Genomic DNA, 127,203 nt, shown 5'->3' with positions numbered 1-127,203 from the left:
TTATTACAACTAACAGTTACTGATTTTGTTTACAGTTACAGTTACTCTATCTCCTTTACCTAAAGTGTAAGTTCTAGAAATATAAGAACTGCATTTCTCTCAGCCACTGGTGTATCCTTAGTGACTCTATAAATACATTCCAAGCAAATATTTGTTAATCAGTGAATGAAGGCTGAAGTGGACACTGTGAGAAGAATGATAAGGAGTGAATTTGAAGAGATAAGCTAAGAATAGATCCACTCAGCCAACTTAGTTTTTCGATTGTATAAAATGCTACCAAACTGTTTTAATGATGAGCACAGTACAATCCAGTCTGCATCTCTCTTTTGAAAAGGTTATTCTCCCAGACAAGAATAGAAGCAGCGAAGGAGGATGCTGTTGAACCAGTTAGAAGGCTTTTATCATCATCCCAGCAAGATATGATAATGTGGACTTGGGAAATGGCAGAGAAGATGCAAAACAGAGGACAGATTTCAGAGGTATTCTTTGCTGCATTTTCCATTTCAGCACCAACCACTAGGTTTTGCCCAGAGAAACAAAGCCCATGTGGCGAAAAAGTTTTATTTTTTGACAAAAATAATACACAAAAACAATCAGGCATGTTGACTCACACCTTTAATCTCAGTGACTAGGGAGACTGAGGCAGGAGAATTGCAAGTTTTGACTCCAGCCTCAGCAACTTGGTGAGACCCTATCTCAAAATAAATTTTTTTAAAAAAAAGGACTGGAATGTATCTCAATAGTAGAGTACCCCTAGTTTCAATCCCCAATACTGCCTTAAAGGAGAAAGTAAAACCAATGTGCCAAAATATTAATAATTGATTAATGAATGAAATGAATAATGGTGTAAATTATGTCAGTCTTTCAACTTTTTAAAATAACTTTGATATATTTTCTAAAACAAGAAGAGAAGATTCCTATTGCAGAGAATTCTTTCTTTGGCCTTGAAATAAACATTAGCATAAAAAGAAAATATTGGTAAATTACATGAAGCTGATTTTCTAGCCTGGTCATAGCTTCTACTGTTAATAAAGGCATACCTGGTGATATTGTGGGTTCAGTTCCCGATGACCACAATAAAGTGAATTTTACCATAAACCAAGTCACAGATTTTTTGGTTTCCCAATGCATATAAAAGTTGTTTAGGGGCTGGGGTTATGGCTCAGTGATACAGCACTCACCTAGCACATGTGAGGCACTGGATTTGATCCTCAGCACCACATAAAAATAAATAAAGGTATTGTGTCTACCTAAAAAGCATATAAAAAAAAAAAAGAAGCAATGTTTAGGCCAGGCACCATGGTCCACACCTATAATTCCAGTGATTAGGGAGACTGAGGCAGGAAGATTGTAATTTCAAAGCCAGTTTCAGGGCTGGGGATGTGGCTCAAGCGGTAGCTGCTTGCCTGGCATGCGAGTTCGATCCTCAGCACCATATACAAACAAAGATGTTGTGTCCGCTGATAACTAAAAAAATAAATAAATATTAAAATTTTCTCTCTCTTTAAAAAAAAAAAAAAAAGCAAAGCCAGTTTCAGCAAATTAGCAAGGCCCTCAGCACTTTAGCGAGACCCTGTCTCAAAAAATAAACAGGACTGAGGATGTAGTTCAGTGGTAAAGTACCCCTGGGTTCAATCCTCAGTATAGAGAAAATAAAAAGTTATGTTTATATTGTAAGTGTGCAATAGCATTTTATCTTTTTAAAATGTACATACCTTAATTTAAATACATTATTGCTAAAAAAAAAAATACCAACAATCATCTGAGCATTCAACCAATTTAATCTTTTTGCTGGTGGAAGATTTCATCTCAGAGTTGATGACCGCTGATTAATCAGGGCGATGGTTGCTAAATGGAATGGTTGTGGCAATTTCTTAAAATAAGACATCAATGAATTTTGCCACATCAATTGACTCTTCCTTTCACCAAAGACTTCTCTAAAGCATGAAATGTTTAATAGCACCATAGTAGAACTTCTTTTCTCAAACCCTGCCACTACTTTAAAAACTAAATTTATGTAATATTCTAATTCCTTAGTTGTCATTTCAATAATGTTCACATCTCCTGTACCAGGAGTAAATTTCATCTCAAGAGACCACTTTTTTGCTTATCCATAAGAAAAAATTTCTCCTCTTTTAAAGTTTTATTGTAGCCAGGGACAGTGGTGCACTCCTGTAATCCCAGCAATTCAGGAGGCTGAGGCAGGAGGATCACAGGAATAAGACCATCTCAGCACTGTAGCAAGTATCTGTCTCAAATTAAAAAATAAAAAGTGCTAGGAATGTAGCTCAGTGGTAAAGTGTCCCTGAATTCAATCCCCAGCACCAAAGAAAAAATTAAAGTTTTATCATAGAATTATAGTAGTTCAACCATATTTTCAGGCTCCACTTCTAATTCTATTTCTCTTGCTATTTCTACTACATCTCTAAGTCACTTCTTCCAGTGAAGTCTTGAACTCTTCAAAGTCATTTATAAAGGTTGGAGTCTACTCTTTCAAGTTAAAGTTGATATTTGGACCTCCCAAGAATCAGGAATGTCCTTTATTTTCTTTTTCTAGCCCTGAGTTTTGGACCAGGGCTTTGCATGTGCTAACTAAGTGCTCTTCTATTGAGCTTCATCCCCAATCCTTTTTATTTTATTTTGAGTTAGGGTCTTACTAAGTTACCCAGATTGGTCTCAAACTTGCAATCCTCTTACCTCAGTCTCCTACTTGGGATTTTAGGCATGTGCCACCATGCCCAACGTGGATGTTCTTAATGGCAACTAGAATGATTAATCTTTTCCAGAAGGTTTTCAATTTATTTTGCCCAGATCTTCAGAGAAATCTCTATCTATGACAACCGTAGTCTTACAAAATGCATTTCTTAAGTAGTAAGACTTAGCACATGAAATACTCTTTGATCCATGGCCTGCAGAATGAACATGAAAACAACAATAATTCTGTACAACTCCAACAGAGCTCTTGGGTGATCAGGTACTTTGGAAAGGGACTTTTTTTTTTTTAATCTCCTCCTTCCTTCCTGGAAAGGTGTTTTGTTGGCTGGTTGGTTGGTTGGTTGGTTGATATTGGGAGATGGGTGTGTGTGTAAACGTATGTGGTATTGTTGTTTTTGCCATAAGTCTCAACAATGGGCTTAAAATTTTCAATAAACAAGGTTGTAAATGGATGTGCTATCATCTAGACTGTATTATTCTATTAATAGCAACCAGGCAGAGTAGACTTAGTCTAATTCTTAAGGTCACTAGGATTCTCAGAATGACAGTTGAGTATTGGCTGCAACTTAAATTAATCAGCTGCATTAGCCCCCTAACAACTGAGCCAGCTTGTGCTTTGAAGCCTTGAAGAAAGGCATTGACTTCTCTTTAGCTATAAAAGTCCTAAATGGCACCTTCCAAGGTAAAGGCTGTGTTGTTTACATTGAGAATCTATCATTTAGTGTAATTCCCTTCAGCTATGATCTTAGCCAGATTTTTTGGATTACTTGCTGCAGCTTTAACATCAGCACTTGCTGTTTTACTTTGCACTTTTACTTTGTGGATACAGCGTCTTTTCTTAAACCTCAGGAGCCAGCTTCTGCTAGCTTTAAACTCCCCTGCAGCTTCCTTGCCTCCCTAATACTTCAAGGAATTGGAGAGAGGGCCTTGCTCTGGATTAGGCTTTGATTTTAAGGGAGTGTTACAGTTAGTTGATCTTCTATCCATACCATTAAACCCTTCTTCATATCTGCAATGAGGTTGTTTCACTCTCTTATCATTTGTATGTTCACTAGAGTAGCCCTAATAATTTCCTTCAAGAACTTTTCCTTTGCATTTCACAAGTTAGCTAACTGTATATCCCTAGTATACAACACAGGGTCTAGTTTCAAAATAAGAGCTAAAAATGATTATCGTTTTGATTAGGTATTCAATAAAAGTTTATTGTTTGAGTACATGGTACCTCATTTAGTATTTCCCCAGTATGTACACACACATGTGCATGTGTATGATACATTCATGTAACTAAGAATGGGTTTTCCACCATCCAGATCCTTCTAAGTATCATAGCTGATGCTTTCATATCTATTTAATCTTCGGCATTCTCTGGTAGTAAAGGAATCTACATTGTTTTGAAGAAAATTGTGAGTATTAATAAGGGTACAAAGAACAGTTCGGGTGTGAACTTACCAAAGTCTTAGGGCACAGGCAGACATTATTTACTGCATTAGCCAAGGTGCTACATAAAGGGGGCTACAGTCGCCGGACAGTGATGATGTTGGCACCTGTGGCTTCTCAATCCAAAGATGGCACATTCTCATATGGGATAATGCTAGCCAGCAACCATTTCTTCACAGGGTTCTCTGTTCTACTTTGCCCTTTTTAGGAAGTCATTCAATTGAATATTCTTTTTTGTATATCTTAACACTCATACAACAATCTTGATTTTGTAATCCGAAGCATCTGATGACAAAGATGGGATCAAGAAAGAAAACCATACCACTAACATTTTAATACCTTTCCTCACTGCCCATAATTTTGCAAATATGAAAAATTATATGACCCAGTGGAATATTACATTTGGAATTACCAAAATGAAACTATCTAAAATAAAAATGGCACTATTTACAGATCATGTGTTATATTGGTTGGAAATAACACAAGGTGGTGCTAGTAGACCTCACATACATATTCTTCAGCAATCAACAAAGACCAGTTAAATCTGCTTATTCCAGAGTTTTATGTCTGATGAGCCATTTCAAGATTCTAGTTTTCTTAAAAATAAGAAGTAAGATCATGCAAACATGATCTTTTTATTTTAGATAATATTATCTTTAATATATGCTTTTGAGATTTCAGTTACTAGGTAAAATAATGATGTCATGAATTTAATTTAATTATTTTTGGTTAAGGAAACCCATTGAATTAATGTAATTGAAAAATAATGAGACCAATTTCATTAAATACCTCCAAAAAATATAGTCATTGCTATATGCAAACAAGGCCTTCATAATATTAAAGAAGGAAGAATAGGAGGAAGGATAGAAGGAAAATGAGAAGGGGAAAATGTTATTTTTAAATATTTTTTGTTTTCAGTCATTCATGGAAATATTTTGTCAATCTTTTTTTTTAAAGAGAGAGAGAGAATTTTTTTTTAATATTTATTTTTTTAGTTTTCGGCGGACACAAGATCTTTGTTTGTATGTGGTGCTGAGGATTAAACCCGGGCCGCACGCATGCCAGGCGAGCACACTACCGCTTAAGCCACATCCCCAGCCCTATTTTATCAATCTTAAGTTACAGAGTTATAGACTATTAGGGATATAACAGAGACTACAAATGATCTAGGTCAGTCTTCTCATTTTATAGGGAAATAGAACTCAAGACCATGAAAAACTAATGGACATGCCAAAGTACTTATTATTAGCTAGTAACAGAACATGCAACATGACCTTTTTTCTTTTTTCTATAATGGTCCTGGGGTTGAAATTCAGGGCCTCACACATGCTAGGAAAGCACTGTACCACTGAAATACACCTCCATCCCTTATGAGAGAAATCTTATAAAAATTTTACATATATTCACCAGGGCCCATTTGGTATTCTTTAAAAAGTACAGTAAAAAGGTAATCAGCATTGTTATCACTACTTTTTAGGCTATTTTGAAGTACTTTTCTTTGCAACCAATGGCAAAACTGTAGGATGAGTATTTTCAAAATAGCTAGAAAGAATTGCTTTCCTTTAAAAAGGTTTTAATTTTTTTTAACTGTGCCGCTGACGTCAAAATATCTCTCTCCAAAGGATTGCATTCTTTGACATTAGTTCAAAAAAGCAAGAGTCATAGTCATTGCTTTAGACTATGACTAATTTAGAGTACCCAATCATGAGCCAGAATACCTTAGTTCTAAAGCAAAACTTTACCAACAGAAATATATAAGAAAGATAAGCATAGGGATTTTATATGCTTTTATTAATTATTCAAGGAAGCTCCCCCAAATCAATGATTCAGATTGTTCCTTTAATGAGCAACCAGGAGATTTTTATTCCTTGATACAGTGCACCTAAGAAGATTTCAGATAAATGAGGATATGCCTTTCTTTAATAAAGTGGGGAAAATGAGTATAATGAAGGGAGAAGTAGGAATACAGAACATTTGCTCAAGGAAAATTAAAGTATGTTGAAGAGAAAAAATAAATAAGATGTTATGGTCAGACAGGTGACTTCTAGGCTTTCACTTAGAAGTTTGTGATGCTGGACAAGGGTAGGTTGACTCTTTGAATCTGATACTTCTTAAATGCTAGCCTAGTGCCAACCTGGCAGACAGAAGGTAATTATTATTACAATCTAATAGAGACCAATGTAGAAAAGTAAAGTGAATGTTCTAGCCCCACCAAATATGATCTCTTCCTCTCTCAATGAATTTTATGCATTTTTTAATATTTGTTTACTGGGTTTTAAACTCTGTGTGGTTATGGAAACTTTGCTTGACTTACATGGACTTCCCAGCCCAAAAGACTGCTCTTGCACCTAGTGGGAAAAGGGAGACTTAGGACTGAATCAATAGTCTTCAGGCTTTTGCATTACATGAGGATAATGAGAATGAGGAAGAGCATCTGGCCTTCCTATAGGAACTGTTAAAGTAGTACATGAAATAAACCCAAGACACAAAAGCTAAGTCATTAAAAATATCTAATATATTCTGAGTGCTAAGTTAAAGGAAACATCTCATTAAAATGTCTGAAATGTGTTTTAAATTAATTCTGAGTCATATTCTGGGTGTACAATTTATGGAACAGTTAAAAACAAATAAACAAAAAACTTTTTAAATGAATGGATAACTAGTGCAAATTTATGTGAGTGCTGGAGATTTAACTGAAAAGAACTTTACTTTCATTTGTCTTCATTGTAGAGCAGTAAATAACCAAACAGATAAGTACCAACCACATGAATCGGTCCAAAAACGAAAATCTGTATTCAAAGACTAAATTTAAGATCTCTAACCTCTTCTTGCCAAGACATGTCCATGTTATCCAGCGTGGGGCTCACCTAATAACCATGTCAGTCACAGAATTGCTATAATGTATCCCAACTCAAATTTTTTTGATAGACAGTATCCTCCCCCCCCCCCAAAAAAAATTCTTCTTTCCAGTAAAGTGGTCAAATTTTGGGAGACTGAATATAAGCAGAACAGACAAGGAATAGCTGCATAATCTTGAAAAGGTCCTAGTTGAGCCTCAGTCTTTTCATCATTAAAATGATATTTTTAATACAGGTCCACAATCTCTACTCTGCAATCCCAAAATAAGACAAAAACAGAAAACACGCTGAAACTCAAAAGTGTTTTGTGAGTTTGGCACCGGGACTCTTTGACAACAAAATAAACCGTGGATAAACATGAAGCCTCCATTTTCTCACTACTCATATCCATTCAACACACATACCTCTGTTATTTGCTGATGTTTTGTGACTTGGGAATTAATAGCATTGGAAAATGTCCAAAAGAGTTAAAGATATACCTACGGATAACGGTGAGAAGAAGAAAAGGAAGCATCTGTCTTTATCAATAGCTCAGAAAGTAGAGTTATTACAGAAGCTTGATGCTGGTGTGTCCGTAAGGTGTCTTACAGAAGAATATGGTGTGGGGACCACCACCATATATGACTTAAAGAAACAGAAAGACAAATTGCTGAAATTTTACAGTGACAGTGATAACCAAGAACTAATGAAAAACAGAAAAACATTACATAGGGCCAAAAATGAAGATCTTGACCGTGTGTTAATTGAATGGATTCGACAACAAAGAAGCAAAGATATGCCCCTGACTGGTTTATTGGTCATGAAACAAGCTAGAATATATCATGAAGAACTGAACATTGAAAGCGAGTGTGAATATTCAGAAGGGTGGCTGCAAAAATTTAAAAAGCGTCATGGAATCAAATATCTTAAAATGTGCAGTGAAAAAGCTTCTGCGGATCATGAAACAACTGAAAATTACATTGACGAATTTGCTAAGATAATATCTGATGGAAACCTTAGCCCTGAACAAATTTACAATGCTGATGAAACAGCTCTGTACTGGTGCTATGTTCCTAGAAAAACCTTAATCATGGCTGATGAAAAGGTACCAACAGATTTCAAGGATGCCAAGCAAAGGTTAACTGTTCTTGGATGTGCTAATGCTGCAGGTACACATAAGATAAAACTGGCAGTGATTGGGAAAAGCCTACCTCCAAAATGTTTAAAAGGTACAGGCAGCTTACCTGTGCATTATTATGCAAACAAAAAAGCATCAGTGACCAGAGAAATCTTTTCTGATTGGTTCAATAAGCACTTTGTGCCAGCAGCACGAGCTCATTGCAAGCAAGCTGGACTAGAAGACAATTGCAAAATTTTACTGTTCCTAGACAACTGTTCAGCACATCCCCCTCCGGAACTTCTTGTGAAAAGTAATGTTTTCAGCATTTTCCTTCCCCTGAATGTGACATCCATAATACAGCCTTGTGACCAAGGAATTTTACGCTCCATGAAGAGCAAATATAAACACTTTTTCTTGAAAAGCATGCTTGCTTCAGTGAACAGAGGCCTGAAAATCCAGGACTTCCTTAAAGAATTTAGTCTTAAGGATGCCATCTATGCAATTGCTAATGCATGGAATGATGTTGATAAGTCAACATTAACAAATGCTTGGCACAGACTTTGGGCTACAATGATGTTTGAAAATGACCTTGCTGATGAGGATTTTGAAGGATTTAGAGACTCTAATGAGAAGATCATGATATCAAAACTTATTACTTATGCCAAAAGTTTATCAGCTGAAAGTGTAAATAAGTTAGAAGAAGCTGACATTGAAGAAATACTGAACATTGATAATGATGTACCCGTTGTGCATCCTTTGAGCGAGGGTGATTTTGCTGAAATGGGTGTAAATACAGATCAGTATGAAGATAGTAGCAGTCACGATGATGACATGAACACAGATGAAAAAATCTCTATAGAACACCTGGTGAAAATGTGTGACCAGTTAATTGCTGGTCTTGAACAATGTGCATTCATCAGTGAGCAAGAGATCATGGCGATTTACTCAATTAAAGAGAAATTGCTTAGACAAAAACCTGTATTAAGGAGGCAGATGACACTGGAAAAGGCCTTTTAAAAAGTTCTCTTCTATGTCACTTGAAAATCCTATTTCTGGCTCATTATGTCTAGCTGCCTCCTGGTTTTATAGACAATGGTAATATTGGTGTAACTTTTTCTCCAAGATTCTCTAGGAACCAGAAGTGATGAACATTTATTGCATTTATATGTGTTATACATTAGTTTTCATCAGTATGAATGTAATTTTTACTTAAAAATTTCCTTTGGGCTGGGGATGTGGCTCAAGCGGTAGCGCGCTCTCCTAGCATGAGTGCGGCCCGGGTTCGATCCTCAGCACCACATACAAACAAAGATGTTGTGTCCGACAAATACTAAAAAATAAATATTAAAATTCTCTCTCTCTCTCTCACTGTTTCTTTAAAAAAAAAAAAAAAATTTCCTTTAAAGTGAGAAGTTTTACCAGAAGTAAAAGAAATAAGAAGCTTAAAGTATATAGTCTATTCTTATTTCATTTACCACTAAGTGTATTCATTTATTGATAAATTCACTAATTTATTTATGTAAATAATCATATTATTATTATTTATGGTCTTTATTCCACTTAGTATAGTTGTGTGTGTCTGTGAGTGGTGCTGGGTATTGAACACAGGGCCTCACACTCACTAGGCAAGCACTCCACCATTGCTGTATCCCTAACCCTTCCTACATTTCTTTATAGAAATATTAATATATTTCATACCCACTTAGTATATTACAAAGTATATAGTATATGTATTATATGCCAAAGAATACCAATTTTTTTCTAAATTGCAAAAAAAAAAAAAAAAAAAAATCTCACTTCCAAAACACACGTGGTCTCCAAAGTTTTGGATAAGAGATTGTGGGCCTGAAATACTTAACCTTAAGAGATTTGTTTTGCAGATCCAATGAGATTATCAATGTAAAGTGCCTAGTATAAAATAAATACTCATTAAATGATGTTGCTATTACTATTATTTTATTATCCTACCCTTAAAAGTGTGGGGAAAGAAGACCTTTCTGACAATATTTAAATAATTTAACCTAATATAAATAATGATAAGCACTCTTCAAATTTTATCACCCTAAGAGAAGCTTTGGCAATATGCTGATAATAGGTACTTGAGTGTCTCCTAATATTTATCCAGAGTTGGAAGGGTTTCCCACATCAGAAGATAAAACATGTCATGCCATGTTGAACTACATTTCATGTAAATAAAATATATCCACTTCTAGTGTTCTCTTATTCATCAAAGAAATATTAATATATCTATCTGCTAAACATTCCCTCAGCTCTCTCTTCCACAAACACCACATAAATTAAGAACTAAATCTCCCTTGTGATCAAGGGTCCTTAACCCTCCTTGTGTAACCTCAGCTATCATAAGAATTTGAACATAACAGAATAAATAAAATTTGTATTCTATAAATAAGGGTATTCTTAGCCTGATGAATGTGAATTGATTCTAGATAGCCTGGTCTTTATAGAATTTGTTCATTTAAAATATAAAATTTATTACTTTTCTTTTATTATAAAAAAATACATAAGAATTCTAGAAAATGGAAAATGTGGTTTTTAAAGAAGGAAATAAAATTATCCCCAATCTTATAACTATTGATATTCATTCTTAGTTTTTATTTACTTTCATAGCTATCTATTGTGTTAAACAGTAAGCCTTAGGCAGAAAGCAGGTCCATTCATTCCTATTCTCTATCCTCACCTCTTCACAGTAGCAGGCATAGTAACATGTTTTAAAAATACAAACATTTACAAACTTAGAAATCAAATTATATTCACATATTTTTTATTTTTTGTTGTTGCTGTCTGTCTGTGTGTGTGTGTGTGTGTGTATTTTTTCAGGATTACTTTTTGTTACTACTACATCATGAGCATCAGATGTATTTGATCTGACAAAAAACAGATTTGTACATTCGATCCTTTTTGCTTCTGAGACTTGTTTCTCCGAGGCCTCTCTGCCTTCTCTGTTTTCCCCACTATTCCCCAGTCATAATTTCCCCTCTTATTTCCTATTAGTTTGTGTACCTGCCCTCTACTAGCTACTCCCATAAGGTATAGTAAACCCTCACCATCATGTGAACTTTTAGATAACCTGACTGGCAGTTGACTCCCATTCTCCACTTAGTTGGTGTGAGGTCAAATTGTACAGAAAGAAGCAGGAGAAGGAAGGGAAAGAGAATCCCAACAGGAAAGGTAATAGCAACAACTCCACCTTGGTAAACAGGGATGTAGAAGCTGGTCCTTGAGTTCTCAGTATGCTTTCCAATCTCATAGAATCAATAATCAAACTGGGTCCCAACTAATGGAAATTCCTATGTTATTGTGCTTCTCTGGCCATCTCAGGCAATGGTTAAAAAACAGACCCATTGATATTTTAGCCAAAGTAAACAAATGACCATCAAGAGATACTTAATTTCATATCATGAGCTGGACCCTAGGAATTCGTCTTATATATCAAATTTTTGGACCTCATTTACTATGTTATGTCAGGCTTTTTCTGTTCTTTTTACAAAATTCTAATGGTAGATAATATTGCTCTCCCAAATAATATGCTTTACTTGAGCTGTTCATTTCTTTACCTAGGAATAAGTATCATCCACAATGGGAATTATTATTATTATTATTATTATTATTATTATTATTATTTGAGAGAGAGAGAGAGAATTTTTTAATATTTATTTTTCAGTTTTCGGTGGACACAACATCTTTATTTTTTTATTTTTATGTGGTGATGAGGGTTGAACCCAGCGCGCTCAGCGCATGTCAGGCGAGCGAGCACATTAACGCTTGAGCCACATCCCCAGCCCTTATTTATTTATTTTTTTTTAAGAGAGAGAGAGAGAATCTTTTTTGTTGATGGACACAACACAATGCCTTTATTTTTTTTTTTTTAATATGGTGCTGAGAATCGAACCCGAGTCCCGCCTGTGCTAGGCGAGCACTCTACCGCTGAGCCATAACCCAGCCCCCACAGTGGGAATTCTAATAGATAAATAGTGACTGCCTAAAGTAACACAATTGAGAACGGAACCATGTCCTGGCTCAGTCGGTCAGTGTGTGGTGATCCTCTGTTAAAGTCTGCCATTGGTAAAGAAAGTTGAAGGGAAAAATATGTACCAGGTACCCCTCCTGAGGATCTTACATTTTTCCCACTCACCTTTGATTTAGGACCTTCTACTTATGCTGAATTAGTTCATAGGTGATCTCACAGTCTTGTATCCTTAACCCTTATCCTGCATTATGTTGTTCCAGACATAGACGGGATCCCTTTCCTTTACACACACACACACACACACACACACACACACACACACACACGGCCCCCAGCCATTTGTATTTCAATCATTATTAAAAGACTGGTCATAGAGAGGTTACTCTGATATAAACCAGAGACATTAAGACTTAATGTCTTAAAGACTTAAGACATTATAGTCTTAAAAAAAGTTCAGCTAAGGGGCTGGGATTGTGGCTCAGTGGTGGAGCACTTGCCTCGCACATGTGAGACACTGGGTTCTATCCTTTGCACCACATAAAAATAAATAAATGTATTATGTTCATCTACAACTAAAAAAATATATTTTTAAAAAAGATCAGCTAAAATGAACCCTGTGATGTCGAATCAGAATCCAGTGCATTAGAATGAACTCGTTTTTAATACGTAAACACGGTAGATGCAGAAATATAGATGTGTTAGTATACATACACATAGATTAGTATACATGCATCTGTGTTCACCAAAAGAGCCAAAAAGTAATAATTTACCAGTAGTGAAAAGCTCACCACTTTGATTTGATTTCTAAATACCATTCTCCAATAAAAGGAACCAGGGTTTCTTAGAAGGTTGATTGGTCTGGGTGCCGTGGCGCATGCCTGTAATCCTAGTAGCTCAGGAGGCTGAGACAGGAAGATCATGAGTTCAAAGGCAGCCTCAGCAAAAGTGAGGTGCTAAGCAAATGAGTAAGACCCTTCCTCTAAATAAATTTTAGCAAAATAGGGCTGGGGATGTGGCTCAGTGGTCGAGTACCCCTGAGTTCAATCCCCAGTATCCACCCCACAAAAAAGAAGGGTGATTGGTCCCAACAGAGCCAGGAAAAAAAAAAAAAAAAAAAACCAAGTCTGAAACATCTTCTGAAGGAAAAAAATTATTTTTCTTAACATGAATCCTTTCTAAGATACACAAGAATCAACATAAAGAAGCTCTGAATGGCCAAAACTGGAACAATTTTAGCAACAAAATAATGATCATATTGAATTATAATACATATGGCAAAATACATATCCCTAATATCCCTCATTTAGTTTAAATAAATAACTGGCTAAATAAATAAGTGGGGTAGGGGATTCTCTTCCTTAAAGTAGAATTATAATTCTATGCTAGATTGATAGAAATAGAAAGTCATCATTAAGCAAATAACAGTGATAATTGCTCCAGATATGATATATTGATGGATGCAAAAATTAGTGAATGAAAATTTGAGAAGAAACATACTTCAGATTATCTCCAACCACCACCTTTGGAGATCAGATGTAACTATGGTTTGGGTTTAAATAATATTTGTTTTCTCTCTTATACTCCCAAGTTTGTGAAAATTCCTATAATCCTATTTCTTTGTTTTCTTTAAATGATGACTATGGGCATTAACTCTGAATCTGGACATGTCTAAAATTATCTTCATTTTATTCTTTTTCTTTGAAAATATTGTTAGAATGCCTTTTAAAACCTTCATTCCTTTGTTAATAATCTGTTTTTTGTTTTGTTTTATAAGTACTAGGATTTTACCCTTCATCTTTTTTTTTTTAAAGAGAGAGAGAATTTTTTAATATTTATTTTTTAGTTTTCGGCGGACACGACATCTTTGTATGTGGTGCTGAGGATCGAACCCGGGCTGCACGCATGCCAGGCGAGCACGCTACCGCTTGAGCCATATCCCCAGCCCTTACCCTTCATCTTAGGTTTTCTAAAATTTTACCTGCCAGTGCCTAGTTATGATCTGGGGTTTTTGAATTTGTATTTCTATTTAAATTTGTTTTTCTAGGTAGCATTCATAGGTCCTTTGGAAGTCTTTTATTGATAAAGAGATATTTTATTCTGTTATTTGAATATTTCCTCTGGCCTACTCCCACCATTCTCTCCTTCTAGAACTCTTAGATTTCCTAATAGTTGGTAGTCTTGGTTGTGTCCTTAATGTTTGCATTTCCCTTACCTGCTCAGCTTCCTATTTGTTTGTGAATACTTATCTATGTGTTTTATTTTTCTTCCTGTGGTTACAGACAGAGTTGCTCAGTAGTACACCTGGACATGGGAACTCTTGCTTCTTTTGCGGGTACACAAATCTCTTGGGTATTTCCCTGCTTATAATATGTAGGTGTTACCATTCACTGATATTGCTTTTGCAGTTTACTCCATAGCACAGTAGAAGAACAAAGAGAAGAACTGCCTAAATATAAAAGAAAAATCACACTGAATGTTGATTTGAGATTTCCTTCTGGTCCCCATATCCATTTTCTTCAAGCTTAGAGCAATACTGAAGCCTATCTCACAATTTGTAGGTGCCCTCTTCGCAAGTTTTGGGTAGTGGTTCCTTCCTTCATTGTTTCCCCAATTCTATATTCTGTCTTTCATCAATTCCCCCAAATTTTCTGGTCCATTTAAAGCAATTCAATTTGTTAAATCAGCATGGTTATCAAGTATCTCCTTTGGGTTAGGGTTTGGATCAGGAGAAAATGGCAACTAGATAAACTTGTTTTGATCCAATAAAACACTACTTTTCAGACAAAATATTATCCAAAGGATTACTGTAGTAAACAGGTAATAACAAAGCAATCTGGCTAAAGCAGAGGAGGCAGTCCTGAGCATGAATTGCTTGATCTCTTCTTTGCACTTCACTGAAGTTCCTGAGACCTTCCTTGGATCCTAGAATTCTGCAGAATAGTTTAGAAATCACTAGCAGGATTTATAGCTCAGAGCTCAGGAGTATCTCTCCCTAGTAGATTCATATATATATATATATATATATATATATATATATATATATATTTATTGGCACCATGATTGAACCCAGGGGTGCTTAATCACTAGGCCACATACCCAGCCCTTTTTATTTTTTTATTTTGAGACAGGGTCTTGCTAAGTTGCTTAGGGCTTGGCTTAAGTTACTGAAGCTAACCATGAACTTCGGTCCTCCTGACTCAGCCTCCCAAACTGCTGGGATGTATTTGTGTGTGTCTATCTCTATCTCCATCTCCTGCCCTTCCCCTCTCCCTGGCTATAGATCAAACCTAGGGCCTCACACATGATAGGCAAGTACTCTATCCCTGAGGTATATCCCCCAGTCTCTAATAGATTCTTTTTTTTTTTTTTTTTAAAGAGAGAGAGAATTTTAATATTTTTTATTTTTTAGTTTTCGGCGCACACAACATCTTTGTTTGTATGTGGTGCTGAGGATCAAACCCGGGCCGCACACATGCCAGGCGAGCGCGCTACCGCTTGAGCCACATCCCCAGCCCCTCTAATAGGTTCTTAATAAATAGTAGCTATACATATATGTATGTGTGTGTATTTAAGATAGGGTCTTGCTGACAGCCATAGCCAAGTAGTAATGACGCATGGCATTTTTGGTTGAAAGGTGACACCAGCAAGCCATTGAGATGATAATGATTATGTTAAGATGTGCATTCAACTGGAGATTAGACCCCTGCTGTCCGCCTTGGCCTGATACTTTGGAGCTCTCACGGGACTCCCAGAGAGTTCCCATTGGTTGGGGAAGTGCGGTAGGAGGGAATTCCGGAGGAGGGATTTCCTGTTGGAGTAGTGTGTCCCAGGAGAAGGCCGTGTGCGTGGGATTCGCGGGAGTTTTGGAAATAAAGTTTGTTCCTGCTTGAGTGGCTTGTGATTTTGTGCCCAGCCAGACTGTGGCAGGGTTTTACTAGATTGCCTGGGCTAGCCTCAAACTTGTGATCCTTCTGTTTTAGCCTCTAGAATAACTGGCATGATAGGCACATGCCTATGTGCCTGGCTGCAGCAATCATTATTGTTACTATTAAAACATTGCCCCCTCAACCTTAGACCTGCCTAAGTCCTGAGACCAACTTCTGCTACATTCTTAAGGTCCCATATTAGAGAATTTTTTAAAAAAACTTAAAGAACAAATGGCAACTGAGTAACTATTAAATATACCTAAGTGCTCTCTCAGACATTTAAAATATCACCTTGCTTAATCTGCACAATGACCTCATGAGACAAGCATTTTGATCTCCAGGATATAATAAAGAAGTAGTGGCTCAGAGAAGATAGGCAGGAATGAGCACAAATTAAAATGTGTAAGAAATGTTCTGATAGTCCATTTCCTTAAATTTAATTAAAACCAAGTGCTGGCATGATCCCATTGGAATGGAGGAAATGATGTCTCAGCCATCAGGAGCTTTCCAGGTTTGAGGGTCTTGCCCAGGATGAAAAGCTTGGAGGGGACTGTCCTGTCATCTTCCTTGCATCTGCACAGCTCTGCTAAATGCCAAAAAAAGAGTATACTCTAGATGCACCACTCGGTGGCTTCTGTGTGACCTGTGATGCCAGGAACTTTTGAGAGGTTGGAGTCCCAATATCTTTAGAACCTCAAGATACATTCCACCACACAGCCATGTTCTGTGAGGACCAGCTTCCTCCTCCAGCCACTGCACCAAGATACTCAAAACCTCATGAATTCTTTCATCCCTGGCACTCACTTTATAGTGAAGAGACTTTTTTGTCTCTTTTTTCTTTCCCTCAATGTGTTCCCTTTCTCCTCTTTTCAGAATAGCTAGCAGAATCTAACAGAGTTTTTAAGCTTTTACAAAATAATTACTGCTTCATAGCTGGGCACAGTGGCCTACGCCTGTAATCCCAGCAGCTCCGAAGGCTGAGATAGGAGGATCAAGAGTTCAAAGCCATCCTCAGCAATGGCGAGATGCTAAGCAACTCAGCAAGACCCTGTCTCTAAATAAAATACAAAATAGGGCTGGGGATGTGGCTTAGTCGTCAAGTGCCCTGTACCCCTGGTACTGCTACTAGTACTACTACTACTAATAATAATAATAATAATAACTGCTTCATGGAACTTTCTCTTTTGTTTTGAGGAGAAAAAAAAAAAAAACTCAGCCAATTACAGTGGTGCATGCCTATAACCCCAGCAACTCAGGACTGAGCAAGAGGATCTCAGCAGCTTCAGCCAGCCTCAGCAATTTAGCAAGACCCTAAGCAACTTAACAAGACCCAGTCTCAAAATTAAAAAAAAAAAAAATTAAAAGTTGGGGATGTTACTCAATGGTTAAGTGCCCCTGGGTTCAATCCCTGATACCCAAAAAATTTTAAATTAAAAACAAAACAAAACAAAACAAAAAAACCCCTGAGACATGGGGACTGAAGGTGTAGCTTAGTAGAGCACATGTTGAGCATGTGTGAAGTTCTAGGTTTTATTCCCAGCACAGGAAGGAAGGAAGGGAGGGAGGGAGGGAGGGAGGAAGGAAGGAAAAAAGAAAAACAAATCTACAGCAAGAAAATACCAAAACTAATGTTGAGAAAGGAGGTGGTGAGTACAGAATATGGATAATTATCTCAGTAAATTTTCCTGCCACAAAATTTCAGTTACTGATCCAAAGCCCTCCTAACACTAGTAAGAAACAAGAGTTAGGATTCAAAAACATTCTTCTAGCTATGCACACATTCAAAATAGAAATTCATGAAAATCAAGCTCCAGTTGTTGCAGAACAGATGCTTCTGGGCAAGGGAGAGCAGCAGCTGCAAATTCTAGGTGAGCTGCCCTATGACCACTCATTGAGATGGCAAATGGGTGAGACCCAAAGATTTGAGTCTTACCAGGGTTTGCAATCCAAACCCACAACTGACTCACCTATAGCAAGACATTTCATCATCTTACACTAGATAAATGCAGTACTTCCCAAGGACAGAATGTAAATTATTTTCGCCTCACAACTTTCACATGATTTATGCTTCTGTAAAACTGTACTTTCCAGAAATGAAATGACAGTACTATTAAAGAGCATCAAAATGGAATAAACCCAGTATGTAAGGAGGAGGTAAAATGAAGTGACTTTTCTACATGAATATACTTTCAGAAGATTTTTAAATTATATTCTTTTCAACAATAATTTCACATTTCCAGGTAGAAGGTTTTTCTTTAAGTTTTATTTCAAGCAACTCCAATTTGTTCAAATTAATTTATCCCTTGCAATATCAATATGAACTTGATTATTCAAATTTAAGGAGTTTAGACACTGAGAAAACTAAGTTATTAAGTTACTGAGGAGTTTAGCCACTGAGAAAACTGAGTCACTTAGTTTTGGTTAAATCTTTATGTTTACCAAAGTATTTTTATATTTAACTCAACTGTAAGAAACACATTAAATTTTTTTTAAATAAATGGGGAGGTAGAATGAGCCCTGAACAACCAAAATAACGGATTTAAAAGTTCACGTTTTCATAAGTCAGGCTTTTGAACCCACATTATTTTGTTTACCCAGTGCATTTTTATCTGAATAAATACTTTAGACATATCATATAAAATGTGAAGAGAAAAATAAGAAAAATTGAACATAGAAAGAAAAATTCTTCTGAAGATATACCACCCAAAAACTTCCACTAACATTCTTATTTTATTATATAAAATATAGACAAATTTTATATATGTGTATGTTCCAATATTCCCACTATTGTTACTATTGCTATTTCTTTTATATAGCCATCAACAATATTTTCATTGAATTCTCTCTTTCTTTTTAGTTATTGTAAAATAATTTCCTCCATTTTAAAAATTGACTCTTCATAATCCTTTTTAATGACTATCTAATACACTATTGTGAACCTTCATTATTCATTTAACTAATTCCCTATCAGAAACAGAGGATTTTCTGATTTCTGTACCTTCCTCTCCATCTGGTATTGTATATGATGGTGCTAAGAGTTTCTGAATACCACAGGATAAACATCTTTGAGTAATCAATTTTCTACAAAATTGAAAAAGGAGATTTGTTTTAAAATAAACCTACCTTAGACATATTATCAAATGTAATTAAAGGGCTGGGGATATAGTCCAGTAGTAGAGCACTTGCCTAGCATGTACAAAGCCCTGGGTTCAATCCCTAGCATTAGAAATGTTTATGTAAAAATTTTAAAAAAGAAGTTATAGAAGTATTAGGAATTTTAAAGATAAAATAGGAAAATGATTTTTTTTAGTTTCCCAAGGTGGGTTTTAAAACTAAATGAAATGTGATTAAAGAGAATGATTTTGTTCAGATACTTGTGAACCATAGATGCAACCTGCATTGGTAGAATTATGTAATGGTCTTTTGTGATGCTTAATTTTACATCTTCTGTACAGATACACAAGAAAGCGATGTCTGTATAAATACATAAGAAAACAAAGTAATTAAACTTTCCCTTACTTTTACTGAAGGATATCTAGGAGTAAATGTATGTTTCCATGCTCTGTTTTAAGTATGTGTATCCTTTGTCTATATTTTATATAATAAAATAAGAAAAACAGCCCTTTCTTGTTAAGTGTTTTGGCATTGTTTTTCTAATTTTTCTTTTTGCATTATATGAAGTGAGTTTTATTTCTTTAATGTATCTTTTTCTTTCTTATTGGAAACATTTTATTTTAAAAATGAATTTACAAAGGAACTAGTATAACTCATTTGTTCTAAATTAAAAATATCCATTGTGATTTTAAATATAAATTTTACTCTCTTAAACATTTTTTAGTGTTTAAAGTATATTCAAATTGCTGTACAATAGATAACAGAACTTTTTTATCTTGCAAATCAGAAACACTGTACCCATTAAACCACCCTCCTTTTCTGCTTCCCCCAGTAATCATCATTCTACTTTATATTTTTATAAATTAATTGTTTTACATTCTGTAGTTTATCCTTATACATGGTTTCACTTTCTGAGGGTTCAGTTTCCTAAGGTGGGTACAACTTTTCATTTCTATGAAAAAATACTTGAGAAAAACAACTTTACAGGAGGAAAGATTTATTTTGGCCTATAGTCAATTGGCCCCATTGCTGTGAGTTTGTGGTGAGATAGAATATATGGTGGAGCAAAACTATTGACCACATCTTGGCAGAGAGACAGAACAAGGAAGGGGCTGAGAAAAAAAATATATACCTTTTCTGAGCATGCCTTCAGTGACCTACTTCCTCCAGTTTGGCCCTACCTCCTATACTTTCCAACACCTTCCAATAGTCTATTCAATTATGAACCCATAAATGGATTATTCTACTGGTGACATCAGAGACCTCATGATCCAGTCATTTTTCAAAACCTCACCTCTGAACATTGCTGCACTGGAGACTGCCTAGGCCTTCAACTCATGAACCTTTGAAGTATATTCCAGATCTAAACTATGATACAAGGTCAACCACAGTCCAAAATTACTAAATGGAAACTTCCAGAAATTAACAATGCATAAGTTTTACATTGTGTGCCATTCTGAGAAACATGACGAAATCTTATGTCATCTTTCCCTTGTACCCAGCACATAGATCATCCCTTTGTCCAGAATATCCACACTCTGCATGCTACCTGCCATTAGTCACTTAGTAGCTGTCTCAATTTTCAGATTGACTGTTGTGGTATCATTTGTGATTATGTTCAAGTAACCTTTATTTAATAATGACCCCAAAGTGTAAGTGTAGTGATGTTCGCAATTTCAGCATGCCAAAGAAAAGCCAAAAAGTGCTTCCTTTCAATAAAAAGTTGAAAGTTCTTGATTTAATAAGGAAAGAAAAAATACCATATGCTGAGGTTAAGATCTATGATAAGAATAAACCATCTGTGTATGAAATTGTAAAGAAGGAAAAGGATATTCATTCTAGTTTTGCTGTCACAACTCAAATTGCAAAAGTTACAGCTACAGTGCTTGATAAATGCTTATTTAAAATGGAAAAGGCATTAAATTTGTGCTTATATGTATAGAATAAAACAGTTTATATAGTATAGGGTTTAGTATTATGTTAGTTGCTGTGACAAATTTCTGAGAAAATAAGCTTAAAAGGAAGAAGGATTTATTTTGACTCAGTTTCAGAAGTTTCTGTCCATGACCACTTGGCCCTGTCACTTTGTTCCTGTGGCAATACAGTAAATCATGACAAGAGCACATGGCCGAGGAGTGTCTGTTCACCTCATGGCAGCCAGAAAATAGAGAAAGAGAAGAAAGAATCATCAGTCCCAATTCTCCCTTCAAGGGCATGACAGACCCGTAATGACCTAACTTTCTTCTAGTAGACCCTACCTCCTAACTTTCTTCTAGTAGACTCCACCCCACCTCCTAATAGTACCACAGACTGGTGCCCAAGCTGTTAGCACATGAGCCTTTGGGAGACATTTAAGATCCAAACATAATAAGTACTGTCGTTTCACCTATCCACTGGGAGTTTTCCCTCACACAAATGAGGGACTGATAATGTAAGTGCACCCATGCAGTATTTGTCTTCTCATAAATACTTATTTCACCTAGCACAATGTCTTCAAGACTTATTGTAGCATGTGAATGGACTTTCTTTTTGTTCTATTCCATTATGTATGTATTTCACATTTTGTATATCCATTCACCTACTGAGGGACATTTGTTCTATTTCTAAATCTTTCCTCTTGTGAATAGTGCTATGATGAACATGGGTGGGCAAATCTCTCTTCAAGAACCTTGTTTTTAATTCTTTTGACCTATATTCAGAAGTGGAATTGCTTGATCATATGGTGGTTCTATTTTTAACATTTTTTTCAATTTTTTTTTTTTTTTTTTAGTTGTAGTTGGACACAATACAACTAAGCCTCCCAAGCTTCTAGGATTACAGGCATACGCCACTGTGCCCCGATAATGTGCATTATTTTTAAAAGCCTCTTCCAATACAGTTTATTTATTTTGTTTATTTATTTTTATGTGGTGCTGAGGATTGAACCCAGGACCTTGCACATACAAGGCAAGCGCTCTACCACTGAGCCACAACCCCAGCCCACTATTTTTACTTTTTAAGGAATCTACATAGAACTTATTTTAAAGAGAGAAAGAAAGATGATAAAGATTTCAAAAAAATAGCCTCTTATAGAAGTCATGTTGGACCAACACTCCATACTCAAGGCAGGAATTTACTTCCTCACTTTCCATTGTCCCCATTCTTTTCCCTGAAGACACCCTATTTTTTTTAGGTGTCCTCTCTTCCTTCAGAAGGCTCTTGACTCGAAGGAATTCAACCTCATACCCAGCTTTGGGAATATATCTTGCCCACTTTAAGCCATCCATGGTAATCCCACCATCCTAGCAAATGAATGGTTTGGAAACTCTAACTTTAGGCATTCAGTTCATTACCTCCCTCTGGGGAGTATTATTGGTAGAGGAGTGGCCATGTAACCTAAGTTGACCCAATCAGACTGAAGGGAAATGTTTCTATGGTATGATTGGGTAGAAGTTTTCCTATAGAACATGAGCAAATAAATGTATCCCTGTTTGCTGCTGAAAGCCATTTCTTAATAGTGAGAGCCTTAATCTAAAGATAAAGCTGTTATACAAAGGATAACCACACCAAGAGAATATCAAAGAAATGGGATGAAGCCCTTACAGCATTGGTCCTGGAGCCCTTCTGAGCTCCAGACAGCATGTTTATAAACCTATTGTTTAAGATAGTTTCAGTTGAATTTTGTTACTTACATATCATAGAATACCATCTGATACAATGCTCTACTATTCAGGAAACTTTGGGTAAAGTTTAGAATCATTTATCTCACAACTCTGAGGCCTAACAACAGGCTTCTGCTACATTTTCTCTTCATACATTGGCTGGTCAATATGGTCTTCTCAAAACCAACCTGGGGATGTTGTTCCTCAGGACTTGTTTTGTTTTGTTTTTATATTGGGGATGGATGGGGCCTCCTGCATGATAGGTAAGCACTCTGCCACTGAGCTACACCCTCAGCCCATGAAGAGCTTTTAAAATCTGTGAGAAGATGTCCATTCTGTTGCTGAAAGAGGAATGGGGAAAGCCTTACCAGGAGATAGTCTGACTAGATCTAATATGGAAGAAGATAGATTGTACCTCATGGTAGACATGGAGAGAAATGCAGGACCACTGCCAACCTATACAGTTCTTCTATGTGATTGATTGATTGGATTGATTTGATATCAAGGATTAAAACCCAAGGATGCTTAACCACTGAGTCACATCCCCAGCCCTTTTAATTTTTTATTTTGAGACAGGATCTCACTAAGTTGCTAAGGCTGCCTTTGAACTTGTGATCCTCCTGCCTCAGCCTCCCAAGCTGCTGGGATTACAGGCATACACCACTGTGCCCGGATATGTGCATTATTTTTAAAAGCCTCTTCCAAGACAATTTACTTCCCCATGATGGTAAACTGTCATAACACATTGATTTTGTCACCATGAAACATTTTTATTTGCCTGAAATTTTTTATAATAAATATACAAATATATCCACCCCCTCTTACCTGGTACTATCTGGACAAAAGAACATCCTATGTCACTATGGTATGCTGATTTTAAGTCCTTTGGGTATAGACTGAGGAGTGGGATAGCTAGGTCAAATGGTGGTTCCATTCCAAGTTTTCTGAGGAATCTCTGCTTGAGTCCATTTAGTTTTAAATTCAGACATAATTTTAATTTGTAAGTTAACTTTAACAAACTGGGAAATAAGTTTTTTCTAACTTTTCATTAGAAACAATTTCAGAATTACAAAAAAGATGCAAAAAAATCATGAGCCAAAAAGATAACGGTTCTCATATATCCTTCATCCAGCTTCCCAAATATTCACATCTTACATAAAAATAATGCAATTATGGCCACTTATAGTGATAACACACATGTAACCCCAGCAACTCAAGAGGCTGAGGCAGGAGGATCGAAAGTTTGAGGTCAACCCCAGCAACTTGGTGAGTCCCTAAGCAAGTTAGTGAGACCCAGTTTCAAAATGAAAATAAAGAGCTTGGTATGTAATCCAGTGGTAAAGTGTCCCTGGGTTCAATCCACAGTATAAAAAAAAAAAGTGATTATGAACCCAGGAAATTAACCTTGCTACCATGCTATTAACTAATATACACACTTTACTCAGACTTCACTAATTATCACACTGATATTCTTTCTATGGTCCTGGTTCCAATTCAGGATCATACATTACATTTAAGATAGTCCCTTAGTTCCTTCTTTATCTTTTATAACACTGACACTTTGAGAGTACTGGCCAATTGTTTTGTGGAATGTCTTTCAAGTTCAATGTGTCTGATTATTCTCATGGTTAAATTCAGGCCCTGCATTTTTGACAAGAATACCATGGAAATGATGCTGTGCATTATTTCAGGAACCACATGACTTTAATATGTCTCATAACCAGTGATATTAACTTTGAATACTTGGCTATGTGGTATATGCTAGATTTTTCCACCCTAAAGTTTACATTTGTACTCTTTGTAATTAATAAGTATCTTGTGTAAAGAAACCTTAAAAATATGCATATATCCTGTTTCTCATAATTTGTCCCACTAATTTTAACAACCATTACCTACAAGTATTACTATGGTATTGGCCAAATGATAAGAACAAAATCTAGAAAGAATCCCCAGAAGTATGTGATAGACATCTTGCAATTTGACAATATAGTATGGTTGCCAAGAGCAGGAGTTTTGCAATCAGACAGCTCCAAATGCATATATTGGTTCTCATGTATATTGGTATGTGATCTTAAATAGATTGACTTCCCCGAGGATCAGTTCCCTTTTTATGGAGCCTACCTTGTGGCATTTATGAAGGCTATAGTGAATGTGTAACCCTTTTCAGTATCTGGCATATAGTAAATACTCAGTAAGTGTTAGCTTCCATTATTATTATAATGATAATGATTGTTGTTATTGTTGTTATTGTTGTTATTCAGCAGAAAGAAGACCCAGTTACTTGTATAGTTGCGTATGTTAAAAAATCCTTTTCTTCTTTTTTTTTTTTTTTTTAATTAGCCTTTTATATAATCTCCCTAGGAAGATTTTTTTTTTTTTTTCAGTATTGAGGAGTGAACCCAGGGTCTCATACATACTAAGCAACATCCCCAGCCCTTTTGTTTTGTTTTGTTTTCTTTTAAGACAAGGTCTTACTAAGTTGCCCAGGCTGGCCTCAAATTTGTAATCCTCCTGCCTCAGCTTCCTGAATAGCTAGAATTATGTGCCCCAGCACCCAGTATTTTTCTGCTATACTGGGTAAATAGGAAAGAAATCAGATTGAAAATGCACGTGTGTGTGTGTGTGTGTGTGTGTGTGTGTATACACAAATATAATGTGTCCAGTATTTTAGGCCTGATGACAAGGAGAGAGACTAGTTGAGATAAATATAAAAATAGTATTTAGTAGTTGAATATATAGCTCAGTTGTAGAAAACTTGTTTAGCATGTGTAGGGAGGGGAAGCATGGGAGGAATAGATGAACTCTAGATAGGACAGAGGGATGAGAGGAGGAAGGAGAGGGTATGAGTTAGAAATGATGGTAGAATGTGATGGACATCATCATCCAAAGTACATGTATAAAGACACAAATTGGTGTGAATATACTTTGTATATAACCAGAGATATGAAAACTGTGCTCTATATGTGTAATAAGAATTGTAATGCATTCTGCTGTCATATATAAATTAAAAAATTAATTAAAACAATGCTTGTAGATGCAACAGTCATCCTTCCACCAAAGAACTGCATGCCCCACAATCACATAATAATTGAGATTTCTTCTTGTCTTTAAATTCTAGTCCTGAATTCTTAATGGCAACAATGAACTGAGGACCCCTTCTCTCAGTGTACCATTCCATTCCATTCCATGCCAGAGTATCTGTTTTCAAATGCTTGGATTTTGAATGTCCTCCAAGGGTCCATGAGGAAAGGCTTTGGTCCCCAGGGTGGTGTAATTGTGAACTAGCAGAACCTTTAAGTGGTAGGGCCTTGAGAGAAGTTCTTAGGTTGTTGAAGGACATGACCTTGAAGAAGACTGTGAGACTCCCAGCTCTTCCATTTCCTTTCTCTTTCACTTCCTGGCCATGAGGTGAATAGTTTGCTCTGCCCTGTGCTCCCTGCCATTGCTATCCAGCATCCTACCAGAGGCCTAAAAGCAATGGGTCTACCCAGTTATGGACTGAAATCTCTAAAGCCATGAACCAAAATAAATCTTTATTTTTATAAGTTAATTATCTCAGGCATTTTGTTATAGTGACAGAAAGCTGACTAACATACCGGCTATCAACAGGGGGTTTTTTCCTATTATTTTTCTTATAATAGAAAAATATTTTATTTTTGTTAAGTATTTGATCTCTATCTAAAACAAATACAGATGGATAGGACTGCAGGTTTCTTATGCCTGGCCCACCTGGCCATTTTAATTATACACAAAGAGGCTTAGAATTTGAAAAAACACTGATATATGCTTCCTTAATCTGTATGCAGAACAACAACCCCACTAGCTCATTCACAGTTTTCATACTTCATGTATGTTATATCAACAAGCCTTTAAATAACTATTGAAATAAGTGTTAGCATTCTCCTTGGGATGCAAGAAGTTAGGTGATTTTTATGACACTTTTTTATTCTGAACATTGTGTGGTTAAAATTTTGACTGCTGTTTTATTGATCTGTAAAACTGTTAGCTCTGAGTTTTCTTTCTGGGAAAAGTGAATAGACAGAATAGGTAAATCAATGAAACTTCACCTCCCTTGAAATGGTAACCTAACATAATCACTTCTTCACTGCCTTTTTCCTTTTCATTATAAAGTGAGCTACCATTATTGAGCACTATGTGCCAGGCACTGGGCTAAAGGTTTGATGTGCATTGATTAATTTAGTCATATAACAACATTCTCAACTATGTTCAAGAATAATTTTTTCAAATGGAATCATGATTCACATGCAAATATAAATAAAACATGTCCATGATTTTATTTAACATATCAACAAATGATGAAATCAGTTAAGATGTTACACCAGTTAAAATGAGATTTCAAAAACCAAATACTTTAATCCATTAGAAACCCTTACTTATTGGTTTCAAAATGGATTCATAAATGTTAATTGCACTATTATAAACAAAGGAATGGATTAAAAATAAATCAAAGTGAAAATGAAAAATGTATTATATTAGAAGGACTGAAGGACTGAACTTTCAGTGGAGTTTCCTGAAATCACTCCCAGAACCCTACAAAACAAACCATATGGGGAAGCTCTATATGTAAGACCAGACAACTAAATTTAAAAATACCTCATTATCTCTGAGTTGAATAGTGCAACTGCCCTATTACAACTTTATGTTAATCAGTTTGCTCTTACTATAATATACCAATTATAAAGAAAATGATTTATTTTGACTCACAGTTTTAGAAGATTCAGTTCATGGCCAGTTATTCAGTTCATGACCAGTTGTCCCTGCTACTTTTAGTTCTATGCTGAGGTCGCACATCATGGTGGAACCACGTATCAGAACAAAACGATTCCCCTCAGGACTGGAAAGTAAAAGAGAAGAAGATGGGGTCCCAGAGTCCCTTTCAGGGGCATGGCCCCATTGACCTAGAGACCTCCCACTAAGTCCCACCTCCTAATAATTCCACTACCTCCTAAAAGTACCTTGGGCTGAGGAGCAAGCCTTTAACATGCGAACATTTGTGAAATATTTCAAATCCAGACTATAGTAAAACTTCTTATCCAGAAATCTGAAGAATGATCACTAGAAATTGCTGCTGCAGAAAAATCTGCTTTTCATGGTGTGCATGCCAGTAGAAAGCAGCCACAATGTAGGAAGTCTTTGCCTCATTTCCTCCTCCCAGATCTCATTTGGGTGTATTCAACTGGCACAGACAAATTAGTACAACTAAATTAGCACCCAAAACTCTAGCTGCAAGGAAATCCAAGAAATATAAATTTCATCTTCCTAGCCTTGGAAATATAGAAAGACATACAAGAAAGGTAAAATGGGAGCTGAGCAGGCCAGGAAATAGTATCTGTGGAAGAGATAAAGCTGGGTTTTCATTAAATGCATTTCATTTTCTTCTTAGGCATAGAACTAAATTTCCCATTCTCCCCTGAGGTGAGTGGTACCCTATAATTGACTTCTACTAAATGAAATGTGTGCAGAAGTGATATGCTACTCATTGGCCTGGCTTCTAAAACATGCTCTTCCTCTCCTAGCTGCTGATTTGCTTAGATGTTGTTGATGCTCAGGGAGTTGAGCATGAAAGATAATAGAGCCCCTGTTAGCTTAGGCCCTGCTTGACTACAGACAGCACCCTCTCTCCACCTTCTCCCCTACATTAGTGTAAGAACAATAGTGTTTTTTTTGTATTAAGTCACTGAGATTTGGAAGTTATTTTTAGCAATAATGCCATGATTAAAACCACAAATGAAACCTTGAAGTAGAGTGCTCGTAAAACAAAAACCTTAAATGAGTGGCACTAATTTAGTTGTGAGAAGAAAGGAAACTGATTCCAGAAGCATAAAAAATGACAGTCAGAACTACACAGTGGCAAAAACTTTTGGCAAAAATCCTCATGTATAGTAACTTAATAGGCAGGCCATATGCTTACTACTATATAAGCTCCAAGAGAAGCAGTTTGAGAGAGCCAAACTGTTAATGTATGTTGGCTACTATTGACTATCAAGTATTGGCAGTTTAAGAAATGAAAAAAAAAAAAGAAAAAGTACATAAATGTGGTGTTTTAAAGTAGATTATTTCTAAAAAATTTTAAAAGTTTAAGAAAATAAAGTAGACTATTTCTAGATCTCAAATAGTAGGAAATGAAATTTCATTTCAATGAAATTTCAATGAAACTGAGCAAAAAACAGATCTGCTAGATCACCACCTTATGGCAAAGATCTCATGAAAGTTGTGACCTTCCCACTCAATCCTGACAGCATCACACTGGCTGCCACTAGTGAGCCCTTGAAAGAGGCATAAGGATAAGGGGGGGGAAACAAAGATTGAGAGCTATGTCAACAAAGAATTTGGGGTGTAGTATGTGGCAGAGGAACTGTCTATTAGGAAATCAATGAGAAGCCCATTAAGTTTCTGAGGAATTCATATATCAAAAAAACAAAAGTCTGCGGCAGAGAACTAGTGAAGGCATAAAACAGCTCTCAACAGCCCAAGACCAGGAAGCAGACTTCAAGATCTACATATCCCAAAAGAAAGCCTTCTCATCACCCTCTTCAGATAAGCCCATGAAAAATAATGAACAATGAAGAGAATTCCCAAAGAGCAGAACCAAGGTCACAGAAAAATGGACAAAGTAATCTCTGTGATGAACAGAAATGGTCCAATCAAAGAATTTTGTGGTCTAATTGTCTTCTGGTCTGAGAATTTCACAAGGCCTACCTGACTATGCTTTAGGCCAGTGTCGGCTTTGTGTCTTTCATTTTCCCTTTCCAAATGGGACACCAAAGAGTCTCTGCTTACTACTATATATTTAGAGAAGGAAAAGGAGAATGATTTAGAGAGCTCTTCTTTTTAGTTTATAAATTATTCAATCAAAAAGAACCCCCTCTATATTAGATATATGACTAGGTATCACCAGGGCTTTAAGCTGAATATAATAACTTTGAATGATCTCTTGAGCATTTTGATGGGGAGTATATTTTGTGTAAGAAAACTCCAAGAGAAGAATGAAATGGAAATTTATTGACCAGGAAGAAATGGAAATTTATTGGTGGGAACTAGCAGAGACTAATTATGTATTTTCCAAGTTCACTTACTTTTCCTCCTAGGCACTAAGTTAAACTACATTTCAGATAGGGGTCCATGTAATTGAGTTCTGGACAATGATATATGGGTAGAGTTGACGTAAGACACTTTAGGCCTAGTCCCTAAAACATGCTACACAATCCTCTATGCTTTCTTTTGCCCTTAATCTAATAGCTGAGTGTCTATACCTAAGGTTCCTAAAGGATTGTGGGGAACAGAAACTCCTAGCTGACCACAAGATGTGTGTGAATGGTAAACTTTTCCTGTATTAAGTCATTAAAATTTTGTACTTGGTAGAGAACTTAGTGTTAAAAAAACTTTACCATACAAATTTAATATGCTAAATACTATATGATAAATGCTAACTATAAGAGTTTTCAGATGTATAAATAAATTATTTCATGTATATCACGGACTTTTCATGAGAAACAAATTAGACAATGTTTGTAACTACTCTTGGTATAACCCTGGCATGTGATAGTCACTCAACAGATATTGAATATTTAACTGGATCTATTTGTAATAAAAGAGATGTGACCCATACTTAAAAAAAAAAAAAAAAGAAAAGGAACAAAAATAAATAAATAAATAAATAAATAATTTCATCTGTTAGATGATTAGAGGCCAGCTTAAGACAATTGAGGCACTCCATGAAAAACAGTACCCCTTAGGACTAAAGGATTAAATCTCTCAGGGGGAAATGACACAGCCAAGCTAGCTCTAGTCTTATGGAGTATAAGAGACATACCAGAAAATTAGGAGTTAAAAAGTAGACCAGTGTTCAAGGTTATAAAATTAAGATGACACAACAGGAAATGGGAGGTTGGGAAGACAGCTCAGTCTGCAGAGACTATGTGGTCAGCAAAGATACCAAGAAGCCAGAGCCAAGAAAAACAAGATCATTAAAATGAAACCCAGTGAGGGCAGGTCAGTGGTCTGTCATGTTCCAAAACCCAAATAGGAACTTTCCCAAATGATAGCAAGGACTAGATAGTAAGGGGCAATGGTGGGTATAAAATAGTCACTAATGTAACCTGCTATTACCTCTACTTTGTTAGCATTATAAAAATCAAACCCTGAGTAAGAGACTTCACATGGCAATGAGACACACATCAAGTGAAAAGGCACAAGTAAAAGGGCACAGGGCAATGAAGGCCCATCTCCACATGTGATGACAGCAAGGGACAGGGACGATGTCTACCTGAAGATACCATAAAAGCTGTATACCTTTGTCCTTTGTTTGAGTCGGCCTGATATTTCTGTCCCCAATATACTGTTTCCTTCTGTTGGAACATAATAGTCTTTTTCCTGTCCCAGTGGTGTTTTTATCTGATTCTTATGGTAGAGAGAACAGGAAAAAAAAAAAAAAAAAACACAAGTTGGTGACAAGCTTATTTGATAAGTAAATTTTAATTTTCTAAGGGTTGCATTTCTGACATGATTAGACCCACTCATAATGGAATATTGTATGTCAGATATAAATGTGTGTGAGTGATAGGCCAGAAAGGGATGCCATTGACATAAGCAATTAAAGCCTTAAAATTGTTTTGGATTTTAGATACGGTCTTAGGCTCAATTGTCAGTTAACATCATGAACAGTCTATCTTTCCGGGTCCAATAAAGAAAAGAAAAGCACCCTGGATATTCAGAAGAGAGAGAATAGGATGCAAAAAATTATCAGAAGATGGTAAAGCCCAAACATTAGCGACAGCAGGAAGCCACCACCACCTTTTAGGTAGGCAAGACAAAAGGAGAAGGTAGTGTAATCAAAGCCCAGGAGTTAGGACAAAAAATCAAGGTATACATATGCTGTAGGTGCTGGAGACTCAAGAAGAGGGGTAGCAGCTGTTGGCGATGTCATCCGAGGCAGGGAGGGAAGGAGAGAAAGTCCCTGTTATTCTCTTACCATTGCTTCCCATTGGCTAAAGTTATAACCTGTAGGAGCCAGCCCTCCTTTTTGCACAGAACAGGGTGAGGACAAGCAAAGACTCTGAGCATATATAAGTGTAGGACCAGCAGAAACTGTAAAAACAGGAAGCAATGTATACTATTCCACCAAGAAAAATCAAAGCTCAAATGTTGGAGCAACTTAAAATAACATTATAATCAAAGTGGGATGTTTTAAAGTTTTTCTTGCTTTTAGAGGTCTTGTTCTAGTTTGGTGATTTAAGTTATCACTGTTTTCATTTTTATTCTAGGCTGTGGAAGAGCTAGCATGTGGGGAAATGTCTTTATTTTGTGTACACATATGACATATATATATACAAGTTTAGCTTCTTTCTCTTTCAACCTTAGTAAGCAATTTTGATTAAACATTTGAAAACTGCAGACATATCTGCCTCTGCCATCTTGCAGCTCTTCAAACCACACACAGTAATGCCTTTGTGTTCATCTTCTGACTTATTCGAATGATCATATTTTTTGCTTGTTTTAATGAGATAATGTAACAATAACTGGTATGGGGAAAAGATCATATGCTGTTAAATCATCATATGTATTAACATATTTCCAAATCATCTCCCTGCCATTTCATTCCTTTATTTGGGGGTCAACTTTACTGAGGCAAAATTTCAAACACAATATTTCATTATAGAGGAGTTTTGTTGTGGTGGTGGTTGCTGTTTTGCGGGTGTGGGGGGGGTATAAATGAGGATTGAATCCAGAAACACATTACCACTGAACTACATGCCCAGATCCTTTTGTTTTTTATTTTGAGACAAGGTCTCACTAAATTGCCCAGGCTGGCCTCAAACTTGTGATCTTTGTGCATCAGGCTCCTGAGTAGCTAGAATTAGAGTCAAGTGCCACTGTGCCCAGCTCATTGTAATTTTAGTGTATTATTTTTCTCCTTAAAGTTATAAGAGAATGTAAATGAGCTAAAACAACATGAAAATATCACTTTTATCTTCACATTCTAAGAAATCGAACTTCTTATTTCTTGTCTCTAGTTCTCTCCTCATCTTTGAGTGTTTTTGCTTGGTTTCTAGTCATAAATAATACTCACACAACCAAATTGCTTCCACCAGTTAATATCACATTGCGAACATTTTTCCATAGTGCTGCATTGTCTTCATAATGATCATGGAGGAGACCTATGACATTCCCTCTAACTGCTTTTATATTCCTCCATCAGCTCAGGTAATTCAAACCAAAAACCTGAGCTACACCTAGGATTTTTCCACCACTACTCCAGTTCAGAACAGTATCCTCTCTTGCCTAGATTATGACAAATGTTCTCTAACTAGTGTCCTCGCTTTCTGATGGTCTTCTAGCAATCTGTCACACATAGCACAGGGCAACTAAGCCTACAGTACATTTCTTCAACAACTCCGGACCAACTATTCACTAGAGGGCAAACCACTTCCCATGACTCACACAGACCTTCAAGTGTGTGCCCTTGCCTACATTTTCAGCCTCATCACTGCCCTCCTTCTCACCATCTCACTTTATATTTTCTATGTTTCCTAAAAAGAATGCAGGGTAGTGTTTTAGGTTTACTTTACCCAGAATTACTCTCCCACCCACCCCTCCCTTTTCTGTTCTACTTGGCAAACTCCTACTCATCCTTTAACAGGATTAACAGTTGTAAAAATGGCCTCCTCTGGGGAATATCACCTGTCCTTCCCAGAAGGAAGGAAGTGCTCCCACTTCCACATTACTAGATATATTTCAGCATATCTCCATTTTATTCTGTACTTTCTATGCATATGCTATGCTTATCTCTCATCATAGTAGGCATTGTGTTCAGTTCAGGTTATTATTTCCAGCACTCCAATATCTGGCATATAGCAGGTACCTATAAGTATTATTTGAGTAATTTAATAATTGTAATTACTACTAATTTGGCACTATTTTCCTGGCACTGTTCAAATTGTATTTCACATTTGCTCTCAATCCTCTAAATGGCCCCAAAAGATAGGTACTGATCCTCACCATTTTAAAGATGAGAAAACTGAGGCACAGAGAAGTTAGTTAACTTGCCTCAAATCATCGCACAGCTAGTAACTGAGTGGCAAAACTAGGATTTGAACTCATATAGTGTGATTCTGACTCTGGAGGCCATGTTCCTAATTATACTATACCACACAAAAAGCATTCCTCTATTGCCTAATACATGGGTTACTTATAATCTCTCTCACACACACCCTCCCCTTTCCTTTCTCCCTCCCTCCTTCCCTCTCCTTTTCTCTTTCTGCTTCGGTCTCCCTCCCTCTATTCTTTTGGCTTCAGATAAATTCCCATGAGAATTTAAAGATGCACCTGTATGATATTACTTAACATGATACAGCTTTTCCCAACAAGGTGAAAGTTTCATAGCCATGAGCCAAGGCTGTAGGGTGTGATCAGGCAGGCCAGATCAAGACTGTGAAGATGGCTACAGGGCACATATAAGAAAGTGCAGGCTAGCATTATCCCTCCTTCCCTAGCAGTACACCTAGCTTCTCAATACAGCTTTCAATAGGATTTTAGAATGAAAGAATGGGAAGCACTTCCATGGTGCTTCTTCTAAAAAAATGCCCAAATGTTAATGATTTAATGACTAAACTAGCACTAATTTCTCATTGTCATTCTTTTATGGCATAATGTCAGTTAATGTAAGTGATAAGAATATTTGTTTTTGAAGTCAGCTCTATATAAGTCTACCTTCCTGAAACTGCCATGCTTTGAAAGAACCCAAGCTAGCCAAACAAAGATATCATGTGAAGGGAGAATGATAACGAGCCAGCCCAAGCTGTCCAACTATGCCAAGCTAGAAGCTGGACATGAAAATGAAGACGCCATCTTGTACAGTTCAGCTTCAGCAGACGTGATGAGAGAAACCAAGGAACCCAGCTGAAAGCCAGAATTAAGGCTTCAACATGTCCCTTGTCCTTTTGGAATGCTATAACAACAATAATATAGACCAGATGGCTTATAAACAACAGGAATTTATTTCTCACAATCTGAGGTTAAAAGTTAGATCACGTTGCCAGCATTGTCAAATTCTGCTAAGATCTCTCTTCAGAGTTGCAGACTACCTAACTTTTCACTATGCTCTCAAGAGATGAAAGGGGCAAGGATCTCTCTGGGTCTTCTTACAAGGGCACTGATACTACTAATGAAGTTTCCACCCTTATGCCTTAATCGCCTTCCAAAGGCTTCACCATGTTGGAATTAGGATTTCAACTCATGAATGGGGAGTGAGCAGGCACAAATATTCAGACCACAGCAAATACATGACCCCAGTTGAGTGTCCAAATATTTATAGCCATTTCAGCCATCACAGCCATCTCAGTCATCATGAACAGATGATTTTAAATTATTACTCCGGAGCCCTGTTCTCAAGTCCAGATCCACAAAATAAGGACTAAATAATAATAATAATAATAATAATAATAATAATAATAATAATAATTTTTTAAAATAAAAACTTGTTTTTCACCATACAATTCAGGTGTGTTTGTTTGTTTGTTTGTTTTTTCAGTGTTGGGGATATAGATAGTAACCCGAGGGCTGATATAGGCTAGGCAAGTGCTCTACCACTGAGCTATATCCCCAGTCCACAAAAAGACTATTTGAATGAAAATAAGTTCCATTGTAGATGCATACAGGACACCGAGCACACAAAATCACAGTAGACCAACGCCAAGACACATTGTTATGAAGATATCCAATATACAGAACAAAGAGAAAATATTAAAAGCTACAAGAGAAACCAGGCAGATTACATTCAGGGGTAAATCAATAAGGTTAACAACGGATTTTTCATCACAGACGCTGAAAGCGAGAAGATCCTGGAACAACGTATTTCAAACACTGAAAGACAATGGATGCCAACCAAGAATTCTGTATCCAGCAAAATTAAGCTTCAGGTACGACAACGAAATAAAAATCTTTCATGATAAACAAAAGCTAAAAGAATTTGCAGCCAGAAAACCAGCATTGCAAAGCGTCTTGAGCAAAACATTACACGAGGAAGAAATGAAAAACAATAACCAAAATCATCAGTGGGAAGTGCCTCGGTAAAGACAGATGGCAGAGGGAAAGCTAATCATGGAGAAACAAACTAAATTAAAAAAAAAAAAAGGATAAATAATCAAACATGGCTGGAAGTACAAAATATATATCAATAGTAACTCTAAGCATTAATGGCTTAAACTCTCCAATAAAGCGACATAGGCTGGTAACATGGATTAAAAAAACAAATCCAACAGTATGCTGCTTCCAGGAGACACATCTGATTGGAAAAGGCATACACAGGCTGAAGGTGAAAGGTTGGGAAAAAATATACCACGCACACGGTCCTCGTAAGCAAGCAGGGGTGGCCATCCTCATATCGAATAAAATCGACTTCAAGACTAAGTTAATGAAAAGGGATAAGGACATTATATACTGTTAAAAGGAACCATTCACCAACAAGACATAACAATTATCAATATTTATGCACCAAATAATGGTGCTGCGATGTTCATAAAACAAATTCTCCTCAAGGTCAAGAATCAAATAGACCACAACACAATACTTATGGGTGACTTCAACACACCTCTCTCACCATTGGACAGATCCTCCAAACAAAAGTTGAATAAAGAAACTATAGAACTCAATATCACAATCAATAACCTAGACTTAACTGACATATATAGAATATATCAACCATCATCAAGTGGATATACTTTTTTCTCAGCAGCACATGGATCCTTCTCAAAAATAGACCATATATTATGCCATAGGGCAAACCTCAGTAAATATAAAGGGGTGAAGATAATACCATGCATTTTATCTGATCATAATGGAATGAAACTCGAAATCAATGATAGAAGAAGGAAGGAAAAATCCTACATCATATGGAAAATGAACAATATGTTACTGAATGATCAATGGGTTACAGAAGACATAAAGGAGGAAATCAAAAAATTCTTAGAGATAAATGAAAATACAGACACAACATATCGGAATCTATGGGGCACAATGAAAGCAGTTTTAAGAGGGAAATTCATTGCCTGGAGGTCATTCCTCAAAAAAAGGAAAAACCAACAAATAAATGAGCTCACACTTCATCTCAAAGCCCTAGAAAAGGAAGAGCAAAACAACAACAAATGTAGCAGAAGGCAAGAAATAATTAAAATCAGAGCGGAAATCAACGAAATTGAAACAAAAGAAACTATTGAAAAAAATTAACAAAACTAAAAGTTGGTTCTTCGAAAAAATAAACAAAATCGACAGACCCTTAGCCATGCTAACGAAGAGAAGAAGAGAGAGAACTCAAATTACTAACATATGGGATGAAAAAGACAATATCACAACAGATGCTACAGAAATACAGAAGACAATTAGAAATTATTTTGAAAACCTATATTCCAATAAAATAGAAGATAGTGAAGACATCAATAAATTTCTTAAGTCATATGATCTGCCCAGACTGAGTCAGGAGAATACACACAATTTGAACAGACCAATATCAATGGATGAAATAGAAGAAGCAATCAAAAAACTACCAACCAAGAAAAGCCCTGGACCGGATGGGTATACAGCGGAGTTTTACAAAACCTTTAAAGAAGAATTAATACCAATTCTTTTCAAGTTATTTCAGGAAATAGAAAAAGAGGGAGCTCTTCCAAATTCATTCTATGAGGCCAACATCACCCTGATTCCGAAACCAGACAAAGACACCTCAAAAAAAGAAAACTACAGACCAATATCTCTGATGAACCTAGATGCAAAAATCCTCAATAAAATTCTGGCGAATTGGATACAAAGGCACATCAAAAAAATTGTGCACCATGATCAAGTAGGATTCATCCCTGGGATGCAAGGATGGTTCAATATACGGAAATCAATAAATGTTATTCACCACATCAATAGACTTAAAGATAAGAAACCATATGATCATCTCGATAGACGCAGAAAAAGCATTTGACAAAGTACAGCATCCCTTTATGTTCAAAACATTAGAAAAACTAGGGATAACAAGAACTTACCTTGACATTGTAAAAGCTATCTATGCTAAGCCTCAGGCTAGCATCATTCTGAATGGAGAAAAATTGAAGGCATTCCCTCTAAAATCTGGAACAAGACAGGAATGCCCTCTATCACCACTTCTATTCAATATAGTTCTCGAAACACTGGCCAGAGCAATTAGAAAGATTAAAGAAATTAAAGGCATAAAAATAGGAAAAGAAGAACTTAAATTATCACTATTTGCGGATGACATGATTCTATACCTAGAAGACCCAAAAGGGTCTACAAAAAAACTACTAGAACTAATAAATGAATTCAGCAAAGTGGCAGGATATAAAATCAACACGCATATATCAAAGGCATTTCTGTACATCAGCGACAAAACTTCTGAAACGGAAATGAGGAAAAACACTCCATTCACAATATCCTCAAAAAAAATAAAATACTTGGGAATCATCCTAACAAAAGAGGTGAAAGATTTATACAATGAAAACTACAGAACCCTAAAAAGAGAAGTAGAAGAAGACCTTAGAAGATGGAAAAATATACCCTGCTCATGGATAGGCAGAACTAACATCATCAAAATGGCGATATTACCAAAAGTTCTCTATAGGTTTAATGCAATGCCAATCAAAATCCCAATGGCATTTCTTGTAGAAATAGATAAAGCAATCATGAAATTCATATGGAAAAATAAAAGACCCAGAATAGCAAAAGCAATTCTAAGCAGGAAGTGTGAATCAGGCGGTATAGCGATACCAGATTTCAAACTATATTACAGAGCAATAGTAACAAAAACAGCATGGTACTGGTACCAAAACAGGCGGGTGGATCAATGGTACAGAATAGAGGACACAGAGACTAATCCACGAAGTTACAACTATCTTATATTTGATAAAGGGGCTAAAAGCATGCAATGGAGTAAGGATAGCATCTTCAACAAATGGTGTTGGGAAAACTGGAAATCCATATGCAACAAAATGAAACTGAATCCCCTCTCTCACCATGCACAAAAGTTAACTCAAAGTGGATCAAGGAGCTTGATATCAAATCAGAGACACGGCATCTGACAGAAGAAAAAGTTGGCTCCGATCTACATGTTGTGGGTTCGGGCTGCAAATTCCTTAATAGGACACCCATAGCACAAGAGTTAATAACAAGAATCAACAGATGGGACTTACTTAAACTGAAAAGTTTTTTTCTCAGCAAGAGAAACAATAAGAGAGGTAAATAGGGAGCCTACATCATGGGAACAAATTTTTACTCCCCACACTTCAGATAGAGCCCTAATATCCAGAGTATACAAAGAACTCAAAAAATTAGACAATAAGATAACAAATAACCCAATCAACAAATGGGCCAAGGACCTGAACAGACACTTCTCAGAGGAGGACACACATCAATCAACAAGTACATGAAAAAATGCTCACCATCTCTAGCAGTCAGAGAAATGCAAATCAAAACCACCCTAAGATATCATCTCACTCCAGTAAGATTGGCAGCCATTATGAAGTCAAACAACAACAAGTGCTGGCGAGGATGTGGGGAAAAGGGTACTCTTGTACATTGCTGGTGGGACTGCAAATTGGTGAGGCCAATTTGGAAAGCAGTATGGAGATTCCTGAGAAAGCTGGGAATGGAACCACCATTTGACCCAGCTATTGCCCTTCTCGAACTATTCCCTGAAGACCTTAAAAGAGCGTACTACAGGGATACTGCCACATCGATGTTCATAGCAGCACAATTCACAATAGCTAGACTGTGGAAGCAACCCAGATGCCCTTCAATAGATGAATGGATAAAAAAAAATGTGGCATTTATACACCATGGAGTATTACGCAGCACCAAAAAATGACAAAATCATGGAATTTGCAGGGAAATGGATGGCACTAGAGCAGATTATGCTTAGTGAAGCTAGCCAATCCCTAAAAAACAAATACCAAATGTCTTCTTTGATATAATGAGAGCAACTAAGTACAGAGCAGGGAGGAAGAGCAGGAGGAAAAGATTAACATTAAACAGAGACATGAGGTGGGAGGGAAAGGGAGAGAAAAGGGAAATTGCATGGAAATGGAGGGAGACCCTCATTGTTATACAAAATTACATATAAGAGGTTGTGAGGGGAATGGGAAAATAAACAAGGAGAGAAATGAATTACAGTAGATGGGGTAGAGAGAGAAGATGGGAGGGGAGGGGAGGGGAGGGGGGATAGTAGAGGATAGGAAAGGTAGCAGAATACAACAGTCACTAATATGGCATCATGTAAAATTGTGGATGTGTAACCGATGTGATTCTGCAATCTGCATATGGGGTAAAAATGGGAGTTCATAACCCACTTGAATCTAATGTATGAAATATGATATGTCAAGAGCTTTGTAATGTTTTGAACAACCAATAAAAAAAAAGAAAAGAAAATAAGTTCCATTCTTACTCTTAAATTAAATTATAGAAGGCCATTTTTTTTTTTTTTTTTTTTTTTAACTAAGCTCCTTGCACTATGCCCCAACAGACCAGGCTAAAAGTCAAAATCAATTGAAAGTTCCAAGTGACCAAGCTAAAACTAAGCTGTTTATCTGACCTTTTGATAGAAATCAGGATTAAAGAGATAACAGCCCAGTTTCCCCAAAAGACCAGTTTTAATTGGCATGATAATGAAGTTCCTTCTGCCTTAGTCCTTGCACAAGAAGAAAGCTAATTGAAGTAACCTGATGTTAGCCAGTTATATTTGAAAAGTAAATTTAAAATAACCCACTTTTTTGTTTTTCTGATTTTTTTTATGTGTTGTTTCTCTGCTTTCTTCATCTATTTTCTGTCTAGAAAACCAAACTCTTTAGCTTGGTGCATCAGAATACTTGATCTATTTTATGGAGTGAAGTGTTGCCCGATTCTAGAACTGAAAATAAACCCTAATATTGTTAAATATTGTTAACAATATTTATTGTTATATTTATTATTAACATAAGTTGTTATGATTTTTTCCTTTGACACTATCCTCAAAACTGGATTGGCTCCCATATTTTTTGTTTTTATTTGATTAACTGATTGGTTGGTTTTTTGCTCCTATGTTAAACAGCAGTTGTACACCATTGGCACTGATTTTGATCCCTTGTCACAAGTGTGACCTCTGCAGAGCAGCAGGGATGGCAGCTGAAGGTTTCTCCTGGCAGAGTTTTCTTCAGCTGCTTTAGCTCAGAGGGCCAAGAGTAATCTGTGAAAGCTGACCTCCGGCTGCCAGAGGGCATTCTAGCCACTCTGAAACCTGAAATACCGTTTTACCTTAGCCACCTGGTATGATAAAAAAAGCATTGGCTCTAAAGTTAGCTTAATCTGGACTCAACTCCCAGCAGTGCCACATAACTAATTGTGACTCTGGGCAACTCAGTGAACTTGAAGACACTGAATTTTCTTTCTTTTTTTTTTTTTTTTTTTTATTGATTGTTCAAAACATTACAAAGCTCATGACATATCATCTTTCATACATTTGATTCAAGTGGGTTATGAACTCCCATTTTTACCCCAAATACAAGTTGCAGAATCACATCGGTTGACACTGAATTTTCTTATCTTTAAAGTGAGGGTACCTGGGCATGGCAGCACACACCTATAATTCCAGTGCTGAGAAGACTGAGGCAAGAGGATAGCAAGTTTTGAGGCCAGTCTCAACAATTTAGTGAGGCTCTAAACAACTTAGTGAGACCTTGTCTCAAAATAAAAAATAAAAAAGGCTGGGTATGGGGTTCAGTGGTAAAGCACCCCTGGGTTCAATCCTCAATACTTAAATAAATAAATAAAATAAAGTGAGTGTAGCAACACTTAATTTTGTAGGCTTCTCTCTATATATAAGTTTAAATATTACCTAGCATTTAATAATAACAATAGCTAATGAGTACTAAGCATTTCATAAATGATGTTAAATTCTTTACTACCATCCTCTAAAGGCTACTCAACACTACCTTATAAAAGTAAACTGATGTCTAACTATCTCATACCTTTCCTCTTTCCTCAAACCCCACACCCTCTTTCTCCTTACTTTAAGCTGACAATCTCACCTCATATATCACTGTTCAGAAAGAAATTACTTTATCTTGCAGTCACTAAACTGAGGCTTCTACCTGCATCTGCATATGCTCCTCCTTTCCTCTTTCAACAAGGAAAGAAATGTCCCTCCTCCTATTAAGACTACTTCTTGGGCTGGGGATGTGGCTCAAGAGGTAGTGCACTCGCCTGGCAGGCGTGAGGCCCGGGTTTGATCCTTAGCACCACATACAAACAAAGATGTTGTGTCTGCCAAAAACTAAAAAATAAATATCAAAAATTCTCTCTCTCTCACCTCTCTCTTAAAAAAAAAAAAAGAATATTAAAAAAAAAAGACTACTTCTTCCATTGTGTTCTTAATCCAACACTGTTCACCCTTCCACTGAATCATTCCATTAGCATTCAAATAGGCTCCCTTTTCTCGAATCTTTGGAAATCTTACCTTGACCCTTAATTAATTGCCTTCCAGCGGCTCAGTATTCTTCTGCTCCCTTCAGTAGCAGGTTCTCAAAAAACGTTTTGGGAGGCTGGGATGGTGGTTCAGTGGTAGAGCATTTGCCTACCATGTGTGAGGCAATGGGTTCGATTCTCAGCACTGCATATAAATAAATTTAAAAAAAAATAAAAATCCATTGACAATTAAATATATATATATATATATATATATATATATATATATATATATATAAAGTTTTGATACAAGTCATCTCTACGTCTACACCTATTCATGCTTCAGTTCTCTCAGATTTGGAGATTGTTCTGAGATTGTTCTTGTCAAGGTCACTATGACTTTATGATTATAAATTGCAGTGTCTCCTTTATTGTTCTCATCTTATTCTGCTGCTCAACAATACAAGCTCATATGGACTCTGTGAAACACTTTTCTCAACCTCTGTGACACCATACCACCTGGTTTTCTTCACCTTTATGAGAATTTCCATCCTCAGTCTCCTTTCCTTTCTCACCACCATATGCAAATGATAATATTTCTCAAGATTGTTCCTGGGTCCTCTTTTCATTCATACATATTCATTTTCCTAGATGATTTCATTCATTGAAAGTTTTAAATGCAATACTGTATTATTCTGATAGCTCCCAAATGTATACCTACTGTTCAGGTCTCTCTTATCTGCAGGTACACACATCCAACAGCCCAATTGACATAGACATTGAAATATCCAACCAATATTTGAAGCTTACCTTTTCTGATTCTGCTTTGTTGCTAAAATAAGAAAACTAGAATCATCTTTGACTTTTTCTTTTTCTTACTGAATCTTCCAAATTTTTTAAATATTTTTTGTTAATTTCATTTCCAAAATAGGTCTCAAAACTGTCTATCTCTGGGGCTGAGAGTGCACCTCAGCGGTAGAGCATGTACTTTGCATTCACGAAACCCTGGGTTCAATCCTCATCATCTAAAACAAAAAATTGTTCATTTCTATTCATCTCCTAATAAATAGCTACTTACTTCTTGTCTGGTGTCTTCATGCTTAACCTGCTGTGCCTGCCCCAGTCCATTCTCTGTGTAGTAGCCAGAGTTGTCTTTGTAAACACAATTAAATCTATTCCTATCACCTGTCCACTTCACAACTGTCAGCAGTTTTTCATTATGTTCTGAATAAAATCCGAACAGCTTTCTGTGGACCACTGTGTCCTGAGCCTTTAAGTGCCTGCTTACACCTGCAACCTCATCTCACAGTAAGGTGTAAGCAGGTGTGATGTTCTAATCACATGGGCCTTCTGTGAAGTCCCCAATTCCTTCCTCTCCCAGGACTTTTGACTGTGGTGCCCCTCTGCCTTACTCTTCACCTAGATTGTTCCTTTCCATATTGCAGATTTTAGCTGAATCAGTTATGAATGACCTTGCTTACAAACAAAAGAAGCCTCATCCAAGAGTGCCTTAAACACGTGGAGGTTTGTTTGAATCTTATAATTTCCAGAAGTCGCCATCCTAGGGCTGCTGCAGTAGCTCTATGTTTATTGGCCTCACATGTCTTGCTGTCTGAGGTCATGAGAGGGATGCTGCATCTTACTGCAGAAGGGGAGAAAAGATGGGCAAAGATCACATTTTACATTTTTATTATGTTTAATTTCAAATTAAAAAAAAAATAGAAGAATACCAACAGCACTTCATGGATCCATGAAGTTATAGTAATTATCAACTGTGGCCACTCTTATTTTATCTATTACTACCCCCACAGCTCTCCCTTTTTCCTCATTATTTTGGAAGCAAATTCTACATATTCTGTCATTTTTCCTAAAGTGTTTCACCATGTATGTTTGTTGGTGGTAGTGGTGGTAGTGGTGCTGGTGGGTTTTGTTGTTGTTGTTGTTTTGTGGTTTGTTTTTTTTTTTTTTTTTTTTTTTTTTTTGAGATCAGGTCTTGCTATGTTGCCCAGGCTGGCTTCAAGCTCCTGGGCTCAATCATTGTACTTGTCTCCCAAGTAGCTGGGACTACAGATACACACAGCCACCCCTGGCTCACCATTCTAAAAGATATGACTCTTCCTTTTAAACACAATTACAATACTATTATCAGAAAAGATAATTTCTTAACATCAACAAATATCCTGTACTCAAATTTCCAAGTGACTCCTGAAAGTCTTTATTTATATATTTATTTATTTTGGGGCTGGGAATAAAATCCAAAAAGTCATATTTTTTGTAGTTTAAATTATCCAAATAAAATAATTACAACTGATATATCTTTGAAGTCCCTTTTAATCTCCAGGATGTTCTTTTCTTTTTCTTTTTTCCTTTTTTCCCCCAGGGAGCGGGATAGTTGCAGGGATTGAACACAGGGGAGCTTAAACACTGAGCCACATCCCCATCCTTCTTTTTTTTTTTTTTTTTAAGACAGGGTCTTGCTAACTTGTTTAGGGCCTCGCTAAATTGTTGAGGCTGGCTTTGAACTCACAAGTCAATCCTTCTCCCTCAGCCTATTGAGCCACTGGGAGTACAGGTGTGTACCACCATGCCCAGCCCATTTTACTTTTTTTTTTTTTTTTTGGATCTACTGACTAGATTATATTCAGATTTTTGTTGTTCCTTTTTTCTTGGCAAGACTATTTTATATGAGATATTGTATTTTTGTTTATTGCACTAGTCCATCACTATTACAAAATACCTATGGCAATCACCTTATAAGGAAGAAATATTTATTTGGCTTATAGTTTTGGAGGTGTCAGTCCATGACCACTTGCCCCTGTTGCATAGTATATCATGGTGGGAGCATATAAAGGAGGACATCTGTTTATCTCATGGCAGCCCAAATGCAAAGAGAGAGAGAGAGAAAGGGCTAAGATCCAAATATATCCTTCAAGAGCATGCTCCCAGGGACCTTCCATTAGGCATCACCTCCTTAAGGTTCCACCATCTCCCAGTAGCACCACATCCTGGAGACCAAGCCTTTTGCATATGAGCCTTTGGAGGACATTTAAGGTACAAACCATAATAGCTATCTAGATGTACGCAATGAATGGCTATCTCTTTGTGACATTAACAGCTTTAATGATTAATGTCTAAATCCATTAATTCATTACGTTATATAATAGTGCTGTTTTAATTCTGTCATTTTATTCTCACTTATTAGCTAAACTACTTTTATAAAGAGGAATTTTCTTCCCCTATTACTAGAATACATAATGGGTACAGACAATAAAGGAAAGATAAGTGCTTCATACCTTCCCTAGTTTACCAATTTCCAAAATAGTGAATCCATTCACTAATATCCCCAAACAATAACCAATCAAAACTTAAAAACTTGGGGCTATACCTCAGTGGTAGAGCACTTGCCTTGTACATGTGAGGCACTGGGTTCGATCCTTAGCACCACATAAAAATAAATAAAGATATTGTGTCCATCTACAACTAAAAAATATTTTTTAAAAAAACATTATCTGGGGCTGGGGCTGTAGCTCAGTAGTAAAGCGCTTGTCTTGCATATGTGAGGCACGGGGTTCGATCCTTAGCACCACATAAAAATAAATAAAGATACTGTGTGTTAATCTACTGAAAAACCAGCCTCTTCCTCAGAGCAAAGCCTGTCCAAGGAAGGGACATCACCTTTGTCCTTAGAAAGACCCACAGAACACTCCTAGGCACATTCCCACCCTGCTAAGTTGTTTATCTACAAATAACAGGAGAGATCTGCTGCGCCAGGTGTCCCTGACTCAGTCAGGCTAGGTGGGGATCCATAGCAACCCCCTAGCAGCCACCAATCAGCATGAGACAGGGAAATACCTGGGATGCCAGATGACCCTCCCAGTAGTTTATGGTGGTTGACAACGTGTTGGGAAACCATGTAGTTCAGCACATACACCCCTTTTGGCTTAAACCAATCAGTTCAAATTAATCCCCCTCTTTTAGTAACCAATCACCCCTACCCAACTTGTTCCCCCCAGTGAATGTGCTAATCATGTTTTAGAGTTGTTATTTGATTTTCCCGCAGTGTGTGATGATTTGCTAAGAGATGCTATGATGTATGTGGGTGTCCCTGCCTTCTCCAAAGAATGTATAAAACTGCTGCAAACCCTGGGCTCGGGGACTCTCAGCGTCACCAGTTGCTGTGTGTGCGCACACAGAGGACCGAGCTAGCTTGCAATAAACACCTCTTTGCTGTTTACGTCGATCTTGGTCTCTGGTGGTCTTTTGGGGGGTCCCGAATTCGAAGATAACACTACAACTAAATAAATTTTTTAAAAAACATTATCTTGGGCTATGGATGTCGCTTAGTATAGAGGGCTTGCCTACCATGCATGAAACCTTGGGTTCAATCACCACCACCACCCCCCTACACACACAAAAAAAGTCTTGTGGGAAGATGGGGGAGGGAAAGGGGAGATACTGGGGAGGGATATTGCTCAAATTATATTGTTATATTGTGTGCATGTACAAATATGTAATAATAAATATCATCATATATATAACTATAATGCATTGATAAAAATGTGGAAAAAATTAAACAGTCTTTATGAATTCATGGACTTAAACTTATTTGATGTGCTTCAATACATTGCAGTTATTATCTTTATTGATACTCAGTTGTGTCATCCTTGGCTATTGAGTAACCAAATTGGTTCACTAGTTCCCATTTTATCAGAAAAAATAATGTGTGTGTGTGTGTGTGTGTATGTGTTTGCTAGAGACTGAATCCTGGAGTGTTCTACCATTGAGCTCTAAGTTTTATTTTATGACAAGGTCTCCACTAATTTGCCTTGAACTTAAGATCCTCTAGCCTCAGCCTCCCAAGTTTCTGGAATTACAGGAGTATACCTCCACATCTGGCTAGAAAAATCAAAATTTTTCTGAAACATCACTTGACTAGTTTACACTTTTATGTCCCTGGCCAGAATTCATGGATTAAACTTATCTGGTGCATTTTAATATATTGAAGCTGTTTTCCAGAGTAGTGGATGCAGTTTGAGTCATTCACCGTCTCCCCAAAGAGGCTTCTTCTTAAGCCCACATAAAGAATGTTCCATGTGTTATTCCATATGTACTGTCCTGTTTACTTCCCTTATACTTCTAACCATAAATTATAGTTAACTGTGTTTGTTCACTTGAGTATCTGCCTCACTGAATTGTAACCTTCATGATGTTTTTCCTAGCACAACACCTCTGGATGCTCATAGAAGATATTTCAGTAGGTATTTATTGAATAAATAAAATAAATGAGGTAGACAGCATTGTTATATCTATTGTATACAGCACTATCCCCATATCTAATGGTAACTACTAACCACACATTATTTAAATTTAAATGTAAATTAAAATTAGATGAAATTTAAAAATCTAGTTCCTTAGTTATATTAGCTACATTTTAAAAAATATGTTTTAGTGTTATGCTCGAATTCGGGACCCCCAAAGAATCGATGTAAGCAGCAAAGAGGTGTTTATCGCGAGCTAGCTTGGTCCTTCGCGCACACACACAGCAACTGGTGACACTGAGAGGCCCCGAGCCCAGGGTTTGCAACAGTTTTATACATTCTTTGAGAGGGCAGGGACTTCACATACATCATAGCATCCCTTAGCAAATCATCACACACCGCGGGAAAATCAAATAACAACTCTAAAACATGATTAGCACATTCACTGGCGGGAACAAGTTGGGTAGGGGTGATTGGTTACTAAAAGAGGGGGATTAGTTTGAAGTGATTGGTTTGAGCAAAAAGGGGTGTTTGTGCTGAACTACATGGTTTCCCAACTTGCTATCAACTACCATAAACCACTGGCATTCCAGGTATTTCCCTGTCTCATGCTGATTGGTGGCTTCTAGGGGGCTGCTATGGATCCCCACCTAGCCTGACTTAGGGACACCTGGCACAGCAGATCTCTCCTGTTACTTGTAGATAAACAACTTAGCAGGGTGGGAATGTGCCTAGGAGTGCTCTGTGGGTTTTTCCAACAACAAAGGTGATGTCCCTTCCTTGGACAGGCTTTGCTCTGAGATAGAGGCTGGTTTTTCATTAGTTGTTGATGGACATTTATTTATTTATTTATTTATTTATTTGTATGTGGTGCTGAGAATCGAACTCAGTGCCTCATGCATGCTAGACAAGCACACTACCACTGAGCCACAACCCCAGACCCCCATATTAGCTACATTTTAAGTGCTCAAAAGCCCTGTGTAACTAGTGACTATCCTATTGCATAGTGTAGCTCTAGGTCATATCCCTTATTTCAGAATTCTTCTGAGAAACAGGGTGCAGTGATGCATGCCCACAGGACCTGCAACTCAGGAGATGAAAGTGGCTAAAATGGAAATTAACTTAATCAAGGTCACACAGTTACTAGGGTCACATAGCTACTTATGGAGAAGCTGGGATTCAAACATCTCTCAGAGTGACTTCAGATATAAAACTCTTAATATCCTAACATAGCTGTTGCTGTTATTACTTGCTTAATTCATTTCAGTCCCTCTAATGAAATTCACTGGGGGCTTTAAACCAAATGCTTCACAGGGTAATAACCAACCGCCCTGGTTTGCCTAGAAAGGAAGTTCCCAGAATGTAGAACATCCCAGGCACAACACTAATTAATTGTCAATTTTTTCTACCACAGTTTGTGGCAGATAAATAGATAGGTTGACTCAACTCCATTTCAACCACTTACAATATGCTATATTGAATGCTTGCCGCAGTCTGGCTGGGCACAAAATCACGAGCCACTCAAGCAGGAACAAACTTTATTTCCAAAACTCCCGCGAATCCCACACACCCGGCCTTCTCCCGGGACACACTACCCCAACAGGAAATTCCTCCTCCAGAATTCCCTCCTACCGCACTTCCCCAACCAATGGGAACTCTCCAGGAGTCCTGCAAGAGCTCCAAAGTAGCAGGCCCAGGCGGATAGCAGGGGTCTAATCTCCAGTTGAATGCACATCTTAACATAATCATTATCATCTCAATGGCTTGCTGGTGTCACCTTTCAACCAAAAATGCCATGCATCATTCCTACTTGGCTATGGCTCTCAGCAAATGCTAAAAGTGGGACAGTGGATGACTTCATGTTCCCAACTTCCTTGCAGTTTGGATCTAGCTTTGCCAAACAGATGCACTTGTGCAGCATCTACAAGACCAGATTGAGGAGGAGACTGTGTTTCTGCTGCTTTATCTGGCAGGTAGTACAGTAGCAACAGAGATCTAAGCGTCCTGTCATTCACAGATTTAGAGAGACAAACAACAGGGCTTGCATTTTTCAGGGCAGTACACTAAGAGGGCACGGAAACTCTTCCACCCTTCCCCTTTTCCAGCTCTGTACTCCATACCTTGCCTATGCTTCTTTTCATGGGGCTGCTTATCTATATCCTTTAGAATATCCTTTATACTAAATGGATAAACATAAGTAAAGTGTTCCCCTGAGTTTTGTGAGACATTCTAGCAAATAATCAAACCTGAGGAACAGCTCAAGGGAACCCTAATTGGTTGGGCACAAGCACATGTAACAAGCTGGGACTTGTAGAATTGAATCCTTAACCTATGGAATCTGACATAACTCCAAATGGACAGTGTCAAAATTGAATTGTAGATGTAAGACACCCAATTGGTATCTAACAGATAGTTGCTTGGTATCTTTGTATGTTGCCTGGGGTGTGGGGACTCCCCCACATTTTGGTCACAGAAGTTGTTCTGTATTGTGATAAGTATGAAAATAGAAAGGAGAAACAGTGTGTTTTTTCCCTTAAAAATAGTTTTAATTACATGCAGTTGATAAACCCCCACTATCAAGAAGGGACTTTTCCTGGACAAGGCAATTATATGACAGATCTAAAAGTCCAGAATGCTAGAACTATGTTACAAGAATCTCCCTATCACTTCTATCATTTTTTTACTACCAGGGACTGTACCCCAAGGGCGCTTAACCACAGAGCTACATCCCCAACCATTTTTATTTTTTACTTTGAGATGGGGTCTCACTAAATTGCTTAGGGCCTTGCTAAGTCACTGAGGCTGGCCTTGAACCTGTGATCCACCTACCTCAGCCTCCCAAATTGCTGAGATTACAGTTGTACACCACTACTCCCAGTCCAACTCTTATCATTCTTGAACAAATGTGCATACACCCTAATCACCAGCATTCTGAAAATACTAGAACTTTGATTATGGAAAAATGACTACACACACACACACACACACACATACACACACACACACACTCATATTGTCTCTCTCTACCTCCTCTTCCCTTTTTCCATAAATTGGATCACTCTTTCAAATCTCCTTAGACGACAGGTCATATCTCAACTTCCAGGTACTAACATAAATATGATTTCCCACTACTTCTCCTTTTCCACTAATTGTCTCTCACATTATTTTATTTAATTGCTGTGTCATTTAACACACCTGTTTTTATTTATTTACTTTTTTATTGCTGTCTTTCCCTTCAGTCTCTTATCCCCTTCAAAGAATGTATGTCCCATGATGGCAGGAAACTTTTTTCCCTTGGTTATCAATGTAAGTCCAGTACTTGAACAGTGACTTGCATATGGTAGCATCAGCTAAAAATATTTGTTGAAAAAAGTTTTAAATAAATATTCAAAATAGAAATCAGAGCTAGATTTCTTTTTCTTTTCTTTCTTTCTTTTTTGTTGTGGGGGGATGACTAGGAAATTCTTTTAAAAGATAAAGACTCTTTTATAAACAAGAATATAATATGCTAGACTGCAAAAAGTTATCAGTGAAAATAAAACACCCCAGAGGCTGGGGCTATAGCTCAGTGGTAGAGTGCCTGCCTCGCACATATGAGGCACTGGGTTTGATCCTCAGCACCACATAAAAATAAATAAATAAAGATACTGTGTCTATCTACAACCAAAAAAAATATTTTAAAAAAATAAATAAAACACCCCAATAATCAGGCATTTGCAATCATGGTGTAAAATATACAGGTAATGGGAGAGGCACCACCTTCAGCAGAATTATGAACCATGTAGAAGTAAAGGAAAAATCAAAACTGTTCTCTCTGCTATCACATTCACAATCCAGAACCTTATGTGATCAGATGTGTTAGGCAGGATTCCCCACATGCTAGACAATTTTGTAGACACCAATTGGGTGGCCCACAATTCTGTTCTGATGCTTTCTACCTGGAGATAACATCAGATTCCACAAATTAAATAAGGACAGAATCCCACAAAACTGACTCCATGTCCGGGTCTTGCTAAATTACTTAGGGCCTCATGAAATTGCTGAGGATGGTCTTGAACTTGTGATCCTCCTGCCTTGGCATCCTGAGTTGCTGGGATTATAGGGGTTCACCACCAAGCCCAGCAATCTTTTAATTTGCTTATCACTTGGTTTTTCTGGTGATTGGTTCATGAGACCCCACCCTAAATCACCTCATTAGTGTAAACTCAGTTATGATCAGAAAGGGTCTGTTATAAATAACAGAAGACAATCCTCAAGAAATTTCAGGGGTATTAAGAGCTCTGTGACAGGAACTGGGGACAAAGACCCAATATATTTTATATTATACCAAAACAGGCTCTGGGGCTATTCAGACTTGAGTTTGAATATCAGTGACACCATTTTCTTCCATGTGAACTTGAATAAGTTAATGAGCCTCCTTAATTTCCATATCTTTAACATGAGAATAATTATAATACTCAACTGACACAGCTAACCTTGATTACAAAGATAACAGAGTGTGCCTAGTACAGTGAATGGTACATGAGGACTCAATAAATGTTAGATAATATGACAAAATTATGATTTTGCATACTTGAAATTATGCCCAAAACTTGGGGTAGCTTTAATTTTAGCCTATTGTAAAAAAAATAGAAAGTCAGATGGTCCATTTTCACAATATAGTATTTAGCCTTGATAGCCCTTTTAATGATAGCCCTTCCCCTTGCCAGTCCCAATTTTAAAATTAGTCATGTAGATTGCAACCTTGAGCTCCTCCTATCAGAGCAAGAGACAGTGCTACTTAAGGATAAAAACAGGCAGACTGCCCATGCAAGTGTGCCTGCTTGCAAAACTTTGTTCAGGAGGGCATTCTTTTGTAGAAGTAAAGTTGGCCTTGCTGAGCTATTTGCGAGCACGTGTTTGATTCTTTGCAGCAGCGCCCTGGTATTTCTAACATTATCAAATTTATAGATGGCTACATTTCAAACCCTTTTATATCATAATTTGTAGGTACTTAAAAATTGTTAGTGACTGACAAGAAGTTTGTTTGTGAGGGACTGTGTTTTATTCTTGCACACACAATTGTTACTGGCAATTTTACCAAAGTTCTAGGCCAGGAGCCTGACTCTGATGATCCAACAAATCAGGTCTGACAACTTTCCCCAAAAACCAAACAGAAAAGGTAATGGTGAGAAGAATGAAAGGAACTTTAACCGGTGTAGCTACACAGCCCTGTTTTTCAGGGTCTGACAATGACTTTAAAGTTTTATAGAAAAGGTAATGAAGACAATGGTGGGGGCTCCAGATAGCCAGAGGAATTGCACAGCCACCAAAGCAGATGATCTTGGTCAGGCATGGTCTTTCCATCATTATATCAGAATAGGACAGGCAGGGTCTTCTCTTAAAAAAGTTACCGTTCTCTGGGGATTAGTTTCTACTCATCACGAGATGTTTATCCCATTTTTTTTATTTTTTGTTATTGTTTTGTACTGGGAACTGAACCCAGAGACACTTTACCACTGAGCCGTATCCTCAACTCTTTTTATTTTTTGAGATAGAGTCTAAGTTGCTGGGGCTTGCTTTGAACTTGTGATCCTCCTGCCTCAGTGCCCTGAGTCACTGGGATTAGAGACATACACCACTGCACCTAGACAGACCTTGTTCATGTAATCACAGGTGACTCAGAATCAAGGAGACAGATGCAAAATGGAGGAAAAGATGCCAAGTCTTTAATCCTGCTTTTAGCCATCTATTGGACATTTATGAGCAAAAGTGAGGAGTCTTAAGCCCTGTTACAGTAGTGACAGCTGCCAATGCTATTTTTGTCATCTCTGTTGACCAAAACAAACAGCAACAAAAAAAACTAAAACAAACATAATTAGCAACAAGAGGAAGTTAGGTATAAGCATTTGCAGAAATTAGTCCATCAGTAGGGAGAAAAGCAACCATAATGGAAAAATAGTAAAGAAAAAGGGATTACTCCTATGTGGTTAATTATTGTGAAAGGCTGATTACAAGGAAAATTGCCCTAAATCCTCTCCAATGGTTCCTTCCAATGAAGAATTTTCCTTACATTTGATTTGTCCTATTGAGAGGGACAGGGTAAATTCATTCTTCAAATCAACAAGTAGTCTATAAAATGCCTACTATATTATAATACAGGATGGACTCCTAAAATTCATTCTACATCCACACCAGCCATAGTTAATTTCTACTCAGTGTTCAAAATTCAGTTTAAATATTACTTTTAATTATAAAAATTATAACAATTTACTTTTAATTTGTTTTTTAGGTGGGGGAGAATACTGGGGATTGAACTCAGTGGCACTTGACCACTGAGCCACATCCCCAGCCCTATTTTTAAATTTATTTTGAGACAGGGTCTCACTGGTTGCTTAGTACCTTGCTTTTGCTGAGGCTGGCTTTGAACTCAAGATCCTCCTGCTTCAGCCTCCCAAGCAGCTGGGATTACAGGAGCTCATCACTGTACCCAGCTAGTTTGAAAATCTTAATTGACTATTTTTTAGAGATGGGGGTGGGGTAGATGTTGGCAATAGTGTGTTGTCTCACTATGTTGCCAAGGCTTGGTCTTAAACTCCTAGGCTCAAGCTGTCCTTCTTTCTCAGCCTTCCAGGTAGTTAGGACTGCATATTTATGTTACTATGCCCAGAAATTCATTTTTGATTCTAGAATCAGGCAACACTTCATTCCATAAAATAGAATAGGTGTTTCAATGGATTCAACATAAGTTATTTTTTGTGGTTTATTTGGTGCTGAGGATTGAGCCCAGGGCCTCCCATTTGCTAAGCATACACTCTATTACAGAGTACACCTTCAACCCTAAGAAGTTGGTTTTATAGACCAAGAAGGGCTGAAAGAAGCAGAAAGAACAAAAAGCAGATTGGTTATTTCAAAGTTACTTTACTTATAAAGCAGGAACAGGGAAATTAAAGAATAGAAAAATAACTGTTGATTAACATCAGGTTATTTCAGGTTAGCTTTTTTTGTATAAGCATTAAGGCAGAAGGAACTTCAGTATCTTGCAATGAAAACTGGCCTGTTTCCATTGGAAATTTGGCTTTATTTCCTAGGATTTCTGGGAAAGTCAGATAATAACTTAGTTTCTGTTTGGTAGTGTGAGACTTTAGCCTGGGTGACTCCATTTTTATTTTTAAGCTGGGTTATTGGGGTTAGTGTAAGATTTTAGTCCAAAATAATGGCCTCTTGTAATTTTTATTTAATGACATTTACCGTTTTGCTTTTTGATGATTATATGCTTAAGACCTGTCTTTTCTGTTATATAGATGAGGGCTAGGATTTGTTTTTTCTTGTTGCTCAATTCTGAAGAAAGGAAAAGTGAGAAGCTCTGATGGGTAGATGGGTCACCAGAACATCACTAAGACATTGCAGATTCACCACTGAAAGTATAGGTGATTGCCCCTAAAAGCACCTGCCTAGCAGCTAAAATGTAAACAACTTATCCATTCCTTCCCTAAATTTTCATTATAAAAATACTCTTAGCTCTAGGACTAGTGGATAAATCTCCAGTTGCTTCATAGGCTTGCTGTCATCAGTTGTTGAAACTTGTCTTAGGACCTAGTCATTTTTCTGGCTAGCATCTGTACCACTCAGTAAATGCTGTTATTTCAGAGATCCCTTGGTCTCAAGAGTTTTGATTTAACAAAACTATGTCTTTGGGGGCAAGGGTGGGAGAGTATGGGAATAGAATCCAGGGCTTCATACTTGCCAGACAAGTCTTTACTATCAAGCTACATTTCCAGACCTTTACAAAGAAAAAAAATATTTTAAGACTGGGTCTCACTGAGTTTTCCAGACTGACCTCAAATTTGAGCTCCCCCTGACTCAGCCTCCCACGTACTTGGGATTATAGGCATGTAGCACTGTGGCTGGTCAAAACTGTCTCGAGTGTACCCTTTCTCAGAACCTCACATTAGAGCTGCTGTAGTTAGGTGAATAAAAACTTAAGCATGATATTGTTATCGGCAGTTGAGAGTCAACCAGGGTATTGGTCTTTGGGTGTAATTGTCTAAGATTAGGCAATTACCCCCATGCAGACAATGAGACAGAGACAACATTTATGGTAGGTTTATCATAAGGTAGGGAAAAGCAAAAGAAAGTGAGATTAAACACTGGAGATAAGAATGGGCAGATCTACAAAAAAACTAACTGCCCTAAAATGATTAAACCTTTTGTTTTTGTTAGGATAGTGGGTAGAAGCTTGCAGTAACTTGAACCTTGGCCACTTTCTTTGGACCCAGTGTTTGTGTAACTGATGCTTGTTTGGGGGAAGTTTTACTCTAGTAATTTGTGAAAATCGAGGGCATGCACCGGTGTACTTACATCACTTTCACCTTTCTGACTTAGCACCATTGGCAGAGGTCACATTATGGTCAACTGACCCTTGGAACAGCTTCTGGGTGCATGAGTGACTCTGGGAACATGGTGTGTGCCTCTAAGTCTACAGGAGTTGTTTGTTGTGGAGCCTCTTTCTGGAATGCAGAAAGAACACTGGTACCTCTGGATCAATTCCCTGTCAAGGATCCTTTTAGATTTGCTTCCCTCTCCTGCCTTTTCTCATTCCTGCTGATCTCTAGCCAACTACCTATGCTAATAGTTTGTTCCTATTTCTTTGTTTTATTTTTGTTTTTACTTTTTTGTGGTGCTGGGGATTGAATCTTGTTTTTCTTTTTTGTTCACAAAGGCTGGACATATTTGATTTTATTATAATTTATGCAAGTTACTAGAATTTCTAGAGTGATCATGTGTAATGATGACCTAGTGGATGGGTTTTATCTGTGTTCTTCAGAAAATATTAGTAAGTTACAAATTTGGTTTCCAAATAATTAAAAACCAGGGTGTAGTTCAGTGATAGAGCACTAGCCTCGCATTTAGGAGACCCTGGGTTCATCCCTAGCACTGCAGAAAAACAACAAACAAAACCAAATCCCAACTGCAAGCTTCTTAATCTACAGACCTTTCCAAGAACCCCACCCACAGAAACCTTTCCATGATAGCTCATTGGCCAGGCAACTCCTAAATCAATCACAGACTTGTGCTAATCAGGATGGTGCTTCTGAGTCTGGGAGGCCCACCTCCTCAGAAAGTTCTTCTACCCACACCAACAGAAAAAAGGAGACCCCCGAGCCAGGAAGAGGAAAACTTGCTTTCAAGACAACACCTGATGTGTCTGCCCGGCTTTCACTCTGCAGCCTCAATTTATTTACTTGTACTAGGAGGGAACTGCATCCTTGTTTCCACCCACATTTCTTTAGCTCCAGTTTTTGTGCCTTGTACAGGATTGAGTCCTTGGGATTGAACAATAGGAGCTCCTACTTCTTCGCTCAAACTCTTAAGAGAAAGACACCTAGCTGGTCAAAAGGATATATGTTGGCTGAGAAAGGGATTGTTTTTTGTTTGTTGATCCTTAAGAAGATAAGAAAAGAAGAAAAAAATATTGCACTGAAATATGGTAAGTGTTGAATTATACTGACATAGGCAGAGAGTGATATAGCTTTGTCAAGAAATAAAAAAAGGCCAGGTACAGAGGCACACCCCTGTAATCCCAGCAGCTTGGGAGGTTGAGGCAGAAGGATCACAAATTCAAAGCCAGTCTCAGCAATTTAGCAAGGCCCTAAGCAATTTAGCAAGACCTTGTCTCAAAAAATAAAAAGGGCTGGGGATGTGGCTCCCTGGTCAGTGCTCCTGGGGAAAATGGAGTCAGGAGACATTGTTAAATCTGGTCTTAGATCTACGGCTGAAGCTTTGAATTGAAGCAGACACACTCCCAGATGCAAACTGACTTTTGTACTGGGCCAAACCCCAGATTTCTGAAAAACATTGTTTATAACTCTAGTGACCATCTGTATAATGGACCCCTGCCTGCAGACTACCCAGAAACTGAGACTGTATCCTGTCCATTCCTTATAAAACAGCTTAACTTTTGTCAGCACCAATCATAATTCCTGACTAGCAAGTGATGTAATTTCCAACCAACTTGAAAAAAGAGATGAGGATGTTGTTTGGTGGTAACACTACAAGTTATAAACAATATTTCATAAAACCTCAGAGCACTTATTCTGGGCAACTAGGATACATGCCTCCCCAAGTGGCCTCACTTTGGCTGGAATAAAATTCTTTGTTCCCACTTTTGGTGTGCTTCAACTTGACAGCTTATATCAGAGGGACACCCAACCCATCCGGGGTCTGAGTAACTCCAGTGGGATGAGAATCTACCCAGAAAGGCCCTTACACTGAGTACTTAGGCTGAGTATTGATCAATGTGGATACAACCACACAGTACCTTTGAGGAACAGTAGTTTGTTCAGTTTCTCAGAAGCATAGAGTATGAATGGGATGGCAGGAGATAAAGGCTGAGGCAGGCAGGTCATGAAGAACCCATTGCCATACTAAAGGGTTTAGATGTATTATGAATCGTAGGGCATCCAGAAGGAATTTAGTACAAGAATGTCATGATCAGATCTGTTTTTTAAAAAATATTTATTTATTAGTGGTGCCAGGGATTGAATCCAGGGTTTCATACAGCTGGGCAAGTACTCTACCGCTGAGGTATATGCCTAGCCCGCAATAAAATTGTATTTATTTATTTATTCACTTATTTATACTGGGGATTGAATGCAGGGGTGCTTTGCCACTGAGTCACATCCCCAGCCCCCCTTTTATTTCCAACAAAAATTTTAAAAGGAGGGTTGAAGATGTAGCTTGGTAACCACACCTGTCTAGCATGAATGCCTGGGTTAAAGCTCCAGAACTGTCAAAAATTTTAAAAGGAGCCAAGAGCATTTCAAACTATTTGGGATGCTAAGGCAGGAGGATCACTTCAGCCCTGGGCAACAAAATGAAACCCCATTTCTTTAAAGAAAGAAAGAAATATTAAAAGGAAAAAAGTTATTCTTTTGGGGGAGAGTACTAGGGATTGAACCCAGGGGAGCTTTAACACAAAGCTATATCCCTAGTCCTTCTCATATTTTATTTTATTTTTTGGGGGGTACTAGGGATTGAACTGAGGGGCACTTGACCACTGAGCCACATCCCCAGCCATTTTTTGTATTTATTTAGAGACAAAGTCTCACTGAGTTGCTTAGTTCCTCACTTTTTTTTTTTTTTTGCTGAGGCTGGCTTTGAATTCAGGATCCTTCCACCTTAGTCTCCTAAACTGCTGGGATTACAGGCGTGCATCACAGCATCCAGCCACTTCATATTTTATTTTGAGATAGAATCTTGCTAAAATTCTGAGGCTGGCCTGGAACTTGCAATCCTCCTGCATCAGCTTCCCAAGTCACTTATAGATATGCACCATGGCACCTGGCTTCTAAATTTTTCTTCTGTACCGTTGATGTTGGAACATCAATGATATTTTTTGTCTCTCTAGTAAGTTGTAAGCCCTTTGAGGGTAGTAAAGGCATATACTTTGTCTTTGTGTTCCCAGTATGTTTCAGTGCCAACAATTCATAAACACTTAATAGAAAATTGATGGATTAATGAATGAAGGATGGAGAGAAGTGGATTGGATTTTCTCATTTCTTATGTTCTCCCAAACATTATTTATTCCTTGCCCCTCCTGGAGCTCATACCTCAAAGTTATCCTCTTACCTACCTCCCGTGAGCAAACTTGTGAGATGCCATCTGGTTTTCTCTTTACCACATTCAGGGTGTAATTGATCCAGGGCACCAGCTTGACAAGGGTAAGGGAAAGGACATGGGTGGAAGACGTTCTGTTCCCTGTATCAGTACTTCTGCCCTGCCTGGGTCTGAGCCACTTGGCTCAAGCCTTCCTCACCATGTCAGTGAATCAAGCTGGAGAGAATATGTCCTTTGAGGTACCGCAGTGCTAAAGCTTCTACTTGCATCTCTGGTGTTAAGTTGCTTCTCAAAGGACTCAGATTGATGAATTGGAAATTTGAAAATTGTGTATTTATTTATTCATTTTAAATGTGGGGAATCTATGAGCCAAGATGATTCCCCAAAAGAGGAATTTTTTTTTTTTTAAAGAGAGAGAGAGAGAGAGAGAGAGAGAGAGAGAATTTTTAATATTTATTTTTTAGTTCTCGGCGGACACAACATCTTTGTATGTGGTGCTGAGGATCAAACCCGGGCCGCAGGCATGCCAGGCGAGCTCGCTACTGCTTTGAGCCACATTCGCAGCCCGAAAATTGTGTATTTAAATATTGACAAGTGGCAATAGTGATGTTTAGCAAATTTACAGTAGAAAGTGAGAAGGAGCCTAGGTGGAATACCACCTAAAACACTGACTCAATCACAAATGATTACCAAGAGCTTCCTAATGATTCAGTGATGAACAAAAGAATCATCTACCTTAATGGAGCTTACAGGAGGGGGAAACAGCAACAGAATAAAATTCAATTGTTTCATAGCACTTATAGTGTGCTAGGCACTTTACATATATTAATTCATTTCATTATTTTAGCTCAGTGTAGTCCTCTTATTATTACTATTTACAAATGAGTGATAGGATGTATTTTATAGTTATAAACTGATAAGGAGGCATGCAGGGAATATAGGGGTTAGGGAGGAAGCACAGCAGGAAAACCTATAGTCCTAAAGGGCAGGGAAGATTCTTTGAATATGAGAGGTGGAAATGGAGATCTAAGGGGTGAGACGAGTAGACAAAAATGTCTGAAGGAAAGTAACTGCAGGCAATGGAAACAGCAGATGAAAGATGTTCAAGGAACTGAAAGGAGGAAGAGCCTGGGATGAGGCAGGAGAGGTAGGCAGGGGCTAGAGCCCTTAGGTTTATTTCTCTGACTTCAAATAGTATGAGGTCAGGGAAGCAGAGAGAGTTGAGATTTCTTTATCTGAAAGCAAAAACAAGCAAGCAAAAACCAAGATGATGGACAAGAGCACTGTAGTATCCCAATGGTTGTAACTCTCCAATTCCAGGTCTGCTGGAAGGAACTGCCCTCTGTAGATTAAGTACAAATGACAAAGAATATTACACACAATGAATATTGCTGTGAGCATAATTTGTTCCCCTCACTTGAAAGGAAGTGTGAATTGCTGAAATAAGTGAAACAAAGGTAATAATTGTCAAAGGACAAAACCATAACAATTTGATGATTTATTTTTAATTCCAGAATTGGGCAACACTTCATTCCATAAAGTAGAATAGTGTTCCAATAGGCAGGGCAAAGGAAGTTGGTTCTATAGAGGAGGGCTTGAAGAAAGCAGAAACAAAAACTAAAGTAAATAGCTCCTTTCAGTTATTTTTCTTATAAGAGGAGGACAGAGAGAAAAACTACAATAATGACTAATAAATCAACATGAGGTTACTTATTTGGCATAAGGGTTAAGGCAGAGGGCACTTCATTACTGCCAATTAAAACTGGCTTGTTGGGCTGGGGATGGAGCTCAATGGCAGAACACTTCCTTCGCATGTGCCAGGTCTTGGGTTCAATCCCCAGTATTGCAAAACAAAACAAAACAACAACAACAACAAAGAAACATCCTGGGCCTATGACTGTTATCTCTAATCCAGATTCCTAGGAAGGACAGATAAACAGTTTAGCTCCAGCTTGGTGACCTGGAACTTTAACAGGAATAACACAATTTTGATATTCAGCCTGGTCTATGCAGCAGGTTAATTTAAAACAATGACCTCCTGTAATTTTTATGTAACAGTTTTTGGAGCATTTATTGTGCTTCAAGATTGAACCAGGCACTTTTAGATAAATCTCCCCACAAATGTCCCACATTACAAATACAAAAGCAAAGGCCTCGAATTACATAATTTTTATAAGATCCTCTCCATCCAAATTTGTCCTGCCTACTGAGCATTCCCCCTTGAGTTTCCTGTTGCCAGGTGTGTTGAGCAATGAGTCTCTCTGGGTTTGCTCAGTGGTTGAGTTGGAACTGGAACCCAGGGCTGACTCCAAAACTCACAGTGTTGATGACCCTTTAATGCTGCCTTCCCTTCTTAAAACAAGTGACAACTCCTAATTCTATAAATAACATGACATTGTCTCTTCAGGTCCTTTCTGGGTGAGGAAAGCGCTTTTTATAGCTTGGGATTGCTTCTTTTTCATGGTCTCTTCCAGCACCAGTTAATCCTACCCAGTTTTGTCCTTCACTGTCCTTACACTGACTGTATTCCTAGTTTTCCTCCTTGCTAGACAACTAACTCCATGAGACCACATAGTATTGGTCTGTGTGTGCCAGCAAAGAAATTTCACTCCTCCCCAAGTCTGCCTACCTTTCTATAAATAATTGTTCTCTTTCCTCAGGCCTTTGAGTAGTTTGGTCACCTAACTCAGGCGCGCGCGCGCGCACACACACACACACACACACACACGCGCGGCAGGGGGTTGGGTAGTGGCAACATAAGTGACCTTGCAAAGGTATCTAACCCACTGGGGACAGAATTAGCAAACCTGAAACCTCTGCAAATATTTGGCTTCCTCCCACATTCCTCCTGAAGCTGCTGAATCCCTCGCGTCGACCTCACCCAGTACCCTTTTAGCTCGCTCGCCATACAAAGCCCAATCCGCCCATCTCTTCTTTGCAAACCCAGAGAACTTCATTCCCCATGTTGAAACTCGGCGGTGGCGGTGGCGGTGGCGGGCAGGACTGGGCATGCTCAGTGACAGGGACAGGTCTGGGAGGCGAGGAAGCTACATTTGAAGTCGCGCGGCCCAGGGATCAGGGGGAGGTGGGCGGCTGGGGCCCCGGCTGGGGGTGCACGGAGACCCCAGATTCCGTGCCCAGGGCCAGCATGCTCCAGGCAGGCGCTGCAGGGAGGGCGCGCGAGGGGGAGGGCGTGGAGGAGGTGGGGGAGTCAGCGGGAGGAGGGGAGGAGCGCTGGGCTCGCCATCCCCGGGCGCCGGCTCTGCGGCTGCTGAATCGGAAGCCGCAGGGAGGATCTGAGGAAATAAAGACGACCGAGAATGACCTCCAGGGAGGCCGCTTGAGCCGGGGCCCGCGCGCTGTCCCGCCAGCCCCGAGCATGGGCGACCGCGGCGGGCAGCCGGAGCGCTCAGCCTCGCACACCCCAGGGGCGCCCGCGGGCACCAGCACAGCCCTCGTGAACGGGCTGCTGCACAACGGCTTCCACCCGCCTCCAATCCAGCCGCCGCTCGTTTGCAGCCGGGGCCCCTCGGGCGGCGGCGACGCGGCGCCCCCACGCCTCCCGCTCCTGTCGGAGCTCCAGCCACAGCCGCTGCTTGCTCAGCATGACTCTCCGGCCAAGAAATGCCGGCTGCGGAGGAGGATGGACTCCGGGAGGAAGAACAGGCCGCGTAAGTCCCGCCCGGAGGGGAGCATCAGCGCGAAGTAGGCGCAGCGCGCTGGGACCGGGAACGGCGGGAGCAAGCACCGCAGTGCACTCTGTGCGCCCCAGCACCTGCGGTCCAGGGACTGCAAGGAGGGAATGCTCGGGAATGACTCTTTCCCCAGGGGTGCCAACCATTGATTGAGCCTGCTTCTTGTTTGGTCCTGTCCGCTTAATGGGCCGACTGGACCTGGTCTTGAGCTGGTCCTTAGGTCACTGCTCTATAAAAGGCGAACGCACTGCCCACCCTTCTAATTGGTCCCTGGGAATTGCACGCCTGTGAGCAATTGGTGGAGTCCGGGAGTGGGGATAGAGCGGGCGCATCTTTCTGGGATTGCAGCTCGGACGACCAGCTAGCCCTTTGAATCACAGAGTAACCGCCAGTAACTTGGGTCTACTGGAGAGCTCAAGTCTGGAGGCGTGGAGTTGAACAACCCCCTCCCCCCAAAATTACAGCGTATCAAACACTGTTCACAGCCAATAAGAGGGCCTGTTGGGAGGGACACACCCACTGATACCATGTGGGCCGGAACAATGTGGACCAATGAGGATTGCAGGTGGATTTTTTTTTTTTTTTCTGGGAAGAAGGTGGGTAGAGTTATGGGTTTATAATTGTAATGAACAGTGCAGAGAGCCGAAGTGCGTTATTTCACAATCGGTAACTTGTATATATAATGGTAGTTTGTAAAGGGTACCTATCCCACTGGACGTTCTGGGATGTAAATTTGTAGGTCGAGTTTACGACTTTTTTCTTATCTGAGCCGAACCTCATTGAACTTGTTACCTCTTTGTGTCTTTAATGAAGCTTATAAATGGCAGAAAGCAAAGTAAGTAGAATGCATGCAAGTAAATGATTGCATTCAAACTTTCATCTTTTGCACATGACTATTCTTTGGATATAGGAAAGTTGTTATGTAGATTTTGGATTTCTGTAAAAGTTTAGTATTTGGTAAACAGCACAACACCTTCACTTTTCGCGGTTTATTTTTTATTGTCTCCTTTTGACTCAAGTTTTCTGTATTGAATTAAAGTTTCCAGGACTTTGTGAAGTCTTTTAACGTGACTTTAGGTGAATCCAATGCTTGTATTTTATAGATCTGAAATGTTAAGGTTGCAAGTTAAAGTTTTGTGTGGAGCTTTGAAACCACGCAGCAATTTTAGTTGTAGTTGTAAGAAAGGCATGTTGCACCTAGATTTTTCTTTACTTTTGTTTTTGATCCTTGTTAAAAAATGAATTTCTTTTTATGGACTTAATATCGATTGTTTATGGTTTATTAATCTGTTTTACTTCTTTTGAAACCACATTTTAGTTATTTCTCTGATCTATATTTACAAATATAGAGATTGCAACAAAAAATAGCTAAAATATAATGAAAGAGAACTGCATTGAGTTTTTGTTTAGTATTAACTCTAATGTTTTTTTGTTTTGGGTAGTGGGGATTGAACCCAAGGGCAATTAACCTATTGAGCTACATTCTCACCCCTTTTTATTATTTTATTTTTTCATTTTGAGACAGAGTCTAGCTAAATTGCTTAGGGCCTTGCTAAATTTGAGGCTGACTTTGAACTTTCAATCCTCCTGCCTCAGCCTTCCCAGACTCTCCAATTGCTGGGATTACAGGTGTGTGCGCTGCACCCAGCTCAAATGGTGTGTTTGAGGATACAACACCTCTTAAAATAACTTTTAAGGAATTTAAAGTATGACAAGAAAAAAATCTGTACATGTTTAATGTAAATGCACTTTCTTTTCCAAATATTTTTGTTCTAGAGTGGGTTAAATACATGCACCCATACTCTTTGGGTCAAGTAAATATTAGTTTGTAGACAAAAAAATTAACCTAAGCCTTAACTTGGTGCTTTAAACCAATAGGAATTATTTTAATACACAAGAAAATATAACTTACTGCTGTGTGCTTTGTGTCAGAAACTAAATTGGTGTATTTCTTACAAAAATAAAAATATTCTTTTAAGTAGCCATGAGAATTATTTACAGTTTTAAAAGGATTCATCAAATTGGCTTTTCATTATCCTACCATGTTTTCTTTTCTCAGATTTGAACAAACATTTCTAAAATAAAGTTTACAGGGTTCAGGGGAATCACATCTGCACATTTTACTACCAATATTTCTTCTAAAACTGGATTTACATATTTGTAATCCCAGTGACTTAGAGGCTGAGGCAGGAGGATTGTAAATTCATGGCTAGTCTTTGCAATTTAGCAAGGCCCTAAGAAACTTATGCCATATCGTAAAATGTAAAATAAAAAAAAAGGCTGCAATATAGCTCAGTCATAGAGTGCCCCTGGGTTCAATCCCCAGTATTGAAAAAAAGAAAAAGAAAGAAAGAAACAAACAAACAAATACTGGGTTTAATTTTTTTTTTACCTTGCCTATTAACATTCATATATCTTTTTATAAAAAAGAAATATTGTTCAATCATTTGGTACTTTGATAAAGAGGCATGTATTTAGATGTAAGCATGTTTCTATTTTCAGATAACTGACAAATTTTACATGAACAATTATTGCAAAAAATAGTTGGGTCCTTTAAATGTGAACTTTAAAAATATGCTGGTGGTAAAGCATCAAACTGGACAAATAATTAATTTTTACTTACTAGTTTACAACATGAAATGCCTGCCCCTATTCAAACTAGAGGCATTAAGATATATTTGTGTGGATAGATGTATTTCTATTTGTAATAATATGCATTAAAATATTGCAGGCGTGAAATGATGAATGGAACAATGAAAAACAATTCCATATTTTTAGATTATTTAAAAAATTGAAGCCTGACTGCTCAGTGCAAACTATTCACCATTCTGTAATCTAAAAATTAGATTCGGAAGCTAAAGTTATAGCTCAGTGGTAGAGCACAAATTTAGCATGTACAAGGCCCTGCGTTCAATCCCCAGCACTCCTCCCAAAAGAAAAATATGTGAATATATGCATTTGATGTCACAGAAAAAAAAATGGTACAGTGACATCATCATCTCATTGAAATAACTATTTCCATTTCTACAGCTGACTTTGGCAAAAGACTTTCCATGGAGTTTCCATAAAGTATCAGTAGGGAGATTCCTTGTCTACTTCTTGCATTGATTCTTTGAAGCACCTCTAAATAACACCTCATAGGTCAGTTCGTGTGTCAAATACTTTGAAACTATGATTGTTCTGACAAAGATGCTGTGAATGCCTAATGTGTAGTATAAAACCAGCCACCTAAAGGACTTGGATTTGAAACTCAGCTTGATCATCAGAGCCCATTACTTGACCTTTATGTTTGTTTCAATACTAATAAAGTGGAAATAATACTACTACAGTGGAGTTGATGTGAGGACAAAACTAGCTAATATATGTAAAGAATTTAGATTCCTGTGTGGAATGTAGCCATTATTTATACATGTCAGCTGTCATAACCATCACCACACTAAGTACTGCCCACCCTTAATCCACAGAACATGACAATTGAGCTGGCAGATATAACCTTAAACTGACTTTTTTTTCTTTTCCTATTTTCCCCCCATTAGGGATTAAACCCAGGGGTGTTTTACCATTGAACCACATTCCCCATCCTTTTTATTTTTATTTATTTTTTAAAATTTTGACACAGGAGTTCACTAAATTGCTGAGGCTGGCCTCAAACTTGTGATCCTCCTGCCTCAGCTTCCCAAGTTGCTGAGATTACAGGTGTGTGTCACTATGCCTGGTTATGCATCCAGTTTTTTAATTACTAGTTCAAACATTGTGGTTTTGATTCTTGATTAGACTTGGAATATTTTACTGTATTAGAAAGCAATTTTTGTACATAACTCTTTTTTTTGGTTTAAATATTTATTTATTCTAATTTGTTATATATGACAGCAGAATGCATTTCAATTCATAGTACACATATAGACACAATTTTTCACATCTCTGGTTGTACACAAAGTAGAGTTACACCATTTGTGTCTTCATACGTGTACTTGGGTAATGATGTCCATCGCATTCCATCATCTTTCCTACGCCCCGTCCCTTCCCTTTAGCCTATCTAAAGTTCCTCCCTTCCCCCCATGATCTGCCCCCATCCTCGTTACAGATCATCACAGAAAACATTTAGCCTTTGCTTTTGGGATGGTATACATAATTCTTTCTAATAAATTATTTTCTAAGATAGGTGAATACACTTGACCCAGAGAGTCTGGGTCCATGTATTTAACCCACTCTAGATCAAAAATATTTGGAAAAGAAAGTGCATTTACATTAAACATGTACAGATTTTTCTCTTGTCATTATTTCCTAAATAATGCTGCCTAAAAACTATTCATATAGTATTTGCTTTGTGTTGGATATTACAGATAATCTAGAGCTGATTTAAAGTATATGAGCCAGACACATTGGAACACCTTTGATCCCCAATACTCTGGAGACTGAGGCAGGAGGATTGGAAGTTCAAGGCCAGTCTCCACAACTTAGCGAGATCCTATCTCAAAATAAAAATTGAAAAATGGGTAGGGATGTAGTTCAGTGGTAGAGTACCCATGGGTTCAATCCTGAGTGCTACAATAAATAAATAAATATAAATAAATAAAAGTATACAAGAGAATTGCATAGTTTATATGCAAATACTGTGCTATTTTATTTAAGGGATTTGAGTGTTCGAGAATTTTGGTATCTCTGAAGAGTCTTGGAACCAATTCTCCCATGGATTCAAAAGAATGATTTTCAAGTTTGTCAATTACATTATGAATGGTACAATGTACATTTGAAGTAAGGATTAAGAGTTTAAGGCCCAGGTGTCCAGGGTCTAAATGTTTAAAGATCAGGATTCTGTTAAACGCGTGAACACCACTTTTCCTCCAAAAGACCTGTAAGTGAATTTCAACATTAATACAGAACATATTTTATTTGGTTTGGTAACCAAAGATGGAAGTAATGTTTTAATTCTTAACATATGGGATATTTAACAAGTGAGCTAAACAAAGCCCATCATAGTTTTGGAGACAGAATAAGTAGGGAAAGAAAGAAGTATTGGTTTTAACTGACAGGTTTTTGTTTTTGTAACAGTCTGACTCTTAATATTTTGTGTGTGGTACATGGATGTGTGTGTGTGTGTGTGTGTGTGTGTGTGTGAGAGAGAGAGAGAGAGAGAGAAAATACAAATTACCATAAATAGATCAGGGTTTGACTTATATATTCAATTACATGTGCTTTAGCTTTAACATGAAAGAATGAAAGACAGTATTCATCTTGGGATCACAATATTCTGAATCAGTTATGGAAACTGTTTGGTGTACCCAGTGTGGTGTACAGAATTTTTAAGTAGACCTTTTCTCTAGATAGTGCAGTTGTCAAGATTGGTATCTCATTACCTAATTCATGGCATCTTTTAGATGCTTAGAATTGGTTAGTCACATGTGTGCATGTGTGTGAATGAGTGTGTGCATTTGTATGCGTATTTTCTCCTTGGGAATGTATTTGAGAGCAGCATATGATTCAAAAGGGTGGGACTGTTATTTTTAGAGACAGTTACATTAAATTATGATCTCTGTAGTTTGGAAAGAGGGTGGAAACTCGTGACAACAGTGGGTCCTTAAAGTAACAGCTTTGATTCAGGGAGTAATGTGGGTAACTATTATTGAGCAATGGCTGAGTGCCCCTTGTTCTGAATGTGCTTTAACAAACACATATGTGTATTCTCGTTTTATTTATTTATTTATTTATTTGGTACTGGGGGTTGAACCCAGGGATGTCTAACCACTGAGCCACATTCCTAGCCCTTTTTATTTTTTATTTTGAGATGGGTCTCACTAAATTGCTTAAGGTCTTACTAAGTTGCTGAGGTTAGCCTGAAACTTGTGATCCTCCTGCCTCAGCCTCTCAGTCACTGGGATTACAGACTTGCGCTACCATACCTGGCCAGTAGGACCCAAATTTAAACTCAAGCCTATTTCCACTGCCAGCTGACTTCTACCACAATAAGACTATTACTTATGTTGGGAATAGGAAATTTGGTTTGTAAAAATTTCTGAAAAGATAGATATATGCTATCTGTACAACTTTGGCAACGAGCTCACCTATGTGTCTAAGGGAGTAAAACAACCAATATGAAGGAGAACTTAACTTGTTATGTGACAGGCACCAACCACTTTACATGGGTTATTTTATCAAATATTCCCAGCACCCTGTGAGATGAGTACTATTATTTTACTGAGAGCTCAGGGTTTTGACTCTGCTGCGTAGGATCCTGGTAAGTTCCCAGGAAGTAAGCATTCTGCAGTGGAAAGATCTTTGGAGCCATCAGAGCTGAATTCAAGTTCTCATTTCAATACTTACTAGCACTATGGCCTTAGGTGAGATACCTTCTGAAAGGAAGCTTCCCTAATGCCTGCTGATGTTTCTAGAAGCTGGGTATATGGTCTGTGTCTTGATCTTGTTGTCACATTCATGGATTACCCCATTGCAAGTCCACTTAGTCAATAAGAAGAATGTGTAATTTATTTGTCTGCTAATGTAGTGTCAGGACAAAGTTATTTTTTAAAAAAAGGAAGTGTCTTCCTTTGATCTTGACTGTTATCTTAGCCCTGGAGTGAGACAAATATGCACAAGAGATGAAAAGGATTAGAAAGATGAACACTTTTCCTCTCTAAGAGCCACATGAATTGAACAAGACTTCAGAATTCAGAACATCTGCATCTAGTTCTTAGGTCATCTTTTAAGCCTATTCTCTAGGGATTGGGAAAAATGGGCTTGCCATCTTCATTCTGGCCAATGATGAATGAGATGGATATTTCTGCCCGTTGCCTTTAGTATTAGCAGGTGGGCCTTCTTCACCCTTTGCTAAATCTGAGGCTGTAGAAACTTTTTAGATAGGGGAGGTTCAGAACAGATGACCTGCATGAACCTCTGTAAACTGTAGTCAGCCCGGGCAGTGCCAGTTACTTGGAAACCTCTGGAGTTTCTATACAAACAACTTCTTTATAGCCCCAGGTAGGTTGTCTAGGTGTGAAAGAGGCAGGGATGGATTCAGTTGACCTTAAGTCTGATATGAATCAGCAGTATAGTGAGGGTTGGAGCAAAATGTAAGTACTTCATAAACATTAGCCATTATTATTGGTGGTGGCATTAGATTTTCTTCCTTATACTATGGATCTGCCTTGCTGTAAATTCTGTTCCTTGAGGATACAATATATCTTATCCATCTTTTACAGTACAGCACATTAAATATTTAATGATAGCTGTATTGTCATAACTCTGGAACCTACCCTCTGAAGAGTCAAGTCCTGTATACTTTCCTGCTAGATTCCCCTATGTGGAGTTGTATTACATGGCTGGCAAGATTTAAAGCAAGACTGGAAGAGGGCTTTTGGGGATTGTTATAAAGCAGATCAAAGAAGTATTGACCTAGGTGACCTTGAACTCTGAGATTTAATCATTCCTGTGAGGTCTATAGGAACTAATGAGATTTTACTCCTTTGGGCCAGGCACCATGCTAGACTCTGGATGTGATATCCAGTTTCACATGACTCTAAGCTGAGCGTAACTTGAAGCAAGTTGCCTAATTTGATTTTACTCAGATGCCATAGTAGTTCCAGAAGTCAAGAAACTGCATGGGAGTGTTAGTTGATTCTGTTTGCTATTCATACTTACCCAACTCCATATTTTTTAAATTTAAATTTTAATTAATTTATTTTGAGATGAGGTCTTGCTCTATTGCCCAGACTGGCCTCAAACTAGTGGTCCTCTTGCCTTAACCTCTAAGTAGCTGGGATTACAGACACACACCACCATATCTGTCCGCAACTATTACCTATGTTTGATGAAAAAAAAATGAAATGGATGTTATATACTAAAAAGGTAGTATAAGTCTGGATGGTCCTTTTCCTTTTGCAGAAAGTGTTCACTATGAGAAAGGGTCCAAATGTGATTTATTCTTTGGGGTCACCATGTAATATTTCATTAGCATTTTTTAATAGTAATAGGGGTACCATAATTAATTATGTCAGGACCATAGACATATACTGGAATTATCCTAGGCAAATTACAGTGATGTTTTTCCTGCCTCTGGGATCTGATCATATAGAAGTTTTCCTAACTCTGCACTCAAGATGGGCTGGGGTTGTAGCTCACTGGCAGAGCGTTCACCTAGTATGTGTAAGGCACTGTGTTTGATCCTTAGTACCATATAAAAATAAACAATTAAAATCAAGGCATTCTTTCCATCTATAACTACAAAATTTTTTTTTAAAAAAAGATCTTTGGATGGGGGGTGGGTGGGGAGATGTAACTCAGTGATAAAGCACCCCTGGGTTTGGTCATCAGTACCAAAAAAATAAATAAACAAGATCTTTGGCTATGATAGGTATATTTACATCATGGAAATTAGCAAACAACTGAAAATCAAAGCTTTATTTTCACTTTTTAACCCCAAAGGCATCGACAGGAGTTTTTTTAGGAAAGTAGATACATATTCAACACAGAAAGGGGACAGTGTCATCAAGAGAGATGCCTTTAGAGTAAAGCAAGGAATAAACATCATGCAGACTATCTCCAGAGGTCAAGACAGCCAAGGGTTTTATTTTCAGAGATCTAATTGTTAAACAGTGACCAGCCCACAGTGACTGGGACACACAGTTCACAGAAAGGCTCAAAGAAAAGTCCTAAAGGGCATAAGTAATACCAACTGAAGTACTGAAGCATTTGAGGTAGAGAATTGGAGGAAAGGTCAACAACATGCCCTTTGCTAAGTATGACTATCCGAGAAGATGAGAAGTTAGTTAAACATTTTTTTTTTTTGATACTAGGGACTGAACTCGGGGGCACTTAACCACTGAGCCACATAAAAGCCCTTTTCATTTTTTATTTTGAGACAGGGTATTATCAGCCTCCCATTCTCCCTCTTAAATTCCTACCCCAGAGATAGTTGGGCTCAGCGCTGAACTAACCAGTAGGTAGACCAAACAGGTATTATTAGCGTGCTATACATGCAACAGCGGTTCCAAAGAAAGGAGAAAAAATAACATGCGTGTCTTTTTGTTTTGTTTTGCTTTGTACTGGGGCTTGAAACCAGGGGTTCTTTACCACGGAGCTACGTCTCCAGTCCTTTTTATTTTTTACTTTGAGACAGGATCTCACTAAGTTGCTGAAGCTGCCCTTGAACTTGGGATCCTCCAGCCTCTGCCTCCCCAGTCTCTGGGATTACAGGCATGCTTTCACCACACTTGCTGTGAATGACTTGAATTCAGCTACTTGTTTATTATGGTTTGGGGAACACCAAAATTTTTCTTTAAATAAACAGATATAAATCTGGCGCCAATTGGGCCTTGTATCTTTCTCAGGTGATATATAATTTATTTATTGCTGCTGAAATGTCAGGGTGGAGTTGTTAGAATATCTTTATTTTACGTTTCTTATTAGGGTAGGCAGGTTAAAATTTGTCCTCACCAAGCAGGAAAGGAGCTTGGTCTGTCTGGTTTCATACACAGATTTGGGAGGCAGAATAGGGACTTCCCCAGTTTAGACCTGTTTGAATTTTGCTTCAAAGATAACTGATTCTGTGCCACTTGTCTTTTCACTGTCCTAAATGAGTATTTGGAGAGTGTTTGGGTTTATAATTTTTTTTCATTTAAGTAAATTTTAAACATTAAACAAAACTAGAGAACATAGTATAATGAACTGCCAAGTACTCACCACTCAGCTTCTTTAATTATCAAATAGTGTTTGATCTTATTTTATTTCTTCTATAAAATGGCCAACCTTGTGGACTGGGGATGTACCTCAGTGGTGCAGCACTTACATAGCATGCGTAAGGCCCTGGGTTCAATCCTCAGCACTGAAAAAAGAAAAAGAAAAGCATAAATGCCCAACCTCCTCTCTTTCCAAACTGGATGATATTGAAGTAAATCTCAGCAATCATCTCACTTTAATATTCAATGTTTTTGTGTATATTTCTAAAAAATATGAACCCTTTAAACATATAATCATAATCTGTTATTTGCTAAAACAAGTGTCTGTATTACATCAGGTTAAAATCATAGTATTTAATAATGCACAATTAGATGAATAAATTCAGTTATCTAACTACAATTAAAGTTGTTACAGCTCACTTGTAGGCAAATAAATGAAAAATTGATGATTGTGTTGCCCCCAGAGAATCCCTTTGTTTGCTAATACCTATTGTTGTTTTATATAACTAAATTTTAAACATTTCCTCATGGACTGAGATTTCAAATCTCATTCTTGGAATGAAATAGCCTGTGCAAAAAATCTGCTTTGGGATCACCCCAAAATCACTGGACTAGAAATAATATCTTCTAATTGTTAGGGAATAAGTGGTTTTTGTCTTGACATTAAGATATCAGGAACAATATTGCCTGGTGTGGTAGCACATACATCCTCTGATCCCAGCTTCTCTGGAGGCTGGAACAGGAGAATGGCAAGATGGAGGCCAATTCTGAGCAGTTTAGTGAGAATTTATTTCAAAATAAAATAAAAGGCATGGGGTTTTAGATCAGTACTAAGAGTGCTTGCGGAGCATGTGTGAGGCCCTGTGTTCAGTCCCCAGTACAGAAAGGAAGAAGGAAGGAAGATTTTAGAAAAGCTCCACCCCTCCTTTCCTTTGAAGCCATTACAATAGGGCCAGTGGAGCAGGCAAAGATACTATTAGTCTCTTCAAGATACTATTAGGATTGAGGACTAGGCTCAAGCCCCAGAATCTGGAGTCTCTGGATTTAGAGCTAAACTGGGGGGTAATAGGAGGGGTAGTGGTAAAATGTGTGAAATTTATAATACCAGACAATTTTTGGAAAGATAACTCCTTATTTCAAAGTTAAGCACAAGAACAAAGATCTTGAGTCTATTTAGGACCAGTCTGTTTATCAAACATTCTTGGGGATCAAACCAGTTAAATATCAGTGAATTCTTATATGTGTAAATGCCAAACTGAGTTTTTCAGTTGTATGAAAATGTACTTCAAATCTTTTTTTATGCATTCCTGCCTTTTTTGACAGAGGAATATTATTTAATATATTTCAATAATTTAGAGACATTGTTAATACCCAGTTTTGTTCTATTGTGGTGCTGAGGATTGAACCCAGGGTTTTGTGCATGCCAGGCAAGCACTCTAACCACAGAGTTCCATCCCCAGCCCTGGATGAGTTCCTTTAACCTCTGTGAGTCTCAGTTTTAAGTATGTCTTGGAAGAAGCTTCTTCTGAATTGCTATGAATAGACCATTCTTTAGCAAATTTGTGGCTCTGAGGTCTCTTTTTGTCGTGCTAGGGATTGAACCTAGGGGCTTAGAAATAGTGGGCAAGTGCTTTAACACTGAACTACACCCCCAGCCCTCTGAACTCTTAAAAGTTTGGCCTGTAGGTACATGTACACAAAAAAATTGCACAAGCTCCAGTGTACCACTTCAACACACGTGTACCAGACTCAATTAAATTTTAGTCAAGCTGTAGGCATATTTGCTTGGCAACTTCTTTAACTCTGGCTTAGGTCAGTTATGTAATAACAAATAAATGGATAACCTGTCAAGCCCTCACTAATGTTTTCTTAGCATTTTAGTACTTATTAAAAGATTTGAATGGTTTTTGTTTGGTCTTTATAAAGTGAGGAGTTATTAGATATGTAATATTAAGCTTGCATGAAATATTTTCAGCAAATATATCCAAGCTACTGAATCAATTTTTATTCCTGAGATGGCAAGAAAAGATATTCAAAATACAACCTATGATTTGCATTTGCTCTGTGAATCAGGCTTGGTTTTTTTTTTTTTTTTTTTTTTTTGACCTAGGATTGAACCCAGGGGCACTTAACCACGGAGATATATCCCCAGCCCTTTTTATTTTTTATTTTGAGACAGAGTCTTGCTAAGTTGCTAAAAACCTCCCTAAATTGCCGAGGCTGGCTTTGAACTTAGAATTATCCTGCCTCAGCTTCCTGGGTTCCTAAGATTACAGGCATGTGCCACTTTGCCCAGCTGAATCAGGCTTTTTTCGATATTGTGTTAAAGTCAACAAAGCACAAAAATAAATGGGTGCTGAAGTTCATGCAACTGCTGTTTTCAACCCTAAATGACAATTTCCAGCCTTTATGTTGATCAAAACAGCACTATTGTTCTTATAATTAACTTTACGTGGGTGTGTGATGATTTGTAAAATAAAAGTGCAAAAATGATGTCACTTCTCTCTCTTTCATATGTGGGGTTCAGTATTAAAAAGTAATAAAAAAAATTCCAATGCTACAGAATCTGAAAAATCTCTCTTAATGATAGAAAAGGGAGGACACTATGCCCTCAAACTAAAGGGTCCCAGATGAGTAAAGTATCTTTTCTCTATCAAATATTACCACTAGATGTGCCTTTATTAAAAGTTGATAAAGACAGGAGCAGTGGCGCATGCTTGTAACCCCAGTGGTTTGGGAGGATGAAGCAGGAGGATTGCAAGTTCAAAGCCAGCCTCAGCAACTTAGTGAGACCCTAAGCAATTTAGTGAGACCTTGTCTCTAAAAAAACGGCTGGATGTGGCTCAGTTTAACTCCCTCTGGGTTAATCCCTGGAACAACACCCAAAAAAATTACTAGTAGAAAAACATTCACTACTAATCGTAATGACCATCACATCTGGCAATTTACCAGTGATAACTCAGAAGGCAGCTGGGAGCTGGAAGGAAGCAAACACTTGAACAATACTTCCAACACCAGTGTTGGAAAGTAATTGAAACTAGAGATGCTCAGGCTTCTTACACTTGGGAATGCTTCCATGCTCCCCCTGGGAGTTTGTTTACTCTTCACCAAAGTAACTTTTTTTTTTTAATGGTATTGAGGATCAATTCCAGAGTCTAGTGCCTGCTAAGCAAACTCTCTACCACTGAGCTACACCTCCAGTTCCCAAAGTCACATTTTTAACAGACTTACTTTTCTCCTTTCTCTGCATTCGTACAGTGTGGGACACTGTTTGAGAGACACATTGCAGTAATGCTATAGCAAGAAATTAACACCTTTAGTCCAAAAACAAGACAGAGAAAGCTATAATAAAAACAGAAGAATACTCAAACGACAGCAGACCGGGAAGCCCAAGTTTACATGGTTCCTGAGGGCATCAGTGTGTGGTGGGCACAATAATTAATTTTCATATTCTCTGACTCATCAGAAAGAACTAAATATTGTTCAACCTATTTTGTTTAAGAACATGGGAAATTGGGTCATGCATTTTGAGAAGATTTTCTTCAGAAACTATTAAAATTTGGCATTTCTATTTTAAAATTTATTAACCTGTACAATGAAGAGATTGAGATGTAATTCGTATACTATGCAATTAATCCATTTAAAGTATACAAACCATGGTTTTGAGTATATTCAATGTTGTGCAACTATCACCACAATCAATTTTAGAACATTCCATTGTCTCTCCAAAAATATATTAGCAGTTACTTCCCTTATCTTCCTGCAACGTCAATCCCTAGGCAGTCACGTTAGTCTATATAACTTTGACTCTTTGACTTTTCTGTCTATATAGCTTTGGCTTTTATATGTGGTATTTTGTGATTGGCTGCTTTCACTTAGCATAGTGTTTTCAGGATTCATAGGTGTGATAGCACGTATCAGAAATTTGTTTCTTTTTGTTGCCAAATAATATTTCATTATATGGACATATCACATGTTATTTATCCATGTTCATCAGTTGATGGGAATTTGGGTTGTTTCTCCTTCGGCTATTATGACTAATGTTGCTGTGAACATTCAGGTACATGTGTTTATGTAGATGTATATTTTCATATGCCTGGTAGAGGAATTGCTGGGTCACATAGTTCTGTGTTTCTCTGGCAGACCTGCCAAACTGTTTTCCAAAGTGATTACACTCTTGAGCATGCCCACCAGTGGTGTATAGGATTCCTGTTTCTCTACATCCTCACAAAAGTTGTTGTTTTCTTTTTCTTTTTATTAAAGCCATCCTATTATTTTGAAATGATATCTTATTGGGATTTTATTGACTTTTCCTTAATGACTAGTGATACTAAGCATCTTAGGTGCTTATTGTAGGCCGTGTCCCTCCAACACTAACATCCTATAATTTTCAACTTTTTGTGAGTTTGATTCTTATGTGCAGCTACCTTTTAAATTTCTTGAATGCCTAAAAAGTGTCAGATTTTGTGTTGGTTACTGTTCTTAAGAGGGTATTCTAAACAGAGCTGCCATTAGCAAATATCAAAGGGTTGTTTTAATAAAGTAGTGTTTTGTTCTGGGGCAATATGAACTTCACTCTTTCTTAACTATTCTTTTTTTTAAGTATTATAGTTAAACATAATAGTTGGATTCATTTTGACAAACTCATACATGCAATTTGACTTGATTTCCTCCATTTCAGTCCCATTACCCTATCCTTCACGTTCCCTCTTCTCCTTCCTCCACAATTCTCCTTCCTCTACTTTACTGATCTTCCTTTCTCTCATTCATTTATTTATTTATTTGTTTTTTTAATTTTTTTTTAGTTGTAGTTGGACACAATACCTTTCATTTTTATTTGTTTTTATTTTTATGTGGGGCTGAGGATCAAACCCAGTGCCTCACACATGCTAGGCGAGCGCTCTACCACTGAGCCACAACCTCAGGCCCATTTGTTTGTTTTTTATTGATGCTTTCTACATATACAGAAAGGTAGATTTCCCTATATTTATATATGACATAGGATGATTTTGTTATATAGATTCTGCATAATCTCCCCTTTCCTTTCCTTCCTTCCTCTCTCTTTTTTTTTTTTTTACAATTATTTCTCTCTTTTTTTTTTTAATATTTATTTTTTAGTTTTCAGCGGACACAACATCTTTGTTTGTATGTGGTGCTGAGGATCGAACCCAGGCCGCACTCATGCCAGGCGAGCGCGCTACTGCTTAAGCCACATCCCCAGCCCTCCTCCCTCTCTCTTGATCTCCTTCTACTCTACTGATCTTCCTTATGTCTTTATGCATTCCTTTATATCTTTAAATATGATCCCCCCCCCCCGCATTATTTTTGCTCTAGCTTCTGCATATGAGGGAAAACATTCAACTCTTGATTTTTCTGAGTCTGGCTTATTTCACTTAGTGTGATATTTTCCATTTCTATCCATTTGCTGGTAAACTCCATAATTTCATTCTTCTTTATGGCTAAGTAAAACTCTGCTGTGTATGTATACCACATTTTTTAATCCACTCATCTATTGATAGGCATCTGAACTGGTTCCATAATCTGACTATTGTGAATTGTGCTGCTGTAAACATTGATGTGGTTACATTCCTATACTATTCTGATTTTAGACATAAAGAAGATCAGTGGAGTAGAAAGAGATCAAGAGAAAGCGGTTTGGCACATCTTTCTTTAGTTCCTCCACCATCGCAGCTCTACTTCAAAGATTTACCAGTCTTGCATAGTCCAGGCTGAAATAAATGAACAAAGCCATTTCTAGTAGATCTGCTGTTTTGTCTAGTAGTGCCACCTAGCAATGCTATTCTCTCCAAAGTCTCTTTAATTAAGTATTCCCCGGCATTAAATTGCCAATAGCATCCCTAGAGAAGGCAAGCATGCTCTGGTGGCTTGTCGAGACAGAAAACTAAACCTCTTGGTGGTTTAAACTGAGATTTGCTTAAGCAGGTAATGAGATTACCATCTTGAGCCCCAGTGCAGGGTATTAGGAGGCTGGAGGAGCTGTACCTGGGTGGACACTGTGATCAGCTTTGGCTGCAGAAATGGTAACATTGGAGATAATCACAAAGGTGCATAGTTGTTGGGTCCCTTAGTATACCTGGTCAAGAATTGTGGAATCTTCTTTTTTCATCCAGGGACTGTATTTCTGATAAACAAGATGGTGTGATAAGCTGACGACCATGTAGAAGGTAGATGTTCATCTTCTATTATCTCTAGATTGGGCAGAACCCCTAGCTTCCTGGTGAGAAATAGGGGTGATGATTATGGTTGTTTGTAATTGTGTTTTCCTTATGCCTCTTCTGGACAGCCTGAGAAATTACTGTGGGATGGGAGTCAAATTTCATCTGCCTGACATTTCCCCTCCTAAAGACCTGGAGCAGAAGACACAGAGGGCTTGACTGCAGGGGTGCTGGGGAGAAGTATCACTGGAGTGACACTCCCCTTTCTGTTCCAGTTTATCTTGTAAGGTGACATGGAAAGGCTTCAGGACCTTGGGAAAGAAGCGCACTCTCTGAGCTGCTCAGGGACACGAGGAAGACACTGTAGAGAAAAAGCTCTTATAATCTCATGAGTTTGACATTTCTTCATTTTTTTCCGCCCCCTATTTTTTATTGATGCTTATTATGGTTTGGATGTGAAGTGTCTTCCAAAACCTCACATGAGACAATGCACAAAGGAGAAATGATTGGGTTGTGAGAATCTTAACCCAATCAGTGAGTTAACCTCCTCCTGCCCCCATAAGGATTAACTGAATGGTAACTGAGGCGGTAGAGTGTGCCTGGGGGAGGTAGGAATTAGGGGCGTAGCTTTGGGGTATATTTTGTATCTGGCAGTAGAATCTCTGTGTCTGTATCCTGATCACCATGTAAGCTAAACTGCTTCCCTCTGCCACACTCTTCTACCATGGTGTTCTGCCTCACCTCAAGCTCCTAAGAATGGAGCTGGCCTTCTAGGGACAAAGTCCTCTGAAACCATGAGCTCTCAAATTGTTCCTCCTCTATAATTGTTCTGGGTGGGTCCTTTTAGTCACAGCAGCAAAAAAAAAGGTGACTAAAACAATACATTATGATTATAAATCATAGTAGGATTTTTTGTTATATATTCGTACATGCACACATTATAATAATGTAATTTGGTCAGTATAATTCCCCAGAATTTACCCTTTCCCACCTCTCTTTCCTGCTCCTGGTCCCTGTCCTCTAGCCCACTGATCTCCCTTTTATTTTCATGAGACCTAACTTTCCTTTTTTTTCCCTTTTTTCCTCTCTAACTTCCACATATGAGAGAAAACATAGGACCCTTGACTTCCTGGGTTTGGCTTATTGTGCTTAACATAATGGTCTCTAGTTTCATCCATTTTCCTGCAATTAACATAATTTGATTCTTTTTAATGGCTTAATAAAATTCCGTTGAACATATATACCATACATATATATTTTTTCACCACACTGAAGGTTGAACCCAGGGGTACTCTACCATTGAACTACAATCCCAGCCCTTTTTGTTTTTTTATTTTGAGACAGGGTCTCTTGAAGTTACTGAAGTTAGTCTTGAATTTTCAGTCCTCTTGCCTCATCCTCCCAAGTCTTTGGGATTACAGGCATGCATCACCATGCTGGCCTATACACAACATTCTCTTTATCTGTTCATACATTGACATTTCCTAGTCTAGTTCTATAATTTGGCTATTATGAATTGTGCTACTATAAACACAGGTGTGAATGTATTATATAATATGCTGATTTTAATTCTTTAGGAGAAGTGGTATATCTAGATTATGTGGTATTTCTATTTCTAGATTTGAGGAACCTCCATACTGATATCCACAGTGGTTGTACAAATTTATAATCCCATCAGTAATATAAAATGTTTCTTTTTCTCCATATCCTCTCCAGCATTTATTATTGTTTGTATTCTTTTTTTTTTAAATATTACTTAAGACTTTTTTCTTTTAAATTGGAACATTACAGCTATTCATACTAGTTGGGTTCATCTTGACACATTCATACACACGTGGAATTTGGAATTTGATTTCAGTCACTTTCCCCTACTTTTCCTTTCTCTCCTCCTTCCCCAACCATTCTCCTTCTTCTACTCTCTGATCTTTCACTCATCTATTTATTTATTTTTAATTTTTTTGTAGCTATAGATGGACAGCATGCCTTTATTTTATTTGTCCATTTTTATGTGGTGCTAAGGATCAAACTCAGTGTTTCACATGTGCTAGGCAAGTGCTCTGCCACTGAGTTACAACACCAGCCCTCTTTATTTATTTTTATTAGTTCTTTCTACTTACACATAAAGGTGAAATTTCCTGTGGTATACTTATATATGCATATAGCATGATTAAAAAAAAAATTATTCCATATTTCCTCCCCCTTCTCATTATTGTTTGTATTCTTGCAGACTGCCATTCTGACTGTAGTGAGATGAAATCTCAGTGTATTTTTAATTTGCATTTCCCTAATTGCTTAATTACGTTGAACATTTTTTCATATATTTGTTGGCCATTTGTATTTCTTAATTTGAGAATTGTCTGTTTTGTTCATTTGCCCATTTATTGATCGTGGTTTTTTTTTTTTTCCAGTGTTAAAAGTTTCTGAGTTTTTAATATATTCCAGATAGTAATCTTCTGAATGAAGAATAGCTAGCAAAGATTCTCCCATTCTAAAGATTATCTCTTCACATTCATACTTGTTTCCTTTGCTGGATAGAAGCTTTTTAGTTTGATGTCATCTATTCTTGATCCTTGGTATTATTTCCTGAGCTTTAGGAATCCTTTTGAGAAAGACACTGCCTATGCTTGTATGGAGTGTCAACCCTACATTTTGTTCTAGGAGCTGATAAGTTTCTGGCCTAATTCCTAGGTCTTTTGATCCTTTCTGAGTTTACTTCTCTGCAGGGTGAGAGATGGGGATCTAACCTTATTCTTCTACTATGGATAACCAGTTTTCCCAGCTTTATTTGTTAAAAGGCTGTCTTTTCTCCATTGTATGTTTTTGGTACCTTTAGGGTTTGACATTTTGGGGCCCCTTCATCTCTGACTCCATCTTTTCCCTGCTTCTTCCTGGCCCAGATCCATGCTAAGAATGGATGGCGCCTTAGTACATGGCTTCCTTTGCTTCTTAGTACATGGCTTCCTTTGCTTCCTTTTTTTTTCTTCCTCCAATCATAACTTTAAAACATAGCTTTTATAATGGTATTTCTGTTTCTTGTTTTGATTTATGTGGTTATCTGTGTCAAGGTCAGCCATATGGGTTGCAAAGCAAAGAATGTCTGAGTGCATGACCTAAATACATGAACACTGTTGCCAGAGTTAAAATGGAATGCATGCTACCTTTAAAATGATAGTCACTGGGAGAGAAGAGCTTATTGATGGAATTTAATTATAAGTGGACCTTCTAAATCATAGTGATGGGGTTTAATCATGCATGGAATGATACTTAGAACTGCAAATGCTGTATTTAAAATTTGAAAATCACCTGTGGCACTTATGGTGTAACTTATCCATAAATAATTTCATTAATAAGCAGTTAGGTATATTCTGGGAACAGGAGTATCTGCTGGGTCATTACCGTGCATTGCCCTCAGCTGTCAGCCCGAGTTCTGCCCTCCCATTTGCAAGCAAGGATAGCTCAAACTTCCCTTTCTAGATTTTAAGACATGGTCCAACTATTTATAGCATTCATTTGGATTCAACTATAATAGTAGTTCTGAATTCAATCAGTGAGAATTATAGTGTGTCTCCCCACCCCCCTCCCCTAGGCTCCTGCTCAGTTTTTTTTCTGGGCACCATTCCAGTCCCATGGAGTCAGAATCTCTAGGAGACTAGTGATCTGTATTTTTTGTTTTCCCTAGTGCTGGAGCTTGAACCCTGGGACTTGAACATGCTAGGCAAATGCTCTACCACTGATTATACTCCTCCTCCCCCTAAAATTCTAATTGGTGTTGGGGATTAAACCAGGTGTGCTTTATCATTGAGCCACATCTCCAGCCCTTTCTATTTTTTTATTTTGAGACAGAGTCTCACTAAGTTGCTTAGTGCCTTGCTGAGGCTGGCCTTGAACCTACCATTTTCCTGCCTTAGCCTCCCCAGTAACTAGAATTAAAGATATGCAACCCTGCACCTGGGCCATATTGCTACATTTTCTTCAACTTAAAAATTTATATTTTTTCTTCTGATTTTCAAAGAAATATTTTCATGCACTGTGCCTATGGTGGCTGATAGATAAATTGGCCTTGAGTGGCAGAGGTGAAACCCAGACTCTACTGTTTTTTTTTTTTTTTTTTTTCCCCTTCGCTGACATGATATTTCTACTTGCATCAGAAGCTCTAAAACAAAAGTCCTTCCTATCCTTTTTTTCCCTCTAGCGTATGAAAAGATGATCAGCTCTTGTGTTCTTATCTCTGGGCAAGAGGGAAGAAGCTGGGATCTGGGACTGTGACAGCGAAAGAAGGGTTATTATCATACAAGGATGTGTAGCCTTTCCCACACACTTGCCTGTGCCCCTTTAAGTGTGGTTTGAATTGCCAAGTTTAACATATGCTTTTTTCCCCCCACAGTAATGTGGGTAAGTGCCATGGTTTGCATATGGTTCATGCCTATTAAAACCAGTGTTGGAAGTTGATTGTCAGTGTGATGGTGCTGGAAAGTGGGGCCATAGGAGATGATTAGGTCATGCTCCCATGGGAGCATTGTCCTCATGAACAGATTATTGTCTTTTTCCGGAGACTGGGTTAGTTCTCTAAAAGTGGATTGGTTGTTATGAGAACCAGTTACTACAGAGCTAACTTGGCACCTTGCACACTCAGCCATGATGTGATACAGCATGAGGTCTTCACTAGACATTGAGAAGATGCTGGTACCCTCCTCTTGGACTTCCTTGCTTCTAGAACCATGAGCTAAAATAAACCTTTTTATTTTATAAATTACCCAACCTCTGGTATTTTGTTACAGCAACTGAAAAAGGACTAAAACAAAGGCAAATCAAGCCTTCTCCACCTGAAGGAATTCCTTTTCTACCTGAAGGAATCTTTGTTTTGTCAAGTGCCTAACTTGTTGAACAACTTGCTTTTGACGGGCAGGCTTCCCTACTCTTCCTCTTTTTGGGGAGGTTACTAGGTATTGAACCACTGAGCTCTATCCCTGGCCCCACTCCCTACAATTAATTAATTAGTTAATTATGTAATTTTTGGTGGTACTGGGGAATAAACCCAGGGATGCTGTACCACTAAGCTGCATTTGTCAGCCCTTTATATTATTCATTAATTTTTATTTTTAACTTTTTTTGCAGCACTGAGGATCAAATCCAGGTCTTCACACATGCTAGGCAAACATTCTACTACTATAGACCCAGTTTTTATTTTGAGATAGGATCTTACTTTGTTGCTCAGGCTAGACTTGAACTTGCGATCCTCCTGCCTCAGTCTCATGAGTCTCTAAGATTATGGGCAATGTTAGATATGGTAGGATGTTGCAATAGAAGAAACTGGTGAGGGAGGTGGGTTGTTTTTCCTGGGCAAACCACAGATCTGCTATCTGCTCATTGAAGCAAAGTTAAAACAGTTTCTTTTTCCTTTGCATCATTACAGAGAAACTTTTAAATGAGAGTTTAATCTCATTTAAAATTATAAAGCTTCAATGTGTTGATTGTAAAAACTTGTATGAAAATATCAGAAAAAGCCAGAAGAAGAAAATAACCACTCCCAATCCATGATCCAGAGATAATAGTTGTAAACATTTGGACCCTAAGTTTCCAGTCATATTTTCTGTCCAAATAGCAATTTGGTTTTTAGACAAAACTGTCTCCATGTGAAATGTACCATTTAATCTCTGTTCTTTTTCACATGAACATTCATTCTCATGTTGTGAAAAGCTGTCCAACAAAAAGATGTTCATAGTGATGTGTTGTCTCATGTTAGTGAATAATCATTTGTTTATTCAGCCTTTTATTGTTGGACTGTATATTAGTTTTATAATTATTACAAGTAAAACTTCAATTTTTAAGCTAAATTATGTGGATACATACATAATTATTTCTTTAGGGTAAAGAAGGACCAAGATATCCAGGGGGCTCTGAATCTGGAGCTGTTTCGTGTGTATTTTCACAGAGCCCAGGGGAAGGTAGCACCAGGTTCCACTCACAGTGGTAGGTGTGTGAGTGCTTGGACTCCTGCCAGCTCTAGGTTTTACCACATGACTAAAATTCAAACTAAGGAAATCTGGTATGCATTAATTTGAAAGAAACCATGGCTGATTTCTTTGCATGGAGTATTTAATGTTTAACAGATTGCGCCATGTGCAATAATTACTGGTTTCTTTACAGTGCAACAGAAACCCTTTCATTAAAATTTTCATTCACCACTTTAAAGTCCTTAAATAGTTCCCAGGTTTTCAACTCTTACATTTTCTGCTGTGAAAAGTGTGTTTTTTTGAGAGCTTGTGTGTATTTGGGACAGAACTTTATAACAGGTTACTGTAACTCCATTTATAGATTGGTAAATAAATAAGAAAAGTTCCCACAGATTCTGTCTGTTGGATACTCTCAGTTGCAAGTGACAGATAATTCGGCTCAGATTGGCTGAGCAAAGTGGGAAACTCATTGGTTCATGAAACTGTAAATTGATTCTGATATGTGCTGTCACTGACCTTGGACAATTCCTTGATCTTTCTAAGTCTCAGTTTTCTTAGTTGTAGACAGGAGTTTGAACTTGACCTAAGGTTCCTTTTACCTACTAAAGTTAAATATTTCTGTGTATATACTACAAATAATTATAACATACTGTTAACCAAACTTACACATGGTGAGGAAGACTGTCCTTCCAAGATAAGAAGAAGAAAAAATTCTTTTTTACTGTTTGGAAATCAAACCCAGGGCCTCGCACATGCTAGCAACCACTGTAATATTGACCTATATCCTCAGCTCAAGATAAGAAATTTTATTTTATTTATTTATTTATTTATTTATTTATTTATTTATTTTAAAGAGAGAGGGGAAGAGAGAGAGAGAGAGAGAATTTTTTTTAATTAATTTTTATTGTAGGTTGTTCAAAACATTACATAGTTCTTGATATATTATATTTCACACTTTGATTCAAGTGGGATATGAACTCCCATTTTTACCCCATATACAGATTGCAGAATCACATCAGTTGCACAACCATTGATTTACATATTGCCATTCTGGTGTCTGTTGTATTCTGCTGCCTTTCCTATCCTCTAGAGAGAGAGAATTTTAATATTTATTTTTTAGTATTTGGCGGACACAACATCTTTGTTTGTGGTGCTGAGGATCGAACCCGGGCCGCACGCATGCCAGGCGAGCGCGCTACCGCTTGAGCCACATCCCCAGCCCAAGATAAGAAATTTTAGAAGAAATATAATTTTATGACACACTTGGATGTAAGTAAACAAGGTCTTTCTAACCTGTAGAAGTCCTTAGGCAATTTGAACATAATTACTATTAACAGTGTAAGAACATCTTCAAAAGTACTTTAAAATATTTTTTCTGTTGATTATACAATACTCAGATATATTTTCCTCATACTAATCTGCTTAACAAATCTTCACAAACAGCAGAGGAAGAAATTTCAATTCTGTTGCTCCTTATTCACGATTATTATAGCTAATTCTAACTTAGCTAATTCTTGAGAGAATTGTTACTCTCCATGGCAGTAATAGGTTGTTGAGTCAAACCTGTGCCCAAAGGAGTAATTGAACACTCAAGTTCCTAATTTATACTCACAAAGAAAAGTAGTCACCCTTTGGTTAACGACGGGATACATTCTGTGCCTGTGTTGAGCATTTTGTTCTTGTGGGCACCTCATAGAAAACACTCACAAACTAAGATGGCCATGTAATTTTATGGGACCACTGTCATACATGTGGTCCTTCGATGACTGAAATGTGCTTGTGCTGCACATCACTGTGGGCATTAGGAAATCTTTCCTCACCAGGAACACTTCTTAATGCTGTGGCTGGTATAGGGAAATTCAGATTTTACACTTAGTCCTCTACACTGTGAAATCAAGAGGACAACAGTTTTTCTCATGGCAGACTCTCTTAGTTCTTTACAATTGTTTCTGTGATGCCAGGTACAGGGGCATCTACCTATATGTAATCCCAGCTACTTGGGAGGCTGAGGCAGGAGGATCACAAATTCAAAGCCAGGCTTAGCAATTTAGCAAGACCCTGTCTCAAAATAGAAATAAAAAGATCTGGAAATGTAGCTCAGAGGTCGAGCACTCCTGGGTTCAATCCCTAGAACCTGGGAGTAGGGGAGATATTAAAAAAAAATTGTTTCTGGGGCTGGGGATATAACTCAGTTGGTAGAGTGCTTGCCTCGCATGCACAAGAACCTGAGTTCAATCACCACCACCACCACCACACACACACACATACACACAAACACACACACACACAAATTTTTTTCTGTAACCGGAGGAAAAGTTTTCTGTTTCTCCCCTCACTCCCCACCCCTGTTTCTTTGCTCATTTCTTTATTGAGATTTACTGCAGGAAGCATAAATGTATCTCAGAAACTATTCTAGTATTCTAAAAAGTCTTGAAGAAACAGGCTTTGTTTTAAAGCAATGTAATCAAAAGAGTATTCAAATATTGATGCCACAATTTTTGAAATGCAGATTCAATTTTACAGTTTTAACTACTACCAGATTGACAGTTTTCTCTTGGAGGAAGTTTCAGAGAAAAATAAATATAACAGGACCTATATACCTTTTTATTAACAATGAGCTACCACATGTGTTATCAGTAGTAATAACAACTCCTGTATCTGTTCCTGTTGGAGAGAGGATTCTGGAGAAATAAACAGCTAAAGACTTTGATGCAGGATATATTACTCAGGATAGCCAAGTGCTGTGACTTGGATAAGAGTTTTTAATATGTCCACATGTTAAAGTTTTCATCCCGAGGGTGGCCCAATAGGTAAGAACCGTTAAAAAGTGGAGCCTGGGGTGGGTGATCCTTAAATCATTTGGGGTACACCCTTAAAGGAGAATATAAGACCCTAGTATCTTCCCCATCTCTCCTGTTTGTTTCCTGGCTGATGAGGTGAGCGGATTTGTTCCACCTCATACTCCTACCATGATATGCTGCTTTGCCACAGATTCAAAGCAATGAGGCCACCTGATCTTAGATTAGAATCTCTGGAATCATGAGCCAAAACAAACCTTTTCTTTATATAAGTTAATTATTTCAGGTATTTTATTAGAACAATAGAATAACAAATTTATCTGACAGTAACAAATAACCTTGAAATCTCAGTGTCTTAAAACAGCAAAGGTTTATATCAACACAAATCCATTGAGGTGCAACCGGGAGGTTCACTATGGCTTATCCTCTTTACTCTGAGACCCAGATAATGGAGCCATCATTAGCTTAAATTTTGTTGGTTATGGTAACAAAGACAGAGTCTTAAGGGGTCTGAATCCAGCTGGAAGTGCTCTTGCCTACAAATGACACACATTCTTTCCATTCATATATCACTAGCCAGATTAGGAACAATGCCCAGCTCAGTTATTAAATATCCAGGAGTTGCAGCCTGACCCCATGGGCCTGGAAGGAAGAGACCGGAAATATTGGCCAGCAGCACTAGTGATTAACACAATTTTCGCTTCTGATGACCAAATATTTGGCACATTCTTCTCTTGTAGGTGAGATGCATTCTCCAAAGGAGACTACCCCTGGTCACAGATTCTGGATGATGCCAAATTTAGGCTTTAAATTAAGGGATAATACAAAGTCATTTCTATGTCAACTCTGGATATGGTTCCTCTTTATCTAGAGACTACAGAACAAAAAAGAAGAGTTATCTGCTTTTTATCCCTCACCCCCAATGCAGGCTGTATACTAATACAGCAAAACAAAGATTCGAAAATTTGATATACAAGGTATATTAGTCAGCTTTTGTCATTGTGACAAACTACCTGAGAAAAGCAACATAAAAGTAAAAAAGATTTATTTGGGCTCAAAGTTTCAAAGGTTTTAGTCCATGGTCGGCTAGCTTCATTGCTATTGGCCTGTGTGGTAAGGCAGAACACCTTGGTGGAGAGGGTGTGGTCTAGCAGAGCTACTCACCTCCTGGTGGCCAGAAAGCAAAGGAGAGGGAGAATCCAGGACTCTCTTAGGTGTCTAGGACAAGATATTCCCTTCTAGGACATGCCCCCAGTGACCTACTTACTCTAAGTAGGCCCCACATCTTACAGTTTCTACCACCTCTCAGTAATCCGTTTAATTATGAATGCATCGATGGATTATTGTTGAAATCAGAACCCTTATGATCTGATCATCTCCCCAAAGCCCTATCTCTGAGCATTACTGCATTGAAGACAAATCCTTCAACATATGAGTCTTTGAGGGACATTCCAGATCCAAACCATAATATACTGCCATTCAGAAAGTGGTGAATGGGAGATACCAAGCAGTCACCGGTCCTCATTCTAAAATACGAAAGCAGTTCTGGAATCCCTCTGTGTTCCTTTTTTTCTTTTGTAGGTAAAGAATGTTGCTTTGGGACCCCAAGTCTCCCTGGGAGGGCCTCCCAGTCCATTCTTTCTTCAGCCTTTAACTCCACTCTGGGAGGTCTGTCCTTTCCCAATAGCCTACTTGATCGAATCTGTTCAATAAAAATTAGGGAAGGCCATTGTTTTGGACTCAGCACTGAGCCCTAACAGACCCAGCTAACAATCAAAATGGAATTACACAACACTTTGATATCACCAAGCTGAAACTAAGCAATTACTTTGTAAGATATCAAGATTAGAGAGATAACAAACAGTCCAATTTCTCAAATAGGCCAATTTTAATAGGCACGATAGTGAAGTTCCTCTGCCTTAGTCCTTACACAAAAGAAATAACCAGAAGTAACCTGATGTTAAACTGTTATTTTTCTATTGTTCTATCTCCCTGTCCCTGCCTTGCAAAAGGAAAGTAACTCTGAAGTGCACAATCAACTTTTTGTTCTTGCTTTTTTTGGCTTCTCTGTCTATAAATCCAAATTCATTTGCTTAGACCACTTAAACACTTATTATTTTGTTTTGGTATTAGGGATTGAACTCAGGGGCACTTTACCACCAAGCTGCATCCCCACCACTTTCTGTGTTGTATTTATTTATTTATTTATTTATTTTTGAGACAGGGTCTCCTTAAGTTGCTGAGGCTGGCCTTAAACTTGTGATCCTCCTGCCTTAGCCTCTTGAGTCTCTGGGATTATAGGCATGGGCTACTGCACCCAGCAGGAACACTTATTCTATTTTGTGAACAGTGTTGTTCAATTCTAGAATAGAAAATAAAATCAGGCTGGGGATAGAATGTGTGCTTAGTATGTCTAAGGCCCTTGGGTTTGATTCCCAAGGGGTGGAGAGATAGAAAATAAAACCAAATGGTTATAATTTTGTCTTTAGATAGATGGCAAGTGAACCCCAAAGGTATGCTCTTCTTAGAGGCTAAGCAGCTTTCTCACCTGCTTCCTAATTTAGAGTATCGGGGCTCCAGAGTTCTTTTGGGTCTTGAACAGTTCTCCCTGCATTTTAGACTCTGGCTCAAGGTTTCCTTGGCAGGGCAAACTTTTCCAAAGGAAGTAGGTATCTTGTCTATTTGGTTCCCCGTTACTTCCACATTCCTATAGCGAAGCAATGGATTCTTTTCTAGGTATTCGCCTGGTATTTGCTGTATGCCTTTGTGTTTTTGCTTCCGTGCCTTTCCTTGTTGACTTAATGGATGATACTTTGAACCAGTCTGGCTTTGTGGGGTGAGCTACACCTTTAGTTTCTCAGCCTGAACTGAGAAGCCACAACCTTAACTGCCTTTTTACTTAGAGACACCTTAATCCTTTCAGAGGGTTTACAGTGGGTTTGAGAGCCGATTCTGGCCCTTTAGAATGAAAGTGTAAAAGCTGTGTTAAATGCTAATTGACTTTCACTCAAAGGCTTTCTCCATTTTTGTTGTTGTTGTTGTTGTTGTTGTTGTTGTTGTTTTATCTGTTGGGAAAGACAAGTAGCACTTTTTCCCACCCTGCAAGTCTGACTTGATGGATATTAGGCCTTTTGCTCTTTGTTTGTAAACCAGTCAGTTATTTCTGAGCTAATTCTCTCTCAACTTTTGAAATGCAGCCAATAGTGGCCAATAATAGCCACTAATATTTGACTTTCAAATTCTTTCATTGAATATGCTAATTCTTTAGGTACACTACCTGCCACCTAAGTTAGACAATTGTTTTACCAAATGCTATGGCAGTCTCCAAAATCTCCCCCCTCACTCCTTGCTGCCTGACTTAAGCTGTACTCGTATCCCATACTCAGGCCCCATACTCGTCTCCCCTTCATCGGCCACATCCCTTCTGAGAGTCAGGCCCTGCCCTTTATAGGCACAAGGACCCAGAAGTTCCAGGGATAAGTCCATGTTTAGGCCCTCTGATCTGGAAGTTCCTCAGGCATCCATGTTTAGGCTTCCGGATCTGGAAGTTCCTCAGGCACACGTCCATGTTTAAGCCCCAGGATCCGTAAGTTCGATGGGTGCACATCCATGTTTAGGCCATAGCATCTGGAAGTTCCTTGGGCGCACATCCATGTTTAGGCCTTAGCATACAGAAGTGCCTCAGGTGCATGTCCATGTTTAGGCTCTAGGATCCGGAAGTTCCTCGGGTGTCCATGTTTAGGACCACGGATCTGGAAGTTCAACAGGCACACGTCCATGTTCAAGCCCCAGGATCCGGAAGTTCGATGGGTACATATCCATATTTAGGCCCCCAGATCCGGAAGTTCCTTGGGCACACATCCATGTTTAGGCTGTAGCATCTGGAAGTTCCTCGGGTGCATGTCCATGTTTAGGCCTTAGCATCCAGAAGTGCCTCAGGTGCACGTCCATGTTTAGGCTCTAGGATCCAGAAGTTCCTTGGGTGTCCATGTTTAGGCCCACGGATTCGGAGGTTCCTCAGGTGCACATCCCTATTTAAGCCCCCGGATCCGGAAGTTCCTCGGGTGCACGTCCATGTTTAAGCCCCGGGTCCAGAAGTTCCTCAGGCATCCATGTTTACTCTCTGGGATCCAGAAATGCCTCAGGCATCCATGTTTAGGCCCCCAGATCCGGAAGTTCCTCAGGTGCACGTCCATCTTTGGGCTCTCAGATCCGGAAGTTCCTCAGTCCTCCATGTTTAGGCCCCCGGATCTGGAAGTTCCTCAGGGGCATGTCCATATTTTGGCTCTAGAATCCCGGAAGTTCCTTTGGTGCACATCCATGTTGAGACTCTAGGATTCGGAAGTTCCTCAGGCATCCATGTTTAGGCCCCCGGATCCGGAAGTTCCTCAGGTACACATCCATCTTTGGGCCCTCAGATCCGGAAGTGCCTCAGGTGTCCATGTTTAGGCCATAGCATGGAAATTCCTCAGGTGCACTTCCATGTTTAATACCCTGGATCCAGAAGCGCTTCAGGCATCCATGTTTAGGCCCCCGGATCCGGAAGTTCTTCGGGTGCACATCCATGTTTAGGACCCTGTATCCGGAAGTTCCTCAGGCACACGTCCATGTTTAAGTCCCAGGATCCGGAAGTTTGTCAGGTGCACATCCATGTTTAGGCCCCTGGATCCGGAAGTTCCTCAGGCATCCATGTTTAGGCTCTAGAATCCAGAAGTGCCTCAGGCATCCATGTTTAGGTCCCAGGATCTGGAATGCCTCAAGCATCCATGTTTAGGCCCCCAGGGTCAGAAGTTCCTCAGGTGCGCATACATATTTAGGCTCTAGAATCCAGAAGTTCCTCAGTCCTCCATGTTTAGGCTGTAGCATCCGGAAGTTCCTCAGGCGCATGTCCATGTTTAAGCCCCTGGATCCAGAAGTTCCTCAGGTGCACGTCCATGTTTAGGCCCCTAGATATGGAAGTTCCTCAAGCATCCATGTTTAGGCTCTAGGATCCGGAAGTTCCTCAGTCCTCCATGTTTAGGCCATAGCTTTCGGAAGTTCCTCAGGCACACGTTCATGTTTATGCCCAGGATCCGTCCATGTTGTTTTAACCTGATCTCTTGAGGCCTAGTGCAGGAACTTACTACAAAACAATGAGCTCCCGTAATTTTTGTTCAACTCTTGTTTCTGGAAGTCTTGTGAAGTTTCAATCTGGTTTCCTGCTGAATATTGTTGATGAATATTCAGGAAATTAAGCAAAGAAATGACATCTGGTTTAGGAAGGAAGAGTAAGGGGTGATTATCAGCATTCTGTGTCTAGAAACAGCATCCCTTCTGGCAAAAAGAACAGGCGCCTCTTATCTGTAGCTCAGCTGAATTGATCAAAGCCTCTGGGTATCCTGGGGTTTGTAACAAGCATGAGTCATGGATGGAAGAGCTCAGATGTTCTTCCTCCCCTTTTTCTTCTAATTAGGCAGATCATGATATCAGGAAGATGAATAGAACTATCATGTAAATATGACAGTGACCTGAAAAGACATTATGATGTGAGTAGAAGAGCATTTATATTTTTTATGAAAGTAAGAAATGAACTTAGGTAACCAGGCATGATGATGCAAGCCCCTCAGAAGGCTGAGGCAGGAGGGTCACAAGTTCAAGGACATCCTCTGTAACCTAACAAGACTCTGGCTCAAAAGAAAAAGAATAAAAAACGACTGGAGATGGAGCTAAGTGTTAGAGCACTTGCTTGCCATGTGGGAGGCTCTAGGTTCAATCCCCAGTACTGGGGGTGAATGAATGAACATAAGTTAAGAAAAGCAGTTTCTTTCTTTCTTTCTTTCTTTCTTTCTTTCTTTCTTTCTTTCTTTCTTTCTTTTTTTCTTCATTTTCAGTGCTGGAGATTGAATCTAGGGCCTCACATATGATAGGCAAGTGCTCTATCACTGAGTACTAAGCTACATTCCTCATCCCCTAAAATTTGTGATTTCTGTTGCCACTTAAACTAACACACGAATTCCAATCCTTGTTCCCTCCTACCTTAACTTAGACTGCTGATGTATATTAAATTGAATTTTTAAAATTCCACACCCCTCCCTACGTTGCCAGTAGATGCTTTGAAATGGCTCAAAAATGATCAGGCGGTGAAGCAGGAAGAAGAAACCAGGTTCTAAATAAGTTAAAATGTTTAGATTTCCACTGCAGTATTTTTAAGAGTGAGACCTCTTTTTAGTTGCTGTACTTAGCAAGAGGCAACCAAATAAAAGAGTATGTGAGGGCTCTTCCTCTTGGAGGAATACTGGGTTTCTGATGTAGAACTAGATTATTTATATAGGTTTTACATAGCTTGGTTTGTCTATACAGTGCTGAGATATCTTCTGTTTTACATTATTACTGGTTTTTTCTTTTTCTTTTTTAAATTTCTGCTTGTATGACAGTATAGAATTTCCCCCTCCTCTCCCCGGGATCTCTAGCTTCCACCCTCACAGCCTGCTACTCCCTGTCCACATTAACAACTTGAACTCTCTGTCCACATTACCAACTTGGGGACCTTCTAGAGACTTTCTGGAGACTCATATAATCAACATCCAAGAATCGTCCTTCTTTCCTCCTTTTCCTCCTCTTTCCTCTCTCCCCCCTCCTTTTTTTTTTTTTTTTTTTGTCAAACCAAATGAAAAACACGCACATATACAAACATATACCTCATCCAGGCATCGCTTGCATTTCTCATTAGTGGAAAATTGGGGGAATCTCTTCCAGTAGCGGAACAGATTTTGCTCATTGTTCTAACAGTTGCCTAATATCCCACAGTTTAGAAGTCATACATTTTATTGGTAAAGACCATACCTTTTGTTTCGGGTTTGTTTTGTCCTTGGTAATTTGACAGCTCTTATACTTGATATTTGAACATCCTTGCATTTAATTCCTGAAATGTTTTGTTGTTGTTGTTGTTGTTGTTGTTTTAATATGGCCTAGGAAAAGGGGTTAGTTTGATTACAAAATATGTGCACTTTTAATTTTAATTAATATTGCCAGAATTTTTCCAAAATGGTTATCTTAGAAATATTGGAGAAAACCCTTCTCCCATTCTGTCCAAGTAGCAAGTGTCTTTCCTGCTCTAATAAGAATGGATTACAACTGCAATGCTGGGTGCATAGCCTAGGTACCTGTTAATATTCAATAAATGTCTCCATTGTCCCTAATGAGAAAGACTCTAGTTAACTTTTAATTGATTATTAATTACTTTTTAATACCAGGGATTAAATCCAAGGGCATTAACCACTGAACCATATCCCCAGTCCTTTTTAAATTTTTTTGAGGCAGCATCTCAACAAGTTGCATAGGGCCTCCCTAAGCTCCTGGGATTATAGGCACACACCACTGTGTCCAGCCTCTGGGTAGCCTTTATGATTGGGAGTGCTTGTGATTTTCTTTTGCATCTCTTAAAAAAATTTACAGAAATTTTGTAGCAGGGAAGAAACTGGAGGGCATTCTAATGCAATGCATTCCCTTCATAGATAAGGAAATTAAGATCCAAAGAGGTGGAAGACATTCCAGTGAGCTGGTTCTGGCTGTTACTCCTGAAATGCAGTTGTTCTGAATTTCAAGACTTATAACATGATACTGCTCCTATTCTGAGTCACGTTGATGATGAATTTTAGAGAATGAAGCAATAAATTTCATCTGTGAGCTGAAATGACTAATGGGAATGTACTATTTCCAGTTTTCTATTATCTCCTACTAGGACAAGCAAGTTTCTTGACCTTCCGTTTGCCATGTGGGATTTGCTTTAGAAACTTCTGAAAAGATATTAGGACATTTGTTAATCTGGTCCTGTCAGTGGAATTTGTTGCTCCTAATTTTTTAGGGACTTGGAATTTTGTTCCTCCATAATATTAGAGTTACTGCTCACCAAGGTTGGTCCAGCTGGCTTGGATCATAACTAAAATAGCAACAGTGAGGCACAGGGGAGATTTAATTTGCAGGGATGGTTTCCCCTACACACTCTTCCTGAACCTGCTTGAATAGAGAGCTGGAAAACAGGGAAGCCTAGAAAAAAGACCTTGTATAGGCCCTATTTCTGACCATGTGTTATGCACAATTTGGCAGTTGTAATGTGCACAATTTGACAAGGACTCATATGGATAGATGTTCCCTAAGGTTGAAATGAAGGAAATTTTGAAAGAAGCCCGAGACTCACTGAGTCTTTAAATTCAGGTTCAATATCACAGTTCAGGTTTAGCTAATGGATTCTGTTGAGGGACATGAAAAGGGAGACTCCAACACTTGGATTCCCATTTGGGTTTGCTCTGTGTTCACTGCAGAGCATTGGACAGCATAGCACTAATTTTCCAGAATGTCTCTAATTAAAATCAGCCTATTCAGGCAGCTCAGCCCTTTCTCTTAACAGAAGTAAACATAATTGTGATGGAGATTCATTTACTCTCAGATAAACATCTCAAGTAGATTAGGTTTTCATACATCTAGAGGCATGCCTTTCTGTTTCAATCTGGGCAGGAAATGTGGTTATATGTGAACCTGGCCGTCAGTGGCCAAGGTTTTTCTAGTTTAGTAGTTCCCACTCTGCAACTGGAATGACTGGGGAATTTTAAAAATATTCTTATGCCTGGGACCAACGGCTGAATTAAATTAGCATCTGTGGGAGAGGAGACCAGATATGGAATATTATAAGCTTTCCCAGGTGATTCGGACACATTTGGCTTAAGAATTTCTGGGCAGACTATTTGGAATGGAGAAAGCATTCCTGCCTAATGCAGAAAGAAATCAAATGTAACATAAGCTGTTCTTAGAATTCGTCCACTGGAGCTAGGTTTGTAGCTCAGTGGTAGAGTGCTCACCTTGCATGTGGAAGGCATTGGGTTCAGTCCTCAGCACCAGATAAAAATAATGGTATTGTGTCCATCTACAACTAAAAAAAAAAAAAAAAAAAAGAATTCTGTCACCCTACAGATGATCTCTGCCCATCATCTCTCATAGTGTGCTTTCTCTCCCCCTTCTTCTTGTATATTGTGGAGTTACGTCTTTACAGGATGCAAAACATGAATCAAGTGCTCTATGAAGGCACCATGTGGGTTAGAAACCAGTGTTCTCTCTCTTGATACACCCAGCAAAATCTGTTCCTCTTCTGAGATTGGAATACATCAATTTCTTTGGCTAAAATTCTAATAAAATAACATTTGAGAGCCCTGTGCAAAAAAAAAAAAAAATCACTAAATATTGAAATAGCATTCAGTTTGGCGAGATACCCAAGCCCCAAGAAGCCCAACTGAAACTGTCTTAGGGAACTGCAGAATCCTATTTCTCATCTCACTTGATTCTAAAGCCTGCTCACTTAGTGGAGTATGGGAAGTCGTGAATACCTCTGCAATTGTGAATTCCTCTTGATGCCCCTTTTTAAGCACATATAGTCAAATTCAAGAAAATCAAATGTTAAATCATTCTCTTATTAAATATTCAAAAACTGAAAATTTTCTCATGTATAGGATTCAGCAGGACTCTTTCTCTTTGTCTTCTAGCATTCCCATGGTTCGGCATGGATATTGGTGGAACTCTGGTTAAGTTGGTCTACTTTGAACCAAAGGATATTACAGCCGAAGAGGAACAAGAAGAAGTGGAGAACCTGAAGAGCATCCGGAAGTATTTGACTTCTAATACTGCTTATGGGAAAACTGGGATCCGAGACGTCCACCTGGAACTGAAAAACCTGACCATGTGTGGGCGCAAAGGGAACCTGCACTTCATCCGCTTCCCCAGCTGTGCCATGCACAGGTTCATTCAGATGGGCAGCGAGAAGAACTTCTCCAGCCTCCACACCACCCTCTGTGCCACAGGAGGCGGGGCCTTCAAGTTTGAAGAGGACTTCAGAATGGTAGGTGGTGCTTGTCCTTGTTAAAATAACTAAGCTTGTCCAGTCGTGACATTTTGTGCCTGAGAACTAGACTGTTAACCTTGGAACTCGGACAAATTTACTTCATAATCTGTGCCTTCACCTCACAGAGTTGTTACAAGAAGGATTAAATGAGATAATATGTACCTGACAGTACGTGCTTAATATATTGTTAGTCATCATCTCTTCTGTTACAATTACTGTTGTATGGGAATGCTAAAGACAAGGTGATAGAAATTCCCTTCTGAAATACATATGTCAGAATTTTCCAGACTCTTACTACATAATCATAATACCAGTGTTATAGATGTATAAACTAACTGAAGCTCACAGGAAGGCTTTCTATAAGTCCTAGTAAAATTATTATTTTTTCTACCTATTTGTTTTATAAATGTCTTTTTTTTTTTTTAGTTGTAGATGGACACAATACTTTTATTTTATTTATTTATCTTTATGTGGTACTGAGGATCGAACCCAAGGCCTCATGCGTGCTAGGAAAGCACTCTACCACTGAGCTACAATCCCAGCCGAATATAAGTGTCTTTTTGTTGTTGTTGTTGTTGTTGTTGTTATATGAATTTATTCAGAAGTTTTGCTCACAAATAAAAGTGAAATCTTTATATTTTTCTATAATTATGAGAATTATATTATTGTTTATATTATATAAGCATTATATAATATATAAAGTTGCTATATTAATATTGTTTATAGGTTAATTCCTTCATTAATGAATACTATAGGAATGATGCTGTTGTATCCCAACAGGCAGTACATACCTCCTCTGCACCTGTCATTTAAATTTGACAGATGTGGCTAAAAATAAGCTATAGACAAGAAACATGGGCTGGGGATGTGGCTCAAGCGGTAGCGCTCTCGCCTGGCATGCGTGCAGCCCGGGTTCCATCCTCAGCACCACATACAAACAAAGATGTTGTGTCCGCCGATAACTAAAAAATAAATATTTAAAAAAAAAAAAGAAAAGAAACATGGAGTCCAGAGTTTTTATTTATTTAGTAATTCCTTAACATCCACATTTCCAATTTCCCCCTCTTATCAAGACAATAGTCGCTGTATTGTTTAGCCTCATCTCACTGAGTAAAGTAAGAACAAAGTTCAATAGTAGATGTGGAGATATATTGGAAAATAAAGGGAACTAGATAAACAAAATGGATTGAACAAAAAAAAAAGGCTTAGTTAATCTTATCACATTGAAAAATCAGTGAGGTAAGTTGTAGAATACATTTTCTCAAAACCTGTAGTGCAAACCACAGTATTTTGTCATGGAACTAATATAATCTAGTCTTGCTGTAAAGTCTGTCATTAGTGAATCCTGAAGGCATTATTCATAGTATTTAATAAGGCTAAAAATGAAAATTTTATTTATATCTTCAGAAGTAATACTTTTACTTCTTATTCAGCAGTAATGTTCAATACCACTGCTTACTTAAATGACCTATGAAATCTTTCCCTCTAAAGGGCCTTAACAACTAAACAGTTTGAAAACTTAAAAGGTTAAGGTCCATTGACATGAGAACTAAATTTGAGTCCATAATGGAAAAAGCATTGAACCCAAATTCTAGTCCTACTTCTGCATTTAATCAGCTGGGTGACTTGGGTGAGATGTGTCCTACCTGTGGGTCTCAGTTTCAACATCTGTAAAAAGGCAGTAAGGTAAAGAGGGGAGGGAGGGTTTCTAGAATGTCAGAATTAAAAGGGACCTCTGGAGAGAAGGAAGTATAGCATTCTTGTTAAGTGACCTGGAGATGAGAGAGACTTATGTGGATGAGGAAACTAAAGCTTAATGGACATTTAAGAGGCTCTAGTAGAGTTGTGCCTTCTAGGTGACATCTGGGGCTTTGGCTCCATTCTGATTCAGAAGTGGGTGGAAGTGCTATGAGCTCCTAGGTCGCTCAAGGGCACGCCATCTTCCATCTCCACAAGAAAGTCTCAAGTGAACCAAAGTGACCTGGTAGACTTATGCAACCTCTATCAATGCCTCCCTCCCTCCTTGAGGGTAATGTATGTCCTGGGAGAAAGTTGCTCAATATATATTGGCTGTGAACAGATGTGTTTCTCAAGGTTCTGAGCTGAGAAAGGTCACATCCTCCTTCAGGGAAGCTTTTGGAGCCAAATGAATAGTCTGGAGCAGGGAGCAAATCTGGAGTATTTGCTAAATAGCATGGCCAGGCTGGGAGTACACCTAAAAGAAAATTCCATGGGCTGCCTTCTGTTTCCACACTCAGTCCTGGCCAAATAAAGACAGAATTGAAAGAGATGTCTTCCTGTAGCCTGTTTGACAATGCACTAAGTGATGTGCCCAGATTCTTCCAAAGTTTATGAGGACAAATAGATTTTACCATCCTCTTTCCTAAGCATTCACTCATTCAACAAGTAACTTATCGTGCTTCTTCTACATGCCAAGTACTATTGTGAGAAAAACAAAACCCCTGCCAGCCCCTCTCAAACTTATATTCTGGTGGAGTAAGGAGTCAATAATTAAACAAACGAATATAGAATATATCAAATGGTAATAAGTGCTATGAAGGGAGAAATAAGGCAGAAGGATATGCAGTCCTGTGAAGACGTAACAGAAATATGAAGAAATAATAGAGCAAGCCAGGCAGATATCTAGGGAACAGCATTTTGAGCAGATAGAGAAATGAGTGCTAAGGTACTTAGTTGTCATATTCACCTTCTTCTTTCCAGGATGGAAAACCGAAGATGCTTAATTTTAAATTTTTTATTTTCTTGCAATGCCAACAATGGAAGCCAGGCCTTCTTGAATGTTAGGCAAGTGCTCTACTACTGAGCCACATCCCCAGTGTAAACATACTCCATCCCCAGTGTAAACATACTCGCTAAGTTGTACAGGATCAATATATACTTCTGTATATATTAAACAATTTGACAAATAATAAGGCAGTGCATACGCACACCTGTAAAGTCCTGTTGTACAAAATCATTGTTTGGTGTATAATAAAATTTTGCAGATAGGAATTTTAAAAATTCATCTGAGTAATTAGAGCTAAATAGGGGCTGGGGATGTGGCTCAAGCGGTAGCGCGCTCGCCTGGCATGCGTGCGGCCCGGGTTCGATCCTCAGCACCACATACAAAACAAAGATGTTGTGTCCGCCGATAACTAAAAAAATAAATAAATAAATATTAAAATTCTCTCTCTCTCTCTCTCTCTCTCTCTCTCTCTCCCTCTCTCTCTCCCTCCCTCCCTCCCTCCCTCTCTCTTTAAAAAAAAAAAATTAGAACTAAATAAAAGATGTTTAGCAAGACTGGGGATGTAGTATGTTTATCTACAATGCACAGAGGCTGGGTTCAATCCTAGTATCCTAGTTCAGCAGACTAATGGTTTAGCAATTGTCAGGTATGATTACTATATGCTTGTTGTTGATAGTAAGTATATTTAAATCCTTAGGTAATGTAATTATTCTCCATATAATTTAAATGTATAAAAAAGAGTCCTGTGTTGGATATTTTAAACTGGACAAAGCTGCTTTTGGTTCTTCCTTTTCTTTCCTTTATTACCTTCCTTTTTTTTTTTTTAACATTTAAAAAGAGTTCCTTTCTTTTTTTAACATTTTAAAATCACTGTCACAAGCAAACTTCTAACTGGCTAAAATTAGTTTTCAAAAGTAATGATTTACCAAAATTGAACACAATAGAAAAACTTAATCTAACTTCAAATGGTCTAAAACATTTGATAATCCAATGGGGAATCCCACTATTTTAAAAAACGGTCCTCCAGGTAGGGAATTCTGCATGGTTGTGCACCGAACATTGTATATTTCGGTTAATTTTGTGTTTATTCCCACTGTCTGTCTCTATAGGTTTTGTTTTTAAAAAAACCTAGAAGACTACTTTATTTACCAATTCTAACATTTTTATCTACCATCATATTTCCTAATCTCAACAAGATTATTCTCAAGAAAAAAAAGTGTGAGGGATACAGTGGGGCACCTCTGCAATCCTAGCTACTCAGGAGGCCCAGGGAGGAGGATTCTGTTCCTGGCCAGCTTCAGCAATTTAGCAAGACCCTGTCTCAAAGTAAAAAGGTCAGTGGTATAGTGATTGTCTTGCATTTATGAGGCTCTGGATTCAATCCACAGTAACACACACACACACACACACACACACACACACACACCCAGCAAAGTATTTGTAGAAAAAAGTCATCCCTTCTGCCCACGTAGCTCTTTATTACAATAGATAATTGTGAGTTTTATTCAGTCCATGGCTAACATTAATGAGAAGTTGGAAAAGACTTAAGCAAAATAAGATCTTCCCTTTGAATAAATAAGATTAACAATTTTATTTAGTTGATGTAAATTTAATATAGAGGAAAGGATTTTCTGATTGCTCTCTTCACATTTTTCAATTTTTAAAACATTAAATTTTGTTGGGGGGCAGACTGGGGATCGAACACAGGGGCGCTTTGCCACCCATGTACATCTCCAGCCCTTTTTATCTTTTATTTTGAGACAGGGTCTCACTGAGTTACTGAGGCTGGCCTGAACTCGTGATCCTCCTGTCTCCTACCTCCTGCCTTCTGCCTCCATTTCCCTAGTCACTGGGATTATAGGCAAGTGTCACAATGCCTGGCACATGTTTTTCAATTTTAAAAACATTCTTATGCCAGAAACTATGAGGGGAAAGTTGGTAATGGTGCAGAAGTCATCAGGAGAAAGTAGACTAATTGTGGATATGTGAAATCTTAAATAGACCATTCAAGCACATTTATACTTGGTTCCCATTACTAATCCAGGACTGATTTGTGATATTGCAAGAGGTTATACCATAAGGTTTGGTAGACGTTCACCATTGCCTCCTGGCTTGACCACCCACAGATGCCCCTTTCATGCTTGAGATTGGGAAGAAAAGTCACCTTGAGGTTTTATTATATTTCTCCTTTACTGTTTGAAATTCATCTCTCTCTCTCTATCTCTCAGGTCTCTGTTGGGTCTTCTTGGTGAAAAGGAAACCTAAGTATAATTTTAATTCAGAATCAACTATTTTCTTTATGTACAGATAGTTCTTGGTTTAGTAAGATAACCTTTTCTGCCACTTCCAGTGTGATTTATGGAGCCAATGTCAGCCAAAACACCTTGGGAAGTGTAATGTAGCATCCAGCTTTGTATTTTACTCATTTCTGAAGCACAATTTGGTCATTCAGTTCTGTACTACAGGTGAATGATAAAACAGATTTGGATACATCCAAACTTTTCTCAGAAAGTAGTTATGAAACCTCTTTTTTTAAAAATTTTTATTTATATTTTTTAGTCATACATGACAGTAGAATGGATTTTGACATATAATACATACATGGAATGTACATACATCAGTCATATTGTCTATTCTATTCTGCTGCCCTTCTGCAGCAGAATAGAATGAAACCTCTTTTGATCAGATTTATTTATTTGTGTATTTAACTATTTAGTAAGTTTTGAATATGGAGTTAAAGCACTAAGTAGTTCCTCTTATAAATATATCCTCATCAAGCCTGTGTTAGCATCAGTGTTTTTTTTCTAATATTAACATATAGGAAATCCTTGAATGCTCTCTCCAGAAAAGTCTTCCAAAAGCATTTCAACCTGAGATAAGAACACCTGAGTTATTTTACTTATATGTATAGTAATTAGAATTCATGTATGTAGTATTTTACATTTTCCAAAGCAGCTTCACACAACCATCTCATTTGATTCTTAAAAACAGTCCTGTGCATTAACTAGGACAGATGCTATCAGGAAGAGTATGTAATTTGGTTAAACATCTGTACCTGGGTTGGTAAAGGACTCAGTCTCAGCTCTTCAGCCAAATATGGTACTCCTCCTCTTATCTCACTGGTTCTCAAATCGTGGTCCCAACACCAATAGCATCAGTATCACCTAGAATGTTGCTAGAGATGCAATTAGAAATTCTAGGGGAGTGGCCCAGCAACCTGTGTTTTAACAAACCATCTAGTGATTCTGTTGCACCTTAAGTTTGAGAGCCTGCTGTAACTATACTTGCTTGGGTGACTTTGGTACCAGCAGATCAATGTTAGTTTCTGATCATAGTTTGAAGGCGTTTTGTACCTTATCTCTTCCTCTTGTTAGCTTTGGGGTCCTAAGTAGGTCACTTAACCTGCTGGACCCCAGTGACATATTTTATCTGAATAATAGGTAATAAGAGTCTCTTCCTTCATAAAGTCCTCCAGATGGGATCTATACACTTCTCAATTAGCTTCGGTTCCTTACATAGAATTTGAGTCTTAGGGCAGGTTTGATGTTTTTAAGTATGTGGATTGTAATTTAAATTTAACTTACAAATTTGGGCATTCACAGAACTCTTAAGAGTTACAAGCAGTGGGGAGCTGGAGCCTTCTGGCTTAAAAGAAACAAAACCCCTGCCAGCCCCTCTCAAACTTATATACTGGTGGACATCTCTTCTGTACTCTGTGTTTAGTGACAGCAGGTTAGAAGCTTGAAATTGGCCATGGTGAGGGTGATTACACCACAGAAATTAGTAATTGCTACAAACCAAGGCTTTTTTTCCCAGGGAGCTGGTTGTTAACATAAATCAGCAAATCTTGGTTACAGGGTTATGTTCAAATTAGTAGAAGCTTTACCTACATGTTTGCTGGATCTAATATTTCAGATTTGTCATCAGTTAAGTCCCATTATAAAGATAAACATCGGAATATATACAGTTATGACCTCTTAAGATCATTTTGTTCAATAGTAGACCACATATATGAAAGTGGTCGCATAGATTATGTCATTTAGGGATGTTGTAGCTGTATTAGTTTATATAAGTTTATGATGTTTGCTCGTGATGAAATCACCTAACAAGGTATTTCTCAGAATGCATGCTCCTCATTAAGCTAGGCATCACTTGTATTAGTAAGTATTTTGTTAACATTACAAAATACCTAAGACAGCCTAACTTTATAAAGAAAAGAGGTAGACTGCAGTTTTGGAGGCTGAAAGTCAAACAGCAAAACACAGGTTCTGGAGACCACCACCTGATGAATGGAGAGGGTCATATTTCAAAAGGGGAGAGAAACTCAAGGGTCAGGTTTAGTCTTTTATAACAACTTGCTCTGATGAGAACTCACCCCAGGAGACTAAGTATCCCCTCCTTAGGATAGCACCCTAAGACCTCTCACTAGGCCACACCTCTATTTTTTTAGCACCCACCTGTTAAAGGGTCCATCAACTCCTACATCACCACACTGGAGACCATGCTCCCAACACATAGATCCCTGGGGAACAAACAACATCCAGGCCATAGCAACTGTATATAAAATTGGTGATATGGACTAAAAGCAAAGTGTTTTAATAGGTAAACAAAACTATAAAATTTACCACCAACATTTAAATATTAAAAGGTTTCACATAAAATCTGGATTTCTGATTCTTACAAAATAGGGTCATCTGGCAGCACTGGGGCCCATTACCACATAGCAACAATGAGCTGGAAGTGAATTGTAAATACATGCAGATCGTTTTGGTGACACAGTTCCCATTACTCAATTACTTCCATGTAGACCAGGGCTTCGCTCATTCTTTTTTTTTTTTTTGTACTAGAGATTGAACCCAGAGGCACTTAACCACATCCCCAGCACTTTTTATGTTTTGAGACAGGGTCTCACTAAGTTTCTTAGGGCCTAGCTAAATGGCTGAGGCTGGCTTTGAACTTTCGATCCTCCTGTCTCAGCTTCCTGAATCACTGGGATTACAGAGGTGTGCCACCATGCCCAGCTTCTATTTTCTTACTTCCTCCTTTAGGTATTTGAGTTTGTGATTCCTAATATAAAGAAAACTTTGCCTAGAAAGAGTGTTTCTTGGGGCTGGGGTTGTGGCTCAGCGGTAGAGCACTCGACTCTCACATGTGAGACCCTGGGTTTGATCCTCAGCACCACATAAAAAAACAAAATAAGGATATTGTGCCCATGTATAATTAAAAAATATTTTTAAAAAAGAGTTGTTTCTCCTTAGATGAAACCTGAAGTGCCTGTTTTTAGCATTCCACAAAATTAATTCAGGTTTACCAACAAACTGCAAAGTCTGATTAATTCCCACCTGGTTTTGAATTTCAGATGGCCTATTTGAAAAGTAAAGTAGCAATTTGACTCATTACCTGAAGCTGGGAGCCCATCTTTTTTTCCTATAGTTCTCTAAGAAAGTGACTAATATCTCTGTTTCCTATTAGACAAATAGGGCTGTGTGACCTCAGGCTCCAGAAATATCCATCCCTCAGTAAAATGTATAGAAGAGATGTTTGCTACTAGCACTTTATTTGAAAATCATTTTGAGGGGAAAGGTGAGATAATAAAGTTTCCTTTCAGATTGACATTGTATACGCTTAGCTTATTTGCCTTGTCAGGCTTTTCTTTTTCTGCCCGATGTAGTTTCAAACTGTCCAGCTGGATGGACTCTGTCTGTGTTCATGATGCTGGTTCCAGGCTTGGCTGTCAATATTGTTGATGAACCTCTGATTAATTTTTAAGCAGGTTAGCCTATGGTCCCCAGACTGGGTGATGAAATAGCTACTTTCCAGCTTGGAGTGATCCATGAGGTGATAACTTTCCTTGATCCATTTAATATATGTTTATTAAGTAATGATTAGGGGCAGGCCTTTGAGCCAAGTGCTGAGGAATCTAAAAAACAGCCAGATTGTGACCAATGTTGTAAATACAATGGAAGGCTGCGGACTTGAAGAAAATAGAGGAGATATTATTTACCCTGTTGTGTCCCACTATACTCTTTCAGGGCTCCAGATAATTCTATACCAATAGAAATGACCCCTTAATATATCTGTAATTATATGCATCTCATTCGAATATTTGACTTGATAAAAAAATGAAATTTTTGGAACCATTTATGAGCTATATTTACTTTATCACCAGTGGTCATTTAGAATCTTTATTTCCATGTATCAAGGATACTTTCAGGGTCTGGGGGTGTAGCTCAGTGATAGAGTATTTGACTAGCATACACGAAGTTCTGGGTTTAATCTCTAGCACTGCAGGAAAAAGAAAAAAAAAAAAAAAAAGAATAATCTACCACCTTGCTGGTAACCTATTCTAATTCTTTGCAGGTATAGATTCAGCCAATTTTTGTTAAATAGGAACCTCAGATGAGTGACACCAAGTGAAAAGTTTTCTTCTTGCTAACTTTTGTAATGAAGATGATGTCTTTTTTGGCAAAATATCTAAGTCTAGTTCTTGTATAGGTTGTTTCCAGACCCCAGAAACAATATCCATTATGGCAATGAAGACAACAGAACAGGGAGTCACCGGTAGGTATTTGCTAGTTGTGTCACTTAGGCACCATGAAACTTAACTATGTAATAAGGTTAAAAATACCTACTTACAGGGTTTTTTTTTGTGAGAATTTCGTTGAGTTTCATGTTGGCAATTGTTAATCACTAATTTTTGTTTGATTTTTTTCTGGCCATGGAAAATGATTATCAACCCAAATCTCTGGGCCAGTGGTATACTCTTAAGGATAATGAATTAAACTTTTCAGGATGCAAAGTGGCCACTAGCTTCCAATGCTAGTCCACAGTCAGCATGTTGTCCTTAACAACCCCTCACACCCCCCACCCCACCCCCCATACCTAAGAGAGTAGGTGTTTTTATCTTATAGGAACATTAAAGGCCACTCTGGCCACTCCAGCTGATAAGCCCTTTGTATGTGCCAACCCCTGGGTAAACACATCACATATATTATTATCATATAATCTTTATAGCAACATTTTTATTCCCATTTTACAGGTAAGGAGACTGAGAAGTCAAATAATTCACCTTGTATCCTTTAGCTAAGTCAGTTTTAGAGCAAGAATTCAAAGTCAGATCTGTCTAACTCCAGAGCCCAGGTCTGGGAAAAGGGTAGCTCTGCTTTGTGAGCTCAGGAGATTTTCACCAGTTCCCAGGCAAGGAAGTGTAGGATTCTCATTACTTTCTGAATGTTCTCACTTGGTGGCATGTATTTTCCATGGCCTTTCTTAACAAATGACCACAAACTTGGTGATTTAAAATATTAGATTTTTTTTTTTTCTCAGGCAAGGAAGTGTAGGATTCTCATTACTTTCTGAATGTTCTCACTTGGTGGCATGTATTTTCCATGGCCTTTCTTAACAAATGACCACAAACTTGGTGATTTAAAATATTAGATTTTTTTTTTTCTCATAGGATTTTTTGTTTTTGTTTTGTTTTGGTGGTAATAGGAATTGAAGCCAGAGACCCTCTACCACTGAGCTGGACCCTGCCTCTTTTATTTTATTTTGAGACAGGGTCTTGCTAAGTTGCCAAGGCTGGCTTTGAACTTGTGATCCTTGTGCCTTGGCCTCCTGAGTTGCTGGGATTACAGGTGCGTGCCACTGTATCACAGCCTGCTCATAGTTCTTGAGGCTGCACCTCCTTCAGAGGCTCTTGGGGGGATTCCATGCCTTGCTTCTTCCAGTGTCTGGTGACAGCTCTCAAATCCCTGTCTTCATCTTCTCATGACCTCGTCCTGTGTGTCTTTCACATCTTTCCTGTGTGTCTTTCACATCTTTCCTGTGTGTCCCTTACAAGGACTCTTGTCACTGGTCCACCCAGATGATTTAGGATGATTTCTTCAAGCTCTTTAATTACATTTGTAAAGAGTGTTTTTCCAAACCACATTCACAGGTTCATGGACAGGGATCACCATTCACCCCACTATACATGCTTTTCCAGGCATGTGCCTGTCCTTTAGCACAGCTGCTTTTCCAAGGGACTGATTGAATATCAACAAAGTTTCACAACTTGTTTCAAGGATGTTCCCCTGCTTTTAAAGTGAATGACCCAATCTTAAATCCAGCTAAGCTTTTGGGGCTTCTCCCAAGGTGATCCATGGTATCTTACAAGGTTTTGTTCTCTTTCAGATTGCTGACCTGCAGCTCCATAAACTGGATGAACTGGACTGTCTCATTCAGGGTCTGCTTTACGTCGACTCCGTCGGCTTCAACGGCAAGCCAGAATGTTACTATTTTGAAAACCCCACAAATCCTGAATTGTGTCAAAAAAAGCCATACTGCCTTGATAACCCATACCCTATGTTGCTGGTTAACATGGGCTCAGGTGTCAGCATTCTAGCAGTGTACTCCAAGGACAACTATAAAAGAGTTACAGGGACCAGGTAAACATGTTTTCCATTAGAAGAACCTCTCTGTGCTTAAACACCAGGTCTCTTCCTCAATGAACAGTGTAATAAAAAGGTTATTTTTATTGAATCTGTTTTTAAAAGAAATGTCTTGGCTTCCTTGGCCAAACAAAAAGGACTTATTGAGTGACATGTTAAGGGAATGAAAGGGTGATTTTTATAAAAGTTAATAAAATCCAGTCTTTATCTTTCTGGAAATTGCGGTCAGATTGAGGGGAGAGGGTTGTGCCCAGCAGAAGATTGCCAACAAGATGATACGTATTGAATGCTAAAGGAATGATAAGGACAATAGCCCAATAGAAGTCAGGTAGAAGGGCACTTGCTATGGTCAGAGAAAACTTCAGCAAAACCTTCTGTTGGACTCATTGGTGCCTAGCACAGTGCAAATTGCTTAAAATAATATGCCATTCTAACCAGCAAACAAAACAATGTTTACAAAGATTTTTTCTCCCCACTTCAGGTATATACTCTGGCTGAAAGCTAGAATAGTCAGTATAGCTCACAGGGAATTTTGGAATGTAGTAGACAGGAAAATAGCTCCTATAACCACAGTTGGTAAGGATGCCTTGTTTTTTAGGACACCCCCACCCCAAGGCCCTGTGAAGGACAAATGAGCTCAGCTTCATGTTCATGAGGATTCAACATAAGAAATGATCTCCTGTCAAATATTTTTGAGAAACCCCAACATAAACAAAGTTAAAAAGGTTTTCCTTACTGATTTTGTAAGAAGAATTCTTCCAACTTATTGGACAGCAGAACTCATTTTTAAGGAACAATTTACAGAACTAGTGCCTTGTAGAACATGTGTCAGGGCATTGTATTGAAATCCTTGTTTTTGATAATTGAAGCTATATTCTCTGGGTCTCAGTATTCTCATTTCATTTCTGCCATGGAAGCTGTTGCTGCTTACACTGTTTTTACAGACTTTTCCAGCACTGGAATTTAGCAGTGCTACTCACCCATTAGGAGAGGGGCTCTACTCCTCCAGTGTACTTTCATGAGTTATGATGGCTCTGCATAAATCAGTGGCTTCCCACTGAAGAGCGGAAGTTTTAGCTTCTTACAAAAAGTGTTAGATATGTCTGGAAGCATGTTTTAGTTGTCATCAATGAAGGTGGGATGCTACTGACATCTAGTAGAATCGAGGTCAGGGGAATGCTAAATTCTACACTGCATTGGGCAGCTCCCCCAACAGCGAAAAATCATCAAGCCTCGAATGTCAGTAGTGCTGCTTTTGAGAAACCCTGCAAACTCCTTCCCCCATTGGAAGCCTACTTGGGTCTATAGTTGTGATTCTGTCACTCAGTTGCTACAAGGTATACATTTTTTCATTGAGAGAATACAGAAGCTTGTTCTGTCACACAAGATCAAAATTTACCTCATGGCCTCATTAGTACTGTCAGGAATATCAAACACATGGATATTTCAGCTGAGTTGGTTTTACCTTAGAGAGTAATCTGATAAAGTTATAATTTTTAAGTGACTATAGTCTTCTTCCTATAAAGAGTAATTGAATCCATACAGCTAGTCCAAGGAACAAACTAAATATTTTCCACAATTACAGATGCTTACAATTTAGTTGATGAACACTTAACAGTTTATGAATTATATGTCAGGTACATTGTCAAATGAGTAGACTCCAGGGTTCTGAGTCATCCCAAATAGCTGCTAAGGAGCTAATTATGGTTGGTTTCTCTTATACATATAACAGGGCCTATAAATTCTAGTTATTGGTAAATATCCATTAAAGATGACTGTTCTGCAAATATCAACATACACTGTCTGGATGTTCAAGTTTCCCTGTAAGCTCTCTCTTCAATCAGTGTTTTTGGAAGTGTGCTACAGAAACCTGCTCAGGGACAGGAGCCCTTTTAGGGGCTGCCACATGTAGTGGAAGAAGGGAATGGAACCTTATGTTTGTGAGGTCTCTGATCCTTGTTCCATCAGAGTTGTTCTGCCAAGGGTTTCTTTTGGTCCAAGTCACAAAAACCCCAGACATAAACTATTTGAGTTAGCAGTGAATATCAGTATGTAGAACATACTTTTGGGAATCACTGATCGAAACAAATGGTTTGAGCTTTAAATTTTAATACTCTTCTTATGAACTGAAAGCTGTAACTTTAGGTTTTTGTTATTGTATCATACTCTATTTTCCCATTAAACATTTCTCAGAGATCATGCCATTTATTTCGGGATATCACTTTTCTTTTAAACTTGATTAATTTGGTTATGTGTAATTTTCCTAGACTGAGTAGCAATTTTTTTCGAGTGACACAACTCCAAGTTTAGTGTGAAAGTCAATGGAAAAAAATAGTACTTTACAGTTGATTTTGGTAAAATGTGTAGCCTGTTAAAAGAGGAATGTTAAAAAACTGGCAAAAGTAGCAGTACATCTTATCTAATCATTTGGGAATCTGTTTTAAGGGTAATGAACACTAATGCTCATTAATGACCAGTATTCTGAAATTATCAACGAATTGGTTACTGAAACGAGTAACTGAAGATTTCTTCTACTTCTCCCGAAAATCTTGCACTGTTATGAATAATGATAATATTTGGTGGCTTTTCCTAGCAACATTATTTCTGTCTCTGATATACTGATGGTTTTAATGTGTGTCTGCCAGAGCAAACAGGTATATCTGATTGTCAGGGAGGAAATCACTTGATTAAATAATGGTTAGCAGGTTGAGGATATTAATAAAGTGCTAGGAGACTCTTTGCTCTTCTGTGACTGTGCATTCTTCTCTCCTATCTGCAGTGTACCAGCTATACCAATGCATGCATGCTTTCCCCATTAAGCTCTTTATCTGGAGTCACCTGCCATTTTCCAGTCGTATTTGCCCTTTTTCACTTTTACCAACACATCCGTTGATGAGTTACCTTCTTTCTAAGTCAGCCAATGTCTTCAGTTGCCTACATTTGGAGGAGGTTGTTCAATGCCTTAATTAAAATGAATCCCTAGAATTTGAAGAAAGATTCTTAAGGACAAAGGGTAGTGAGAATCTAGAAATGTGAGCAAAGAACTTCTTTTTAAAAAATATATAGGGAGAAAACAAAACAAGTCCAGATAACTCACAAACCAAAAAATATTTCATTAAAATACACCAGTGGCCAGACGTGGTAGCACACACCTGTAGTCCCCGTGGCTTGGGAGGCTGAGGCAGGAGAATTGCAAGTTCAAAGCCAGCCTGAGCAACTTAGTGACGTCTTGTATCAAAATGAAAAACAAAAAGGGCTTGGGATGTGACTCAGTGGTTAAGCATCCCTGGGTTCAATCCCTGGTACCGGAAAGAAACAAGAACCTAACCACCTGGGATGTAGCTCAGTGGTAGATCACTTGCCTGATATGCCTGAGGCCCTGGGTTCACTTCACAGTACCACAAAAAAAAAAAAAGCAAAGACAAAATACCCACACTAGCTTTGTAATATAGGCTGAAACCAACAATATAGCCTGACACACCATATTAAATGCAAATGACGACACACTCTCCTAGAGGAAGTCCTAAATTTCTATTGCTACTAGTGGTGCTTAGCTACATCATTCTCCATGGAAAAGAACCCATAATTTCACCAAACTTGCATTTTTTTTTTAAGAATCACAATTTAAGAATATTATGCAGTTTTGCTTTTGATGCAATTTAAAGAACTATGTGCCTATCCTTCAATCTTGTACCTTCTTGTTAGAAGTTATTCACAGTGAATGTCATTAACCTTGAATTTTCTTTTTTAAAATTTAAAGTAAAAATGACCTTAACTCCAACCAGGCCTCTTGGCACATGCCTGTAATCCCAGCAACTCAGGAGGCTGAGGGACGAAGGAAGGTCTTAAGTTTGAGGCCAGCCTCAGCAACTTAATAAAACTCTGTCTAAAAAAATCAAATAAGGGGCTGGGGATGTGGCTCAAGCGGTAGCGCGCTCGCCTGGCATGCGTGCGGCCCGGGTTCGATCCTCAGCACCACATACAAAGATGTTGTGTCCGCCAAATACTAAAAAATAAATATTAAAAAAAATTCTCTCTCTCCCTCTCTCTCCCTCTTTAAAAAAAAAAAAAATCAAATAAAAAGGTTGGAGATACAGCTCATAGATAGAACATCTCTAGGTTTGATCCCCAGTACCAAAAATAAATAAATATATAAATAACCTTAATGCTAACTTATTTTTTTCCTTAGAATTAAAAGCCAGTGCAAAAATATAAATTGGGTACCCAGAGCTAGTGGCTTTGGTGGGGCTTCTGAACCAATTGATATGAGCAGCTCTCTCATGTTTATTTTTTCACATAATAAATGAAGGGTAAAACTTAGACTTAACCATTTAGAAACGAACTCCTTTTCCTGTTAGGAGTTCCCTGATGGTAGCTTTTCCCAGAATCTGCTTTTCTTTCCAGGAGGTAACTTTGATATTAATGCACATTTGAGTTTGTCCTCTCCTACTATAATTAGTGTCTAATTTTGTCTAAAAAGACTATCTTAGAGGAGTGTTTCCCAAAATGATTGAAAGCTTTCAAAACATAATTGAAGCATTGGAATGATTTTGTGACCTTTGTGACTGGTTTTTAGCCTTGGGTAATAAGTAAAATATCAGTAACCAAATATCCAAAGTCTACCAGGGAAAACAACTTTAATATCAGATAGATCTATAGATCTAAGAAGGTGGAATGAGATTTCCTTTGCTAGGGAAGCAATGTCAGGTGAAAGAGAGCCTTCAGGCTGATGGCTCCTGCTAAGTCCTAGGTCAGTTTTGTCATTCGAGAGTTTAGTTACATAGTTAGTTGGGAATTATATATACATTATTTCTTTTTCAAAATGTTTGTACACAGCTGCATATGGTTTTAAAATATCAGTTATTTGTTGCTTTCAGACCACCCAATTAGAAGAGGTTCCATTTCACAGGTGGAAAGACTGAATGAAGAGCTTAGGTTAGTGGCTGGTTGAAGGTCTCACAACAGAAATCAGTGAGAGTCTATCTCTAGTTTTGTTCTCAAATTTAGGGGCAAGTTTTCCCTTATGTTTAATATTAGTCTCTGCCCTCTTTTCTGACCCAATCTACAAGAGTTCTTTTGTGCTCTAGTTCTTTAAATGCCCTTTTGTTTTCAAATAAAGTGCCCCTTTGCTTTTCTTCTGTTTTTCTTAACCCATTTTAATAGTCTTGATGTAGTTGGGGACTTGGATGGGCATAACTTCAAGTAAAATTTAAAAATAAACCTTATTGTTCCTTCAGTCTTGGAGGTGGAACATTCCTAGGCCTATGTTGCTTGCTGACTGGTTGTGAGACCTTTGAAGAAGCTCTGGAAATGGCAGCTAAAGGCGACAGCACCAATGTTGATAAGCTGGTGAAGGACATTTACGGAGGAGACTATGAACGATTTGGCCTTCAAGGATCTGCTGTAGCATCAAGGTAGAGACTAAGTAGCTAGGAGCAGTAGTGATTATACATGAGGCAGCCTCTCCACCCTGGCCATTCATTTATTTTTTCAAATGTCAGCCCACCAGCCTGGTGCAAATATCAGTCATATCAGATCTCACACTTGATTTCCTGTCCTTAATGAACACTGAGATGTTTAGCCCTTGATGCTTGTGCTTAAAATAAGGCAACTTTGAAAGAAGGTTCTGGAAAACTGCAACAGTTATCTCTGTTCCATTCTTGTCCAGATATCTAGAGGTATTAAAAAATTTCCCTACATTATAGCCATTCTACTTTTTCCCTATTAAGAAAGGGGCAACCAGCCATTCATACTGTAATCTTGTCTGCTTGTAAACTATGATAGCAAAATCAGGTAAATTGAGCTTGAACAGAGATTCATAGAGTCTTCCACAGTGCCTTGGTGGAAGCACAGATCCTGCCTGAGGATGATTTTGAACACTCTCACTGATATTTCCAACATAGCTTTGGCAACATGATGAGTAAAGAAAAGCGAGATTCCATCAGCAAGGAAGACCTCGCCCGGGCCACCTTGGTCACCATCACCAACAACATTGGCTCCATTGCTCGGATGTGTGCACTGAATGAGGTAAAGCCTTAACCTGGGGAAAGCCATGTGTTTTTACTTATCATAGTGTGATAACTGTTGACTCTTAAGAAACTGCAGATCCTTGGGAAATCTGCTCTTTATTATATAGTTACACCTTAGAGAATAGGAGGTGTGTGTGTTGGAGGAGGGGGAAGAGTATGTGTTATATTTTTAAGCAGACACAAGCTGACAAATGGTAAACCATCAAACTGTGGAAACATGGTAAAATTCCAACCCATGTTGCAGCCTCTCTAACCATCATTGTGACCCTATGTTCACTGAAATGTGAGCAAAAGCTTTGGGCATCCTTGCAAATAATTCCAGATAAAATGCTTCCACTTGCAATGTCCGATATTCTCTTTGCTTTCAGCTTCTTTACAGTGTTGCCTTGTGGCATGGAGTTCAAGCAGCATTGTACAGGGCTATCAAAGCACAGAGAGCTTGCTACAGCAGAGGCTAGCTAGAGACCCAGGCACAAGAAGGGGTGGAGCTGGTGACAAAGCTTTACTAACATTGTTTTGAAACACTGCAAAATGGAACCCTTTTCTGAAATACAAGATTTGTAAAGTAGAACAACTCTCTCTTTCACCGAGGTCTGTCAGGAAGATAAGAAAAAGAAGTTGGGGTGTGGAACAGGTAATAGGAGAAATATTACTGATAGTAAATCAGTAACGGAGTTTGAAGAGGGCTCAAATTCTAAGTGTACAGCTCAATGAACTTTCTCACAGACACACAACCTGTATAGCCACAACCCAGATCAAGAAATAGAATAATACGGATACTTCGAAACCCTTCCTGGCCCTTCCCTGTTGAATAGAGGAATGTCAGAATATGAGGCATTCTTTGTTATGGGTGGGTGATAACCTTGCCTTTGAGCTTTGGGATTACAAAAGAGACACCTTCTTTACAACATTCCTAGCATATTTTGCTGACTTATGGGTCAAGGTCATAACTTTTTGGAAGTCCTCAGTTTGGGGATTAAGTGGGAGGCTGATAATTAGGTAAAAGTGTATTCCAGAGATATGCCCTTTTGAAGTCCACTTTGGTCATGGGATTCATTGTAACAGAGAGGTTATTTTTTTGGCATTAACCTAGAAAGGGTGTTTATCCAAGTAGCCAAACAAGCCCCACGACTAATATGTGTGTAGCTGGCTGTACTCACAGGCTCTGGAAGGTCAGATACATAGTTATGTCCCTTGCCACGTAGAGCAATAGCCGCCCTTTCCCCTACTTGCCATGGAGCGGCCTCTGCCATGCACTTCTGGCTGAAGTGAGCCAGCAGGTCTCTTCACAGGTATCATAATCCCTTTAGGGAGGAAAACAGATTTTATTTTTCTCTACATGAAAATGTAGTCATGTTGTATACTGGTTTGAGTAACTGGATGTTTCTGTTGGAGTTTAATGAATGAAGGCACTTGACCATTACCTAGGGGCCAAGGTTCCATTAGAGGGTGTTCATTCAGTGCTGGTTCCCAAGGGACACATCAGTGACCGGCATTGTTCCATTGCCCTGTGAGCACAGAAACTAAGTCGGCTGTCCTTGTGTTGCTCTCTAGATTCACTGACTTGAGAATCCTTGACTCCAGCCATTGCATGGATGAGGGCACCATGTTTACATTTTTGTTGTGATGATTGGAATGCTGTGAAATACTTTTCCATCCACTTTAAACTTTCATATTTCTGTTTTTGAATAGATAATATAAACATCTGCATTTTGTGTTTATAAGACAGCAGAATAAACATACAAGGAAGTGAGTTACCATTTCTACCCTATCACTCAATAGGAACCTTACTAGATAGAGGCAGCCCTTTGTTTTAGTTTTTGTTTGTTTGTTTCTGAATAAATATATACTTCCAAAGGTAGCAAACTCTACATAACCTTCTTTTTTAAAATAACAGCTTTGCTAAGATATAATTACATTCCATACAATTAATTCACTTTCTACATATTATTCTACATCTTGCCTAATTTCTCAGCTTTTTATTATGAAAATTGGTAAACATGCATAAAGGAATGAGAATAGTTCAGAGAACCTCCACATGTCCAACAGCTCAGACTCAGCAGTTATCAGGACTTTGCCACAATGCTTTATGTATTTTTCTTTCTTTCTCCTTGTACTCCTCTCAATTCCTTCTCTCTCTCTCTTTTTTTTTTTTTTTTGCTAGAATATCAGAAAGCAAATTCTAACCATTGTATCAGTCTATCTGTACTTCAGTGTGGATCTCTGAAAATATTGCCTCTTGCTTTTTTACATAACCTATCTTTTTTTTAATCTTTTTTTTATTGGTTATTCAAAACATTACAAAGATGCAGAATCACATCGGTTACACATCCACATTTTTACATAATACCATATTAGTAACTGTTGTATTCTGCTACCTTTCCTATCCTCTACTATCCCCCCTCCCCTCCCCTCCCATTTTCTCTCTCTACCCCATCTACTGTAATTCATTTCTCTCCTTATTTTTTTCCCATTTCCCTCACAACCTCTTATATGTAATTTTGTATAACAATGAGGGTCTCCTTCTATTTCCATGCAATTTCCCTTTTCTCTCTCTTTCCCTCCCACCTCATGACTCTGTTTAATGTTAATCTTTTCCTCCTGCTCTTCCTCCCTGCTCTGTTCTTAGTTGCTCTCATTATATCAAAGAAGACATTTGGCATTTGTTTTTTAGGGATTGGCTAGCTTCACTTAGCATAATCTGCTCTAATGCCATCCATTTCCTGCAAATTCCATGATTTTGTCATTTCTTAGTGCTGCGTAGTACTCCATTGTGTATAAATGCCACATTTTTTTAATCCATTCATCTATTGAGGGGCATCGGGGTTGGTTCCACAGTCTAGCTATTGTGAATTGTGCTGCTATGAATATCGATGTGGCAGTATCCCTGTAGTACGCTCTTTTAAGGTCTTCAGGGAATAGTCCGAGAAGGGCAAAAGCTGGGTCAAATGGTGGTTCCATTCCCAGCTTTCCCAGGAATCTCCATACTGCTTTCCATATTGGCCGCACCAATTTGCAGTCCCACCAGCAATGTACAAGAGTACCCTTTTCCCCACATCCTCGCCAGCACTTGTTGTTGTTTGACTTCATAATGGCTGCCAATCTTACTGGAGTGAGATGATATCTTAGGGTGGTTTTGATTTGCATTTCTCTGACTGCTAGAGATGGTGAGCATTTTTTCATGTACTTGTTGATTGATTGTATGTCCTCCTCTGAGAAGTGTCTGTTCAAGTCTTTGGCCCATTTGTTGATTGGGTTATTTGTTTTCTTATTGTTTAATTTTTTGAGTTCTTTGTATACTCTGGATATTAGGGCTCTATCTGAAGTGTGAGGAGTAAAAATTTGTTCCCATGATGTAGGCTCCCTGTTTACCTCTCTTATTGTTTCTCTTGCTGAGAAAAAACTTTTTAGTTTAAGTAAGTCCCATTTGTTGATTCTTGTACATAACCTATCTTGAGATTGTTCATATCAATATATTTTAAACTTTCATTTTTAATGACTACATAGCATCCTAACATATTGATATGCAGTTATTGATTTGGTTACTTTTCTAATGATATTTGTTTTATTTCTAGTCTCTGAAAAGCCTGCAGTGTATTTATTTATGAATACACACATATTTGTATACACACACGTTTTGCATACATGTCAATATATCTGGCAGATAAACTCCCAGAAGGGAAATTGCTGAGTCAAAGGATATGTTCACTATAATTTTGACAGATATTACAAAGTGCCCTTCATAAAAGTGGTTTTAATTTATATTCCCACCAAGCAGAGCATAAAAGTATAAGCTTCTTTACCCATTTCTATATTACATTGTTGGTTTTTTTCTTATTCGTTCATAGGACTTCTTTATTTGATAAAAATACATTTTATTTGACATGTACTTAAAATTTTTGCTATTGCTTTCCATTTGGATTTGCTTGAGGTGATGTTTTTCCTCTGAATTAAGTGTTTAAAAATTTTAAAGTAAATATATCAATTTTCAATGAATTCTTAGTATTATACCCCTTGTACTTCGATATTATTTTTAGAAAAAATTTATTCTTCTAATGTCTTTATTTTTTTTCCTTTAAAAAAAACTTTTTAAATTTTTTGTTGTTGTAGTTGGGCACAATACTTTATTTTACTTGTTGATTTTTAGGTAGTGCTAAAAATCGAACCCAGTGCCTCACACATGCTAGGGAAACACTGTACCACTGAGCCACAACCACAGCCCAAACATTTGCAACTTTTAATCACCTGAAATATATTTGAAACATGGAATGCTTCTCAGTTTTGTTTTGTTTTTGTTTTTTGTAAATACTGGGGATTGAACCCAAGGGCACTCCACCGAGCTAAATCCCCAGCTCTTTTTATTTTTTATTTTAAGATAAGGTATTGCTAAATTGCCTAGACTGGTCTTGAGCATGTGATCCTCCTGCCTGACCCCCAAAAGTAGCTGGACTTACCAGTATACACCACCACACCTGGTGCTCATCAGCTTTTTGTTGTTGTTGTTGTAGATGAACACAGTACCTTTATTTTATTTATTTATTTTTATGAGGTGCTGATGATCAAACCCAGTGCCTCATATGTGCTAGGCAAGCACTGTGCCACTGAGCCACAACCCCAGCCCCTCTCATCAGCTTTTTTTTTTTCTAGTTGTTGATGGACCTTTATTTTATTTATTTACTTACGTGGTGCTGAGAATCAAACCCAGTTCCTTATGCACACTAGGCAAGAGCTCTACCACTGAGCCACAACCCCAGCCCTCTCATCAGCTTTTAATGCTACTTCTACTCCTTCTGGCTTCTCCCAGAGTAATGCAGGACTCAACTTTGAGCAAGTCCTACCTTGAGCTCTAAATTTAATCAAATTCTTTTTTAAACTGAGTTTCTTACTTTGAGTGTTCCTTTCCACTTCTTAGTCTGGATAGTTTGTGACTACAGTTCTATTTTTAATAAAAACTTATTAAAATTACCTGACCCCTCTACCCATAGGAAATTTCCAGTGGCTAATGGCTTCATAAATGTGCATTGCTAAAACTTAAGACAGTTAAAAGGCGATGCTCCTAGACCTTGATTACTCCTGATAGACTGAGCAGAAAATAATGGCACTTTCAAAGACTCTTGCTTTTGATGTAAGCGGTCCTAGCAACTGGCACTCTTCTGAGTGAGTGGTGAGCAGCCTCTGCATGCAGACAGGCTAGGCTCAGTCTTAAGCTTAAGAAGTACCTGGGAAAGTAGGAAGGGCTGCTAGTACAGCTGGAGGGGAAGCTTGCAGGATTTGAAGCATGTCTGCATGGACAGGAGAGAAAAGGAATATTCTTAAGTGTGTGTTTAGAATGCAAATCTATATCCATGATAACAAAAAATACAAATGGAGTTTTTTAAAAATATTTTTTGGTTGTCAATGGACCTTTATTTAATTAATTTGTTTATATGGGGTGCTAAGTGTCGAACCCAGTTTCTCACACACACTAGACGAGCACTCTACCACTGAGCCATGACCCCAGCCCCATATGGAGTTTTTGTTACCATGTTTTGACCCATATGTGGACCAAACAGGATATTCCACCACCATACATCCTGAGGGCAGAGATGGAGTGTTGTGTCCTTCTTATATCCCCAGTGTTCAGCCTAGAGTAAACAGCGAAAGTCATTTGATGAATCCACCATGCCATAGCCGTTTCTTCTGTGAGTTGGTTGTAATTATATTTTATACTTGGAAGTTTAGGAAATTAAAGAAATGCACAAGAAAATTTAGCTAAACTTGAACTTCAATTATGATGATATATATTAATTATATGGAGCTGAACCACATGTCAGACCCAACACAATCTGATAACACTTGCAAACAATCCTGATGTCAGTTTCTGCTTTGTCCAACTAAAATATCCCCCTCCTATTCTTCCAGAGTGCACTGTGAGGTTTGCTCAGCTTCATTTTGGAGATACCAAAGTGGTTCACTGTGCAAGCTTCTATACAATGACATACAGAACATTGGGATCTTTGCCAATGGTATTTTTCTGCCATGGTTCAATTGTTTGTCTTTAATTTTTTTTTCCAGAATATTGACAGAGTTGTGTTTGTTGGGAATTTTCTCAGAATCAATATGGTCTCCATGAAGCTGCTAGCATATGCCATGGATTTTTGGTCCAAAGGACAACTGAAGGCTCTGTTTTTGGAACATGAGGTGGGTTGAGTTTCCACAGACTGAATTGTTCTACATGGAGTGTAGGTTGATTAACATATGAGTGGGTCTCTTCATTTTATAACTGGTCAAGTAGAAATGTTGCTAATTTAAACTTTGCATTTATGCAAAGGATAACAAAGAGCTACAGAAAGTTTGGGGGCAGGGGATAGGATGCTGAGGATTGAACTCAGAGGCTCTTCACCACTGAGCTGCATTCCAAGTCTTTTTTATTTTTCACTTTGAGACAGGGTCTCTGTAAATTGTGAGTCTTGCTAAATTGCTGAAGTTGGCCTCAAATTTGTGGTCCTTTTGTCTCAGGCTCCCGAGTTGCTGGGGTTCCAGGCATGTGTCACTGTGCAGGCTTGCCAGAAAATGGAAGCTTTTTATCTAATAATTAGGACTGGTAGTTGGTTAATTAAAAAAAAAAAAAAAAAAGCCACTGGAAAAGTAGATTAATATAACGCTTGTAGAAAACTGGATGTTTCTCAGAAACTACCCTAGGACTTAGCAATCCCACTTCTGGGTATTTACCCAAAGAGATTTGAAATCAGGATATTGAAAAGTTGTCTGCCTGCCAATGTTTATTACAGATTATTCACAATAACTAAGAAATGAAATCAATCTAAGTGTTCATCATCAGCAACACATGAATGGATAAAGAAAATATGATATCTAATAGAATACAATGCAGCCTTAAAAGCAAAAGAAATTCTGTCATTTGTGACAACATGAATAAAATTAGACAACAAGATGCTAAATGAAATAGGTCAAACTCAGAAAAATAAATGTCACATGTTCTCACTTACATGTGGAATCTTTTTCTTTCTTCTTTTTCTTTCTTCTTCTTCTTCTTTTTTTCTTTTTTTGGTACAAGGATTGAACCCAGGGGTGCTTAACCACTGAGCCACATTCCCAGCCCCTTTTTATATTTTATTTATAGAAGGTGTCTCACTTAGTTGCTAAAGTCCTTGCTAAGTTGCTGAGGCAGGCCTTGAACTTAAGATCCTCCTGCTTCAACCTCCTGAGTGGATGGGATTATAGGCGTGTGCCACCACACCTGGCATGGGTAGAATCTTAAAGAACTGAACTCATGAAAGCAGAATGGTGGTTACAGAGGCTGGGAGTTGGCAAGAATGAGGAAATGATGGTCATAGGGTACAAAATTAGATAGGAGAAGTAAGTCTTTTTTGAGATCTACTGCACAGTGTGGTGAACAGTGTATTGTATATTTCAAAATTGTCTTGAGACTAAATTTCAGATATTCTCACTGCAAAAAAAAATGGCTATGTATTTGAAGTAACAGATATGTTGGTTAGTTTGATTTAATCATCCCATTGAATTGAAAAGTCATAATATCACTTTTGTACCCCATAAATATATATAATTACTAATTGTCAATCACTGATAAAATGTATTTATTTGTTTATTTACTTACTTACTTATTTATTTATATTATTGTGGGAATTGGGGCCAGGGGCACTCTACCACTGAGCTTCATCTATAGCCCTTTTCACTTTTGAGACAGGAGCTCAATAAGTTGCCAAGACTGACCTAGAACTTGTGATCCTCCTGCTTCGGTCTCCCAAGTTGCAGGGATTACAGGTGTGCACTAACATGCCCGTTTTAAAAAAACTTTAAAGTCAGTTAAAATAGGTTATCATTTAAAAAAGCATCTCCCTACTCTAACCAGTCTTTTCAGTGTAGGACCAAAATTCCATTTTTGAGAATGGTTTATGTGATTAGGGCACTACTGTTTTCTGTAAGTATGTAACTTCTTGGATTTTCAGTTTGTTTCTTTTAAGTGGATCAAGAAAGATACTTATGGAGCAGTTAAGTTGTAGAATCCTTCTAGTTTTTTTCCTCTTTCATGTTGTGGCATCCACCTAAGTAAAGAGCAATGGCTTGTGACCACCTTTTTCAGCTTTGCTGAATTTTCATAAAACTGATCATCAATTTGCACTTTGTTGGTTTATATGGTCATAATTAGATTGTTACCTAAACAATGAAACCCTTAAAAACAACTGTGAGATAAACACAGCTGATTCTTGGCAAGTAAGCAGCTTCACTTGTGAGAACAGATATTCTTGGGCTACTAAGAGGAGCCTACCAGCCTTGAGAGGTGAGCATATCTGGCTGATAGTGACCTTGTTAACATGAGAAACAGCACCAGTTAATACAGGGCATCTTTGATAAGGGCATTTCTACATAACATAGATCAAGTGGGGGGCCCTCTTTTCTTTTCCCCATTGCTTCTATCCCCCTTTAAAACCAGTGCTGTATAGAGATAGTATTCATCACAAGCAGTACCTAATCTCTTGTGCATATTGCTGCAGAAAAATATTGAGAACTAGTATTGTAAATTTCAGTTGTAATGAATGGCATTTTCTTATCTTCCAAACTGAATTATTTATTTGAGAAGCTACTGGTAAATTTAGAAGTTATTTAGAGATCTTTACATCCATATTTTGTTTTCTTAATGTATATACAACAGTAAGAACTTAAATATAAATAGGTTCCCATGATAGAAATTAATACTGAAAGTCCTTTCCTTCCTTCCTTCTTTCTTTCTTCCAGCAGGATTAAAACCCAGTTATGAGGCTTGTTTTGGTTGAAGGAGAATAAGATCCCAGAACCTTCATTCCTTCATCCCCCCAAAGAGATTCTGCTTATTTATGAAGTTTTCATGATGTAAGGTTTTGTTTGAAAAATAGAGAAGCATCACAGCTTTTAAAAAACATAATTTAAAGGAAAATAAAGAAAACTACTGTTCTGCTCTAATACAGTTGTCGTATTTAGCACTAAAAAATGCAGGATGCTTGATTATTTTATCTGGCATTTAACTGTACTTTATTCGGCAACTTTATGTCCAGATCTTCTTGCCTTAATGTAGAGAACAAGACATAGAAGCTGGCAGGGACAAGAAGTCATCTCCAAGGTCAAACAGGTAGTTGGTGGCAAGATAGAAAACAGACCTAACGTTTTAGGAAAATTCAATTCTATAGGTCAACATGTAGTCAGTCACCAGTATCATTGAACCATCCTAAACCATTGTGGGTGGTGGATTTGATTTATTACCATTTATCATAACTCAGACTCTCCAGCTAGTGAACTGCTTAAGCAAAAGTGTTCCTTAGAAAATTTTCTACATTCTTAAGTTCACTCTGGGTTAAACAAGCTTTACCAGAGACTATTATGGAGGGACAACTTTTGGGAGACTCTGATTTAGTTGGTGACTTTCTAGTCACTTGCCCTGCTGTTAGGAGACCTTACTCACTCAATTTCTCTTTCATTCAACTAATGTTATGGTGGAACATCCTTTAGGTAGTATAGTTAGCAGTTCAGAGCACAACTTTTATTGACTGTGAGATCTTAGATTATGATATCTCTCCCTCTGTTTTAACATTTGCAAAATGAAACAATAATATTTGTCTCATAGAGTTACTGTGATGATTGAATGAGTACATTCACCCCACATGCTTAGAATAATTTCTAGTGCCTAGTGAGGCCTCAATCAAACTTAGCTGGAAGCAGCAGCAGCAAAGGCCCTGACATGTCCTGATATGTTTGCACCTATCTCAGCAGTAAATGCAGAGTCTGGTAAATGCCAGAGGGTGAAGTCTCCAGACTTTTGTAAAATAACCCAAACTGAATATTTGTGTGTTGTCCCTCCCAACCCAATTCACCTGTTAAAACACTAATCTTCCAGAGGATGGTATTAGGAGGTAGGCCTTGGAGAATGGTCAGATCATAAGGGTTGAGTCTCATGAATAGGATTAGCATCCTTATAAGAAAGGCCCAAGAGAGCTGCCTTGCAACCTGTGGCCATATGAGGTTACAATGAGAAAGACAGCAGTCTATGAAGAACTGGCCCTCGCCAGACATCTTGATCATGGACTTCCCAACTTCTAGAAGTCTTAATAAATAAATTGCAGTTGTTTCTGAACTACCCTGTCTTTGGGACTTTTATATATAGCAGCTCAATAGGCTAAAATGAAAGTTGCTAAAATGTGTTTTTAGTTTCTTTTCATCTTCACAGAGCTTGGGCTTACGTTTTACAGATGGGCAAAATGAGGCTGCAGCTGACTTAAGGGCCTTCCTCAGATTTTCTGAGGGAAATTTAGGGTTTTCTTCCATGAGATGCAGATTTGATGTCAGATAAACGTGGGTGTTGAGCCCTTCCACAAGTTGCATAACCCTGACAGGGTAATTTATTACCTTTCTTTTCTCATCTGAAATAATAGTGTGGATTTTGCCATGGCAAAAGTTAAAATGAAATACAGCTATTATACTAGAAGTATCCAGCACTTAGCACATAACTTGTGCCAGATATCTTTCTAAACACTTTATATATTTAACCTGTATAGTACATATATATAAAGCAAGTAGTCATTCAAATAAATGTATTGTTGTTGCTGTTGTTATTCCACCATGTATGTTTGTTCATTTTGCTGTACTGGGGATTGAACCCATGGCCTTACACATGCTAGACACACTCTCTATCACTGAGCTATATCCCCAGCTTAAGAATTCAGTTTTAAAATTTTCTCTTTCCTGTAAGGGGCACCATTTCTAGAATTATGAAAAATAAGAGGTCTTTGGCTAAGGTTCCAAGACATTCCTACAGAAGTTTTCCTTTATTTTTGTAGGGTTATTTTGGAGCTGTTGGGGCATTGTTGGAACTGTTCAAAATAACCGATGACCAGTAGAAAAGAACAGTAGAGGGAACAGCCTCCTGTGAGGACAGAGAGCTGAAAGGTACTGCTGGAGAAGGAGAAAATCGCTGTGGATGGAAGCCAAGCCATTATGGCAGAGGAACCTGCTGGATTTGTAAATAATCTAAAATTCTTCTAGCTGATCTTTGACTCTTAGGTTTTGAGCTTATGATTTAAAATGGGAAATAAAAGAGTTTTTTCTGTATACTGTATTTTTTAAAAAAAATAATAATTTGTGCAGTGTGGCCAAACCCACCAATTTTATGCATTAACTTTGAAAAATTGTATGGTGTCTAGAAGGACCTGAAATTTTTCTTTTCTATTCATTTTTCTTCTGGGGTTTACTGATCGGTGTGGTAATTTTAACTTCATTTAGTAATTACTCTAGGAGATTTTACCTTTACTTATATTTTTCATGACGTTTCATGATTTGCTGTTGGTTTCAAATGAAACTACAAATCTGGCATGTTTTACTGTGAACACTTTTTTTTGTTTGTATGCTTTTTTCTTTTTTTTTTTTTTTCTTGTCCTTTCTGTTTGAATGTCTTATGAAAAACATGAGTCCCTCCCCCTGTTTTTGTTATCCTCTGATCTCCCTCTCCCCTACCCACAATCTATCTTTAATGTAATTGTTCATATCAATCAAGGTGCTGACCAACTCAATACAAAGTTAAAACACACAATCCAAAGCTCTCAAAAGTGCCCATGAGGAGAAGACTCTAAATGTGTTAATGAATTTAATGAGTCTGGCAAAAGTTGAAAATGATATGCAATTTTATCTTATCCCTTATAAATATAGTGATTCGCTGGATTTGTTTTATGCTGTGTTATATTAAATTGAATTATCCTATGATGAAATGCCTTCATCCATGTAATCCTTGTGCATGAAGTTTGGAACTTATTGGGAAAAGCTTCCCAGCAGATGAACTATCACATGAAGGGGAAGTCATGCATTGAGTGTCAGGTAGTAATAACTGTTTTGTATGTTTATGTACCTAGATGCTTTGTAACAAGACATCTTAAATAATAATGTTAATTTTTTTCATTTTTAATATTTTAAACTGAAAACTGTACTTTCACCCCAGTTTCTAAAATTAAAAAATAATTTATAATACTGATCTCTATATATTTTTTTTTTATTTTTTGAGAGATTCCTTTAAGACTGATGGGTAACTTTCAAGTGAGGGTCTTGTACATAGAACACATGAGATCTTATAATCTTTTGGGTGGAGCCTGTCGATGAAAGGGATTTTTGAAGAGCAGTGCAGTTGCTCCATGATAATGTTCCCTTTTCCACCTTTTGAGCACCACCTTTAATTTTGATATCTTCAAATCTTGAGGAAGTTGATGCTAATTGAAAAATTCACTTGTCTGGTTAAAATAAAACCCATTTCTGTTGTGATGTTTTTAGTGTATATGTTATTTTCATTTCTTAATCTTCATCTTCACATTATCTGCTTTGTACTGTAAAATGACTCTGTGTTGTACTTTTTTGCTCTACATTTCATAATTTGAGGCTTTAATGAGTGTGGTAAGATCCGAAAGTGTCTTTAGTTGAAGCTGTAGCCCCTTATACGACTGATTCCTTGACTGACTCCTTAATGCCAAACTATTGCTGCTGCATTTAGTAATTCCAAAGGAGTTTGTAATTTGCTCATCACAAACACATTTTATCAGCTGTTGCCTGGCTTACAAAAATTCAAGCAACTAAGAGTGGGTATTCTTGAAAATGATATTATCTAAAATTAGTGTCTTTCATGGTCTCTTATCAGGAAACAGCAGACCTTATTGCAGATCATGGTTCTACAAAGGAAATCAGGGCAAGTTAGTGTGACTCTATGTACTTTGGTTTTGTTTTGGGC

General features: G+C 38.1%; 1 protein-coding gene across 2 annotated transcripts; it reads left to right on the top strand.

Annotated features, from left to right (window-relative positions):
- The first annotated feature begins 61,987 nt into the window (after nt 1–61,987).
- Nucleotides 61,988–126,743, top strand: Pank1 (pantothenate kinase 1). Of its 2 annotated transcripts, none has more exons than XM_076834581.1 (7): nt 61,988–62,754; nt 96,890–97,242; nt 108,164–108,417; nt 113,658–113,834; nt 114,324–114,447; nt 120,504–120,629; nt 125,276–126,743. In XM_076834581.1, the coding sequence occupies exons 1-7, from the start codon at nt 62,046–62,048 to the stop codon at nt 125,333–125,335; spliced, it is 1,803 nt and encodes a 600-aa protein (XP_076690696.1). In that variant the 5' UTR covers nt 61,988–62,045; the 3' UTR covers nt 125,336–126,743. The 2 variants fall into 2 exon arrangements, with proteins under 2 accessions (XP_076690696.1, XP_076690697.1); XM_076834582.1 differs by lacking the exon at nt 61,988–62,754 and adding an exon at nt 62,990–63,613.
- Nucleotides 126,744–127,203: the final 460 nt, after the last annotated feature.

Source organism: Callospermophilus lateralis, chromosome 15 (assembly GCF_048772815.1).
Source record: "Callospermophilus lateralis isolate mCalLat2 chromosome 15, mCalLat2.hap1, whole genome shotgun sequence".
Classification (NCBI taxonomy): Eukaryota; Metazoa; Chordata; class Mammalia; order Rodentia; family Sciuridae; genus Callospermophilus; species Callospermophilus lateralis.
The sequence above is the reverse complement of the archived record's forward strand: the minus strand, read 5'-3'. Positions and strand labels throughout refer to the sequence as shown.

Excerpts from the sequence above, each read along its gene's own strand:
- Pank1 (XM_076834581.1), top strand. The coding sequence starts at position 62,046 with ATGTTGAAACTCGGCGGTGGCGGTGGCGGTGGCGGGCAGGACTGGGCA. Across the intron at positions 113,835-114,323 it reads GGATCTGCTGTAGCATCAAG|CTTTGGCAACATGATGAGTA; the intron begins GTAGAGACTAAG and ends TTTCCAACATAG. Across the intron at positions 120,630-125,275 it reads CTCTGTTTTTGGAACATGAG|GGTTATTTTGGAGCTGTTGG; the intron begins GTGGGTTGAGTT and ends TTATTTTTGTAG.